The sequence below is a fragment of the Odocoileus virginianus genome, chromosome 15 (genome assembly GCF_023699985.2).
Source record: "Odocoileus virginianus isolate 20LAN1187 ecotype Illinois chromosome 15, Ovbor_1.2, whole genome shotgun sequence".
NCBI classification, from domain to species: domain Eukaryota; kingdom Metazoa; phylum Chordata; class Mammalia; order Artiodactyla; family Cervidae; genus Odocoileus; species Odocoileus virginianus.
The window spans coordinates 45,391,659-45,535,837 of NC_069688.1; positions in this window are offsets into that span (position 1 = coordinate 45,391,659).

Here is a 144,179-nt window from a genome sequence, read left to right on the forward strand (position 1 = left end):
TCATATTTATAATTTAAAAACTAGGCCTATGATGGTTTGGCATGTTAGCAAATTTATCTAAGGATCTACCCCCACATCCTGATTAGAGTCCAAGAGCGCTAATATCAAACTCAGAGCATAAACTAAAATCTAGCTTACCTCCCAGGGCTGCTATGTGGATAAATGAGATAAGGTATGTAAGATGCTTAAGTGCCTGGAGTGTAGTAAACAATAAATATTATATAAAAACACAAAACAAATCACAGCCATGGAAATACTAATGTTTTTATGGAGACAAATTTTCAGCATGTATTTTTTGTTCTCATCTGACCTCTTTTACACATTCACTCTGTTTCAGCCATCTGTAATTTCTACATAAATCTTTATTAATGCTTCTATTTGCATTGAAAAACATTCAGGTGAGAATCTTTTTTAACTGAAAACAGAGGGCAACTACGTTAGTCATACATGTCAAAATTTGCATACACGAAGCCCTCTCCATAGCCACAAGCAGCTCTATGCTCCCCATGTAAGGAGGAATCTACACTGTAGAATCACATTTTCCCAAAATCAACCCTGTCATCAGGAAGCTTAAATCAAGTTAGAATATATTCTTCCCTCTGAGTATGTTTATGTAGCACAGATGTATGTTTTTAACATTTTAACGAAGTCTTTCCCAAACATCTGGCCACTATTGTAAAATAAAAGAAGCATTTCTAATAAAACTGACTTTCTCAAAAATGATTTACCGACTTAATAATTATTTTTATTGAACAACTGTTCTATGCTAGGCCTTTGGGATATAGAGATGAATAAGGCCAGGTACCACCTTCAGGAAACTGAGTCTATTGGGCAATTACAGTTCAGCATGACTAGTTTGGTGACAGAAGCATGCACAGTGTACTATGGGAACACTGGAAGGTCTTTTAAAACAGACTACTGGTCAAGGAAAGCTCTCTGAGATGCTTGGAGTTTGCTAAAACCAGGAAGAATGCCATGGAATGTATGGACTGTATTGTGTTCCTTCAAACTCCATAGGCTGAAGCCTTAACCCTCAATGTGATAGCATTTGGAGATGGGGGCTTTTGGGTGATAATTAGAGTTAAATGAGGTCTGATGCACACACTTATCCCAGTTTGTAAGCCTTTTATGTCTGAGCCTTACCAGTTTTATCTGACATTGTCCCCTTGTTCGCAGCTGGCTTTCATACTTGAATGTGACAAATGATTTTCTGGCTTATGGCCTTTGCATACTCAGCTCCCCTAGCTTTGAATCCCCACTCCCTAGCTTTGAATCCCCACTCCCTACCTTCTTACCTAACCTTCCTTCCCCTCTCTTCTATCTGACTTGACCGACAGTATAAATCTATGAAGACTTACATCTATAGACCTAAGAGACATATACAAAACACTACACCTAACAAGAGCTAAACACACGTTCTTCTGAAATGTCCATAGAACATTCTGTAGAATAGACCATACACTAGATCTAAAGCAAATCTCAATAAATTTGAAAAGATAGAAGTAACACAAAATATCTTTTCTGACCACAGAGGAAATTAGAAGTCAATATCAGAAAGAAATTTGCCAAACACAGAGATATGTGGAAATTAAACAACACACCCCTTAAAAATAATGGATTAAAGAAGAAATCAAAATGGGTATTAGGCAATTTGAGATAAGTGAAAATAAAGACACAACATACCAAAACTCATGAGATGCAGTTAAAACAGTGCTTTGAGGGAAATTTCTATCTGAGGGAGTGAAGTTGCTCAATCGTGTCCGACTCTTTGCGACCCCATGGACTGTAGCCTACCAGGCTCCTCCGTCCACGGGATTTTCCAGGCAAGAATACAGGAGTGGGTTGCCATTTCCTTCTCCAAGAGATCTTCCCCACCCAGGGATTGAACCCAGGTCTCCCGCATTGTAGGCAGACGCTTTACCATCTGAGCCACCAGGGATGTCCTCTATAAATGCTTATATTAAAAGGAAGTTGTTGGTTGTGAAATTGTTCAGTCGTTTCCGACTCTTTGCAACACCATGGACTGTAGCCTGCCAGGCTCCTCTGTCCATGGGATTTTCCAGGCAAGAATATTGGAGTGGGTTGCCATTAACAACTTGAACTTTCACCTTAAGACGTAGGGGAAAAAAAGAAGAGTAAACAATCCCTAGAGCAAACAGAAGGAAGAAAATAAGAAGGATTAGAGTGGAAATTAGTAACAATGTCTGAGATTAGGGTTGAGAAATATTCTAAAACCACATCGAGGCCAAGAAGGAAAAAATTCTTGTGGAATTATGTGGTCAGAGTTTGAGGTCAGGTCTGGGGGTCGAGTGAAGCCATAAAAGTATGGCATAAAAGTCCCTGAATTCAGGGACTTGTTAACATAAATCTCCAAGAAGGGTTCCCTCTTTTATACTTATGAGCTTATACTGTGAGCATAAATATTCTGCTATGTCTCTAGGAGCAGGCTGTCCTGCTAGGATCCTTCCAAGCCTTCTTTAGCGGGCATGTCACCAAGACATCCGCATCTCCCTGGGGAGAGGGAATTACTTTAGATAGTGTAAATATTGCTACTGGGTCCAAGTAGAACCACAAGGACTGTCTGATTCCATCCTCACATGGTAGTGGGCTAGACTGAACCTCTTTAAAACAATTCCTAGGGCACGTTTTGGTTACTAGGATATTGAACATTTCCAGCTCCACTTCTCTGAAGCTGTTAAATGACACTGGTCTTGCCTAAATTCTTGTATTCTTTAGATACTTATTTTGATGTCTGAAATTATCATATTAATTCATACATTTTGGAGCACAATATTACAGTGGTGCTTACTAACTTGCCTTCTGAATCCTGATTTCCTGAGTTCAAATCCTGGTTCTGCATCTTAACTAACTGTCTGGCCTTGGGCAAGTAGCTTAGCCTATCTGTGCCTCAGTTTCCTTATATAAAATGGAGATATAAATAACTATGTGCATTTTTTAAGTAATTAAACTAATAGCTACTTTAAAAGTCTTTAGCAGGATGACTTACCATACAAATGAATACATATTGGTCATAACTATTTTCTACTAAGGAATTACACATAATCTTATTTAATTCCATAACCAACTTTGGAGGTATTTTATTCTTGGTTGACAAATTGAGAGACAGTGGTCCAGAAGCGAAAGTTTCTCATGGATCCACATCTGGAAAATGGGTTTAGACCCAGTTTTTTTCCTTCTTGTGAAAGTGTGAGTCTCTCAGTCGTGTCCAACTCTTTGTGACCCCCTAGACTATAGCCCGCCAGGCTCCTCTGCATGGGATTTCCTAGGCAAGAATCCTGGAGTGGATTACCAATCCCTTCTCAGGGGATCTTCCTGACCCAGGGATCAGACCCTGCATTGCAGGCAGATTCTTTACCTTCTGAGCCATCTGGGAAACCCTTTTAGCTCCTTAGTCCAGTGCTTCTCACATGGCCATGATGTTAAAAGGCAGCTGAATACGCTGAGACAAGCTCATGGGTTCCATAACCAGGTAGATTTTGGTTCAGCCTCAGCTTACTCATCTTCTAGTGGTGTGTCTTTGGCCAAAGTACTTCACCTTTAAGCAATATTTATAAGATGTCTGTGTGTGCACTTAGTCGCTCAGTCATGTCCGACTTTTGAGACCCCTTGGACTATAGCCCATGGGGCTCCTCTGTCCATGGGGATTCTTCAGGCTAGAATACTGGAGTGGGTTGCCATGCCCTCCTCCAGGAGATCTTTTCAACCCAGGGATCGAACCAAGGTCTCCCACACTGTGTTGGGAGACCACACGGTGGATTCTTTACCGTCTGAGCCACCAGGGGAGCTCCTATTTATGAGATGAGCGTACTAATCCCTACCTCATGAAGTTATTATAAAATGACTGTGGAAAAAATACCTAGCCTCATGCCTACTGAATATTGCTAATATATGATCAACAAATGTTAATTTTCTTTCTATCACATCTCCTCTTAGCAAGGAAAATATTCTCTCTTTACAGTAAACTGTGCTCAAGAGGATCCCTCTGTGGCTGTCAGATCAAGAGAGTCAGCTTTGAAATGCACTCTCAGTGCTTTGTAATGTTAAACATTTAATACAATTGTTGTAACTAAGATGTGCTTATTATTACTGAATGGGATGAATGTGAAAAAAATGAGACTTAATAGCAAGTTTGCTACAATTTTAATTCATTGAAATGCCATGTGGAGGGGCAAATTGAGGTCTCATTTTAATTTGTGTTTTGAATGCTACAAAATGCTGCAAAACAAAGAGCAAATAAATTTTAAAATGAAAGCAGAATGAGTAGCAAGGGTCCTAAGGGGAGATAACACATTATCTCGATAACCTAGTTACGGAGAAACATCCCATACTCCCAGCCTTTCTCATGGAATTTGAATGTCCAGGTTTGTGTGACCAAGTTGAATATTTAATATAAATTAGAAGATTTATATGGATAGAGGGAAAAGTTGCTAAAGATATAAAACAAAATTTCTGTAATTGCATATAGTTTTCCTGTCTTCAGAACAAAGCAAGAGAAGAGATTTGAAAGCACTTGCCAAATCAAAAAACTAAAGCAAAGGGAAAAAAGAAAAGATCCACTCTATATTGTTTTCTAGTTCTCTGGGGGGGACCTGGTAGAAAAAAAAAAGCAGCCCATCTGCCCTCCCCAAAACTGAAGTTTGCAGTTATTTCATTTACATTGAGAAAGAAGGAAAGTAAACAGTGGTTCAGAGAGAGTGAAATGTTAGGTTTCAACAAGGGAAAATATGCGTTTGCTGAGAAATCTGGAAAAATGGGATTTGATTAAGGGCAGTTATCAAAAAGATGGAAACCTCCAGGCCATTTCTAGATTTAGTTTTCAGATTGGGGACCCAGACCAGAATCATCAACATCAAAAATACAATATTTTTTTTTTTTTTTTTTTGCCTTCCATGATTGCCTGCATTTGAGCCGGAAACAAGATAGCAATACCCAAGCCTTGGCTCCATGGCCATACCTGAGTGACTCCGGAAAAATAGAACTCTGATGGTCATGATTCAATATAATGCATTTCATTCAACTTCATTGATAAAGCTCTCCTTCTCTCTTAAATTTTCAAAAGTTATTATCCACACCTTACAAAATGGACTGAGCGCTTGCAATGGTTCCATTTCCCAGGCATTAAACAGGAACCAGGGACACTTGCAGAATTATAAGAGGTCAAGGGAATATTTTATTAAGATAAATTTAAACTTCATTCTGGAGTTTGAATCACTGCCCTCTTCTTGTGTGATAGGAACACAACAGAAGATCTGTCTTCATAAGTTTTAAGTATACAATACATGATTGTTGACTATAGATATAGTATTGTAAAGCAGACCTCCGGAGCTTACTCATCTTAATTCTACTCACTCTTTGATTCTATGAATTTGACTATTTTAGATGACTTCTATAAGTGGAATCATGCAGCATTTGTCTTTTTCTAAGACTGATTTATATCATTTAACAAAATAGCCTCAAGATTCATGCATGTTGCACTATTTCCTTCTTTTTTAAGACTGAATAGTATTTCATTGTATATATATAAAACATATTTCTTTATCTATTCATCTCTCAATGGACATTTAGGCTGTTTCTGCATTTTGAATAGAGGGTAGCCCCCACTCACCACAACTAGCAAAAAGCCCACACAGCAAGGAAGACCCAGAACAACCAAAAATAAATGGTTATATAGAATTGAAAGAGGCCCTGATTTACTAGGATAAAATATATATTATACTACTACAAGCCTTGGTTTTGTCTATGATTCTTACTTCAAGTCAAAATTGTAGTCAGCATATAAAATCCTATCAATTCATGTTTCCAATACCTCATTTTTGTCAACTTGGAATGATACACATTGGTACAATCCTTCAAACTAAGGCTCTAGTATTTAATTAAAAATAAGAATGTCTTTAATCATGATAAAAATGACATTTCAGAGAGCCTAGAGCTCAGCTGGTAAAGAACCCACCTGCAATGTAGGAGACCCTTGGTGGATTCCTGGGTCAGGAATATCCTCCGGAGAAGAGACAGGCTACCCACTCCAGTATTCTTGGGCTTCCCTGGTCACTCAGTTGGTAAAGAATCAGCCTGCAATGTGGGAGATCTGGGTTCGATCCCTGGGTTGAAAAGATTCCCTAGAGAATGACAACCCACTCCAATATTCTGGCCTGGAGAATTCCATGGACTGTACAGTCCATGGGTTCACAGAGAGTTGGACATGACTGAGTGACTTTCACTTCCACTTCACTTTCAGGGTATAACAGAGAGGATAAGAGACAGGCAGAAATAATCAAAATATAAATGTAAGATATAAACTTCTCTGTGCAAAAAAGAAACAGTGAAATAGAAAGGGAAAGATAGGAATGCCTGAATTCTATCTTTGCCCAACAATTTCTTCTGTCTTGGAAGCACTGAGGAAGCAATACATACAAGAGACAAAGATGAATGGGAACATTATCACTTTAGAATTAGCTGAGTTAGGGCCCAATACCTTAGTGCAGGGTTCCCTGATAAAGCTGGTTTGGACTATGTGTTTGATGCCCAAAACCCATACAGGGTGAACTATGCCCAGTCTTAATTCCACAACTAGTCACCAGAAGTGATTTGGATTTAGAAGTCTGTAAGAAAAGAGGAGCAAGAAAGACTTTCAAGAGAGCCTTGCTACAGCTTACCAATTACATCTCTTAAAGAAAATCGGAAGAAAAAAGAGGTTTTGGCACAAGAGCATATCAATTTGCAAGAGTAAATCAATCCACTAGTAAACATGGTCCTATAAATTTCTTTAATCTGACCAGAATTGGGGTATTGTAAAGAACAAGTGAGATAGAAACACTTACCTCCCCAAAAGTGTCAAATGCTTTGGGAACTCAAAGAAAAGAGGGACATTGAAATAAAGCGGAAAGAATGTTTCTGACAATTACTTCTTCCCTATTTACCTTCTTACCTCGTATTCCTCCATCTATTCCTTTAAGCTTTCTTCCAGGGTACACTGCATTGCTATAGACACAATCCAGGTACAATATACCACCTGTGTTCAAATTAATTTCAACTCTAAGGCTCAGTTCAGACCTGCCACCAGAGCTTCAGGTAGAATGCCATGTGTCTTGCCTCTTATTTAACTCATTAAGTAATGATGAGATGATGAAACTGGTTAAATGATCTTTTAACTTTCGTTCTCACTTCTCTGGCTCCCCATACATAATTTTTTAAAAACTCACTTTTTAATACCACTATCCAGCCAATTATGCAAACTGAAATGTGGGTGTCATCACTGTCTCACTCTCTTCTAATCCCCAACATCAAAGTAAAAAGTACTACAAATATTAGCTACTAAGTATTTTTCCCTCCTTTTCATTCTCTCTCCTCCATAGATGATGTTAATATTTTACATCTCCTGTCATTGGCTGTGGTCTTTCTTCCTCAAATCATCAGTCCAGTTCAGTTCAGTCACTCAGTCGTATCCAGCTCTTTGTGATCCCATGAACTGCAGTACCCCAGGCCTCCCAGTCCATCACCAACTCCTGGAGTTTACCCAAACTCATGCCTATTGAGTTGGTGATGCCATCTAAATGTCTCATCCTCTGTCATCCCCTTCTCCTCCCGCCTACAATCTTTCCCAGCATCAGGGTCTTTTCCAATGAGTCAGCTCTTATCAGGTGGCCAAAGTATTGGAGTTTCAGCTTCAGCATCAGTCCTTCCAATGAACACCCAGGACTGATCTCATTTAGGATGGACTGGTGTGATCTCTGCAGTCCAAGGGACTCTCCAACACCACATTTCAAAAGCATCAATTCTTCTGCACTCAGCTTTCTTTATACTCCAACTCTCACATACATATACATGACCACTGGAAAAATCATAGCCTTGACTAGATGGACCTTTGTTGGCAAAGTAATGTCTCTGCTTTTTAATATGCTGTCTAGGTTGGTCATAATTTTCCTTCCAAGGAGTAAGCGTCTTTTAATCTTATGGCTGCAGTCACCATCTGCAGTGATTTTGGAGCCCCCAAAAATGAAGTCTGACACTGTTTCCACTGTTTCCCCATCTATTTGCCAGGAAGTGATGGGACCAAATGCCATGATCTTAGTTTTCTGAATGTTGAGCTTTAAGCCAACTTTTTCACTCTCCTCTTTCACTTTCATCAAGAAGCTCTTTAGTTCTTCTTCACTTTCTGCCATAAGGGTGGTGTCATCTGTATATCTGAGGTTATTGATGTTTCTCCCGGCAATCTTGATTCCAGCTTGTGCTTCATCCAGCCTAGTGTTTCTCATGATGTACTCTGCATGTAAGTTAAATAAGCAGGGTGACAATATACAGCCTTGACATACTTCTTTTCCTATTTGGAACCAGTCTGTTGTTCCATGTCCAGTTCTAACTGTTGCTTCCTGACCTGCATACAGGTTTCTCAAGAAGCAGGTCAGGTGGTCTGGTATTCCCATCTCTTTCAGAATTTTCCAAAGTTTATTGTGATCCACAGAGTCAAAGGCTTTTGCATAGTCAATAAAGCAGAAATAGATGTTTTTCTGGAACTCTCTTGCTTTTTTGATGATCCAGCGAATGTTGGCAATTTGATCTCTGGTTCTTCTGCCTTCTAAATCCAACTTGAACATCTGGAAATTCACACTTCATGTATTGCTGAAGCCTGGCTTGGAGAATTTTGAGCATTACTTTACTAGCGTGTGAGATGAGTGCAATTGTGCAGTAGTGTGAGCATTCTTTGGCACTGCCTTTCTTTTAGATTGGAATGAAAACTGACCTTTTCCAGTCCTGTGGCCCCTGCTGAGTTTTCCAAATTTGCTGACATATTGAGTGCAGCACTTTCACAGCATCATCTTTTAGGATTTGAAATAGTTCAACTGGAATTCCATCACCTCCATTAGCTTTGTTTGTAGTGATACTTCCTAAGGCCCACTTGACTTCACATTCCAGGATGTCTGGCTCTAGGTGAGTGATCACACCATCGTGATTATCTGGGTCATGAAGATAGCTTCCTGCTTGGTCTATCTAAAATGCAAATCTGGCCATGTCATTCGGAAGAACTGTGACAAACGAGTCAGTATATTAGAAAGCAGAGACGTTACTTTGTGACAAAGGTCCATCTAGTCAAAACTACGGTTTTCCAGTAGTCATTTAAGATGTGAGAGTTGGACCATATAGAAGGCTGAGTGCCAAAGAACTGATGCTTTTGAACTGTGGTCTTGGAGAAGACTCTTGTGAGTCCCTTGGACTGCAAGGAGATCAAACCAGTTCATCCTAAAGGAAATCAGTCCTGAATATTCACTGGAAGGACTGATGCTAAAGCTGAAACTCCAATACTTTGGCCACCTGATACAAAGAGCTGACTCATTGGAAAAGACCCTGATTCTGGGAAAGATTGAAGGCAGAAGGAGAAGAAGGAGGATGGGGGATGACAGAGGATGAAATGGCATCACCAAGAGGAGGATGGAGGGAAGGAGAGAAAGAGAGATGGCATCACTGGTTCAATGGACACGAGTTTGAGCAAGCTCTGGGAGATGATGAAGAACAGGGAAGCCTGGCTGCTGCAGTCTATGGGGTCGCAAAGAGTCGGACACAACTGAGTGACTGAACAAAATTGACATTTTGGTCATCTCAGGACTGTGAGAGCCTTCATGGAAGCAGAATTGCATGCCCTTTTGGAACATAATAAATGCCTGTTAATGTATCTACTTATGGAAGGAAGGAGAGAAGAAAGGAAGGAAGGAAAGGAGAAAAGAAGGAAGGATTATCTTTTTTAGTGAAAATTATTCTGGTGACCTATAGATATATAGAAACACTTAGAGTCAGAAAAAATTCATAAGCAAAAGCATAAGATGTGAAACTCAAGGTAATGGGTAGAGAAAACTCTGTAAGAATATATATGGCAGGAAAATAAAACTGAAAGAAAAGTTTGGGCAGATTGTAAAGGACCTGAATACCAGATTCAAGAGTCTGAATTACATTGATAAGATAGATCACTGAAAATTTTTGAGCAGGAATGACTATATTAAAGTAGCTCTATGAAAGCAATTTATGTTTATGAGTAGGATATATTAGAGGAGTGAGTTTGGGGAAAATGGATAGAAGTGTATTGCAATACTCAGAATGAGATATAATGACAAGTTGAATTGTGGAAGTGGATTTGGAATGGAACAAAAGTATAGACTTAAGAGAAATTTCAGGGAAAAGAATTGCCAGAGAATAGGCAATGAATTTGAAGTGGAGGGGGAAAGCAGAAAAATTGGATGAGTTAAAGAATGATGATATCATTAATAGAGTATGAAATTGCCAGATAGTACTAGTGTAAGAAGGTTAATGATGAATATAGATTGAGATACATTGAACTTGAATTTGGGAGATACCTAACAAGTCATTGGAAAAATTCAGTCCTAGAACTCAAAAAGAGTGACCATGCCTTCAGAAATAAGCTAGGAAGTCATTTGCACAGATATGGAAATTGAGAGAGGAATGTGATGTCTCTATGGCCCATCATCTTGAGGGTGTAAATTGTATCTAAATTACATTTTATCATATTAATAGCTAAAATGTGCTAATGCAAGACTCTCATGAGATAACACAAGAATTCAACATTTCTCTATCATCTCTATGCCCTTTATTCTGGATGTATCTAGGAATGTTTTCCATATAGAATCATACATTCTGCATTCTTCTGTCCAACCTCTTATTGATGTCTACTTCCTACATGCTGTCTGAGGGAGCAGACGGACCAATATTCAGAGAAGGTCAAAAGGAATTTCTCAGAGTTCGGTAATGGAGATAGCCCATAATTCCAACCAAATTTGCCAATGTAGCAATGCCTGAGATCATTTGAAGTGAAATAAAACAGGGTCAGTGGAAGTTTCAAAAACATGAAATGTGAAATTGTTATGGTAGAATCATTGTCAAGGTGGATATGGAAGTCACCAAAGACTTCCTGAGACTAATATAAGGACAAAAGTTGCCAGTTGCTAAAATCAACAAAGATGGTGTGTAAAGTATCCTTAATATCTCATCAGTGAAACTGGATAAAGAGTGAAGTGAATAGTGAAAGAAGTATATGAGGAATAACCTGGAAGTTACCATGTGGAGCAAATATTATGTTCTCTCCCTTTCTCTCTCTCTCCCCCTCCCTCCTTTCCCCTCTCAGGAATGCAAATATAATTCCACTTTATGAGACAAATCTAGTTGCTGTGATTTCAAAAAAATGAAACTTTATGATATGTGGAGGTCTATTTTCTTATCTTTTATGTACCTAGTAACTGCTAGAACACAGAAATTAACAAATATATTTTGATTTCATCAGATCCAGAGATAATGGTACACTTATAATTCAATGCAAGGCAAAAATACTTTCTAAAACCCAAACCCAGAGGATGCAAAATAGAGGGTAAAATGTCACAAAACATTCAATGCTACCAATTATTCATAAGAATTCCTACACTAAGGCCATCTCTTCTCATTTTCTTACAGTAATAATTTGCAACACTAATTCAAAGACAACTTAAAGGGTTTGCAACAATGGTAGAGGTTCATTTTCCCTGGGGCTATGGACATTGTAAGAAATTTGGACTGTTCAGCTTATCAGATCTTGAGCATCTTTCAGAGTCCCTGTGCTGTTAATCAAGATAGATGGCAGACTAGTTAATGCTGCTGTTAGTGAGACTGTGGCAAAGATTATAAGGTTATCAAACAGATATAAACAGGAGTTCTAGGATTCCTATCTAACATATGAAATTAACAACTAATAGGTATCTCTCTTTGATAGTTGATTTGATTGAGTGCATGTGGATAAAAGTCAACAAGTGAACAACTTGATTGTCTGCTGAATTAATAGAATGGAAGAACTTTAAATGGTTGTGAAAGCTAATTTAATTCAGAAACCTCAGTGAGGTTCCGGCTCTTTTGTGAAACTAGTGAATAAAATGTTGGCAGTTCATTCAGAATAAGAATGTGAGCATTAGCTTCTTCTGTTCCTGAAATAAAATTTAGTGTTTAAAAATGTTTTTTAAAGAGGGAGCATTAAACTTATGAATATGTTCATATGATCCTCTGAATAAATATTGGAAATTAAAATAAAGGAAAGCTGCCCTTCAAATTTGTCTTGAGTTTACAGTCATTTCTATCAATATCTCAATCTCTCTTTTGCATTTGCCTTCCCAATTTCCTTTATTTGTATTTCCTTCCTTAACAATTAAAACTGTTCCTTCTCTAGACCCATTTAAATTTCAATTGCCAGGATAAGTCAGGTGTTTCAACCCCTGCTGGGCATTTTTGGCTTCTATTGAGGTGTATTCAAATGATATAGAATAGAATAGATCATAGTAGTTGTCCAGAGTCACCCCAAATCACCTTAATACTATGCTTTAACCATCTTGGCCTCTCTGTTTCCCCCCAACTCCAAGCTGAAATCCTGCTTGGGTAAATCGTATGTACTTCATCTAGCTCCTTACCTGCATTTCTCCTGAACAGATTTTAATCATCCTTCAAGCCTCAGGTGAAATATATCCTCTTCAGAAAAGCTCTCCCTACCCACCCACTCTCCACCAGCTCCTGCTCCAAGACATGTCACCTTCTGCTTTTCTACCATAGCACTTCCACCTTTGTACTTAGCTAAGAAGCCAAGCAGCACATTGTGGTTTAGAGCCTTTCTCCTCTACCAGATTATAAGTTCTATGAAAGCAGAGACTCTGCGAGTCTAGCAGAGTGCCTGGCCCACAGTGAGCTCAGTAAAGCATTGTGTTCAACAAATGACACTACAGGACAGGGGAGAAGCTCACGGTCAGTTTCAGAGCAAATCCAAGACTGACCTCTGATTTGGAAGCTGCTAGGGCCCCCTCCAGACCCCCTCTAGAAAGCAGGTGAAAAGTCAAGGGTCTACTCAGTCTAAACATCCGCCCTGTATCAGGCTCCTTACCATGGCTCTTGGGTTTCCCTTGTGGCTCAGTTGGTAAGGAATCCGTCAGGAATGCCAGAGACCTGGGCTCGATTCGTGGGTTGGGAAGATCCCCTGGAGAAGGGAAAGTCTACCCACTCCAGTATTGTGGCCTGGAGAATTCCATGGACTGCATGGCTCATGGGGTCACAAAGAGTCAGACATAACTGAGTGACTTTCACTTTCACCATGTCTCTTAGTTTTTCAGGAGAGAACACCTACATATGGTGGGCCTGCTATACATGAATTGTATTTTTGACAGATTCTAAGCTACCTTTTATAATATCTGCTCCCTTTCCATAATTTTTTTTCTATGAAGATCTGTAGCTTGGTGTTTTTGCATCCCTTTAGTCAAATCAAGCCTTTCGTCTCAGTAAAAGCATAATAAATTAAACTATAATTTCCCAAAATTTCAAGGAGTTATTCACATGCTAGCTTGAACAAGGTATGAGACATGATGTTAAATGGAAAAAGCAATATTAGAAACTTCTTGTATTGTGTAAACCCTGTTATGTCATTCCAGATCTCACTCTGTTAGTAAAAAGAAAAAAATGAGGAGAAATACACAAAAATGTCAGCTGTGGTTATCTCTAAGCTGTGAATTATTGTGCTATCTTTTTATTTTTTATTTTTTTGTATTTCCCAAGTTTTTCTTGATGATCATGTGTTATGTCTATGATCAAAGAAATTAATTACTTAAACATATAGATACAGTCTAGCACTTAGACTATACCAGGTAACAACTCACCTCCTCCCAACACTCCCTTTCCCTTCAAAGTTTCCAAGTCCATGCTCTCAATATTGTATAGGTCCTGATAGTTTTCCTTCCCTCTTTGTATGGAAAGAACACGGACTTTGGTGGCAGCCTGCCAAGGGTTTACTAATTTTATAATCTTAAAAGAGTTATTTAAGTAGTTTTAGTTGACTCATCTGTAAAGGAACATAATGGAACATAATAGTAGTTCCATTTACTCGCATTTAAACAAATATCCTTGTGTTTTCCAACAAATGGCCATAAGCACTAGTTCCATAACTTTCACAGTATCCTTAGAAAGGAATATTCTGTCTGAAAATTGAGAGGAGCATTTCTGGCCTTGGGGAGTAGTGATATTAACCCTGTCTGATGCAGTAGGAATAAAACTGCTTTGAACATACAGATATTGAATGGCAAGTAACTTATATCATGAACAGGAACCTACAGATCTAACATACTAAATGTTAAGAATATTGTCAACATCTGGATAGAGGATTAGCCATGGAGGAGTGGGGGAATTGCTTTTTAGCAGCAAAACAAAAAACCAAAATCATAACCTTTTGTCATAAAGTTCAGAGGAGAATTTGAAATATTTCTAGTTGAAAGATGGTGGGTAAAGAAACCATTATTGCTAACTTTAAAATGTGGACAATATGCTTAGCAGTCAATTTAGCATTCCATTTCATTCTTTTTATCTCCTATTATTACTGTCTTACATCACTGACTATCAGTCAGGCAATCAGTTCAGTCGCTCAGTCGTGTCCAACTCTTTGTGACCCCATGAACCGCAGCATGCCAGGCCTCCCTGTCCATCACCAACTCCCAGAGTCTACCCAAACCCATGTCCATTGAGTCAGTGATGCCATCCAGCCATCTCATCCTCTGTCGTCCCCTTCACCTCCTGCCCTCAATCTTTCCCAGCATCAGGGTCTTTTCCAATGAGTCAGCTCTTCACATCAGGTGGCCAAAGTATTGGAGTTTCAGCTTCAACATCAGTTCTTCCAATGAATACTCAGGACTGATTTCCTTTAGGATAGACTGGTTGGATCTCCTTGCAGTCCAAGGGACTCTCAAGAGTCTTCTCCAACACCACAGTTCAAAAGCATCAATTCTTCTGCACTCAGCTTTCTTTATAGTCCAACTCTCACATCCATACACGACCACTGGAAAAACCATAGCCTTGACTAGACGGACCTTTGCTGGCAAAGCAGTGTCTCTGCTTTTTAGTATGCTATCTAGGTTGGTCATAACTTTCCTTCCAAGGAGTAAGTGTCTTTTAATTTCATGACTGCAATCACCATCTGCAGTGATTTTGGAGCCCAAAAAAATAAAGTCTGCCACTATTTCCACTGTTTCCCCATCTATTTGCCAGGAAGTGATGGGACCAAATGCCATGATCTTAGTTTTCTGAATGTTGAGCTTTAAGCCAACCTTTTCACTCTCCTCTTTCACTTTCATCAAGAGGCTCTTTAGTTCTTCACTTTCTGCCATAAGGGTGGTATCATCTGCATATCTGAGGTTATTGATATTTCTCCTGGCAATCTTGATTTCAGCTTGTGCTTCCTCCAGCCCAACGTTTCTCATGATGTACTCTGCATATAAGTTAAATAAGCAGGGTGACAATATAAATTTCTTCTTTTTTTATACCAGTTTTCATAGGTTCCCCAGTCCTGTTTTCTTCACCAGCTTTTAAATTCCTTAATTGAAGATCCTCTAATCACAGATGTTTCAGTAATTTTCATGTCCGGACAATGCAATCTTGTAATTTTTAATTAAATAAACAATAAATTAAATAACAGCACGTATATTGCTTATTATTCCAGCCACTCTTTTAAGTGTACTACAAACTTTCATGATAGGTACACTCGTGAGTGAAGACCTGAGACTCAGAGGTTAAGTGACTGGCCAAGGGCACACAGCTAACAAAGGCTGGAACAAGGCATGTAACCCAGTTGTTTTCAGGCTACACTCTGTCAACTATACTAACTTTCAAATAAGATGAGGACTTGTTAGACAAGAAGGGTTTTTAAAAACATTTATGGAACCTTAGAATTTTAGATCAAAACAAACCTAAAAAAAATCTAGTCCAACATCCAAATCACACAAGGAACTTATAATATAGATGTCAGGTGAAAACCCAGGGGCAAATATGTCTAATTTATAAGTGAAAAATTGGTCTTTTATGGTAAGCAACACATGTATAAGTCAAATTTCATTAAATTTACACATATTTTGAGTGTTCTAAAGGATCTCCTGTTCAAAAGCTTCCTAAGTCTTTTTATAAGTAAAAATTCTTTTTGGCAAAGCAAGTGCCCATAATTTATTTTTTAAAGATTTTCAAACATTCAACTTAGGTAAAGCAAGATAAACGAATTTAATTATCTACAATATAATATTTTACTATAAAAATCAGTAAAGTACAATTACAGATCATTGACAAAGGTGTGATTTTTAAAATATTTTTATTAAAATATTTACTACAGCATATTTTACTAACAAACATACTCTAGGTTAAGTCCAAATCCCATTGACATTAACTCAAAACACTCAGCTGACATGCTTTCCTAAAAATAAGAAACTTAATACTTCAGTACTGATGTCACTAAATTAATTCAACCCCAGACAAGAGCATGTTAACACCCCAAAGTTTAGCTAACCCTCTGAGCCCAAACAGTCAGGAATCATTCTCCCTGATTATTCTTTTCCTTATGTAAATTTTTACATTTGTTATAACTTAATAGATATGAATCAAAAAATTATATATATATAAATTGATAGATAAGATATGTATTCTCATCTTCAGTGAGTACTTCAGTGCACTGTAATACCTATATTAATCTAAAAATACATGTTCTGATATCACTCATTCCAGAAGTATCATTAGATAAGGCAGAAATGCATGAAACATGGCACTTGCGTAAAATGTCTCATAATAATAATGTGTGTGTTAGTCACTTAGTCATGTCTGACTCTTTGCGACCCCACGAACGTGTAGTCCACGGAATTCTCCAGGCAAGGATACTGGAGTGGATTGCCATGCCCTTCTCCAGAGGATCTTCCCGACCCTGGATTGAATGCTGGTCTCCTGCATCACAGGTAGATTCTTTACCACTTGAGCTACAGGGAAGTTCTGTACAATAGTGATGTGGTTTTTATTATTATCACATCATCATTGTAAGTAGTACAGGCATCTTAAGAGTTTCTTCAAGCTCTCTCAAGCTCTCCCTTCTAAGAGTCTTGAGTATTTTTTTTCTTCCACACCAAGAAAGCTATGATTTCTCAAATCTCTTGGACCATGAGAAAAAAGGGATCACCTTTCTTTGGGAAGAAACAGTAAAAGTGTTAATTTTCCATGTAATATTGTAAAAGCAATAGTATCCACTTCCGAGGGTTGATATGAGAAGTCAGTCATGCTCATGGAAGCACACTAAATGCATAGTAAGCACTAAAGAGATACCTGCGTGCTTGCATGCTTAGTTGCTAGGTTGTGTCCAAGGTTTGTAGCCCACCAGGCTCCTCTGTCCGTGGGGTTATCCTGGCAGGAATAGTGGAGTGGATTGCTATTTCCTCCTCCAGGGTATCTTCCTGACCCAGGGATGGAACCCACGTCTCCTTTGGCTGCTGCATTGGCGGGCAGATTCTTTACCATTGACCACCTGGGAAGCCAAAATGCATACTTACTATTCTTATAATTATCACTCATGAGCAGATATAAAGAACAGAGCCTCAAATCTCTGAATATTGTCTTCAAACAACAACAACAACAACAAAAACCATTGTTTTCAAGATCAAATTACCAATGGAGCAGGATCGAGTATTGGGCATACCAACTGATATTACAATTTCATTTATTGCTGGACTGCCTTATCTATTCTTACGTATATGTTCATGAGGAAAACCTAGACTCTGATGTCTATTCTTCACCATAATTTTTCTAAATTCAAAACGAGTGACCTTTTTTTATGTATTGCCTCCCTGAAGTTTAGTGAAAAGTGAAAAAATGTTAGTCACTCAGTCATATCCGACTCTTCGCAACCTCGTGGACTGTAGCCTGCCAGGCTCCTATGCTATGGAATTCTCCAGGGCAAGACTACTGGAGTGGGTAGCCATTCCCTTCTCCAGGAGATCTTCCTGACCCAGGGATTGAACCTAGGTCTCCTGCACTGCAGGCAAATTCTTCACTGTTTGAGACACCAGAGAAGCCCCAGGATAAAAGTTAGGCTGTCTATAAACAAATGATTTTTCAGTTCTAGTCTTTCCATCTAATGACATTTTATTCCCCAAAATCATCAATAATATACCAACAAACTAGCCTTTATTGAATGATTATCTTTTGCCAAGCTTTGTTCTGAACATTTTAAAACACGTATTCTCTAGATCTTATTATGCCCTGTCATGCATCATTATTGCTATTTTACACAGGAGAACAGAGAGGTACAGAGAAATTAAACAACTTCTCAGCATCACACAGTGAGAAAGTGATGGGGTCTCTGAGTCCATAATCCAGATGCCCTTCCCTCTAACACGCTCCTCCACAGATAGAGCACGTGCACCACTGGTGCTCTTATGGGTCCTTAGATCATTCCTGATGCATGTGTAGTGAAATAAACCTGGTCATCAGCAAAGTTTCCTTAATGCCTATGTTTTCTGAATGCTTGCTTTCAAATGAAGTGGACAGGAAAGAGTTACATGCATGATTTCTATCTCAGCAAGCTGTTGCTGAAACTTAGGACTCTTTAGAGCAGTTCTTAGTGAAGATGTATTGAGTGGAAGTGAACTCAAGTGATACTACAGCTGATGGAGAAGATATTATAAAGCATAACCTGAGATTAACAGTGAAATAAAAAATCAGGACAGCATCTCTGCCCCCACATAACCTATTTTGTTTTGTTCTAGAGTTGCTATACTTATTCAAATCTTTGCATTAAACTTTCTTTTCATAATAATATATTTATTGAATGCTTACACTGTGACCCACATGGGACTTGATATTTTACATTTAAAAAAAAATATTGATTTTCCACCATATCTCAGTAAAGGAGATATTACAATTCTGGTTTTGCCAATAGCTTGTAAGATACTGGCCCAGTTCATCACATATCTACCAAGAGGAAGCGCCTGGATTCAATTCTAGTCATATGACCACTAGGCTCTACTGGGTATAAATTATTGCTTTTTATTCCCATTTGCTATTTAAATCAAAATAATGTGAGCTTTGAACTAGATTCCCTACCTTCTTTAAGCTGAAGGGCTATGGAATACTGTCTAAAAGGTTCTCAGTAAAAAGAAACAACAGCCACAAGCTGCAGACAAGGCTACAAAACTACTCAGAAGGCGCTGTTTGGCCTTCTAGTTTTGAAAGACCAAATTTCACTAAATAAAACCTTCACTTTGTATATGTGTGTGGATGTGATTAGTCATTTAATACTGGGAGCTCTACCTGGAACACATTTCTTAATACACTTTTTTTCACATGCATGATGTCTTTCCACAATTTATTGCCACATTTTATTAAACTCTTGTTACCTAGCGTGTAATTGGAATCATCACTGATACATGAAACATGAGTATACAAATCTGAAACAGAGTGGAGGCAGGTCAGAGAAATAACAGCAAAGCTAAATTTTAAAATGGAGAGAAAGATATAGGCAGTAGTGTTATGAATTGTTACACTCTTTACCAGCCCAGGGCAATTCCTTCCAGAAAAATATCATCTTACACTCTAAACCCACACAAACTAAATCCTCTGTGAATAAGAAATGATGGAGTAAAACCTTAAAAACTGACCCAAAACTAAAAGAGAAAGAAAATGGGCGAATCACCAACAATAGATGTCGTTACATATGCTGACTCTACAGAAATAGAAATTTTACCAGAGTCAAATATAATTTAACTTCACCTTCTGCTCCATGAGGCTATTCTGGTTTCTCATGATGTTATGGAATCTGATTTCATAAACTCCAACTTGTACCTTTGCTCTGAAATGTAATTGTGTCTATTTTGGGATCATCATTCCTTTCTCTGATCCCAAAACAATGCTTGGCACAGTAAAGACCAAAAAAAAAACATACATTTTGTAAATGAAAGGGTAGATAAATAGGAAAGCTAGAAGTGGAATTTTTTAAAACTCTATTAAATAAAGCATTAGGAGCTCATTGCAATCCCGCAGAAACTCTCTCAAGGAAAATCAGGTCCCAGGCTCCTTTTGTGAAATAACTGTCTCTTTTTTGGTTTCAGTCTTTTAGAAGATTATTCTGAATTCAGGATCCTCTTGTTTCATCTCCAGGTTGCAGACTTATTTTCACCCCCCAGAGAATTATCTCTGTTTCCAAGTATATTTAAGGGCCACACTAGAGATTTCACAGTAAAGATACTGTCACCTGTAGACAGAAAATATTACATTTATTTTAGTGAGAGACAGAACAAAGAACAAAAAAAAAAAATGAAATAGAGAAAATGAAAAATTTTTCTTACAAGTCCTGTCATAATCTGGCACAACCATTTCTATTTGCCAATTACTATGCTTATTATTATCATTGACACCATAAATATTAATCATCATCCATTACTTCACCATGGCTAAGTATAAATTATTGCACATTATTATTAAGTGTCATCCAAGTATATATGAAGATGTATAATCAATATTTTTTGTCTTACCAAGGTCTTATAGAATTTTTAAAAATATTGTGATTCTAAAAAGAAAGGTTTATGGGAGAAAATACATAAAATGTGGAAATTGTGGATAAAAAGACTTAAAATACCCTTTATTCCATATCCACAAAGAGCCATTATTACCATTTTACATCCCAGGTGACGCTAGTGGTAAAGAACTTGCCTGCCAAGCAAAAGACATGAGACACAGGTTCGATCCCTGAGTCAGGAAGACCTGGAGAAGAGAAGATCCCTCTGGAGAAGGGCATGGCAACCCACTCCAGTGTTCTTGCCTGGAGAATCTCATAAACAGAGGAGCCTGGCGGGCTACAGTCCATAGGGTTGCAAAGAGTCAGACACAGCAGCTTAGCATGCACACATATAGAAATTACAACACTGCCATTGTACAATGTAAGTGCTGAAGGCCCTTTCCAGAACATAACCACACAGTCAAGGACAAGAGTCAGTCAACAAACCTCTCTTGAGTGGACCCCGTATACCAGTAGCTGTTCTAGGTGCCCAGGACTCTGTTTCTGTTGAACAGAAATAGAGGTACTCTTCCAAAGAAACCTATGTTCTACTGGCCAGAAAAAGGTAAATCAGCAAAAGAAGAAGATACATGTTATGAAGAAGAAAAAGTGGCATCTGTTCTTTTGTCACTAAGTATGTCCAACTTTTTGTGACCCTTTTTGTGACCCTATAGACTGTAACTTGCCAGGCTCCTCTGTCCAAGGGATTTTCCAGACAAAAATATTGGAGGGGGTTGCCGTCTCCTGCTCCGGGGGATCTTCCCGGATCAAGGGTCAAACCCGCATCTCCCTCACTGGCAGGCAGATTCTTGACCACTGAGCCACCGAGGAAGCCTTTTGTGGCACAGAGAGGTAGAAAGTCCTTTGGAAGCTATCACGAACGCTATTTGAAGGCCTCTGGGGAAAGATGACACTTCGATTTAGACCTAGCTCTCAGGAAAAACATTCCAAGCAAAAGGAGTATTCATATTTGAAGAGGAGAAATAAGACCAGTGTTTCTGAAATGTGAATTAGAGAAATAATGGAGAAAGACAAAGTTGAAAAGCTAGGGAAGTGCCAAACCAAAGAGAGCCTTTCAGGAGCTTAGATTTCATTCTGGTTGCAACCAAAGACTTTGGAAGATTTTAAACATCGACCACATATAGATAATGGACTCTAAATGGTCACACACAAAAAAGGCAAATTGGTAACGATTTTAAATAACAAAGTTGAGCAATTGTAATAAAACAGATATTTTCATACTTGCTGGTGCTAAATACACACTAGTATAAACTTTGCAGTGGAAAGAAAGAGGCTGAAATTTGAAAGTATAAAACAAAAGCTATAATCTCCATAACCTTCAATTACATATTCTTTTCTCTTTATTGAAAACATTTTTGTTAATCTGATCTTTTTCTCAGAGGGGACCCTGGAAAAAATCTCAGATTTAACATAGTGTTCTCATTGCTATTATTTTCTAAGTTGCCCATTAACTACACTTTTAAATTCTAACATAGTCAAGAAGTATTTAGAACAATATTTAAATTAAAAATGGTTGCATATTTGGAAAAACTTGAATTTTATTTCAGTGTCTTTTTTTAAAAAGTGATCTATTTAAATTGTTTTGGAGAATATAATGAGGCATTTTTTTGGTCACCTAATATGTGGTCAGTTTTATAAATGTTCCATGAGCCATGCTGAAAACCAGGTGAACTAGTCTCCATATTTGGTACACAAAATTAAACTTTTATTGATTATATCAATTTTATACATACTAATTAAATCTTTCAATAATTATTTGCCTAATTTTACCTATGAAACAAGGATGCACTTAAGTCTTCTAGTACTATGTTTCTGACTGCTATTCTTTATATTTTGACAGCTTTTCTGTTTGAGTTATATATCTAACCACATTTATAAATACTATGCACAAGTCTATATTGATGTGGCTTCAATGCTTACCATAAGTCAGTTCATTTATTTTGATTCCTTTCTCACTTAGTAGAACATATTTTTGAATAATTCTTCCAGAAAGGGACATGTGTAGTAATCTTATTATGTCTTTCTATTACCTTCACATCTAAGCAACACCGTAGTGTAAATCACTCAGCCGTGTCCAACTCTTTGCAACCGCGTGGACTGTAGCCCACCAGGCTTCTCTGTCCATGGAATTCTCCAGGCAAGAATACTGGAACGGGTTGTCATTTCCTTCTGCAGGGAATCTTCCCCACCCAGGGATCAAACCCAAGGCTCCTGCAATGCAGACAGATTCTTTACCACCTGAACCACCAGGGAAGCCCTAACAACAGTGTTGTTCAGTCGCTCAGTCGTGTCCGACTCCTCACGACCCCATGGACTGCAGCACGCCAGGCTTCCCTGTCCTTCACCATCTCCCAGAGTTTACTCAAACTCTTGTCTATTAAGTCGGTGATGCCATCCAACCATTTCATCCTCTGTCGTCCCCTTCTCCTCCCGCCCCCAGCACTGGGGTCTTTTCTAATGAGTCAGCTCTCACAACAGCAGTGTAGCTACATATAAATTTCTTGAGCCACAGATTTTTCCCTCATAATTATACAAACTTTCTTTCATTATGTCCAAGCATTTAATGTCAAGGAGGAGACCATGGCAGGCCTGAATTTTCTACTTCTGTAGGTAACTTATTTTCCTGGGAATCTTGTGTGAGTCTACTTTTGCTTTGTGATCTTCAGTTCTCTATAGTGTGTGGTTAGGTAATAATCTCCTCTTCCTACTTTTGACAGGTGCATAGAGGGAGGTTTCATTCTACAGACAGTCTGAGGTATTTCTTTAGCTTATTTTATTCCATTTATGGGTTTTGCTTCTTTTCATTTATTTTAGACTCATTTTAGAAATGTAAATTATCTTTTGCCTAAATTTCTATTCTGTGTTCCAAAGATATAATCTTCTCATTGATGGTTGCTGTATATTTTGGTTTCTTCTATCTTCTATGGATCTTCATATTTTTCTCCAAAACATTTTGACGTCATGTACTATAGATTTTGTTATTTCCAATTTCCAGTTAGTATGCTAGCTTTGTTATTGCATTTTATTTTCCTTTAAAATTTGCTTTATTGTATATAGCATCATCTTTTCAAGGTTATATTTTTATCTTATTCAGAAATAAAATGTGTATCATATAAAATTTACCTGTTAATTTAGCAAATGTTTTCAAAAGTATGTTCTTTCCTGTCCACCTTGAGAATTATCATCCACTTTTTATTTTATAGAATTTTCCCCGGGATCCCCTTTCCTTCTCTTTACACCTCCAAAAATGAGGAGAAAGCAATGAGATAAGCTATTTTTCTCTAAATTGAGTTGATAGACTATTCTCAGCTCCCTTCACTTTCTTCTTCTCAGACCTTAAATAAGGAATGATTGATATAAATTAGTTACACCAGTTAAGCATTCTGCAACCTGAAGAGAATAAACACAAAGTCAAAGCTATGAAAAGTCCAGTGATCCAAAATGTTGAGTAGGCATTAGTCGAATGGACTGGAAAGGGTTCAAGTTAAGAGAAGTTTTAAGGGAATTTATTCTATTTATGGTTTTGCTTCATTCCATTTATTCTGGACTCACCATTAGAAGCATAAATTATTTTTTGCCTAAACTTCTATTCTCTGTGCACTTATAGACATAATATTCTCCTTAATTATTGCTAGTCATTTGAATTTCTTCTATCTTCTGAGGAACTTCTTGTACATCATGGAGAAGAAAGAAAGCATAATGTGTCAAGCAAATGCAGACTAAGGACAGTAGGTTCTAGATTATTCTAATTATTCCTTGATTTGCACACAAACTTGAACTGCACTTTAAGCCAGTATTTCTAAAGATGCATTCCACACCAAATTAGTCATGGGAGACACTCTATGAAAAAAAAATAGCTTCCATAATCAAAAAGTCTGGGAAATCTTACTTTTTATATCTTTCCCTTTCTAAGAGATTCACAGTGAACATCAGCATTAAACCTATTGTATGGGATTAACATGCATACAAAACTATATATAAAATAGACAAACAACAAGGATTTACTGTATAGCACAGGGAACTATATTCAATTTCTTGTAATAACCTATAATGCAAAAGAATTGGAAAAAATGTTTATATATATATATATATATATATATATATATATATATATATAATTGAAGCACTTTGTCATACACCAGAAGCTAGCACAATATTGTAAATCAACTATATTTTAAAAAAAAAACAAACTACTGTAAAGAACAATGCTTAATCTTAACTTAGAATTTTCCACATCTTTTAAAAAATATTTACTAACAATTCATGCCAGTTATTGGAATAAACTTTGGGAAATGCTGTTATGTTCGATGGGGAGTCACTGAATGGCTTTTATCGGCAGACAGATATAATCAGATTTGCATTTGTAAAGATGACACCGATTTTTGTGAGAATAAGATTATAAGGGCAAAACTAGAGACAGGAAGACCAAGTCAGCAGTTGTTTTCATAATCCAAAGCAGAACCTTAACTACGGAGATGGAGGAGTCTGTGGATTTTCTTTAGTGTCACTGGGGAACGTTAAAGAAGGAAAAAAGCCATCATTTGGGGCCCACAGAGAGCAACAAAAGTCAGCTACAGATGATTTTCTCTGTCTGTGCCCAGATATTATATGAAACCCATTTCCAGGAGAACTGTGACCAGAACTTCAACCTTCAATTTTGTCGCTTCAGATTTCTTCCAGGAAAGAATCCAGCACACTTCTAGTTGCTTCTCACTCCTTAAACCGGATAAAAGGCAATTTTGTCCTTTGTGTGTTCTTTTGCCTTCTGCAACTACATTTTTTCCTGACTCATTCTATCCATTTTTCTTTAACAGAGCTATCTTATTTTTGTTCTTGAAGAGTTCACTGTTTTCTTTTAAGGCAGAGCACCGTCTGTAACTGAATAGCCCAGGTCACAGAGACGGCTAGATCCATTTTATTTTTTTAGTCAATTCTGCCAAATCTTTTCAATATTACTCTGGCTCCAGTTGATTTATTTTTGCTCTTGATACTAAAAATCTGTAAGTTTCTCTACATAAAAATGTTCTTTGTACCACTCCCCTTCAGCCAGGCATTCAGGAAACTAATCAATGTGTACACCCCCAAAAAAGGATTAAGAAGAATGATTAATTATTCCTGTCATATTGATTCCATTTCATCACTCTATTTTTGGACTCCAGTTCCATTTACCATAACTTTATAATAGTAAATAAATCCTTAATATGCATCCTATGAACAAAAAGTAAAGGGATTGAGTAATTTTACCTAAGTAAGCCTATCATTATAACATGCTCATATTAGAGAATTTTCAGGTAGTCCCAAATGTCTTTACCAGAATTTAGGACAGTATTTAGACTAGAAGATCCATTTTTTAAAAAAAATAGAATTTGTTTTATTCTGATGTGCCTTTGCAGAAAAAAAAATAATGGGATCTAGTCTAAAACCCAAAGAATATGTAAGCTGTGAAATCTGTGACTAGTAGTTGGTTACTCAATCTCCAGGGGTCTTCCCTGTTATGAGTCAGGCCTAACTACTCTTCCTTGAAATAGTTGTAATCATCCCCTACTCTACCCAACCTTGCCATCACTGCAACATCAACACGAATATTTACTAACCAACCACCCTTTCTCGGTCTTCCCTGGTAGCTCAACAGTAAAGAATCACTTGCGATGCAGGAGACACAGGTTCTATCCTTGAGTCAGAAAGAATCCCTGGAGAAAGAAATGGCAACCCACTTCAGTATTTGTGCCTAGAGAATTCCATGGACAGAGGAGCCTGGAGAGCTACAGTTCATGGGGTCACAAAAAGTCAGACATGACTTAGTGACTAAACCGCCACTGACTCTTTTTTATTTATTTATTTTTAATTGAAGGATAATTGCTTTACAGTATTGTGTTTGGAGAAGGCAATGGCACCCCACTCCAGTACTCTTGCCTGGAAAATCCCATGGATGGAGGAGCCTGGTAGGCTGCGGTCCATGGGGTCACTAAGAGTCGGACACAACTGAGCGACTTCACTTTCACTTTTTACTTTCATGCATTGGAGAAGGAAATGGCAATCCACTCCAGTGTTCTTGCCTGGAGAATCCCAAGGGTGGCGGAGCCTGGTGGGCTGCCATCTATGGGGTCGCACAGAGTCGGACACAACTGAAGTGACTTAGCATTGTGTTGGTTTCTAACAAACATCAACACGAATCAGCCACAGGTTTACCCATGTTCACTCCTACTTGAATATCCCTTTCATCTCGCTCCCCATCACACCCCTCTAGGTTGTTACCAAGCCCTAGTTTTAGTTCCCTGAGTATACAGTGAATTCCCATGGCTATCTGTTTTACAGATAGTCATGTATGTTTCCATGTTACTCTCTCCAAACATCCCACCCTCTCCTTCCTCACCTCTCAACCAGCCATGTCTATAACTCTGTTCTCTCTCTATTGTGTCTCCATTGCTGTTCTTCAAATAGGTTCATCAGTACCATCTTTCTAGATTCTATGTATATGTGTTAGTATACAATACTTGTTTTTCTCTTTCTGACCTACTTTGCTCTGTATAACAGGCTCTAGGTTCATCCACCTCCTTAGGACTGACTCAAGTCCATTTCTTTTTATGATTGAGTAATATTCCACTAGCAGTGGCTACAGGATTGGAAAAGGTCAGTTTCCATTCCAATCCCAAAGAAAGGCAATGCCAAAGAATATTCAAACTACTGCACAATTGCACTCATCTCACACAATAGCAAAGTAATGCTCAAAATTCTCCAGGCAAGGCTCCAACAGTATGTGAACTGTGAACTTCCAGATGTTCAAGCTGGATTTAGAAAAGGCAGAGGAGCCAGAGATCAAATTGCCAATACCCACTGGATCATAGAAAAAGAAAGAAAGTTCCAGAAAAACATCTATTTCTGCTTTATTGGCTATGCCAAAGCCTTTGACTGTGTGGATCACAACAAACTGTAGAAAATTCTGAAAGAGATGGGAATACCAGACCACCTGACCTGCCTCATGAGAAATCTGTATGCAGGTCAGGAAGCAACAGTTAGAACTGGATATGGAGCAACAGACTGGTTCCAAATTGGCAAAGGAGTGTGTCAAGGCTGTATATTGTCACCCTGTTTATTTAACTTATATGCAGATTACATCATGTGATATGCCAGGCTGGAGGAAGCACAAGCTGGACTCAAGATTGACGGGAGAAACATCAATAACCTCAGATATGCAGATGACATCACCCTTATGGCAGAAAGTGAAGAATTAAAGAACTTCTTGATGAAAATGAAAGAGGAGAGTGAAAAAGTTGGCTTAAAGCTCAACGTTCAGAAAACTAAGATCATAGCATCTGGTTCCATCAGTTCAAGGCAAATAGATGGGGAAACAATGGAAATAGTGGCAGACTTTATTTTTTGGGCTCCCAAATCACTGCAGATGGTGACTGCAGCCATGAAATTAAAAGACTCTTGCTCCTTGGAAGAAAAGGTATGACCAACCTAGACAGCATATTAAAAAGCAGAGACATTACTTTGCCAGCAAAGGTCCATCTAGCCAAAGCTATGGTTTTTCCAGTAGTCATGGGTGGATGTGAGAGTTGAACTATAAAGAAAACCGAGCACCGAAGAATTGATGCTTTTAAACTATGGTGTTACCAGCCCAGGTTGGATGCATGAGACAAGTGCTCGGGCCTGGTGCACTGCGAAGAACCAGAGGGAGCAGGTGGAGAGGGAGGTGGGATGGGGGATCAGGATGGGGAATACATGTAAATCCATGGCTGATTCATGTCAATGTATGACAAAACCCACTACAATATTGTAAAGTAACTAGCCTCCAACTAATAAAAATAAATGAAAAAAAAAAAAAAAACTATGGTGTTGGAGAAGACTCTTGAGAGTCCCTTGGGCTGCAAGGAGATCCAACCAGTCCATCCTAAAGGAAATCAGCCCTGAACATTAATTGGAAGGACTGATGCACCTCATGTGAAGAACCAACTCATTGGAGAAGACCCTGATGCTGGGAAATATTGAAGGCGAGAGGAGAAGGGGATGACAGAGGATGAGATGGTTGGATGCCATCATCGATGTGATGGACACGAGTTTGAGTAGGCTCCGGGAGTTGGTGATGGACAGGGAAGTCTGGTGTGCTGCAGTCCATGGGGTTGCAAAGAGTCAGACATGACTGAGTGAGTGAAGTGAACTGAATATTCCATTGTATATATTTACCACATCTTCTTTATCCATTCATCCGTTGATGGACATCTAGGGTCACCACCACTCTTTTAAAGGTTCTTACACTTTGAATAAGATAAATGTTAGGTTTAGCATTTAAAAGCCATGATGAAGTTTTTTTTTTTTTCTTCCTTAGTCATGTATCTTCTTACGCTTTAAATAGAGAGGATTCCACCATCTACTTCTACAACCTGAGCTGAAGGGTAGAAGTCCTTTTGAATTGGGTGGTCAGGGGAAGTTCAGTTCAGTTCAGTCGCTCAGTCGTGTCCAGCTCTTTGCGACCCCATGAATTGCAGCACGCCAGGCCTCCCTGTCCATCACCAACTCCCGGAGTTTACTCAAACTCATGTCCATCAAGTTGGTGATGCCATTCAGCCATCTCATCCTCTGTCGTCCTCTTCTCCTCTTGCCCCCAATCCCTCCCAGCATCAGGATCTTTTCCAATGAGTCAACTCTTTGCATGAGGTGGCTAAAGTATCGGAGCTTCAGCCTCAGCATCAGTCCTTCCAGTGAACACCCAGGACTGATCTCCTTTAGGATGAACTGGTTGGATCTCCTTGCAGTCCAAGGGACTCTCAAGAGGGGAAAGCCCTCTATAAAAAGATGGCATTTATACCAAGAACTGAAGGAGGTGAGAGGGTAAGCTGGACAGCTATCTGGAGGAGGGTCATCCTGGGCAGAAGGAACAGAAAGGGCAGAGGCAGTGAGGCAGGGAGGACCGTCCTGGTTTGAGGAGCCATGGGAAGACCAGTCTGGAAGGAGCAGAGGTCATGCACAGGAGGACTGTGGGAGCAAGATCAGAGAAATGAAGAGACCAGATGAGTAGGGTCTTGAAGGCATGGGAGAAATTTTATACTGAATGAGATGGGAAGCGAGTTAAGCATTGTAATGAGGACAATTGTTGTTCTTTCAGAAAAATAAAAAGCACTCTAATATTTCAGCGGGAAAAGATGTATGCATGGAAATTTGTGTTTACAAAATCATTGGCAGGGCTGGAGCAATGAAGTCCAGAGAGCACTACTGCCAACGAGTTCTTAGGTTCATGTCCACTTTTCAGAGTCATTCAGAAGTTATGGGAATTGAAGGAACAGCTGAAAAAAATACCAGCATAGAAACAAGTGATGCCTAGGACAAATAAATACAGATATGGAGTAGAAAAGACACAAAATTTCTAAATTTTATCTCTTTCTCGCTGTATTAATTTTTAGAAGGCAATTAATGAGAAGTACTTACATTTATTTCTAGCTCTATTATAGTTTTCCCCTTCCAACAGTTTTTGGGTAATACTAGGCATTTCTATATACAAAATAATTAACTTTGCCAACTTTCTTTAAACTATTAATTTCTCCAGTTCCCATTCCCTCAAGTTCCTGACCACCATCATTTAACTTTCTGCTTTTATGTGTTCAACTACTTTAGATAGCTTGTATAAGTGAAATCAGGCAGTATTTGTCCTTATGTGACCAGCTTATTTTATTCAGCTTAATATCTTCCATGTTCATCCATGTTGTTGTATAACACAAGATTTTCTTCTACTTTAAGGCTGAATTATAGTCCATTGTATCATACACCACATTTTCTTTATCCATTCACTTATCTATAGGCATTTAAGTTGTTTTCTTATCTTGGTTACTGTGAATAATGCTACAATAAACATGGGAATGAAGATATCTCTTTCAGATACTGACTTCAATTCTTTTGGGTATATACCTAAAAGTGGGATTGCTAGATCATATGGTAGTTTTATTTTTAATTTTTTGAGAGACCTCTATACTGCTTCCAAAGTGGCTGCACCATTTCATATTCCCACCAACAATGTTATAAGACTTCCAATTTCTCCACAACCTCAGTAATACTTGTTAAATATTGGTTGTTTTTTTTAAGATAATAACCATTCTTACAGGTGTGAAGTGATATCTCCTTGTGGTTTTAATTTGTATTTTCCTGATGATTAATGATCTTGAGCACTTTTACATACCTGTTGGCCATCTGTGCACCTTCTTTGGAGAAATGTATATTCATGTTCTTGCCATTTTCTAATTGAGTTAAAAGTAACTTTTTAAACTCTCACAGATAGAACTGATAACTTGTGAAATCATAAAAATATAGTAAGTATAGCACATCTGAGTACAACCAAAGTCTTTGACAAATTCTCTAAGAAGAGAAATCTTTATGGAAATATAAAAAAATATTCATGGAATGAAGTGATAAGCATGGTTATACAGCTTCCAAAATTATGCTAATATGTCTAAAACAAATAGATCTTTTGATATATGATGTGGGTGAAAATACAGATGACCTGTTTACCAAAACTGCCGAGGACATGAAAATCAGAACCTGAATTATATTGGTGCCATAATCAACATCTAAAGAGAATCATGTAGGTTAAAATGAAGCACTGAAACTAAAAAGCAACAACAGCATCAACACACACATAATATTTAAACATCCTAAATATCAAGGTTTTCATTTTGAATATGAAAAGTTTCCTTCAGAGAAGCAGTGATAAAAAATAATGAATTTCAAATAGGGATTAGACTTTATACAACCATGAACACTAGGGAAGAAATCTGATTCTGAGCTCACCGAAGGTCATCGGGGTAGCTAATCAGAAAGAAAAACTCTAAGTGAGGAGAGAAGAGTGAGGACAAGTTGGAACTTGCACCTGTTTCTTACCACCTGCAACTCAATGTCATGGGTGATCTGTCAGAAGAAGTTGGTTCCCTTCTCCCTAAAGCTGCACATTCACCTAGGGCAGAACTAAGTGAAATAGAAGGAGGAGATTGCTCAGTGAGGGCTGGAGGAGTAGACAGAGCCAGAGGGTGTCAAGCTCACGAAGTGAGTTCACAAATCCACACCAATGTGCATGAGGTCCAGTGGCTGCAACGCCCTCAGGAGCCTCAAAGTGCCCTCCAAGTGCCGCACACTTTCCCTAAGGGGGCCACACAGTTAAGGGAATTCTGGAAACAGTAACGCCAGCTTAGTTCATTAGAACTGCGCAAACTCATCACAATCTAACCCTTTTTCATTCAGAAGTTCTTTTCTATCTAGATGTTAAAAAAAAAAACCTCTTTTAACCTTCTTCAACATCTAAATAGATAGCAAAATTGTGCTTACACCTGACTTGACTCAACTGTCCCTCACACAAGTGAAACATGCCAAGTATCTCAACAAAAAATGATAGAAAAATGTCTCCTCATCCATTTTGGGGTGATGTCCTTTCCACCTCCAGCTGAATGTCCCACTTGAGTATCCTATAACTTAATACTGAGATCATTAACATGATTCACGTTAAATGATGGGGTGATGAGAGAAGGTGAAGAAAGAATTAACATATAGCCTGATACATCCATCTCAATATAAGGAAATAATATTCAACAACTGTCTATACATCCTTCCCAATTATACTCTAGAAATGGATTAGAAATGGATCCTGTTTACATTATAAATTGCAATACTTATTTGAATTATAGCTATTTGTTTATGAATCTCTTTCTCCACAAGATTGTGAGCTTCACCTTGAAAGAAATTATAGATGATTCATGTGTAGAATTAGCACAATGTCTGATATGTGTTCAATATATAACTGATGAACCCTGCATTTCTATAATTTTATTATTAATTATAGTATTTCTCAGTGAATAAAACACTACTGACATAGGGCTTTTAGTTCTTTGATTACCAGAATAAGACAGAAAAATTGGGTGATAAACACCAGGGTAGAAATCTGAGGAGAGAGCCATCCAGCTGCCCAGGCTCCATGCTTTACAAGTTGAGAAGCCCATGGATCCAACCTTCAAGAAAACATCTATTTTTAAAAGACAATGGAAAACAGGTTTTAAAAAAACAACCAAAAGCACTAGGAAGTAGAATACTCAAGTTCTAGTGTCAGCTTCCAAGTTAGCTCACTGAGTGACCTTAAAAATTTTACTTAGCCCCTTTTGGTAAAGAATCTGCCTGCAACGTGGGAGATCTGGATTCAAACCCTGGGTCAGGAAGATCCCCTGGAGAAAGAAATGGCTACTCACTCCTGTGATCTTGCCTGGAGAATCCCCTAGATAGAGCAGCCTGATGGGCTACAGTCCACGGGGTTGCAAAGAATCGAACACGACTGGGAGACTAACACTTTCTTTCTTTCTTTTGGTCTTCAGTTCCATCTAGATAATGAGAAATGATACATATAATCTCTTAGATCTTTTCCAGCTTTAATTCTATTATAAATACCAAGGTCTTTTTTTTTTTTAACTTTCCTATTCTGAAATTTTTTGCTACTAGAATTCTGTCTCATATTAGACCAAAACACTCAGTCCCTGATTAACAGAAGTCATTAATCTTTACTTGGGTTAGAATGAATGCTTTGATTAGAATATCAGATTCTCTACCTATCAGTTTGGAAGTAAAAAGATACAGTTAGCTTGAAATATTATTTTTCAAAATAGAATGACTGAATTGAATCTACAGAGATTCCCACATATCCCACCCCAAGTTTGAATAGACAGAGTTTGACTGCGCACCTGAGAACTGTGAAGGTGAGGGGACCACGATTGCAACAGGCAGAACCTAGGTGACCAGGAAGCATCTTAAATCCATAAAGAGGAAAGCAGATCCTTGTGGAAGACGTCCTCCAGCAAGACCTCTAGCCCTAGGTTTTCTGGATTATATGCAAATAGGTGACAAAAAGTTTGGGGACAACAAGATACAACAAGCCAGGAAGTGTTATCAAAAGATAGTGCCAGGAAGAGTCACCACTATGGAGACCCTATTAGGTATCAAGTTTGATTCTGACCTTTCCAAGGATCATATCCCATAATCTTTCCAACATCTCAATTAAGTTGAAATTGTGATTCTTTCTATAAACGAGGAAATAAAAGCTAAATAACTCATTCAGTACAGGGACAACCGTTTTTACCTATCGCTGACAAAGAACAAAATAATTTTTCAACTGATTTAAAATCCATTGGAATGCAAACACATGAAAAGAGGCTCAACATCACTCATTATCAGAGAAATGCAAATCAAAACCACAATGAGGTACCATTATACGCCAGTCAGGATGCTGCTATCCAAAAGTCTACAAGCAATAAATGCTGTAGAGAGTGTGGAGAAAAGGGAACCCTCTTACACTGTTGGTGGGAATGCAAATTAGTACAGCCACTATGGAAAACAGTGTGGAGATTTCTTAAAAAGCTGGAAATAGAACTGCCATATGACCCAGCAATCCCACTTCTGGGCATTCACACCAAGGAAACCAGATCTGAAAGAGACACGTGCACCCCAATGTTCATCGCAGCACTGTTTATAATAGCCAGGACATGGAAGCAACCTAGATGCCCATCAGCAGACGAATGGATGAGGAAACTGTGGTACATATACACCATGGAATATTACTCAGCCATTAAAAAGAATTCATTTGAATCAGTTCTAATGAGATGGATGAAACTGGAGCCCATTATACAGAGTGAAGTAAGCCAGAAAGATAAAGACCATTACAGTATACTAACACATATATATGGAATTTAGAAAGATGGTAACGATAAACCTATATGCAAAACAGAAAAAGAGACTCAGATGTATAGAACAGACTTGTGGACTCTGGGAGAAGGCGAGGGTGGGATGTTTCAAGAGAACAGCATTGAAACATGTATATTATCTAGGGTGAAACAGATCATCAGCTCAGGTTGGGTGCATGAGACAAGTGCTCAGGCCTGGTGCACTGGGAAGACCCAGAGGGATCGGGTGGAGAGGGAGGTGAGAGGGGGGACCGGGATGGGGAATATATGTAAATCCATGGCTAATTCATTTCAATGTATGACAAAAACTACTGTAATGATGTAAAGTAATTAGCCTCCAACTAATAAAAATAAATGGAAAAAAAAAATCCATTGGAATGAAGATAAAAAATAGCAAGTTTTGGTAGAAAATCCCTGGACACCTCTTCCTCCCAGAGTACTAGCTCACTCCCTGCGAGAGCCTCCCTAGGATGGAATTTTCTTCTGTGGATCACTAGATTGTCTCCTAAGATATTTGACAACATGGCAATTTGATTTTAGCTTTAAAAGTATTATTTAATTTTTAATAACTATTTTAAAATATTTATTGATTTCATTAATTTCGCTGTACCAAGTCTTAGTTGTATCAAGTGGGATCTAGTTCCATGACCATGGATCAAACCCAGGCCCCCTGCCTTGAGAGTGTGGAGTCTTAGCCACTGGACCACCAGGAAAGTCCCCTAAAGGCTTTATTTAAAATGAAAGATGTGATTGTCACTTAGCATAATTTTTAGGGATAAATAGATTATTTTTCCTGAAAATGGGATGATGGTTAACTTTTGTCTATATGGGCTCAAATGTTTAAGGACTTGCATGGCCCAACCCACCCCTAGATGCTGGTAATTTTTTGACCTGATTAGACTTCAGGCTGCTGCTGTCTGGCCATTACCATGAAGTATAGGTATCTGCATGTGTGTGTGTACCTGTGTGCACATGCGTGTGTTACGTGTAAGATATACAATCACGACTGTGGGATCATATTCATTTTAGAAATTAAAGTTTACTTAAATTTATACTTATACTCTATAAGTCTCTTCTTTTATACAAATAAATGTCCACTCATTTAGAAAGGAAAGAATCCAGGCTAAGTGCACCTCTGGAGCTAGATAGCATTTCATTTGACTAACACAAAGCATCTTTAAAAACATAATGTAAATCTACATAAAAGTTACATTCAATTTATAAACACTTTCTGCTTTTGAGTTTTTAGTATCCCATCCATTGTAAAACAGAATAATACCTAGACAGGTAATAAAAACCATACAATGGATGAAAAGGACAAAGTGTGTTCTCAACAGACAAAGTAGACTATGAAGTTGTTAAGACCTAAACAGAAGACAAAACAAAAAAAGACATAAGAGAAATAATAAAGAAACAAAAAGAAGCCTTCAAAAGTATTGATCAGGTAAGGATCGAATGAAGGAAAAGGAAAAGAAAAAAAAAAAAACAGAATAAAACCCAAATTTAGTCCAGAATGAAGTCTTCCACAAGTGAAAAGGGAGCTTAGGGGCTTAGTTCCGGAATTTTGAAGGCCTGGCCCTGTCAGATGGCTGGAGGGATGGAATGCACCCCAGATGGCTGGACTCTGAAACTTTCTGATGAGCGGAGCACTGTGAAGCACCACACACTTCAAATCACCAACATTAAAAACTTCTGCCTTGTGAGAGCTGTTCACAAATACGTCCTCTAACAGGGAAAAACTCACCATGAATCTTTCTTGCAGGCAGTGCACATTTTAATGAATGCTAACATGTTTGCAAACATAATGAAAATAGTATTTCCCACAGAGCAGTGTGAGATGATTTGAATAAAATATCTGCCTTTGGACATGAGACTCTGCCGATGATCACGGTAGGATCTGTGCTTTATTGGGGGATTAGAAGCCACAGTGAGGTATGGACATGTGCTTTATGAGGACTGGCTGTGGAAACCCCTCACCCACTGACATCTGCCCAAATTGCCACTGGTTTCAAATCTCTGCCTCTGAATTTTAGGAGCTGAAACTTTGGCACTGCTCAAGAGCTGTGTCTCTAAATGAGAAAGTCTCAGGAGGAGATGAAATTCAATACCAGAATTTCAAATATTTTATCATTGTAGAACAGAAACTGACACTAAAAAAGGAATACAATGAAAATGGCTGGATCACAGGACCCCAGCAAACTGGAAAATGGTGGCATTTTAAGATAACAGAAGTACTATACCCGGGGGAAGGGTGAACACATGTCTCCTAGGTGTTTGCTCTGATGGGAAGATACTTTCTTCATTTTCAGGAAGCAGGTTCTAGATTCCATGGCTCTTTAATGCCCTATGAGACTATGTATTTTTACTCAAGAAACACAGAAATCTAGAGATATTTATTTCTGCTAAAAACTGCTTCAGACAACATCCCACACCCCAGTGGCCAACCACACCTAAAGTGCAAATCAGGCTGCAAAGCATAGTTTGGTATGTGCTTAAAGAGGTTGTTGAACCCAGGACACAGTCCTTGAGACACCCAATTAATTTGAAACAGATTCTTTGTATATTTAGCAGAAACTTGAATTGACCTATAGCACACGCAAATTAGTGACAAATAACAGTAACAAACCTGATGATAGATATCAGATTTTTAGATTTTTAATCTAATCCTTTGATTCTCCAAAATTAGAATAAATTAAAATACAATGACAATGTACAATGCTATATACTCATTCAGGGCCAAAAACTTATTATCCACTATATCCTAACATGCCCATCTTGTTAGCTACTATATCCTGACAACTCCTCATCTGATAAATGTGTGTATTCAAGAAATAGTTCCTGTATAAATACAAGAAACCTCCACTTTAGACTGGAAACAAGAAGGGTGTACTCTCGTTACTTTGAGGTCAAGACAAATTTTTTTCTGGGAAACTAAGAGCTACTTCTTTGACTTGAGGGAAGCATAAACCTGGCTTCCATGTTTTCTGTATGTCACGGGCCCCTCCATTTCTGAGAAGCAGACAAAGGCTAGTCTCATGAGCTGAGTCCAGCAGTCTTCAGTCCATCACCTTAAACGAGGACAGGTAGCTGGAGCATGAGTTCTTGAGCTAGGCTTCAGAATCCACATCTGACTTTATCAATTTCTATCATGTGAGCTGACTCAATATTGTTAGCTTCACTCTGGTTCAATTTCCCCATCTGTAAATTTGGAATACTAGAACCCTCTGCATATTATTTCCGGAAGTACTAAAATAATGAACTAATAGATGTAAAAGCATTTACAAGAGACCCTATCCAACAGTAAAGATTTAATAGATATTTGCTGTAAGTGATGGCATGGACATGCCTTTGCCGAATCTGGAGTTGATCTATGGTCAGCGTTGCCCCATCCTCAGTTTCCAATATTCACAAATATCTTTGTCAGATTCGCCATGTTTTCAGAATTATGCTGCACTTAAAGTAAGCATTCCTCTTTATCCATTTGACATCCACGGTTGTAGGAATAAAAACTAAACTTGGGAGAATACTTACTATTGTCCACATAATTTATATACATGTCCTTATTGGTATTTTAGGGAAGATTAAGTATTTGCTACAGGCGTCACAGTAAATATGAGAGATTAACTGGAAAGTAGAGACTCTTGGACTAGAATTTGTGCATTTTTCAGGAGTTGGGCATCGTGATTTTCTCCAGATTCTTGGGATAGACAGAAATAGTATGTTATCTTCTGCATCTTTCACAGTACCACCCAATGCACACAAGCATAGAGCAGAATCTCTGAGAATAGATGGATACACAGGTAGGTGAGTGGATGGGCTGTAACTTGATATATGAATGATGGCATGACATTCACCCTCCCAAATTCAGATACCAGGAAATTTTCTCACAACAAATTCAGTTTAGAAACCTCTGAGTGCTTTATACTGTAACTGACTCAAGAGCACAAATGGAGTGAGTAGCATTAACAAGGAGAAGTCCATCTTAAAACAATTTGGAATGTTTTCACTTTCTTCAATTCCTTGTTGGTGAAGCAGGGGCTTGATTGCTTAGCACACCTATCTGTTGAATATTCACATTGATGGAGGGGGTAGCGATGCAGAAAACAACTAACATCAGATAATCCAAAAGTCATTTATATTTGGCATAGGAATGCTTTGCATAATAATTTTGCAGCTGATTGATCCTCTTGGGTTTGTTTGTGCTGATATTAAGGCAGTTTTCATTCTGAGAAAATACCGACAAGAAATACTGGGGTGTATGGCTAAATATAAACATAAGAAAACTATTCATTTATTTATTTATTCACTTATCAGACTCTGGATGAGAGTTTAGTTATGCCAGGCACTGTATTAGGTATTAAGAATATAAAGAGAAATGAGGTATTAATAGGAGGAACATTCAGTTCAGTTCAGTTCAGTCACTCAGTCGTGTCCGACTCTTTGCGACCCCATGAACTGTAGCATGCCAGGCCTCCCTGTCCATCACCAACTCCCGGAGGTTACTCAAACTCATGTCCATCGAGTCAGTGATGCCATCCAGCCATCTCATCCTCTGTCGTCCACTTCTCCTTCTGCCCCCAATCCCTCCCAGCATCAGGGTCTTTTCCAATGAACATAAATAAATATAAATAAGAGCTAGCCATATGTTATTTTAGTCCTCCAAATGCATATGTTATTGTGCTCCAGATTCATCTTTCAATATACAAATACATTTATCCTATCAGAAACTAAATTTGACTTAGACATAGATATTTTAAAACTCAGGTTATAGTATTTCTTCTGGTGAAAAACTAATAATAGCAAACATATATATACTACCACATTCTAGGACTGCTATAAATGCTTTGTATATACTAATTCAGTTTGACAAAAATATCTACAAAAGAGACTATTTTATCACCCCCATTTTACAGATGAGAAAACTGAGGCTCAGAAAATAGCAGCTAAATAATAACAAAGTTTGTAAGTGGCAGATCTGGGATTGAATCTACGCAGCCTGGCTCCAGAACCTGTATTCTTACTTTTCGTACTCTGTTGCTTTCTTCAATCAAAATGCCCAATGGAGTGAGACCTGAAGAATATTAATGATTCTTGCAGAAAAAAAAAATTAAATCCATATCTGCACCCCTAAAAAAAGTAAATTTTGGACTTCCCTGGTGGTACAATGGATAGGAATCCACCTGCCGATGCAGGGGACACGGGTTCAATCCCCGGCCTGGGAAGATTCCACTTGGAGCAGCTAAAGTCAGTGTACCACAACTCATGCCCATGCTCCAGAGCCCGTGAGCCTACGGGCTCAGTGAGCCTTTCGAGGCCCGTGTACCTACAGGAGAAAGAGAAGCCGTCGCAAGGAGAATCCCCCGCACCACAAGGTAGCCCCTGTTCACCACAACTAGAGAGAGTGCGTGCTACAGTGAAGACTCAGCACAGCAAAAAGAAATAAGTTTCATTCATTGGAAAACTTCAAAGATTATGAATGTCAAAAGATATTATAAATAGATTTTGAAGAAAAGTTAACAACCTGCTGAAAGAAGAAATTTGCAAAATATGTCACAGTGAAATAGCTGCCTATTAGGAAAGTATGAAAATGGTACAAAGAATTCACAGAAGAAATTCAAATGGTCATTAAATCTTTAAAATGATGTTCACACTAATAGTTATCAAGGAATGGGAAGTGAAAAAAATAATAGGCAAAAATCTAAAATTTCAACCCCACCATACATCAACCTGGATGTGGAGAAACAAGAACTCTCATTCATTGATGTTCAAAGTAGAAATGAAGAGCATGCTTTGGAGAGCAATTTGGCAGGATCTACTAAAAGTATACACCCTGTTAGCACCTCATTTCTATTAACCTTGAGAGGAAATCTACTCATTGCAACATCGTTTGTAATTATGGAAAATTGGAAAGAACTTTAACACCCAGCACGAGGGAAAGGAATAAATAAAAGGAGATATTTTCTCAACATGGGATGCTAACACAGTAATAAAGTTATAAACTCAACCATTTATTTCCACATCGAGATGCTCCCTGATGGCCTAAGGTTAGGATTTGGTGCTCTCAACATCTATATAGCTCACGACTACAATATTGAATGGGAAAAAATGCAAAAAGTTTAATACTGTGCATACACATTTGGAAAGCCAAGAAAAAACAGTACACATGGATACAAACACATTTTTGGAAAAATATTAAGGAAGAACTGGAAGGACACATATCAAATTCATGACAATCTTTGAGACTGGATACAGGCCCAAGTAAATGGAATTGAAAGATCAAAGGAAGCTTCAACTTTGTTTTAGTTTTTCTAACACTCACACTGATACAAAGAAATGTTTTTAAAATAATCAGTCTGGAGTGGCAAAAATCTGGTGATTAACCTGTATACACTGTATGTTTTATGCTGTTGTAAGATAAATAATGAAGACAAGGACATCCTCTTGGGTGATGATGTTTTTATTTAAATTTGAACGTGAACTAATTTTCATCTACTACCTGGCACATATTACTTTCCGCTTTTGATTATAATGATTTGTATATGTGCCTTACTTCTTGTATTTGTCCAAGCTCTTTAAAGGTATAATTCAGATTAGTGTCAGCTTTAAAGTTCATCTAATTCACACATATGCACACACACCCATTCCCATTCCCACACTTGCCCATGTGCTCATTGTTGCTGTCATTTTTTTGGTCACTAAGTCACATCCAACTCTTTAGTGACCCCATGGACTGCATGTAGCCTGCCAGGTTCCTCTGTCCATGGGATTTCCCAGGAAAGAATACTGGAATGTGTTGCCATATCCTTCTCCAGGGGATCTTCCTGATCCAGGGATCAAACCAGGGTCTCCTGCTTTGCAGGCAGATTCTTTACTGCTGAGCCACGAGGGAAGCCGCTATGTACTCATACACGTACGCAAAATCAAACAGTCTCTCCCAGTTTATTGTGAGGAGTGTACTTTCAATATGAAATGAATAATGAGTTTGGTTAAACTATTCTTTCTTTGGATGACTCAATTTGGAAATTTATTCTGCTACCCCAAAGCCAATTTTGGTGGAGATGGGGCAACAGGTAGCTAATCAAATCCTGTCTCACTCTTAAATCATTGATTCGGGGGTTTTAAAATGTTTTTAGCAGTCATTATTTTTTCAAATGGCATCTTGCTTTGAAGAGTAAACAAATGAAACATAATAGGAGATCTTCTCTAGTTGAACCAGGAAAGCACTTCCATACCATTCCCAAGCACATGCATCCCACAGTTCTGGAAAAAGTTCCAGAAAACCTTTTTGATGCAACAAAGCAGTGTGTAAAACATTGCTGTATTTACAGTGAAATAGCATCATGTTCCAATGCAATGCTAGAAACTGGCTGGTGCAAGGAGTGTTGGTATTTTCCTGTGTCTTTTGCTGCTCTGTGCATTAACGTGGCCTTCCTTTCAGCCCCACCCTATCTCTCCTTTGAAACCATTGTCTCCTTGACATGAAAAATGTACTTCAGAAAGCCTAATGGCTAATTACATCAAAGGGAAGAAAGTCCAAACCTCAAACAAGGAATGATTAACTGCATACGCTTTAACGGAAGCTATCACACCCTCGAAACGACTCCTCTTCTTTAATAAAAATGTTTCCAGTAATTTATTTTCTGACAAAGTTTGTGTTCTCTGCCCAGGAGTGACTCCTGTTTTGTTCACTCCACGGTTGTACCCTATCTAGGGCTGGCCTTGACCATGGGCAAAGCAGGCAGCCACCTACATAATATGATTTATGCAAATACAGCACATTGAGGGAATAGATACCAGGCTTCATGGGAGAGGAAATCCTGCCTCCTTCAGTGATGTTTCCTGGGTAGTGTTCCATGACATCTTAGTGGGTTTGCATGAGATGCAAAAAACGACGGCAAGGGAGGTTGTCCTATGATGAAATAACAATGGGGAATGCTAGATTAAGCAAAAGTAACAGGTTTAATTATCAATGGAGATTTTAGTACTCTGTTTTCTTTTTTTTTTCAATTTTTAAAAATTTAATGTGAAAGAAATTTGCAGTTCTAATTACAAAATCAAGTAAAATTCACCCAGAAAAATAACAAATACAGATAAACAAAGGGAAATCTCTTTAAAACATTTACATTCCCACTAAGTACCTTGATATAGATCCTTTTAGTCTCTCTTTTTTTAAAAAAGAGGCACCAGAATATATTACTTTCACATGTGTTTTCCTTCCAAAAGTCCCTTGAGGGTAAAGACTATGTCTTGATAGTCGACACCATATCCCCAGCACTCAGTATGGTGTTGATATAACAGACACTCAATAATGTTTCTGAGTCAAATAGTAAATCACTAGCCACCATTATTACGAATCATATTTTACACCAACACAATGACTTGAGTGCCTACATAAGCTGTATCTCTATACTGTCTCAAAAGAATCCCAAAGAGATGCAAGATAAGAAAAAAAATCTACATCCCACACATTAGGAGGATGGGATCAAAGGAGAATGAAAGATGAGAAAAAGGAAAGAAACTACAATTTTTGCAGCCCTACTCTGCTTCTCTACTATTATAGGTGAATCTACTGTACGGCAGCTATATGCCAAGTTCTTGATATACATACTCTCATCATATCCTCACAGCAGCCCTATAAAGTGCCTGTTACAGAGGAGGAAACTCAGGGTTTTGAGGTCAAATAATTCACCCAAAGACACACAGGGAGGCAATGAGAGCATTAGGGACCGTCCCTGTGTCTTCTGATCCTTGACCTAGTTTAATTGGACTCTTCCTTACCAAATGTATATCATGCAATGAGTACTGTGAGTAAAAGAAAGCAATCTTTGATAAGACAATCTTGTCTAAAATACCATGCCTCTAAATTTAAACTTAAAGCAGCCTTGTAAGGTATCTACTTTTCGTGTGATCTTCTTTATAAAGCTAAGGAAACCAAAGCAGAGAGGGGTTGATTAATTTGGCAGGGATGACACAGATAGTAAGTGCTGAGACCGGGAAAAGAATCATGTTACTCTTCTTCACACTAAATTTAATTAGCACTTGAATTCAAGGGAGTTTGATATAGATAATCTCTTTTTTCCTAACATCAGCCCCGTGCGATTAGGCAAGTAGGCATTATTATCCCCACATTAAAGAGGAAGAATTTGGGGCTGCGTCCAAGCCAAGATCACACTGCTAACAGTGAGAAGAACCAGAGGATACCCAAGTCTCCAGACTCTTAGTTCATTCTTTTTTCTATTTCACATTCTTTTTCCTCAGAACTACTGGACGAGACTCATGATTGAGGCCACACACATTCCCCCGAGTCTCCGTACTCAGGGCAACGGTCAGACGGAGCTCCCCGTGTGACCTTGGGCATGTTACTTAGAGCCCTCCCGTAATCTCCCCTGTTCTCCTGCCCCAAAAGGCAATCCCTTCAGGGGAAATCTGTCAGGGATAGTGTTCCCTGGTGGCTCAGATGGCAAAGAATCTGCCTGCAATGTGGGAGACCCAAGTTCGATCCCCGGGCTGGAAAGATTCCCCAGAGAAGGGAATGGCTGCCCACTCCAGTATTCTTGCCTGGAGAATTCCAGGGATAGAGGAGCCTGGCTACAGTCAATGGGGTCACAAAGAGTCAGACATGACTGAGTGACTAACCCTTTCGTGGTGTTGAGAAACCAAGGAAACACAGCATTTAGGGAAGGAGCATGTAACCAACTATATCAACTTTTGTTAAGAAATCAGTAGACAAAATTTGAATAATGTTCATATCAACCTATAACAAACACCTACCAGTCTTATTCACTTCACACCCACCCTCATATCTATTGCGAAAGCAAATATCTGGCATGTTTTCCCAGAATCCTTGGCAAGGCCTTAGAAAACAGGAAGAATATTCAAAACAAACTTCTGACATCCCTGAGCTCCTAATCTTGTTCCTTCCTTTTGGGGTTAACCTTACTGGTGGAAATGTTGTCCTAATGAAGTCAGCATGTATCTTTTCTTCTTCCATAGAAGAGTAAGATTGCCCACCAGTCTGAAACTGAATCCTAGAAATAGGCCTGCTGATCATGTAAGATTGCCTGGGTGAAATCATGAAACATGGTGTCCGGCATACAGCAAGTGCTTAATAAGTGCTAGCTGAATAAGTGTTTTTAACAGCTTGAATAGTCAAGATTCTAACATTTTCTCATTTCAAAATATTTTTGTGTGTCCAGAGGAGGTTATGAATAACCTCAAGGGCCATGTGCACTTCTGCTCACACACAAGGGTGAGACACATTTATGCCATGTATGACAGTCAGCAACGCGGAACAGTTACTGACTCGGAGGATTGAGTTATGAATGATACAGCCCAGAGGAAACCTGAAAGAACACGGTTTTAAATGCAAGGTCTGAGTGCTGATTGACATACTTTGTACGATAGTAAAATCTGGCAGGTGCATTAGCTTGCATTCCTCTGATCTGTACACATCCACACTTGTCTTCTTAGGGTACTTGGTAATAAGCTTCTTTAAAGATCCCTGAGTAAGCACTGAAGATAATATCTGGAGTATGTAGCACTCAGTCCTTTTAGAATGGCTTTTTCCTGCTCCTTTCGTTTTCTTAAGAAAATGTCAGTTTAATCATTTCCTAATGCTTTGATAATGTGTTTCTTTACATAGCTGTAGAACACTCACTTCACTGCTTTAAACGCATAAATGTAGATGTAAAAGTGCCAGTTAAATGAGATTACTTTTTCCTAATGAAATAACCAAAGAGGAGTTTAAAGTTTCCTAAATTTACGTGACATTTTCAGAGCAAATAATAAAGTCCTAGCCTTCCAGTGGGTCTCTTATTTGATAGATTAACATTTCAATATTGTATCTTGCTGGAATATAGCCAATGATTGGAAAATAGGGAATTCATTTATGTGAGGCGATCTGTCATGTCTTAGGTGGGCCTGCCTCCAGGTGAGTGGGGACTTCAGCAACATGGGACGCTGAAAGAAGGACATGGGATCAGATAGGAGGGAAGCTATTATCAAGGACCCTGGTGTGGGACTGACCTCCACAGGATTTAGCACACTCAGAGTTTGTGGAGGCAAGTGCCAGTATAAGACATTTAACCCACTAAGTGAAGAACAGATGTAAGAGGCCACGTGGCAGAAAGACTCACAATGAGAGGAAACTCTGTTTCCGCTCAGTCTGCCATGAACATCCATCGCAGTTGAGAGCCAACTTCTCCCCTTGGAGACAGAAGCCCAGTCCCTTGCAGGCTGGATTGGGGTAGGAGTAGGTGTAGGAGTAGAGACAAAAAGGCAAGCTGCTTCCACAAGGCTCAGTACGGTGAGCAGAGCAGAGCAGCTGAGGCCTAGCAGGTGAGCATGAAAAATGATGGGGTCACGGTCCAGACCTCGGTCAAGAGAGACGATCCGGCAATGTTAGGGAAAGTGCCAATTTCTTGGTTAAGCAAGTTGAAGTTCAGGGTAGGGCCTTGAAATATTACCAGTTTTAAACCCAATCTGTTACCTACCCGAGTTAAAACTCCACTGCTGGGGTCAGCGGAAGCTCTGGGTAATCAGGAGTCACCCCAACACTTCAGATGTAGAGATTCAGTTCAGTTCAGTCACTCAGTCATGTCCAACTCTTTGCGACCCCATGGACTGCAGCATGCCAGGCTTCCCTATCACCAACTCCCAGAGCTTGCTCAAACTTATATTCATCGAGTTGATGATGCCGTCTAACCATCTCATCCTCTGCATCCCCTTCTCCTCCTGCCTTCAATCTTTCCGAGCATCACAATCTGTTACAATGAGTCAGTTCTTTATATTAAGTGAAGTTTCAGCTTCAGCATCAGTCCTTCCAATGAATATTCAGGACTGATTTCCTTCAGAGTTGACTGGTTTGAACTCCTTGCAGTCCAAGGGACTCTCAAGAGCCTTCTTCTGCAACACCACAGTTCAAAAGCATCAATTCTTTGGTGCTCAGCTTTCTTCATAGTCCAACTCTCACATCCATACATGACTACTGGAAAAACCATAGCTTTGGCTAGACAGACTTTTCTTGGCAAAGCAATGTCTCTGCTTTTTAATATGCTGTCTAGGTTGGCCATAGCTTTTCTTCCAAGGAGCAAGCGTATAGGTAGTGTCAGTGAAAATTATCCTTGCCTCCAACAAATGCTAAGCCAAAATTATTAAAAAATTCTCCCAGTGTCGGTAGGATTCAGCTTGGCAATGGAACAGGGCAAAGCCTGCCATGGTAAATAGACAGGAACCAGGGAGGACAGGTACTCATGTTCCCCTGTATTCTTATGTGAGCCCCAGAAATCCCCTAAAAGAGCATCTTTGCCACTAAGATAAGAGAGAAAGATAGATGGATTAATCACAGCATCTTCCATATTGCTGATTGCTTAACCATATTAAAATAGTTAAGTCATAGTACTTTATAATACTTCTGTAGTACTTTGAGACATTGTTTCTTTCAGTGACTGGACCTTTAACAAAAGCTCATTAGTATCTTCCTTGTAAGTAATGATAACTAATGATACAGGTAACACTGTCTTGTGAGCCATTGAAATATAGGTGTGGGGCCACTTACTCTGGGTCTGAATTTCAGAAAGGACAGTGGAAACTTTTGCTCTTCAAATTGACCTTTGGAATGCTCATGCTTTTAGATTTCAAGGAACACTTCAGAACTCCTTGTTGATAAAACTAATATAATCACAGCTAAGTTTTTCTACCCTCTTCCCAAATTTAAACAGCCAATTAAACCTTAACTTTCATCTAATCATCTCTCTCTGAGTCAGGAGTGAAAGACTAGATTCCCAGTACTTACGAGTCATGTAGATGACCATGTCCTAGAGAATGTTGTTTTCTTTTACCTTCTGTCTTGATTGGTTTTCTAAAAGTATCTCTTCTAAAAGATGTGGTTTTGCATCGGAATACAGGGCCTGGTAACAGTGACTAGTTGAGCTGCCCGTGGTCATTTTCCTCATCCCTCTGGGATAGATATTCTCTGAGGTCAGAGGGCCAGGGAGAGGAAGGTTTTTGCCGTGGATCCTATGGTATGTAGATCTGGTTGCCAGTGGCTGCCTTCCTGCAGAGTTTCTGCCAGGCTGCCTTGTCTTCTAGTTAGTTCTTGGTTCTACTCACAGCTCTTCCTTTTGCTCCACCCCTAAGGGGTGGGAGCGCTCCTGGTCACCGCTAACCCTAGACTGCTTCCTGTTTGATTTCCCTTGACCTTGCTCACACCTTTGAAAACTGTGCCTTCATTAACATCTTGATAATCGCCTTCTGAGGGTACCATCTCTTTCCTGCAGGTCCCTAAATGATACAGCCTCTTCTGGGTATGTATTTCATGGTTCCCCAATGCAGGAATCACAGGACATGCTGATGAATCAACATCAGAAAAAGGAGATACAGCACCTTCCTGGGTCTCCTAAAAGGACTGCAAGGCAGTTGGTTACAATCGAGGGTTAAAGTGGAACCCACGGATTATCTGTGGGTTTCAATGATTGTTGCTACCCGCACTCTATCTAGCACAGAAAATTGGGAATTGGCTATGTCAAGACTCAGTTGACACACATCACAGAGTCTATACAGCAGTCTATCTGCTCATTAAGAGTTTTTCACTGAGTATGTCCCACTGATCTTCCACTTCTCACAATGCTTTCGATGTGGGTTTAATTCTCATTTCTGACAGAGAGAAAGGGTCTCACATGTGCAGTCCCCAATGTAATCTTCACATGACTGTCAAAAATGCAGCTATGTGTCCCCAGGCTTAAAGTGCCAGCTCCAAGAAAGGTCAGGAATTCTTCCCAGGAACATCTACAACAGGCAAGCATATACATTACTGAAGATCTTCATTTTGTCTGGCACTTTCCTTCAACCTCAAGTTTATTTGGATATCAGATTTCCAGAGGCCCAATTTGTGCTGAGCACATTCTGAAAACACAGTTCTTATTTCCTTTCTAAAACCACACATCCACCTGCTATGCTATGCTATGCTATGCTATGGAGACACTGATGGAGCAAATTTAAACCCAAGAAATGGAATGAACCATTCACCTTAATGAAAAGCAGATTTTTTCAGTAATTTTCACATGTAATTCTTAGAAGTTAAATTCTCAATAGTTTATGATTTGATGCAAAAGCAAGATGAAGAAATAAAATCTTTTAACAATAAATCACAAGTCTTTTCTCATTAATTATCAAGCAAATAAAATGGTTCTCCATAGATTGAATAGTTTTATAAACTTTTGGTTAAAAAATCATATAAATAACATATTTCATACTACATCTTAAAAGAAATAAAATTTCAATATTAAATTGCTTTAACTGGAGTCTCCTTGAAATTCAGAATTTCCCTTGAAGTGACACTTGTAGATAGCATTAACATCACCAACCAATTTTCCCTGATGACACTTCTGTGAGATGAGTAACCACCCTTCCTGATTTAGAGAAGGTTGGTAACTTGGCCAAATTGTGTTTTGAGGTTTCACTGGAAGCTCCACAGTTTGTATTGCTATTCTCATGTTCAGTTCATAATTCATTTTCATCTTCTCCTTCTCTTTTAAACTGCTGGACTTAAGATTAAGGCAAATTGTGTCATTTATTTGGCCCTAAAACGAGCTGGAATTGCATAGGACCAGCTTCTTCAAGTGTGGGCTTTAGGAGTCACCACACATGGCTCAGCTCTTAGTTATGCAGCTAATTATGCAACATGGTATACAGCTAATTATTTGTTGCTTTACAGTCTCACACACAAACACATGCAACACACACATCCCACTGGATACATGAGACTAGAATCACATTTAGAGCTCCAGAATTTGTTGCCTTTCTGTAAAATATACTAACATGTACTAAAGAGGTGTTGACAGCTATGACTGTTATTATTATAACTATTTTTCATGAATTTTGTGCACAGTTAATCAACTGCTTCCAAGCAGGGTGATGCTGTTGAATTACATTATTGGATGATGAGAGTCTCACTCCAAAACCATGGAAGGGAAAAGAGCCCCCACAATTTATTCTTTCTGTGAAAGATATTACTACTTAAATATTTTGTGGAGGAGGTTTGCAAAACACAGGTAGTCACTGTATCATGTAAAGCAATGTACAAAAACTTGGGTCACAGCTCCGACTTTGTCAATAAACACCCTTTTAACCTTGAACAAATCAATAAAATATTTGGGGGCTCAGTTTTCTCCCCTGTTAACAAAGGCTAGACTTATATGAGTTCTGAGTTCACATTATGATTAACTAAATTTTATTATTGTTTTAGCATTATGATTCAACTCTTGATATCTACAGCATAGCAATTAAACCCCAGGGCTTCAGGGTCTCTGCCAGAGGGTAAATTCTCACTCGGCCTCTTACTCTCTGAACATGGATGAATTACTTACTTCCTAAGGTCTAAGTTCTTCATAAATAAAAGGGAGAGTCACTGGCTTACTGGAGCTGGCTGGAGACAGGATAGCCCTTCACAACCTCGTCTTCAGTGGCGTCATCCTGGCAGCTGAAATCAGCCATGATGGGGAAATTTACACCACAGAAAGGCAATTGGCAAAAACCACAGACAGAGGTTCCTGTTCTTCCTGTGGGCCAGGTTTGGGACATTTCCCAGCATAGCACTGGATATAATGAGTATTTACTTAATAATATTTTATTTAGGTTTACACCAAATAGCCCATGCAAATACTAGATAAACACAACACCATTCAGTATCCATATCATACTTTCCATAAGTATTTATTTTACTATAGGCTATAGTCTATTTTTAAGGTTACAGGAAAATGTGATACTATTCTCACATATCTTGTTGATGCTAAAAACAAGTCTAAGGCTCTATTAAAATTCACATGAGCCTGACTTTTGCTCAGTTACTGAGTTCCCAAACAAGAAAAAGAGCTGCACATCTAATTCTGTATTTACAGGTCTTCTGTTAAGCGCTATCCCCGATTGACAGTTTTTCTCTGTAAAATTTGAACAGGGATTTTTCCTCTTTGATTCGAGAATCTGCATAAACCTGGTAGCAGCTCAACGGTATTTTTTTTTCTAATATGGGGAAAAGTGACAATTGTTTCACAGGCAACCCTGGTCATCCTCTACTGTTCTCTGTCTCAGTCCATCTTGTTCTAGCCAGAAACCTAGGAGACTCTGATTCCTCCTGCTCCCTCCCCTCTCATCCCAGTCAGCTTTGCCTCCAAAATCTCTCTCCACTCTGTTTGCCTTCTTCATCTCCATTCCCCACTTCTCATCCGGGCCATGGTGGCTGCTCTAAGGACTGCTGAGAAGTCTCCTCCTCTCCCCTTTGTTCTTCAGACTGCCATCTGCCGTGTCCTTCTTCGGTGAGAACCTAGCAGGGCCTTCCTGCTGCTTCTGGGATGAAGCATGACCTTCCCCTAGTCCACCGGCCCCCACTCAGGCAGAGCCCCGCCCACCCTCAGCCTTACACTGAGAGCTGGGTTCCAACCACAGTGGCCTTCTTTCTGGTCCTCGAATGGGCCAAGTTTCCTTCATCTGCAATGCTCTTCTTTCCCAAACTGCCTCCCTCTTCACTTTATTCCTGAGACCTCACTCAAGTCAGCATCGTTTCATCTAGTAATCCCTTCTCGGTGTCCAAGGCTGCTTCTTTGCACCTGCCTATCAAAAGATGTCCCAATGCCTCAGAGCACATATCTGCTTATAATTTTACATCCATTCCTCCTATTATTTACTGAACACTCATTTCTCCCTCTCACTGGGCCATGAATTCCACAGACTAAATTTGTTTAATCACCATATCTTCAGTGACAAACACACCAGATGGCATACATTTGGTTGAATGAGAAAAACAAATTATCATAAACTGTGGTACATTCAAACAGTGGAATATTATTCAGCACTAAAAAGAAATGAGTTAACAAACCATGAAAAGATATGGAAGCAGCTTAAATACATATTACTAAGTAAAAGAGGCTGATCTGGAAAGGCTACATACTGTATGATTCCAACTATATGACATTCTGGAAAAGGCAATATGGAGGCAATTAAAAGATCAATTGTTTTCAGGAGAGGAAGGAATAAATAGGTAAAACATAGAGAAGGTTCAGGCAGTTACACTATTTTGTATATTATAATGCTAGATGTATGCCATTATACATTTATCAAAACCCTTAGAACATATGATGCAAAGTAAACTATGGACTTTGGTTGATAATGACGTGTCAACATAGGTGCATCAGTTGTAACAAACAGACCACTCTGGGGAGGTGTTGATAAAGAGGGAGGCTCTGTATGTGTGAAATGGGGGGACAAGAATATGTGGGGAGTCTCTGTACTTTCTACTCTATTTTGCTGTGAACCTCAATGATTCTAAAATATGAGTCTGTTAAAAAGACAAATGAGGACTTCCCTGGTAGTCCAGTGGTTCAAACTCTGCACTTCCAGTGAAGGGGGCATGGGTTCGATCCCTGGTCATGAAAATAAGATCCCACATGTTGCATGACACAGCCAAAAGATGAAAGAAAGAAAAAAAAAATTTTTTTAAAGACAAATGAACAAACGAATGCATGAATGGATGAATAAATGAATGAGTGAATAAATTAATAGACCTCAGCCAGGTCTTTCTTTCCAGTGTTTCCCATGGCACTTAAGGTAAAATCCAAACTCTTGTTCCACCATTAAGGGGACTTCATATGATCAGAAGTCTGCCATCATTTTCTTCTTGCTCACTAAACTGGGACCCTGACTCCATTTATGGTTTTCATCACACCAATTCTGGCTTTACTTACTCTAAGAAGAGTCTTCCTCTAAATGTCATATGGCTGCTGTCTTCCACTTTTCAGATAATAGAATTAATTTGAAGATCTCAACCTAAAAAATGGAGGCCATCTCAGTGGCCCACACAAATCACAAATCTCAACATAAGTCAACCTACACTTACAGGAAATGCCTTGCTGTCAAGGAAACTGAACACCAATCACAACCCTTTAAATTAGTTTTAGCTAGCTTACCTCACCCTAGAAATTAGAGCTTGCTTGACTTATAAAGACATCCCCCACCTCCTAGCCAGTCATGCCCTATAAATGCTCTATAGGCATAAAACTCACTCTTGCCCAAAATCCCTCCAGAAAGTGTCCACTGCTCACGAAGAACTGTAGCCCCCCCCCCAATCCATTGACTGTTTCCTTTGAATAAAGGATGTCAAATTCACTACTAAATTATTTTTAGTTTTGTCATTTGACATAGGTATTGAGCTTCAAGAAGTCTTCCCTGACCATCAAATCCTAAATACCCACCAGTCCCCCTGATCACCTAATTTAAAACAGCTCCCTTCCACCCTGTTTTATTTTATTTATAGCACTGAACTCTGAGAAATCTGTGAAGTTTTAATTATGTATTTATTTTCTTACTATCTTACCTTCTAGACAGCAAAATCCACAAAAGCAGGGTCTTTATTTGTCTCCTTCATTGTTGTATACCCAGCATCCAGGCAGATAGTAGGTGCTCAATAAAGATTTGTTTAATGAATAAATAAATGTGCTTTGCTGCTTTTTATTTTCTTGCGCTCTTTCCTTTATTTCTTCTATTCTTTCCCCCTTTCCTCGCAAAACTTAAATCTTCATAGTGTCCACATTTATCTCTAATATTGGTTTATTAAACTGAATCTTTTTTTGCTGGCTTTGCACCTTCTAAGGGTTTTGTTGGGTTTTTTTTAAACAAACCAGCTTTTTATTAGGAAAAAATAATCCTTATAACAGGTGTTTAAAAACATGTTAAAACATTTTATTTATAAAGAAGTTTAATCTAAGACAGGACAGGAATACTTGGTTTCACTCAGCTGTAAGTAGTAATTGTGCCCCAAATATAACTTTTTGTTAATATAATCTGAAGCATATAGAGTAATGTAATTGGCTATTTTTTCTTACTTATGTAATTTAAATTTTAGCCATGAAATTAAAAGATGCTTGCTCCTTGGAAGGAAAATTATGACAAACCTAAACAACATATTAAAAAGCAGAGACATTACTTTGCTGACAAAGCTCTGTATAGTCAAAGCTATGGTTTTTCCAGTAGTCATATACGGATATGAGAGTTGGACCATAAAGAAGGCTGAGTGCCAAAGAACTGATGTTTTCAAACTGTGGTGCCAGAGAAGATGCTTGAGAATCCCTTGGACTGCAAGAAAATCAAACCAGTCAATCCTAAAGGAAATCAACCCTGAATATTCACGAGAAGGACTTAGGCTAAAGCTGAAGCTCCAATACTTTGCTTACCTGATGGGAAGAGTCGGCTTATTGGAAAAGCCCCTGATGCTGAAGATTGAAGGCAAAAGGAGGAGGGGGCAGCAAAGGATGAGATGACTCAGTAGCACCACCAACTCAGTGGACTAGAATCTGAGCAAACTCCGGGCAATAGTGAAGGTCAGGGCGTCGGGCATGCTGCAGTCCATGGGGTCACAGAGAGTCAGACATGACAAGCAACTGAACAAATGTTACTTGGGAAAAGTTAATGTGGTCCTAGCATGTCGTACACGACTGAAGTGACTTAGCAGCAGCAACATATATTAGACATTAAGATATAAAAACAAAGCTATTCCTGCCAATGTGGGGTCTATAGTCTGAGAAAGGAATCTCTATGCTAAATTTTCCTTCATAAATGAAATAATAATTTTTCCTGTTTATCTCTTCCATTTACATTTGTTTATATCCATATCTTCATACAAGTTTCCACAAATCAAGACACAACTGGATTTAGACATTTTTTTTCAATGTAGCTTGTTCTCTCTTTTTTCTATTCTAGACAATCACATGATCTCTTAGGAATTTGGTTTCTTCATACACAAATTTGGAGAATTATTAGTCTTTCTGTCAATTCAAGAATACTTAAAATATAATAACATACTAAGAACATATAGAACAGTAAAATGACAGTAAGATGCTATAATGCTGAGACAGTCTTTGTTTTCTGGCACAAGTTTCTCTGGAGTTGTTTTTAATCCAAACAACCCACTGATCTTATTGCAAATTTTCCTATTTCCATTTGCTGATAAATTTTGGTAGCAATTGTTCATTTACTCATCTGTTCCATCGTTGCCCAATTCTTGGGCACATACCATGCACAGAAATTCTTTAGACTTAAGTTAGCACACATAAAACATCATAGTCTTAAATGAGTGTGTCTCCTATCCATAAATATGTAATCCAAAAAAGGCTGAGTATTTTCACTTAAACAGATCTTTAAGTAAACACTCACTTATGACTTTAGTCCTTGAATAGGCTAACTTAGGCTGTAATGAAATGCAAATAACTATGTTAATGCAAATGCTAAAGCTACAAATTCAGACATAAAAAAGTCAAGAAATGCAAAACTTAAGGTTCTCCTAGAAACATTAACTCACTCAAATTGTACATATAGAATATTTCCAATTATACAGAAGACAGCAAAATGTGATCCCTTAATGTACTGTATGTACAACCCAGGTAAGTTAATGCCGTTATGAGAACGTTAAATTTTACAACCCCCGACTTTGTTTCAAAAGTTACTGCCTGAATATTGCATCATTCCAATCCTCATAACACCATCTTACTAAAATGGAAAGAAAACAGAAGAGGTACAAGTGTCATTGTATTTTCAATCAATAGAGGATTCTAAATTCAGGCAACACTCAGTTAATAGATGAGAAAAATACTTTTTTTGGAACTTTCTGAAGTTTTTTCAATTGAAAAATTTCCACTTTGCTTGGATTAACTAAATGGCATATTGAGAAATTATTCCAGACTATAGATTTGTAGAAATGTATAAGAAATATGTGTGAAGTTATATTTGCTCTTATTTATGTGTAATATGCAAACTAGTCAAAGAAAAAAAATTTCAGCTAAAAAGAGAGCTTTTATAAAATATAGATTTGGGAGGGCAATTTTCAAATAATGTTTTAAATAAAATTCAATTACTTTTTCCCCTCATCTAGAACTGTGGCCATTTTTAGTATAATTTTTGTCAGGACTTCCTAATTTTGGAGAAAAGCAGAATGTTTTGTTTAAATATTTTTGAAAGCTGAAAATAATGTACAGCTGGCCTTCTGTATCCACAGCTTCTGCAGCAAGGATTCATCAACCAAAAATATTCAGAAAAAAATTCTAGAAATTTCACAAAACAGAACTTGAATTTGCCACACACTGGCAATTATTTATATAATATTTACATTGTGTTGAAACATTTACAGTGTTAGTTGCCTAGTTGGGTCTGACTCTTTGCAACCCCATGGACTGTAGCCCACCAGGTTCCTCTATCCATGGAAGTCTCCAGGCAAGAATACTGAAGTGGGTTGCCATTCTCGTCTCCAAACGATCTTCCCAAACCAGGGACTGAACCCAGGTCTCCCTGCATTGCAGGCAGATTTTTTACCGTCTGAGCCACGAGTGAATCATCAGGTATTGTAAGTAATCTAGAGATGAAAAGTATAGGATGTGTGTAGGTTATATGCCAATAATACACCATTTTTAATAAGGAATTTGAGCCCTGGAGACGGTGGGATGAGGGTACCATTCCCCCATAGAGACTAAAAGATGAATCTATTCCACTATGTTCTAATCGAGCTAGCATCTCCTATAAATAATCAGTGATACAATAAAATATCCTATTAGTTGCATAAGGTTTGATTGAACAACTCTGTCTTGGTTAAATTGAGGTGTTGCAAAAATAAGAGAAATGAAAGAAAGACAATAAATGTGCAAGCCAGAAAAATCTTCAGTAGTGTTGTTTGGAATGACAATCTCTTTAGGACTGACAGGGGTCCTTTATTTCCTAAGGTCTCCAAGTGTTTCTTTTAGAACTAACGCATGAGACACCACACGATACAGCTCCCATACAGGGAGATGCTCAAGTGGACGAGTCTTTAAAACTGGAAAGGAGGTGCAGGCATGATGACCAAAGCCCCCCAAACACACTGTAACCAAAGTACACAGTGTTGTAAATCGATTACTCATTTCCAGTTAGTTCTTTGCCGAAAGCCTTTCATTACAGCTTTCTACAGTGTTAGTACCCCATTTATTCTTTTAAAAATTTGTCAAATTTTGAATTCCCCATATTAACCTGTATTTTCTTGTCTTCTGCTAATAATTATTCAATCAGACTTCTTTTGTGAAGACTGGGAGATAAATACCCCCACAGTTGGAAAACTATAGTGTCATGCCTGAACAGATTGATCTTAGACTTTATGCTACAAATAAATTGGTATGTTCTTAAATAATTACCAAGTAGTTTGTCTACCACCTCTCCTGACTGCTGAAAAGCTTAGCATTTTCTCTAGCCTGACAGTAGTCTCCGGGTCCCACCCCATGCCTGTTTGCTTTATGTAGGACTTTTGCACAGAATGGTTAAAATCTGGCTGGGAGATGGGAATTCAAGCTCTAAACAATCCACTTAACCTCTCTGCTCTTTGCCCATAAAATCAGTGTCATAGTATAGATTTTCTAAGAGACTGTATTTATCAATGTTTGTTCATGCAAGGGAAATCCCAATTTGTATCATTTATTAATTTCTTACTTGTGCATTTATTTCCTGCCCTCTCCATTTGACGCCTAGACTGTTTGACTGTTCATGGCAGTCTTTTTCTTTTTTTTTTGCAAAATATTTATCCTAGTATTGGAGGGTTAATGGTATACTGCCTGGAATTGTTCAGGAGCTGCTACAATTTTAAAGACTTAAATTGATGTTAAAAGTGGAGATTTCACAAAATAGAAGCAAACCAAAAAAAAAAAAAAAAAAAAAAAAAACAAAGAAAAGGAGGAATTAATAAACAAAGAGGCAAAGGGTAAATATCTTATCCTCCATTTCTAGTTGGAGCTGCTATTTTTCACAGCTAACTGAAATATTGCAACATTTGAAAAACATCAAAATAGCTAGAATTCATAAATCTGAGAAGAGGAAAAGAAAGCACTTTGCAAAAGTGAAGGAAGTTCAGCATTTGCAATGTAATTCAAATTGTACTTGTAATTCAGGTCCTGGAATTAACCCACTCAACCAAAGCTTGAGAAGATTCAGATTTACTCAGACTAGCAACAATACAGTACTCCCTCACAATTGCCCAACCACCCTGTTTTTTGGTGATACAACCAATACACTCTAAATTATAATTCTCAAACTCAGTTGTTAAAAAATACATCTGTGCATCATATCAGTTTGTCTTGCTGCAATTTAAAGGGAGGGGAGGAGACACACCACCCATTTTAATCTGACTAAGATAACACCTGAGTTCTCCCTATAATCACTTTTTGAAAAATGACTTTTTCCAGAATTTTTAACGATAGGTGAATTTGGAATAGAATCCCTTTATTTTCAGCCTATTGACTACAATGGAGAGAATAACTTTCAAGGTATTGTGGTGTTTGGGGTACATTTCAGGTCATCTGAGCTGCCATTTTATTTTTCCAAGGTTGATTGCACCAGGGTTACATCTCGTGGGTGGGAGGGCGACTAGCCGGGGGAGATGGATTCACGGTACTGTGTGTTAGACTGCCTGTCCATGAAAGTTATTTGAAGGTTTTCCATGCAAGCAATTTAGGAAAAGTCAGCCATTTTTACCTTTATCTAGTTTGGCAACAGTTCAAAGCACACAGAAAAAGTTTGTTTTTTTTTTAAAGGAAAAAAAGTTGTCAAGCCTTTTAAAAGGTAGTTCTAATTTCCTCATCTTTTTTTTATCACGGACATTTTTTGACAACTACAAACAAAATTTAGGGGTATCTTATATATTTTATAATGAGAAAAAAACTTTGTAAAATTTTAAAACAAAGCTTTGAGTGGAACTCATTTATTTTCATTTACTAGCATGCAAAAACAGAGAAAATGTTACTGATATAATAGTAGTGAAGACAATCAGGTTGGTACTTACCCACCAGGTACACCAATCAAGTTAGAAATATAGAGACAATATTTTGAAATTTATCTCGCAAGGTTTGTTTTTTTTTAAAAAAGGCCAGCAAAGCAGCATTTTTGTGATATTCTCAAAGACTGATATTTGATTATATAAAATACCTTCACCTTCTAAATCAGTTCTTTGGTAGAGAAGAAAAAAAAAATCTAATTTTCCTTTTTTAATCCTATGCAAAGCAACATAGTCTCATATTTATTTAGCTTAGTGCTTCCTTTCTCTTTAAAGCATTTATTAACCAGAGAGACCTCAGTAACATGTAAATTTCATTTTCTATGCCCTGTAGATTAAAATACATCTGTTTCAGCCATCATTCAGGAAAGAAATAATTTTAATAGTTCATTTTATTAAAAAAAGATTTATGTCAGCATTCAGTTATGACAAGAGAAGGCAAGTGACTTGCACATAATGCTAAGAAGCAGCTTTTTTCCTTCCAGAATTTTATCCAAATTGAACAGAACTATGTCCCTAAAATATATGAAGGGAGGTAAGTAACTTTGCCTCCTGGTATGTTGTTAGTAATGGTGATTCCTCACTAAAGCAGCAAGTAAATCCCTCTTTGTTAGACTTAATCTGTGACATTCTAGTATTTGCATTATTCCATACTTAAAATAATACAACACTTATTTGAATGGACTTTCCTCTTGTGTTAAGGAAAAATATTTGAGGATGCATCTTTGAGTCTGGCATTTAATGAACTTTCTTTGCTTCTAATTGTGTGCAGTATAGTTTAAAAGTAAACAATGTTTACATAAAATATCCAAAATTGGCAAATCTCCAGAGACAGATTAGTGTTTCCCTGGGGCTAACATGGGACAATTGACTGAAAGAGGGTGGCTGCTAATGAGTAGAGGATTTCTTCATGAAGTGATGAAAAGTTCTAAAATTGATCATAGTGACGGTTGTACAACTCTATGAATAAGCTCAAGGCCACTGAATTGTACACACAAATGGGTGAATTGTTTGGTATGAATTTATATCTCAGTAAAATGTTTATATTACAAAAACAAACCAATGAAATCTGAATCTAACTCCATGGCCTGATTCCCAAGAAAAACTGTCTGCTGGGTGGGCATTCAGATGTGTAAACACATAATTAAAATGGCAATCTGATAAACCTGAATCCACACACAAAAAAAAAATACAAACTCTTTGAAAGTTGTATTGAAAGAGTTCCCCGTCTAAGAGAATGCCTTACAGGAGAGATACTGTTTGAACCACATCTCAACATCAGGGATGAGAAGGAAGCTTTTCAGGCTGAGGGAACAGTGCATGAAAAGGTTGGAAAGCAAAGCAGCAGCAGCAGGTTTCAAGAAAGAGGTGAGTGCTTCAGCTGTGAACCTCAAGGACTCAGTATCTGGGAAGAGGCAAGAGGTTTCAGGGAAGTTACGGGAAAAGGAATTGCCTGAACGTTCCCATCTTTATTTAAGTTATAAAGGGAAGCAAGGGAAATAATTAACATCTGTAACAGTGGAAGGTTAGTGTTAAAAGCATCAAATTGTAATTAGGTGCTTATTTTCTTTATTATCTTGTTCCAATTGCATATTCTATACAGGAAAATTAGTAACCTTAACCTATGTTTATGCTTAGTAATTTTAATAAGGAATTCTATTTTTCTTCAAATGCATTAGTAATAGTTACATGGGAAAAGACTGTCCAATTGTTTCTTTCTTTTGGGAGATTAACTGTTTAACCACACTTGTGATGAAGTTGGTCCCCTGAATCATGAGACCACACGTGAGACCCCACAGTCCTCTTCACAGCAGTGTATTTTCATAACATGGAGACATAAACAGCCTACTAAGTACCATGCCAACAAAACCCAAGCCTTTTCTATCTTGGCAATTGTGATCGGAGTTTTTTTAATATCAATTTGAAAGGAGAAGCACAGTCTGAGAAGAAATGTCTTTCACAATAGCAAAACTAAAATGACTCTAATAATATAACAAAAGAATATTAATGCCCAGATCGGAAAAGGTTTATTCCATGTGGATCACTTCAATGTTGATAATTAACACCTACCTGACTCACCACAGTACCTGGAGAATGAGACCTAGACACAGGACACTGCTTACTCCAAATCCTTTGTTAGGGTCAGAGTCTTTCCACTTCCGGTCCCTACTCATGTCTTTCTCAACACTGGGGTCAATGAAAAGACATACACGGAAATGGAATGTCACCTGTTGTCAAAAGCATCTCATGAGCCCTGTGATGAGCTCTTCACATGCACCGTCCCTCTGTATGAAGTTCCACTTTTTGAAAGCAATGAGCCACTCTTACCATTAAGCGTTCATGTCAGGCATCTCCTCACTAATCTTTCAGCAACCCAGCTAGGGGAGCATAATTATTATCAATCCAAATACATAGATGAGGAAAATGAGACTGAACTAGACTAAGCAGCTTGCTTAGAACCAGATACATGGAGATGGCAGACCCTGGACCAGTGCCCAGGTGTGTCTGAAGCCCACATCTGAATTCTCAACCATCTCACTGTTCTGCTTATTACCCAGAAAACCCAGGCTCCATGTCAACACAAGCCGAGGGCAACTGGGAGACGAAGAAACCCCCAAGGAACTGAGAAACAGAGAAGCTAGAAATAGCCAGACACTTCAAGAGGGGTTATTTACAAAGGAAGCTAGACAATGCAATGATATGCGGGGCATGGTTCCTCCTTGGCGCCATCCCTCACGCCCACCTCCAAGCTTTCAGGGCCAGAAAAACTGGGACTCGCTTGCCTGCTATGGTTGAAGATTGGCATTGCCTCTCCACTGCTATGCCTCCTTCCTCTCTGATCACATTCTTTCCCTCCTTTCATTTTTTTCATTTGAAGTCATCATTCCACCAATATGTATTAAGACCTACTATGTGCCAAATTCTCCTCTAGGCATAACAGTGAATAAAACAAACTGTGGTTTGCTGTCACACATCTTACATTGTCGTGGCATTACATCACACACAAACGAACAAGAGTATGTATCTCAACATCTCATCTGCCTCTAGGTCACAAGAGTATCTGAAGCGTCATGAGGGAATTTCCTGGCAGCCCAGTGGTTAAGACTCGGTGCTTTCACTCCTGGGGCTTGGGTTCAATCCCTGGTCAAGGAACTAAGATCCCACAATCACGTGGTGTGGCCAAAAAAGAAAAAAAAGTCATGAATTCTTGTAAGATCAGATATCCAGATTTCTTAAGTTTTAATAAAGAATATACAGGAAGATCCCCAGAGAAGAGCATTACCAACCCACTCCAGTATTCTTGCCTGGACAATCCAGTGGACAGAGGAGCCTGGTAGCCTACAGTCCATAGAGTCGCAGAATTGGACATGAATGAAGTGACTTAGCACACACGCATGCATATACTACTTTAAAAATCTAGAGTCCAATTATAAAATATGTGCTCAGGAATCTTTCTTGATCATCCTATAACAGGGCTGGGAGCCTAGAACTACTTTTAGATATTCCATGGATCCATTTGTTTTTAAAAGCCAGCAGAAGGCCACTTCTCACAGATTATTAAACTTGGCTATTACTATTCAAGCACACAGACCTATATAGTCACCATCATTGAGAGAATAAATCAAATTATTAGGCTTTATCGGGTTTTGTTTTTCCTTTTAAATCAGCTTATTGATCTCAAATGGAATGACAACTGATCTGCATTTTTCCCATTATTAGAGCATTTAAATATACCAGTCTTCTAACAATTGAGAGGTACTAAACAGACATAACTTCCAAGAAATTCACTTCTTAAAGTTAAGAGACAATCATTTCAAGCTTAAAACAGATGGTGTCAATATTGTGCTAAGTGATATATGACCAACTCTGGGAAAATTTTGATAAGTAAAGTGTAGACATACAAAAAGTTTGTCTAAACTGTTTTCCATCCAAAACTGAGGAGAAAAGTCTATTTATTATGGAGCGGACATGATTTATATTCTTTCTTATGTGATAGTCATAAAAAGAACATTGTTTTGAAATATGTAGACAGAGGAATCTGATGATCTTCTATCCACCTGTACCTACTGTCAGGAAGGATTAAAGAAAATTGGAATCCACTTCCTGAAAAACAGATTTGCTAAAATTTGGAGTATAAGTTTCAGAAATATTTTCATGTTTACCATCTCTTGCCCTCTCCCACCTCATTTTCACTTCAAGGTAAATTTTGGTGGAAAACTGCAATAAGAAAAAATGCTACAAAAGTAATTTTTCTGACATAGCAAGGTTGACATCTCAAAAAAAAAAAAAAAAGAGCATATTTTTGAATGAACAGGGACCTACATAAGAAGCTGAACTTAATATAAAAGAGGAAATTCAATGAAATGAGGTTATTAACTTATTAATAGTTTAGTAAAAGATTAAAGAATTGCTTTTTAAATTTTACAAATCAATTACTTCAGTTAAATTTTAAACCAGGTCTTATAGTCAAAAATCAAAGTTTTTTTTTTTTTTAAAGGAGATCAAAATCCAACAGTTCATGTTGGGAACCAATTAAGTTTCATTTCGAAGGCACAAGAGATATTCTTGCTTTTTTTTTAATTTAAAGGTGATTCATTAAATGTTATGTTAGGCAGCTTCTCCTATTTTCAATGTTACATTTGCTAAAAGCCGTTATGAGGAGACATTTGTGATAAGACATGTACCGCAATTGAAGGGTCATTTCATTGAACATATCAGAGAAAAGTCAAAACATCTAGACCACAGTTTTATGCTTTTGTTTCTATAAAATGTTAATAGCTCTGAATTAAATTGCTGGGGGATTTTAGTTAGATGATGACACGATTAATTCTGATCAAATAGGCTGAAATATCCACAACTACCCTCATCCATGGGCATTTTGTTTGGGGAGCAAAATAAAGTGGAATCTTACTCCATTCAACTTTCAGCTGCTGTTAGCCGATACTTTTAGCAATAGTAACAATGTACTGAACTACTTTTCTGTGTCAGGCCCTGTGATACACACCTAGAATTTCCTCATTTAATCTCAAGTGTATGCATGCATGCTCAGTGGCTTAGGCATGTCTGACTCTGCGCGACCCCAGGATTGTATCCTGCCAGGGTCCTCTGTCCATGGAATTTTTCAGGAAAAGAGTACAACATTTTTAGTCTCATTTTTTAAGGGAAATGCCCCCTAGGGATAGTAGATCACCCCAAGGTCACATCACCAATTCATGGCAGGACCCAGATACAAACCATGTTCCTGACTCCAGAGGCTGCCCTGTTAACTCCTGACACGTACTACCTTCTCGTGTGAGCCAATGAAAATCACTAATTGTCTTTATTACTGCCTCTTTGTCCAAATAGATCACATAGGAGCCATCTGTTTATTAAAAAAGAAAAAAAACTCACCACAGAATTTTTTTTATAATTTAGGAAGGAGAGTTAAAATTTATGACTGCTCCCACCAAAGCAAGTGATGAAAGCCAAGGCTGAAATATGGAATTGCATCTTAAAACGCCATTTAATAAAAAAGAAGATAAAAAGAACAAAGGCTATTAATTTTTTAAGTGGGGCTAATTTTTAAGCACCACAATGATAGCACTTAATTTTTCTTTTTCCTAGCTTTGGGCTAGCACAATGTACTGTGGTAATATTTGGAGTTTGTGCTTCAGAAATTTCCATGGACACATTAGCTTAGTTGGTTTCATTACCCACCCTCATTATTAAGTAGCATTCAATTACTGAGTGTTGTAATGCCAAAGAGCATAAAAGAGAGACAAAATCTCGGTAAGATCTAAGGGTGAAATGGCATTTTTATATTGCTATAAAGATTACTTAACTCTAGTGCAGTACTAATGATCATTTCTGTGACTAAAAACATCCCCTTATGATTAATTATGTAAACTCTCATCATTTCAAGCCCAATAAAGACTTTAAAACATTTTTCATGCATCTTGTATCCCAGCATATTTTTTTTCCCCATTTACCCACATAAGAATCAACTCTAAGAATTAAAGTAACTACTTTCTATCACATTAAAATAGTGTATCACCTGGGAGTGTGCAGGTATGCATGTGTAATTCAGGTAAGTGTTTTAACATGGGAAGGTCTTTTGTATGCTTCATAACTGTTGATTTTTGTTCTTGATTCCTATGAAAGATGTAGCTTTCTCATATTGGAAAGAATCTCTCAGCAGTCAGGTTCTTCAAATTGAATATATGTGAAAATTAGAATATACAGTTAAAATCACTTTCAAATGTTGACTATAATTTTGTTTGTATCATCAATAAAATTGATGGTGGGGAGGCTTCTGTTCAACATTATGAGATTGTTTATAATAGAATACAAAGCAGCTATTAAATGTGAAGTTATATATAAATGTTTACTAATATAAAAAGTGTAATACAGCATTTTGTGAAAATAGAAGCCATAAAACAGTATGACTCCTATTTTTGTAAAAATGTCATATTTTAATATGTATCTTTGGTTGAAAGATAAACAGAAAGGCATTAACAGATTTTGTCTAAGGTGAGTGAAGTGAAGTCGCTCAGTCGTGTCCGACTCTTTGCGACCCCGTGGACTGGTAGCCTACCAGGCTCCTCCGTCCATGGGATTCTCCAGACAAGAATACTGGAGTGGATTCCTATTTCCTTCTCCAGGGGAGCTTCCCAACCCAGGGATCGAACCCGGGTCTCCCACATTGCAGGCAGACACTTAACCTCTGAGCCACAAGATTACAAATAATTTAAAAAAATTTTTTCTCTTGAACTACCTACATTTACTGCCCTTCCGTGGTAGCTCAGTCAGTTAAAAATTGGCCTACAGTGCAGGAGACCTGGGTTCGATCCCTGGGTAGAGAAGATCCCCTGGAGAAGGAAATGGCAGCCCATTCCAGTTTCCTTACCTGGAAAATCCCATGCACAGAGGAGCCTCGTGGGCTACAGTAAATGGGGTCACAAAGAGTCGGGCACAACTGATGGACAAACACACCCGCATTAACGAGAATCCTTCCCTCTAATGAAGATGAGTTTGCTTTTGTTTAAGAAAAAGAATTATAAGGAAAAGCATACCAGGAAACCAAATAATCTCCTTTGATGAAATGATCATGCAGAGCCTGCAATTGGAGATATTTCTTGGATACGACTCCATACTTAGGAAAATTGGTTCAGAGTTACATCCACAAGACAAAGTCCCTTCTTAGCTACACCAGGCCTGGGAGCCTATTTCTCAGGCCAGATAGAGAGAGCCGAAAGTGTCTGCCCTGTGCTCACTGCCTGGGGCCTGTGGGCCTTTGCCTATCCGGCTGCCCTGTGGGTTGAAACTGTGGGGACAGGTAAGGGCAGGAAGAAGTGAAGTCCATACCGCTCTTTATTGTGCAACTCTGAAGCTAAAAAGCAGAACATGAAATGGAGAGACCAGCCTCTGCCTGACCTTTAAATCATGCAGGTTCAGAAGGTTTGAGGTGAGGTCCTGGGGACTGCAGGGCCTTCAGGCTGGCTCACTAGAGTGTCACTTCCACCGGCATGAAGGCTCACAGTTTACAATTTTCTTTTCTTCTGTTCCTTCCTTCCTTCCCCTTCAACTGGCCCCCTCTGGAAGCACAAGAGTCCCTATCTACTTGGAACAGGATTTCAGTTCTCAGAAATGTAGTTCTGGGTACCTTCTGAGCAGAGACTGGCTATAATCCCAAATTGCATGTTTTATTATGTGGGCTTTATTTGTGTTTCTTATGAAATGAGCTGAGACACTCCAGCTCATTTCAGATAGCAGCCAAAGCTAAATGGCCACATTGTCCCTGGGCAGAAGGTCAGCACATCACAGGCAAAACTGTCCAGCGCCCGAGTTTCCTCAAAAACTTACTCATGAAGACGAGCTGCTTCCGTCATTGTCTTCGCATTGCCTGGATGGCAGTGACTGCCTTGGCAAATAAAAGAAAACAAAAGCCTTTACCTCATACTTCTAGATTTCTCTATAAAGTCTAATTGTGATTAAACATGAAAATCATTTTGGAATTTCATTCATAACTAAAAAAGACAAGAAGCTTTAGCTTTCACTGCTATAGTTCTGTCAATCAAAGAGATCAAAATCACTTGTTCTATGGAAATAAAACAGTTGGGTTCACTTGTTGGCTGCAGTGGAGCCGTTTCTGATGAGGATTTCGCCTTTTGATCAGTTCCAAGGTGTAAGGACAGTCTCCACAACCAGCCACACCCAGTGGGGGCAATGTGAATAAAGACTGGTAGCTTCTGCCAGAAATAAACACCAGATTAATAGCACACAGCCTGCACTTCAGGGGTGCTTCCACCTCCCTGGGACCCCTGGATGAGAAATTAATTAAGCTAATATATTTAAAACTAAATCCATTTTGCTCCAAATTACCATCCCCAAAAAGTTCAGCAAAAAAACGTGAAATGCCAAAATTGTAAACTGCATTCTATGTGCATTTAGACCCCTTGGTAAAGCAGATTCAAATAAAGAAAACCTGAGATAAAGAAAGCCAAGCCATGATCGACTCAAGATCTCCATCTAGTGGTAGTATGCTGAATAGCAGGTTGTTTTCCACATTTCTGGGTAGCCCGGTGGCTGTCGCTGTTCAGTCCCTCAATCGTGTCCGCCTCTTTGAGACCTCATGGACTGCAGCACACCAGGCTTCCCTGTCCTTCACCATCTCCTGGAACTTGCTCAAATTCATGTCTGTTGAGTCGGTGATGCCATCCAACCATCTCATCCTCTGTCGGTCCCTTCTCCTGCCTTCAAACTTTCCCAGCATCAGGGTCTTCGTATCAGGTGGCCAAAGTATTGGAGCTTCAGCTTCAGCATCAGTCCTTCCAGTGAATATTCAGGACTGATTTCCTTTAGGATGGACTGGTTGGATCTCCTTGCAGTCCAAGGGACTCTCAAGGGTCTTCTCCAACACCACAGTTCAAAAGCATCAATTCTTCAGCACTCAGCTTCTTTATGGTCCACCCCTCACTTTCATACATGACTACTGGAAAAACCATAGCTTTGACTAGACGAACCTTTGTTGTCAAAGTAATGTCTCTGCTTTTTAATATGCTGTCTAGGTTTTTCATAACTTTTCTTCCAAGGAGTAAGCGTCTTTTAATTTCATGACTGCAGTCACCATCTGCAGTGATTTTGAAGCCCAAGAAAATTAAGTCTATAGCCTGGTTAAGTCAAATAAATTAGGCATTTACTTGATTCCCTGTTGGGAAGTGAGCTTCCTCCTCTTATTATGCCTTTGTAGAAAGTATCCTCTCCTGGGGGACCAATTTACTTCTTTTACGAAATTATTGTGGTTCAGCACTGGTCTAGTTCATCTGTTTTCAGCAAGGCCTATTTCACTGGATTCACCTTTTATTTTCTAACTCTTGTGGAACTTGATCTAAGAGATTGGAGACTCTTGAGGTGAGTTTAAGTCACGTGAGTAAATTGTACAGTTGCGTGTGACGGTGCATCTAGCAGTCACACAGTATGTGCTTCACGTCAGGAATTGTGCTGATGGCACTGACTATAGCGAGAAAGAATAGAGGTATAGACTAGACAGTAAAATAAGTCATTACAGTGAAGTGAACCGAAGGACTTCCCCGACCAGAGCCAAAATGTGCATGCTACCGGACAACAGACAAAACCCCCCAATGGTGATAGAAGTCAAAATAGCCACCTTCTTCAGGTGAGGGTGAAGGGAAAATTGATTAGAAAGGGGCACGAGATGTTCTGAGGTACCAGAATGTTCTATATCCCAGTCTGGTGATTACATAAGCGTGAACACACATGCAACATCCAACTGTATATTTGTGATCAACACACTTAATTCAGGTTATGTATTTCCAGCATGCATGGTTTATCACAGTAATAAGTTTTTGTTGTTGTTTTTTTTTTTAATGAGGCACCATCATTGTTGTCTTACCCCTAATCCTGAGAGATAATAGCCAAAGGATAACACTTTTGTAGCCTAGTAAGGGCCAAGTCCCACACAGATTTCTTATGGATACTCAGGAAATTAGGTAAGAAGTTGAATATTTATCAAACCTGTGTATGCTCAGTCGTGTCCCGACTCTTAGCAGCCCCATGGACTGTAGCCCACCAGGCTCCTCTGTCCATGGGATTTTCCAGGCAAGAATATTGGAGTGGGCTTGCCTTTCCTTCTCCGAGGGGTCTTCCTGACCCAGGGATCAAACCTCTGTCTCTTAAGTCTCTTGCATTGGCAGGCGCATTTTTACCACTAGCGCCACCTGGGAAACCCATCTATCAAACCTAGACATCATTAAGTAAAGAACTTGGAGTCTTGCCTCTTCTGTAATTTAACTGAAAATTTTAGGGCTACCCCTTAGGCCAGACTATAAACACAAGAAAGCAAGATTGTAAGCACACAGATTTGGGGCACATAGATTGTCATCACACATGCAGACAAGTAATTTCTGCAAGGAGCTATGAGGACATCTTCTGATACTCACTAGTTGGATGAAAGGAGAGAAACAAAGGCAAGTGGAAAATTGAACAGGTGGGTTAGTTTGTAACACAACCACCACAAACAAAGCCTGCTGAGCTGCTTCAGGGTGTGTGCTTCTATCGTTTATAAGATATGGAATGTTAGAGCTGGAAGGAAACTTTGCCATCTCCTTGATGATATCTGTGTTTCAAGAGGAAGTCCAGAGAGCTTACAGTCAAGCAAAGCCACAGGACTGGTTCATGACAACGAGCCCTCCTCCACCCCATCTCTCTGACCACTAGTCTTGCACATCCCCAGGGCCCCAAACACTCCCTAAAGCCCTGTAGGGATAACACAGTACAAGTCCTTCAAACTCTCTGCAACTACTTTCAGAGATAGTACCTGCTAAATTCCTCCATCATCTTTCTTTCACGTTTTTTCCCTCTTGCCTTCTTTCATTCCTTCATTCTTTTGATCCTTTCTGCCTTCCTTTCTTCTTTCATTTTACCAGTTCTTTATTTCCACTTATGTTTTCAGTGTTTTCTCTTTTTCCCCTCTCTTTTAATGGTATCCAATCAGCCCTCCACATTCATGAGTTCCTCATCCTCATATTCAATCAACCATAGATCAAAAATATTTGGAAAAAAAATTACAGAAAGTTCCAGAAAACAAAACTTGACTTTGCTGTATTCTGGCAACTATCTACATAGCATTTACATTGTGTTTACAATGATTTACATATAATTTGAATTATATTAGGTATTATAAATCATTTTAAAATGACAAAGTATATAAGAGGGTGTGCATATTGTTGTTGTTCAGTTGCTAATGAGTCATGTCTGTCTCTTGGCGACCCAATAGACTGCAGCACGCCAGGCTTCCCTGTCCTTCACCATCTCCCAGAGCTTGCTCAAACTCCTGTCCATTGAGTCGATGATGCCATCCAACCATTTTACCCTCTGTCGCCCCCCTTCTCCTCCTGCCTTCAATCTTTCCCAGCATCAGGGTCTTTTCCAATGAGCAATCGAAGTATTGGAGCTTCAGCTTCAGCTTCAACATCAGTCCTTTCAATGAATATTCAATGTTGATTTCCTTTAGGATTGACTGGTTTGATCTCTATGCTGTCCAAGGGACTCTGAAGAGTCTTGTCCAACAGCATGGATCAAAAGCATCAATTCTTTGGTGCTCAGCCTTCTTTATGGTCCAACTCTCACATCCGTACATGACTACTGGAAAAACCATAGCGTTGACTATACAGACCTTTGTCAGCAAAGTGATATCTCTGTTTTTAATATGCAAATACTGCATGATTTTATGTAAGGTAGTTGAGCATCCTCAGATTGGGGGGATCTGTGGGTTCCTGCAGTGAACCCCCCAGGGATACTGAGGGATGACTATACTGGCATGTGTGTGTCGCTTCAGTCCTACCCAACTCTTTGCAACGCTCTGGACTGAAGCCCTCCAAGCCCCTCTGTCCATGGAATTCTCCAGGCAAGAATACTGGAGTGGATTGTCCCCCTCCAGGGGATCTTCCTGACTCAGGGATCAAATCCGAATCTTTTATGTCTCCTGCACTGGGAGGGTGGTTCTTTACCATTAGCACCACCTGGAAAACCCATGACTGTACTTACTTGCAACCAAAGTTTTCATCCCAGTTTTCTTATCAGAAGTCAGAGAGGGACTTCCCTTGTCATCTAGTAGCTAAGAATCTGCCTTGCAGTGCAGGAGACGTGGGTTTGATCCCTGGTCAGAGAACTATGACCCTACATGCTGAGAATCAGCTCAGCCCTCGCGCCACAACCACTGAGGCTTAGCACCGCAACCGGAGAGTTCATGCACTGCTACGCAAAATCCCAAGTGCCACAGATAAGACCCAACACAGTCAAAAAAATAAATATTTTAAAAAGAAAAGAAAAAAAAAGTCAGAGAGCAAGTATGGAATTCAGACCACTGGTTTCCAGATTTTACCCGTGAATCAGGCTCAGGGTGATACAGCCCCGTTCTCTCTCCTGCCCAAGAATAGGATCATGGCATCCAGTCCCATCACTTCATGGCAAATAGTGGAAACAGTGGCAGACTTTATTTTCTCAAGCTCCAAAGTCACTGCAGATGGTGACTGCAGCCATGAAATTAAAAAATGCTTACTCCTTGGAAGAAAAGTTATGACCAACCTAGACAGCATGTTAAAAAGCAGAGACATTACTTTGCCAACATAGGTGCATTTAGTCGAAGCAATGGTTTTTCCAATAGTCATGTATGGATGTGAGAGTTGGACTATAAAGATAGCTGAGTGGTGAAGAATTCAAGCTTTTGAACCATAGTGTTGGAGTAGACTCTCGAGAGTCCCTTGGACTGTAAGCAGATCCAACCAATCCATCCTAAAGGAAATAAGTGCTGAATGTTCATTGGAAGGACTGATGCTGAAGCTGAAACTCCAATACTTTGGCCATCTGATGCAAAGAACTGACTCACTGGAAAAGACCCTGATGTTGGGAAAGATTGAAGGCAGGAGAAAGGGATGACAGAGGATGAGATGGTTGGATGGCATCACCGACTCAATGGACATGAGTTTGAGTAAACTCCGGGAGTCGGTGATGGACAGGGAGGTCTGATGTGCTGCAGTCCATGGGATCGCTAAGAGTCAGACACAACTGAGTGACTGAACTGGACTGAACCACAAGCAGACCTGAAGATGTTCAGCATTCCACAGGGGCAGCTTCTCAGGCCAGGGCAAAAGTAGCTTCTGTGTCTACTGCTAGGAAGGAGACAAGAGAAGGCGCCCAGGACAGAGTGGTTGCTGGGCTTTATCTTACAACTGGGCTCTGCAGGTCTGACCATCACATGGTGATTGGTTCCAGGTCTTCAAACTCCATGTGAGAAACACCATCTGACTCCAAGAGGGTCTTCTTCCTCCACCACCTGTCTACACCCAAATCAATCCACAAAGGGTTATTTATGCCTTCTGGGTTTTCAGAAGTGTCTAAGAATAGAGGTCAATCAAGTAAGTTCTTAGCAATGCTTGATTTCTATCCTCAAATAATTTAGAATCTAATTGAATTCACAAAGACGCTGGTGAAACAGCATAAGACAGGCTCATCACCAATGATAGCTTTAACAGAAAAACTTTATTGAATGCCTGCCTTGGACAGAACTTGGGGGTTAACTGCCTCAGGAGTTCAGACAAGAGAAAAAAAATTACTGTGGGAAGAGGTCTGAGTCCACCACGGCAGGGAAGGACCTGATCCAATACCCCCACGGTACTTAGATAAATATAAATATATAATTCATTCTCATTCTAAAAAGTCTTTCAGATAATTCTTTAAATTGAAAAGGAGAAAGTAAAGATCACGTTAGTTTTAATATTACCAATGCCCCCAAAATATCTACTTTTAGTATTTTGGTGTAATGACCTCCTGACCTCCTCTATGCATATTTTAAACTTTATTCAGATTAGGAGTAATTGACAAATATAATTGTATATATTTAAAGTCTACAACAAGATTATAGATATATACCAGTTCAAGATAATTAATACAACCATGACCTCACATAGTTTATATAGGTAACTATTAGTGTGTGTATGTGTGCATGTGTAAGTGGTAAGAATGCTTAAGATCTACCAACAACTTTCAGTGTAAAAGACTGTATTACGAACTATAGTCATCGCGCTATATATTACATTCTTGGCTTCTTATCTGTCTGCATATTTTATAAAGAAGGAAAAAATAATTGTGCTGTGATTGTAGCAATTTGGAAGGTTAAAAAATGAACTTCCTAATATTTTCTAACAAAAAATATACAAGGCTTGTAATTAGTTGTGGTCATTCATATTTTTTTCCTGTAAGTTTTTTTTCTTTGTGTATTTCTAGTTTATTCACCAATATGCTAATTCAAGTCTGTTTTTATGACTTAACAAATATCATAAAGACCATACAATGTTAATATTGATGTAAATCTATATCATCATTGCAAGGTCTCCATCATATCTCTGGGTTCATTTGCATATAGATTGATGATTGGTACATGGATGCTCCATGATTTATTCACTTCACTTTTTATGCATATGTTTGTGCTTTCCCATGTTTCGTCTATAAACCCATCTGAGATCAACTTCCTCACACAAATATATTCATACTCATCCTTCCCATTGGAGAAATTCCTAGAAAAGTTGCTGACTCAAAGGGCAATAGTTTCCCTTTTGATCCATGGTATTAAACTGCCCTCCAGTAGGCACTGACCACTTGTTTATATTCCCACCAGCTTTCCTCACCAGCACTAGATATTATCTTTCTTTTCTTATCTTTGCCAATCTGATCATCATAAAATGGTAAATGTGGTTTTAAATTATATTTTTTGATGGCTTGGTAATATTTTTCACTTGTGAACCCTCCCATCAACCTTTCTACCTGATTCATCCCAGTAAACTGCGTCTCTAATCATTTCTCCCATGACTTTCTCCTCCTGGTGCTGGATGGGACATCTCCAGGTGAATTTCTATTTTATTCTAAAACTAGTGAAGTTGTCTTGAAGGCGTCCCTGGCTCCATCTGCCACTCACAAAAATGCTGGAAGTAACTGTCCATTTTCCCTCCTGCACGTGAAGTCACCTCAAGCTTTGCAAGGCTGAAGACCAGAAGGTCTGCCATCGTTAGAGAAGTGATTCCTGAAAAAGAGTGAAAGAGGAGCTGGCCCATTATGGGGCTGGATTGGCCATTCTTCAACTCCACCAGCCTAGTTCAATTGTCCCCCAAAATTACTTCCCAAATCTGATGATTTTTGTTTAAACTGAACTTAACTCCAAAATCACTGCAGATGGTGATTACAGCCATGAAATTAAAAGACGCTTACTCCTGGGAAGGAAAGTTATGACCAACCTAGATGGCATATTAAAAAGCAGAGACATTACTTTGTCAACAAAGTTCTGTCTAGTCAAGGCTATGGTTTTTCCAGTAGTCATGTATGGATGTGAGAGTTGGACTATAAAGAAAGCTGAGTGCAGAAGAATTGATGCTTTTGAACTGTGGTGTTGGAGAAGACTCTTGAGAGTCCCTTGGACTGCAAGGATATCCAACCAGTCAATCCTAAAGGAGATGAGTCCTGTATGTTCATTGGAAGGACTGATGTTGAAGCTGAAACTCCAATATTTTGGCCACCTGATGCGAAGAGCTGACTCATTTGAAAAGACCCTGATGTTGGGAAAGATTGAAGGCAGGAGAAGGGGACAACAGAGGATGAGATGGTTGGATGGCATCACCGACTCAATGGACATGAGTTTGAGTAAACTCCAGGAGTTGGGGATGGACACGGAGGCCTGGCGTGCTGTGGTTCATGGGGTTGCAAAGAATTGGACATGACTAAGCAACTGAACTGAACTGAACTTGGGCGTTGAACTCCATTTGAGAGGCAAAAACTGCCCCCCGGCTGTGGGATTTAAATTGAGTTGGGTGAGCAGGGTCTGCTGTACATAGTGTTCTGGTCTGGGGATGGGTCTCCAGTCAGCAGTGCTCCCCAATGGGAGTTGGCATCTGCCTAGATGTCTCCCTTCTCATGGGGATCTGGTTGTCAGTCCACACAGCACAAAGTTTTGTCGTCCACATTCCCAGCCGCAGGGCCACTGGAGTCTGACAGCCCTCTGGTCGTCCTGTCCAAGCTGCTCTGCAAGAGACACCTACTTAACCCCACACCTTCCAAGCTGCAGGCGCTCCTTTGGGACCCTTATTAGCTGAGAGCATCATCAGCCTGCTGCCATGGCAAGGGGAGGCGTAGGGAACTCTTGTCTGGGGCCCAGGCCATCCCTGCTCTCAGACTTCCCAGATGAATCTGGATTGCAGGAGCATACCTCACCCCCCAGGACACAGGCTCTTGTCTGGGGCCCAGGCCTTCTCTGCTCTCAGACTGCCCAGATGAATCTGGATTGCAGGAGCATACCTCACCCCCCCTCCCCCACCCAGGACACAGGCTCTGGAGGGCCAACTTCTTAGGGACCCATCCACCTAAAACCTCCACCCTTCTGATTCCCCTTCTGTCCTCCTCACCCACCCTGGGAAACATGATCTATTAACATTTTTTATTTCACAACCTACCTAGCATGCAGTTGTCTAAATATCTTATTTTTTCCCCAGGTCAGGCGTTTGAAACAAATCCCAAGTAGTGACTTCTGCCATTGGACCTGGGGGTGAAGACTGCAGGCCTAACTGCCAGAACCAGGGGCAGGGCTAGAAAGGTTTAATGAAAAATGGGGAAGGGAGCCTTTACTTTTTTCATTGGTGGAAAGAGGGCATCCAGGTGTGAGAAATATTACAGATGAGAGCTGGGAATGTGCTGGAGTCCGGGTCTGGCTCTGCTGAAGCAGAGACCTCCTCTGTGATCTAGAGGATGACAGATCCCTATGTGATCTGTATGCAGATGTGTGGAAATGGCAGCCCACTCCAGAATTCTTGCCTGGGGAATCCCATGGACAGAGGACCCTGGTGCGTTACAGCCCATGGAGTCACAAAGAGTCAGACACAACTGAAGTGACGCATGAGCATGTGTGAGGTGGGACCAGACCTCGCAGAATGCTTTCAAGTAAACAGAGTGATGGTGGGCATGCCAGCTTATCTCAATGCCACTTAAATTTCCATTTAACTTGATCACAAGGCAGTTTTGTTTTTTTTTTTTTCTTTACTACTGAAGGAAAATGAGAGTGAACAAGACGTGGGCTTCGAAATCAGCCAATCCTGGGGCTGAAGCTAGACTCAGCTGCTTACCCGCTTTTCAAGTTGGGCAGCAGCCCAATGAGAATAATAAGACCTTTTTCATCAATTGCATGCATATGAGGGAACAGATATGAAGCCAATAGACCTAGAAAATATTCCCTTCTCCCCTTAGTTTCCCTCTTCCCTTTCCTATTTTTAGCCCCAATCTTCAGACTAATTCATAGCATGCCTTTGTTGTTTAGTTGCTAAGTCATGTCCAAGTTTTTGCGACCCCATGGACTTCAGCACTCAAAGCTTCCCGTCCTTCATTAATGTGCCTTATTCTGACCCAAATGAAACTACTGCTGACATTCCTTGGAATACTATAAATGCATTCATGAATATGTATAAAGTGTACACCTTGGTCTGAATACAAGTGAATCCCGTGTTTCTTCCACAAGAAACTCTGCTATGCTTTTGAACAGTGAGATTTTAAGGAAATATTGATGAAAACATAAACTAGTTGACCTTACAAAGCTTCCACAGGCTCGTCTGTCCTTTGAGCTCCAGCCTTCTCTCTTCACAATTATTTCTCCCTCCTCACTGTCCACCATCTGGGAAGAAACCCAAGGAGGGCCACAGCCAAGGGCACCCTCAGACAGCAATCCCTGCTGGGGAGCAGGGCTTTAGATAGGCCGGTTAAGGAGGCTGAAGCCCTGGCTTTGATGCGAAGAGGCCTCCCTGGCTTGGCCATTTGGAAAAGGTATCTTCCCTGGAGCTGCTGAGGTGGTAAAGACCAAAGACAAAGAATCTTCTCTCCCAGGAGATGCCCCCACTTGGGAAGACCACAGGTGGGTGATCAGTTCTGCTCCAGAGTGAAAGCTTTAAAGGCGGAGACTCATGGTTTACTTCTCCTTAAGGCTTTCTCTTCACCATGGGAGAGAGAAAGAGTGCAAACACAAGTTTAGGATCTGGATCTAGGGAGTTCTGTCTCTAGCACCATCCACTTAAGTCTGATTAGGCAAATCATAATCATAACCATGAGAATAATTAACAATAATACCCACAGCAGCAGCAGCAGCAGTTAATATGTGTCAAGCAATAACTCCATACCAGGTATTGCACTAAGTGCTTATTGTTTTCTTTAATCCTCACCACAGCCTTATGAGGTAAGTGCTGCTCTTGTATCTTCCCTACAGATGAGAAAACTGAGGTGCAGTGAGCTTGTGTAACCTGCCTGAGATTACAAAGGTGTTAGAGGAAGCACACTGATTGAAACCGCCCACCCTGGCCAGGCACCATAGTAACCATCTGCATGAGTTGTTTTATGACAGGAGATCCTGATAAGGAATATGGAACTAATAAGCCTCCACCAACCGGAAGAGTTTGGGAAAGGTCAAAAGGAGACACCACGTGTCCGTCCACTTCCCAGAATCCCTCTTGCTAGCATCCATCTTGGCTGAGCAATGCGTGTGCCACCAGGAAAGACTCTGAATTAGAATGATTGGCCAAAGACCCCCCGGAAACTACTCCCATCACCATAAAACCCGAGACTGCAAGCCAGGCGGCAGAGCAGTTCTCCTGGGTTCCCTTACCTACTGCTCTCCACCCGGGTGCCCTTTCCCAATAAAATCTCTTGCTTTGTCAGCACATGTGTCTCCTCGGACAATTCATTTCCGAGTGTTAGACAAGAGCCCAGTTTCCAGGCCCTGGAAGGGGTCCCTCTTCCTGCAACAAATGGCAATTCTGGTGGGGACTCTTCTGCGCTGAGACTGACATCCTGACCACTCGGGGTACTCAGGGGCCAGCTTGCCTGCCAGTGGACCAGACCCAGTGGCCACAACTGGGACCCTTTTGTCCCTGGTCTCCTTCTGACGTGGACAACTGGCCAGAGTGCCCCGACTGGTAAGGAACAAGAGACTTTATTGACCTCTCTCCCCTTCCCTCTCTCTTTCCTCTCCTTAGCCCTTCCTACCCTTCCCGTTTTTCTAGTCCCCCGGTCCTGGATTCAGGAATCTGGTCGAAGGGCCTCAGCTTGAGCTGAGGATTGGAGACTGACCACCTCCTCTTGGCAGAGAAGTTGAGTTTTCTGGTCTGGTTTCTGGTAGGGCCAAGTTCCAGTCCTCCCTTTTCTGGAAGTCCAGGGAAAAGTCCCATAATGCCTGGGTGTCTTCAGGTGGCAGGAGACATCTGTAAGGCCACCCCTTTTGCCCCCTTTCCCGCCTCTCCTCCTTCTTCTTTCAAACTGGCTTCATTTCCTCCTTTCGAAATCTTTGAAGACATCTGAAGTTTTGTGTCTCTATAGAAGGTTTTCTAAGAGACTGCATTCTTGTACTTAAGGGGGTGTCTGATGAGGACTGCCAGGTTTATATGTGTGTGTTTTAACTCTGTTCTGTGTTGTGATTTGTGACGGCCATTTTGCTTTGTCTGGCCACCATTTAGACCTGCCGCCATTTTGTTAGAACTTGATTTTCTTTCCTTGTGCCTTGAGACCAAGGCTCCCAGGAACACTTATCTAGACCATCTCTAACTCCTGAGACTGAGAGAAAAAGGAAAAAAGCCTTTAAAAATGTTATTTATTTAAATTTTATATTGTAATATCTAATTCATGACCAAACTTAGAAAATGAAGCTAGATCTTGCACTGTGTCTGTCTAAATATGTCTTGGTGTGTCTTTGTCTCTGGGTAATATTTTTTAGGTTAATTTGTAAATGAGCTCTATTTAATTGGCTTTAAAAAAAGGTAAGCGCTCACAAATCAAATAATTCTAAATTAAACAATAAATTCCAGGTTCAGGTGAACTGGGAAATATTCAGTATTAAATACCTGATATTAATGTTTGTTTGTTGACCTATCTAATATAGACATGTCTTAGAGTAATTAACATCAAGTAGAATATTTTCATTGTACCTAGGTTTAATATAAGTTAAATATTATACCTGTTACAAGTTTGTCAACACGAAATTACCTCAAGTGAAAAAACTTCTAAAAAATGTAAATGAGGTATGAATTTGTATATAAATTCTATTAAGAATAATTATTCTTTAAGAATATCTGTCTGCAATAGTCTCCCCAGATTGGTGTAACTTGAATTTTTAAGGGTTGTGCTAAACTAAGTATTGGAAGTCTATTAAATAATTAGGTCATTTCCAAATGAAATAAGATTTTGAAACATTTACTACTAAACACTGATTTCCTTTTACAGAAAAACTAAAGAGATTTGGGACTATAAATGAATAATGTTTGATGCCATCCTAAAATGTTTTAAGAAAGCAAGGGTTTTAGAAATTATCACTGGTATTTATGCTCACCAATCTATAAAATGCTAATATAAAAGTTAGCTCTTGGCTGCTAAAGGAAAGCAGGAAGTGTACTTTCAGAAAAAAAAAAAAAAAGAAGGTATGAAAAAATACTAAAAAGAGTTATGCATGATCAGGATTTTCTAAAATTGGATTACAATTAGTTAGATAAATGGATTTTGTTGGGAATGACAGCCATAAGAAAAGTGGTCAGAGCCAATTAGGTCCAAGATGGCGGAGCTGACTTTCACTAGACCTTGAGCCTTGGTATTTATGCCCATTGTGACATATCAACAAGCTAAATGATAAACCCATCAACATTGACTAAATCTGACCAAATGCTCTAAACGCTTTTAATTGATCTTTTCGATAAAACTTCCTAAATCAAATTCTTTTGAAGTTCCTTTGACCTCTGGCTAACTTTGGGGTGCTTCAGAGGGCCCTTGAAACATCCCAAAGAGAGATATTAAACTGTGTTTATTTGGTTGGTTAAATTACATGAAAAAGATTATCAAATGAGTAATAAATCCACTCATGTTATAATGTATGGTAAAATTACTAATACAGATATCCTAGAAATTATATGGAGTTCTTAACACTTTGATATGTCTTGGTGTTCTAATGAAAAACCTGATGACTTCACAAAAGTTAACAAAGGACTGAATGAACCAGCGAATATGCTTGTAACTTTTATGGTTTCTATCTTAAAAATTACAGGTTTGAATCTTGTGTTTTCTGGGAGTAGGGAAAACCTTCCTCTCAAACTAATTATGAAAATAATTTGGTAAAATTATACATTGTAAACAAAACAATTATATTTTCTCTCTATCTGACTCCTCCAGAAATTTGAAACTCTTAGGTTTCCAGTAAGTTTATCAAATGAGCTAGGAAGGTTATCTCACTAACAGGTACAAAAATCTCAAGGAATTCTTAAGACCTTAAAAAGGGAAGAGTTTACCTAGATTTGTTAGGCAAAATCTGTGATAAGCCTCTGGTGTGAGTTTCCCAGCCCTATTTTATATTAAAAGTTCAGTCTGAGATTCTATAAGTGTTTCAGCAAAATAAAAGTCTACAATCAATTATAAATCATCAAACCAAAATTAGTGAGAACAGACCTATTTTGCAAACAAACTAGCCTTAATTTGGTTGTATTTGATAAAAATGAGGGTAACTTTAGGGAGAAAAATATATTTCAAAAAATGTTAAATCCCAGTTTGTTAATGGAGGTCTGCATGTAGTAAGACTCATTTCTTGGATAGTTCTTTGCTGTTATGTGCTATTAATGCAAAATTTAACTGAATTCTTAAAGAACACCCTAAGTTTATTTCTGAAGCTTATCTCAGTAATCTAGCTTTGGATGAAGATCAGATGCCTCATGACCTGCAACCAGGACTGGAAAAAGACATAATTTAAGAGACTGTCTCCAACCTGGATGGAAGGGCTTTTTATCAGGTACTCTTAACTAGCTCATGCACAATGACACTGAAGGGAAATTAACTCTTAGATTAATCCCCACTTCCAAAGGACCCTACACTGGATTGGTCTATAGAGAAGACAGCCAACCTGATCTCACCTTAAAATGATGCTCAAACAGGAGAAACTACACTACACCAGGATGAGAAGACAATGACATCAGAGGTAGACAGCTTGTCCAAGATGCTGGACCTGATTCGTATGATCATTTATAATGTTTTTTTTTACTTCTTAGGCCTTTGCATATAAATCAAATGCTTTTCTATCATAGGACTGATCCTATGCTAGTTTTAGAAATCAATCCAATTGTTGGGTTTGTGGCCAATTACCTGTATCTAGTTCTGGGTTACCTTGGTAAATTTCTCTACTACAAGACTCTAACTGGTTGGCCCTGAGGAAATTTACTTTAAAAAAAAAAAAATTATAGTCATATTCAGGTCATTGTAATACTACCAGACAGGATCCCCTCACTGGGCCAATTAATAATGCCTACTCTGACTCTGGCCATAAATTTGAGCCTTTTTGTATTACTCAAGCTAAATCAGAGCAACAGGAAAAGTTTCAGCAAAGGAGAAAGAAATCTCCCACAATTATGAAATGGATTTATATAGATAACAACAGGCTATGGTAATTTAAGTTTAAAGTCTCCTCTGTGTTGAAAACAATTGAATCATACTAAGGATAATCAGTCTAGTAACACTAGAAAACTGGGCTATGTGCCTTATAGATGGTGGTGCCAATGTATAATTTCCCTGAAAGATAAAGATTTGTACAGAGTAGACTAAGTCAGATGACCTGAGATATAGTGGGCTACATCTAATGGAAGCTCTTAAGTCTTACTTGTGACTTCAATAGTGCTGGCTATGTTCTTTGTATTTCACCTGTTTTACAAAATTGCTCTTTCTTATACTGCCAAATGTGTGAGTGAAGCCTCTGATAGAATAATACATAGTTCCCTATGAGATTGATGATGATAACAGTGTAACTCTAGATATAAGAAAAAGCAACAGGAGGGAATGTTTTCCTAGACCAAGAGGCTAGTAAGACAGGTGGTCCAGAGAATTTTGGCTACTGTTTTATGGCCTAGTCCAGTAACAGCACATTGAGTGGCCTGTCAACAAAATCTTTGCCAAACCTGAGAATGGACATTCTCAGCACCATGGGATAAAATGGTCATGAAATGCCCCCTCAAAATCATGGTCAAGTTTATGAGCAAAAAGGGGCTCTGCCAACTGAAGACTGACACTTGCCATCTACATCTACAGAGATTAAACCATGGCCACTGCAACTGCTGACTTTCAACGGCCCTGAAAGGAGTTCAGGGTGAAAATCAGGAATGAGGCACTCTATGCTCTGGGAAAAACTGGCAGAACAGGCCTTCAGATAGTTAGATCTTTTCAGGAGATTTTATGAGTCCCAATTCTTGCATCTTCTCATACCTAGAGAAACACTGACATCATTAATGGTGACATCTGCTTTGGCTATTAAGGAAAAATTTTACAATTAAAAGTCAAAATAGAGTACTCAGCTATGGTTCAGACATCCTGGGAAATAACCAGGTGTTACTATGGGTGTAATTTCAGATTAGACGTTGTATTGCTAAACACTTGAGTTTTCTGAGTCATGTCAGGCTTGGATGCCACCATTCTCAAAACAATGTCTGCTGGAAGCTAGTAACTTATACCTTACTTTTTATAAACTAGGCAACTGGCCACCTGGCTAAGTCTCCCCGAAGTGCCAGGTCCAGACTGGGTTTCAGGCCTATTCTTCTAAAAAGAAAGAGATTGATTTTGTCTATTAAAATTCCAGTTATCCCTCCTCCAGCTACTTCTAATTGGGTCTGTTACAACAAAATGGCAGACCAAGGGATTGAGATTTTAATCATTCAAGGTTCAGATCTAGGACTTGGAACTCAGGAATACTTCCAATTCAGTGTCTATTCTCTAAGCTGAGGCAGTCCTATGCTCCATTTTGACAGGAAATTATCACAGTCATAGTTGCCCTGTTCCCTAAATTAAAACTGAGCAGGACTCTGTGGGGTGGCGACTCTGGACTACAGATCTGCTGTGTGTTCTCCATTTCTTATCTGTAGGATATAGGCTTCATTCAGCCTCCTTGACCTTCCCTGGGTTCCAAAGGGTGGATTCAAATGATTGCTAATCAGGGAAGGGAGGGAATACAGAAAGAGAGGAAAAACAATCAAATGGTGGTACAGCCTTGAGACAGGGTCCTATTTCCTACCCAAAGAAATATGCATAACAATGTCTTTGAGTTCTTCTACAGAACTGGAGCCCCCACCCAGTGGAGGATGGTAACTTCAGACTAAACAAGACTCCTGGAGCACGGCTCTGTTGCCTCACCACCACCACCAACAACAAAAAAAAGTCACAGACCTTGCAGCCCTCACCCCAAATGTTGCCTCCTGTTTCTGGGGACAAGTGATGACCATCCTGTTAGGTCTCCTGTTTGGCCCTTGTCTATTTCTTCTCTGAGAGGCACCAACAGTTTCACACTAAATTGCTGCTATTACAAGAGTGAAAGCTGGTTTCAGATATGGAACACCCCAACTTAGATCAGGAAGAGAGAGACTTCTGCTCTGCTAGGCAGGCCTACACCCATGACAGCAGGAAGAAGTTACAGAAGAAAGAGACCTCTGCCCCAATTCCCAAGAAGCATCTTGAGTATGAAGTCTCTCAGTGGGGAGTTGTTAGGGGAAGCACACTGATTGAAACCGCCCACCCTGGCCAGGCACCATAGTAACCATCTGCATGAGTTGTTTTATGACAGGAGATCCTGATAAGGAATATGGAACTAATAAGCCTCCACCAACCGGAAGAGTTTGGGAAAGGTCAAAAGGAGACACCACGTGTCCGTCCACTTCCCAGAATCCCTCTCGCTAGCATCCATCTTGGCTGAGCAATGCGTGTGCCACCAGAAAAGACTCTGAATTAGAATGATTGGCCAAAGACCCCCCAGAAACTAATCCCATCACCATAAAACCCGAGACTGCAAGCCAGGCGGCAGAACAGTTCTCCTGGGTTCCCTTACCTACTGCTCTCCACCCGGGTGCCCTTTCCCAATAAAATCTCTTGCTTTGTCAGCACATGTGTCTCCTCGGACAATTCATTTCCGAGTGTTAGACAAGAGCCCAGTTTCGGGCCCTGGAAGGGGTCCCCTTTCCTGCAACAAAGGTAGGAGATTATGGAGCTTGGATTCAGGGGCAGGCAGTCTGACTGCTAGAGTCTTCGTGTAGCCCAATCCCACTCACCAGAAGAAGGGACCCAGTGTCTCAAGGTGGCTCAAGGTGCCTCAAGGATCCTCTTCTCAGGGCTCCCTCAAGAACTTATGGGTGTGTTAAAAGAGTCATGGAAGGAATGGGAATCCTTGATCCCAGAAATCTCTCAGCCTTTCTCATCCTTTTCTGCCTTTGAACAGGTGACCTAGGAACATCAACCTCCCCACAGCTGTGTAGCTTGACTTGGAGCACAGTGCTACCTTGGAGAAAATTTTGAGAATCTCTCATAAGAAAAGAATGTCAGGACTCTTCTGCTACTTCCTCATTCCCTGAGCAATGCAAACATCCTGATGCATCTTCACCACAGCAGAGACAAGATGGAACTTAACTTGCAAGGACATTTGTGAGGGCCTCATGGCTTCCCAACAGGGTGATACACACTGTCTGCCCGTCCATGAAAACATGATTTGTATTATCCACATTGATGAACTCAGATCTTTCATGAGGAACATCAAGAAACATCAGGAGAGGTATGATTTATCCCCACCCCACCCCTCCAGGAGTCTCTAGAGTTGGCTGTGTTTTAAAACAGACCCAAGCCATTCCTTCTTTACGTCTCTCTCCTCTACAATGACAGCTAAGGCTCAGGAACCCTCAAATTTAGAGCATGGAAGGCTGTCAGCAATAGTCAAGACTATAGAACTTCTCATTCTGGCCCAGAGGAAGGGAGATGGTCTCTTACCTCAGTCATTAAACAGAAAATAGTGCGTGTGTGCACAATTGCTTAGTTGTGTTTGACTGCTTACAGCCCCAAGGACTGTAGCCCACCAGGTCCATGGGATTGCTCAGGCAAGAAAACTAGAGTGAGTTGCCATGCCCTCCTCCAGGAAATCTTCCTGATCCAGGGATCAAACCCGAGGCTCTTACCTCTCCTGCATTGGCAGGTGGGTTCTCTACAACTAGTGCCACCGGGGAAACCCAAGTGTGTGTGGTCTGATTGCATTTAACACTCACAACAGTACTTTGAGCTATGTTATCATTCCCATTGGAGGCAATATTGTTGATGTCCTACCTGTATCCCCGGAGTCCTCACTGTTATCACAGGTGTCAACCACTTCCTCCTGCAAGTAGCAGCCCTTCTCTGCCTCAGGAGAAGCCTGCAGCTGCACGGGACAGCCAGAACTGCAGAGTTGACGTCACCGGAAGTAGCTCTCAATCATATAGACTGGTGCTCAATAAATAAGTACTTATCAAATACTTGGAAAATAAGTACTTGATAAATCAATATCTTCCCTGCCCCTGGGTTAACTCTGAGGCATGTTCTACATATGCCAGGGTCAGAGGATCCCAGTGGGATCCGGGCTCAACTGCCCACAGTGGTGACCTACCGGTGGACAAAACCTGTGCAGCCTTCCTTTCCATCCTTGCCTCACTTTCCCTCCGCCTCTGCTTCCTAGGATCCCAACACTGTTTACACTCACATTTTTGTCTTAGGGTCTGCTCCTGACAGTGTCCACTCAAGATATCCATGTAACAGGTAGAGCAACTGGGGCATAACAAGTAAGTCACTAGTTCAAATCACACCACTAGTAAGTGAATAAAGACTGATTCCAACCCACAATTGACCCCACTTAATCAGCGACATGGACCAACAGACTGGTTCCAAACAGGAAAAGGAGTACGTCAGGCTGTGTATTGTCACCCTGCTTGTTTAACTCATATGCAGAGTGCATCATGAGAAATGCTGGGCTGGAAGAAGCACAAGCTAGAATCAAGATTGCTGGGAGAAATATCAATAACCTCAGATAGGCAGATGACACCACCCTTATGGCAGAGGGTGAAGAGGAACTAAAAAGCCTCTTGATGAAAGTGAAAGAGGAGAGTGAAAAAGTTGGCTTAAAGCTTAACATTCAGAAAACTAAGATCATGGCATCTGGTCCCATCACCACCTCATGGGAAATAGATGGGGAGACATTGGAAACAGTGTCAGACTTCATTTCTTTGGGCCCCAAATCATTGCGGATGGTGACTGCAGCCATGAAATTAAAAGACACTTACTCCTTGGAAGGAAAGTTATGACCAAACTAGACAGGATATTAAAAAGCAGAGACATTACTTTGCCAACAAAAGTCCATCTGGTCAAGGCTATGGTTTTTCCAGTAGTCATGTATGGATATGAGAGTTGGACTGTGAAGAAAGCTAAGCACCGAAAAATTGATGCTTTTGAACTGTGGTGTTGGAGAAGACTCTTGAGAGTCCCTTGGACTGCAAGGAGATCCAACCAGTCCATCCTAAAGGAGATCAGTCCTGGGTGTTCATTGGAAGGACTGATGCTGAAGCTGAAACTCCAGTACTTTGGCCACCACATGCGAGGAGTTGACTCATTGGAAAAGACCCTGATGCTGGGAGGGATTGGGGGCAGAAGGAGAAGGGGGCGACAGAGGATGAGATGGCTGGATGGCATCACCAACTCAGTGAACATGAGTTTGAGTAAACTCCGGGAGTTGGTGATGGACAGGGAGGCCTGGCGTGCTGCAATTCATGGGGTTGCAAAGAGTCAGACACAACTGAGCGACTGAACTGACTGGATCAGTGTACAAATGTGACCCCAAACACAGCATATGCACCACGGGGGATCCTTGAGAAGCTTTAAGGTTTCCTGGACAGATTGTTTTGTTTTTAATTTAATGTGTATTACAAAAGCAATACAATATTTTATCACATTTAAGACACTTTCAACTGTAACATACACCAGGATTTTATGTACTGCTAAGAAAACAAACAAACAAGCAAACAAACACATCATGACCCAAAGTTATCATTTAATATTTCTATTTTACTCTTGCTAAAAGAGCTCTTAAGCTTCTTTGGGCATAGTATTTTAAAATAAATTACATGTGGGCATACATATAAAGGAACATATAAGCAAATTTAATTGGCCAAAAGATTTCTCAGATTTCTTTACAATCAAGTGTTAAATTCTTCTGAATTTCTTGTAAACTCAAGGTCAACAATGTCCATTGGCTCCCCCATGATGTCATCATCCACACCTTGCAGAGCATGCCCTAATAATTCTGTGTTTCTTCAAGGATGCTCCCCCATTGTCTGCAGGATTTTCATCCACATCACTAACAAAGTGAAAGTGAAAGTGTTAGTTGCTCAGTAGTGTCCAGCTCTTTGCGACCCCTTGGACTGTAGCCCACCAGGCTCCTCTATCCAAGCAATAATATTGGGGTGGGTTGCCACTCCCTTCTCCAGGGGATCTTCCCCTCCCAGGGATTGAACCCCAGTCTCCTGCATTGCAGGCAGATTCTTTACATTCTAAGTCATATCCATTCTTCAAATTTTATCCACTGCCGCCTTCTTCTTGCCAGAAGGTTTCACGCAATGACAATTATATCCTGAGGGCTGACTGATCAGCAGAAAGCACACAGATGATTCCTGGTATTCATTGTCAGAGACATCACGACCTCAGACATGTCAACAATGTGGAAAAAATGGGGGTCACAGATCTGACAAAATAATGCATGTACTGTGCTATGCTTAGTCGCTCAGTCGTGTCCGTTTTTGCATCCCCACAGACTGTAGCCCACCAGGCTCCTCTGTCCATGGGGATTCTCCAGGCAAGAATACTAGAGTGGATAGACATTCCCTTCTCCAGGGGATCTTCCCCACCCAGGGACTGAACCCAGGCCTCTCGCATTGTAGGTTGATTCTTTACCAGATGAGCTACCAGGGAAGCTCAAAATAATGTATACAAAGGACATACCACGTCTCCCATACATGAATAGTACTACTTAAGATGAGGCCAGAATAGTATGTAAATTTTTAAAATATGAGTTAACATAAGGGAAAATTTTAAATTAGAATTTGTACAGGCTGGGAAAGATTGAGGACAGAGGAGAAGAGGGTGTCAGAGGATGAGATGGCTGGATGGCATCACTGACGCAATGGACATTAACTTGGGCACACTTTGGGAGATGGTGAAGGACAGAGAGGCCTAGAGTGCTGCAGACCATAGGGTCAAAAAGAGTTTGACATGACTGGGTGACCGAACAACAACAGACAATACACCGAAGGGGCAAAAATTGTAAAGTGAGTCAACAACTGAACTTTGAGAAGCCCAGCATTATACCATGTCCTGGTCCATGAAGAGACCTGCACATCCACAGTCATCTGTGTGCCCAGCAATGATTGAATCCTGTCCCCTGTTTGCGAACACTCATGATACCATGCACTGGGTCTGATTCCAGGAGTCCCTCAACAATTGCACCTACAGCATGGAACTTAATCACTTTAAATTAAAATATTAATTAATTTAAAATCAGTGAGTAGGGTAGAAGGACATACCAAAGGAACAGAGTCAGAACAACTTGATAGATCAGTTCTAATTAAGATTAATGTTTGCGAGTCTACAACAATGGCCAACAACATTCCTTTAAAGTCAACTTTACACTTTACAGCTGGATTATTTTTATGGAATTGCAGGCTCTTTTATGGATGGTAAGATCACCTTTCATCACTGAAGCGGAATTGTACACCATACTTGCCAGTGTAGTACATAGCCTTAGTGCTTTCCCATGACAGATGTTTCCATGGCAGAGGGACTGACTTAGACTAATAAATAGTTACGCTCATTATCCTTAATAATCAAACTCAAACAGAACCCCAATTAGGAGATTTTTCTCACCATTGTCCCTTCAAGACATTAACTCAAGTTCAGAAACTATAACAGACATATGTTCAAGTTGAAATCTGAGCCGAGCACCCACTAAAATGCATGACTGTCTACATCTACGTTGATGCCTGAAGGAGGTAAGAACTGTGAAAGCAAATGATCCAGTGTGTGAATGTCCCATCTGCCGGATACGTTAAGGTCTACTCCCTAGAGCTAATTAAAGGAAACCAAAGGATGGAAAAGAAAATGATCAGGTGGTGCGCCTTCCTCAGATTTTAGGTAAGTTGCATGTTGTAAACTTCTTAAGGCTCCTGGGTAAGATAGAAGCTTCACATTTCTTCTTGACTGAAAGCATTCTGGTTGACTTACAAAGATTTCTTCCCAGATCCTTCAAATGATGATGTGAATCATGACAAGGCCTAGGATGGATCAATTGTTGGATTTAGAACTACATTTTTCTTTCTCTCTCTTTGCCCTCAAACTAAACCAGCTGAAAGTGGGAATTTTTCTCTATCAGAGTCTAAGTTCTTGCTTTCCCCTCCTCACTGCCTTTCTGCAGTAATCGCCTTTTTCTCCATCCTGTCCACCTTCGCTGAATATTCAGGCATTCAAGTGGCATTCAGTGAATTAACAACCGAGTGATGAACAGCAGGATGAACAAGGAGTTTATTCTGCTCAATTCTCCCTTCATTACACCAAATAAGCATATTGAACTTAGAACTATAATCACAGAATGTAGTCAGGGGCTTGTAAAGTTGCACTAGTTGCATTTTTACTTAACTCTTAAGCTTTCTCCTTTTTTTTTTAAATACATAAAAAGGGAGTGTGCTTCTTCTCCAGTCAAGTCACCCCAACTAGATTAAATTCTTAAAGGAAAGCTTCCCCCACCTTCCTCACTTTTAAACCTTTAAAGGCTGAAAGCACAGTTCTCTACTCAGAACAAGTACTCAATTAGCACGTGTGTAGAAGAAATGGTTTCCCGGGTGGCACTAGTGGTAAAGAACCCGCCTGCCAATACTGTAGAGATAAAGAGATGTGAGTTCAATCCCTGGGTGGAGAAGACCCCCTGGAGGAAGGCATGGCAACCCACTCCAGTATTCTTGCCTGGAGAATTCCACGGACAGAGGAGCCTGGTGGGGTTGCACAGCTGGGCACAATTGAAGCCACTTAGCATAGCACAAAGAAGGAATGAGTGGGGAAAAAAAAAGAATGAAAGTTTTTATCGTTTCACCAATCGATAAAATAAATACTTAAAATCAGAGGAATGTGATTGACTCCTTCCTGGCAAAACTCCATGAAATTTTACAAAATCTGTGCCTTATGTTTTCAAGCTATAAATCTCGTGGCACTCCACAACGTTACACAATACAGGAGAATGTCTATAATGGATATTTCTACATCTTCATTTTGACACACAAATTCACATGTGAACAGGGTCTAAGAAAACTCTCTAGTTCCCACCAGTGAATTTGACTATGCAGTTGCACAAATACAGTTTGTAAACCTCAGATGTATTGGTTGCAGAAACAGATCTTCTTGACAGAGCTGAAAGTCAGGATGATGTCTGTGACTTGGAGGTGAGAGAGCTCTAGGAAACATGCCTGGTCCCTGTTAAGTTTCTTTGTAGAGATAATAATACATGTTGTACACCACGCTGAAATAGGGGGCCCACATTACTATATGGATCTATTCTCTAAGGATCAATTCCCAGTGATGGCATAGAAACTATGCCATAAAATGCCATAGAAACTATGCAAGCTATGCAAGCTGCTTTTCCCTTGTCCTACCGCTGCCCAGCACAATATACCTGTCTGCATAAAATTTTGCTCAGGAGATCCTCTTCTCTGAGTCCCAAACCACATGTATTCATTCATTTCTTCACCAAATATTTTTTAAGCATCTACTGTATTCTGAGGATTGTGCTAAGGATACTAAGGCAAATGAGACACGATCCCTACCCACGAGAGATTTAAAACTAGTGAAAGTACTGTTAAAACAGAAATATTACTGAAAACAATGGCACATTAAACTGCCATCAATACCATCTTGTTGTAGGTTGGGTATTTTTGGTTTTTATGTCTCTGAAACCAGCAATAACAAAGATAACAACCTGCCTGTTAGACACTAAAATAATTTTCTCTGGATCCTGTTTGCCTGCAGTTTGAGGTTTGTACCACCAGATGGCATAATGGAGTCTCAAACCGAGTCATGAAGTTCTGAAACATGAAAAGGGAAACAGCACGGCTGAACACATGTCCTTTTAAATATCATTTATCCACAGAAGTTGAACAAAAGAAAAGTGTATATCTTCATATGAGATAATTCAGTATTAAAATATAATAAGAATTCAACAACTACCACAGGCCCTTCGAGAGGACTTTTAATCTCCTGATCACACTGTTCTTTAATTTGATTCATTTGGAAACTCCCAGGTCTTTCCTAATTAGGCGCCAGTCTTTCCCTCATCCCTCCCTTGGCTCTTTAGCCCTTGGTGCTGGCTATACTGTGCTGTTCTGCCTATGTCCCTGGCCTGCAATGCCGTTTCAGGTTCAGCTCAGTTCAGTCGCTCAGTAGTGTCTGAATCTTGGCGACCCCATGGACTGCAGCACGCCAGGCTTCGCTGTCCATCACCAACTCCCGGAGTGTGCTCAAACTCATGTTCATCGAGTCACTCACTGATGCCATCCAACCATCTTTTTTTTTTTTTTTTCAGGTTACTATCCTATAAACCTAATTCATTTTTTAAACTCTGTTTCAAAGTAAGGCTTGTATTCTCCATTCCTATTCTCAACACTATCTGACTCTAAAGCATATGCACTCTGTTTTAAATTTATTTTATAATTGGAGGAAATTTGCTTTACAGTGCTGTGTTGGTTTCTGCCATACAACAGTGCAAATCAGTCCTAATTACACATATACCACCTCCCCTATTGAGCCTCCCTCCCCTCCCCTTACCCCACCCCTCTAGGTCATTATAAAGTGCCAGGCTGGACTCCCTGTGTTACTCAGCAACTTCTCGCCAGCTATGTTACACACGGTAGTGTACATACGTCGCTGTTCCTTTCTCCATTATCCCACTCTCTCCTTTCCCTGCTGGGTCCACAAGTCTGTTCTCTATGTCTGTGTCTCCATTCCTTCACTACAAGTAGGTTCATCAATACCATTTTTCTAGATTCCATATATCTGCATTAATATACAAATTTGTTTTTTTCTTTTGAACTTCATGTGAAAGTGAACGTGTTCACCGCTCAGTCGTGTCTGACTCTTTGTGGCCCCATGGACTGTATAGTCCACCGTGGGATTCTCCAGGCAAGAATACTGGGGTGGTTTGCCATTGCCTTCTCCAAGGGATTGTCCCAGCCCAGGGATCAATCCCGGGTCTCCTGTGTTGCCGGCAGATTCTTTACCGTCTGACCCACCAGGGAGCTTCCTTCATATAAACTCTAATCAGTGTTTCTCGACTGGGGAGAGTTTTGGCCCCCAGGGGACATTGGCAACCTCTGCAGACATTTCCGATGGCCCCACGTGCAGACGGGGGGGGGGAGGGACGGGAGTGGTGATGTCATGAAGAGAGGAGAGGCCAGAAATGCTGCAGAACATCCTAAGCTGCCCAGGGCAGTTCCCACCACAGAGAACTCAGCAGCCCCCATTCTCAGAAGTTGAGACACTGACTGCAGAGGCTACCGAGGCCCTGTGATCACGGGCGTCCCATCAGCCCTGGGCGTGCCAAGAGAACGCACGTGCCTTCCCTCTGCGGCAGAGATTTCCACGTAACAGTCCAAGTGAATTGTCATCTGTCAGAAACTTCGCTTTGAAAGATTACCGTTAAAATGGGCTTCTCCTTCCTTTAAAAGTCATAATATAGTCTAAACGTAACCGCACAAATACCATTTTTATGCAGATCAGAACCCGAGGTGTTTCACACTTTATTAAGAATTAGTTGATGACTAGTGGGGAACAAGATAGGGTGTCAGCTGTGTGAAAAGATGCCTTTGACTGCATGAGGATGCTGTGCTTAGTGAAACAAGTCAGAGAAAGACAAATCCCATAGGTTTTCACTTAAACATGGTATCTAATAAAACGAATGAATAAATATAATAAAGCAGAAACAGACTCACAGATACAGAGATCAAATCAGGGGTTATGTATGTGTGTGCAGTTAGTCGCTCAATCATGTCTGACTCTTTGTGACCCCAGGGACTGTAGCTCACCAGGCTCCTCTGTCCATGAGGATTCTCCAAGAATACTGGAGTGGGTTGCCGTACCCTCTTCCGGGGGATCTTCCCAACCCAGGGATTGAACCTAGGTCTCCCTTATTGCAGGCAGATTCTTTGCCATCTGAGCCACAAGGGAAGCACTGTGTTGTATACCTGAAATTAATATAATATTGTGAGTGAACTATACTTCAATTTTAAAAAGAAGCTTTTCTATTTTTTTTCTTTCTCCCCTTATTTTAATTTTTTTTTCATTTATTTTTATTAGTTGGAGGCTAATTACTTTACAATATTGTAGTGGGTTTTGTCATACATTGATGAAAAGAAGCTTTTTTAAAAGGAAGCTTTTCACTGCACAGGCGGGAAATAGCAGCATACACATATTTGCTTTATAGTTTTCCTTTGACAATGTTGAAGTTTATCTGAGCCCCGAGTTCCCAGGAAGCAGCTACAATTAAGAGACAGTGCAGGTGTCCACTGCTATCATGTTCCAAGAAAGGGTGAGGCGCAAAGGATCACCCTACCCTGATAGAGACTGCTCATGACCGGGATAAGACTCACTTGCTCCCGCCTTTCCGCAGGACACTTTACTGTCAACTGCAAATTGTCACTCTCCATGGGCACTTGCCATCTATGCCTCTACAGGGATTAAGTCACGTGCTGCTGCAGCTGCTGACCTTCAACACCCTCTGAAGGAGTTCAGGGTGCAGAGCAGAAATGAGGCACTCGGTGCTCCAGGAAAATCGGCAGGACAGGTCTTCAGATAGTTTGATATCTCAGAAGCTGATTTTATGAGCGCAATTCTTGTATCTCCTCCAAAAAAGCACTAACATCCTTCATGGTAACGACTGTTTAATCGTGACTAGTTGAGGTTTCATGAGACTAGTAGAAACCTTTTGGGAAAATGTGTGCTTGATTGCATATATGCCCCCTTCACCAAAAATCACATATATACTGACCGTTCCCCTCTGCCTCTTTGGAGCAGTTTCACAGAGCCATCTGAGGTGTTCTCTCCTGGGCTACAGTCCTCATTTCACCCCAAATAAAACTTAACTTGCAACTCTCACATTGTGCATTTTTTTTAGGTTGACATTGTTTACTTGCTTTTCTCTGAAACTCCAGGTTTTCTTCCTTTTTTTCAGATGGTCCTCACCAGTGAACGTTCTCTCCATTGTGGTAGCTTCAGTAAAAATCATCTCCATGGTGGTCTTTCACACCCTCCTGCCTGGTTCCCTGTTCCTCACTAAAAAGTGGCTGAACTTCCGGGCTGCTCAGAGGAAGACGATATCTCCAAACCTCCTCCAGGCTACGCAAACACCACTGAGAGGAAAAACGAGCTGGATTCCACTTCTGCATCAGCGTTTCATGATGATGCTACAAAACGTTGCTCTGGCAGATACCAGTCACTAAGCCATTTCTCATGAGAGTCTTGTCCCAGTCCAGACGCTGGGCTCTCTCCTCTGTGAAAGGAAAATCAAAATGGAGTCAGTATTGCTAAGAGCTCTCACAAAAGAAACCAGATGGACATTAAGGAAGTGTGTCTTATGCACATCTTAGCCTGGATAGAATCTGAATTGTGACCACTTATTGTCTTAACACGGTCATCCAGAACGTCTGCCCACTGTTCAAGAAACTCAAGGTACTTATCAGACCCTTAAAAAATTAGTGACTGCCTGTCCCTTTGGGACAACCATTTCCTTTCTTGTGTCAGAGCCAATCATTATTCCCACCAGACAGCTTTAGCAACCCTGTGACATTTGCCTTTATAAGCCCCTGATTCTGTCTCTTCCCCAGAACACTAGATTTTACTCGGATGTGTGTCTCCTGAATTACAGTTCCTAAGGCCCCAAATAAAGAAAGCTCTCTGTTCTTTGCAGCCTCAATGCTGGTTACTGCTGGACACTCCCATACCATTACTGCTGCCCTGCTGAGTTGGGGGTAGAAGGTAACATGCAGGATAGGAGCTTCATGGGATAGTCCACTGCTGTGCTGTGCTTAGTCGCTCAGTCATATCCGACTCTTTGCCATCCCATGATCCACAGTCCGCCAGGCTCCTATGTCCATGGGAATTCTCCAGGCAAGAATACTGGAGTGGGTTGCCATGACCTCCTCCAGGGGATCTTCCTAACCCAGGGATCAAACCCAGGTCTCCAGCATTGCAGACCAATTCTTTACCATCTGATCCTCCAGAGAAGCCCCAAAATACTGGAGCGGATAGTCTATCCATTTTCCAGGGGAACTTCCTGATCCAAGAATCAAACCGGGGTCTTCTGCATTGCTGGAGGATTCTTTACCAGCTAAGCTACCTGGGGATAATCCATGGATGAGATGAAATGCATGGGAGGACCAACTTCCTCCAAGGACTGTGAGGGATACAGCAGGCTGAGGATGGCAGGGGAAGGGCCAGCTCCTGGCACTTGCCATTTTCCCACTTTGTTACACACAGCCCTAAAAGAGCCTCCCAGTTCTTTCCCCACCTAATTCCTGTGATCTTTGCCCTCTAACTCTCTTTCAAGTCTCTAATCTTTATCATTGCATAAACAGAAAGTCCTACCTGCCCTGAGGCTTTCCCTTTTGATTCTCAAGAATATAATTTGGATGTCAAAAGAACTGAAAGCTAACTCTTTTTCCTTCTTACATTGAAATCCTAATTCACACTGTCCCCCAGCCCCAGAAATCCAATTCCCCCTAGTCTATCTTGGGTCAGAAAGTGTGGACAGGAAAAAGAGAAGATCACCAAGATTAACACTAAGTGAAACCATGATGCTAATTCTTTCAGAATTCAATTATTTGGGGCTTCCCAGGTAGCCCTAGTGGTAAAGAACCTGCCTGCCAGTGCAGGAGAAATAAGAGACATGGGTTCGATCCCTGGGTTGGGAAGATCCCCTAGAAGAGGACATGGCAACCCACTCCAGTGTTCTTTGCTGGAGAAGCCCCATGGACATAGGAGTCTGGTGGGTTATGGTCCAAGGACTCACAAAGAGGAGGACACAAGTGAAGCAACTTAGCATGCATGCATCCATGTCAACGACCTAATACTAAGCATTTACCCTATAAGCATTGGTAACTGGGTGGATATAAGGTACAAACAAGAAGGAAGAGGGAATGATGATTCCAAAGTTTTGAGCCAGAGTGACTTTGAGGATGAAAGGTAGTGACGCTGGCAGAAATGGGCAGATCGGGAGGTGAGGTGGGTCTGGGAAAGATGACAGGACTTGTCAGCTTGGGGTGACAGGAAGACATCCAGGGAGAGATCTTTTGAGCTGTGGGGTGCAGAGCTAGAGCTCTGGCAGCAGCTAGGGCTGCAACGTTATCTATGCAGGCTTTTGTTCAGCATCATGCATCAGTAGTAGTCACCCAGAGATAAATGGGGGCTTTCCCCATGGCTCAGTGGGTAAAGAATCCACCTGCAATGCAGGAGACACGGGAGATGCAGGTTCGATCCCTCGGTCAGGAAGATCCCTTGGAGAAGGCAATGGCAACCCACTCCAGTATTCTTGCCTGGAGAATCCCATGGACAGAGGAACCTGGCGATCTACAGAGATAAATAACAAAGAAGGAGTCAGAACTGCTAAAAATCAAAAATCACCCACATTTAGGAGGCAAGTGTCAAAAAGAACACTCAGCAATGGTGACAGCAGAAACTAGAAGAAAATGAAAGTGTATTTTCATAAAAATACAAGAAAAAAAATTATTGTCATGTTGGAGGAAACAGTCCCTGATGTCCAAACGCTGCAGAGCGGTTGAGAGAGGTGAGTTTGAGGAAAGGCAAATTGAACTCGGTCATCGGAATATCACCAGGGACCCCAGAGAAAGGCTGTCATGGGGGAGGGGGAGTGTTCACCGAGCCTCTGACCCTGCTCACCCTCACAAGCCTGGGGCGTCGCCCACGGAGTTTGGGACGCTTCTAAGGGCATCATTATTTACAGGGGTCACCGTTAAACAACTGTCTCTTTTTACCTAGGAACAACTTTCTAAGTGAAGGTTTATATCCCAATTTGAGGTCGAAGAGAACTCAGCGATGAGGTAATGATGAGAAAAAGCACTGGATTTGAATTCCAAGTCCTTAGGTCAGTTGACAGTCTGGTTCTGCATCTACCAATTGTGAGAACTAGGCCAAGGCAGTCTCTTTTAGTCCTTTATTTCTTCATCCGAGGGAAGAAAGGCGGGATTATTGAAGGTTTTCTACTCAATAAGGTTGCTGTGTTTTGGTTTGGTTCTTATTACAGCACAATACCTCTGGGTAAGGTGTTTAATATGTGGCTGTCATAGAAAATTGAGAAAAACGAGTCTAGAAACAGAAAAACTGAAGACTTTATTTCAAAATTCCACAGCGAAATGACAAAATTCCCAGTCTTCTAAGCTTGGAATAAATTAAAGTAAATGTCTCTCATTAAGAGGTAAAAACGTACAGTTACAAAAATGAGTCACGGGGATGAAAGGCACAGTACAGGGAATACAGTCAATAATAATGGAATATCTCTGTACAATAATAGATGGTAGCTGGATTCATCGCGGTGATCGTTTTGAAATGTTCTATATTGTGCACCAGGGACTAACATAGTGTTGTAGGTCAATTATACTTCAACAAACAAACTCATAGAAAATGAAATCAGATTTGTGGTTATCAGAGGTGGAAGATGGGTGGGGAGGATTGGATGAAGGTAGTCAAAAGGTATAAACTCCCAGTTATAAAATAATTAGTACTAGAGATGTCATGTACAACATGATAAATATAATTAACACTGCTCCTCTGCCAATACAGGAGACTCAGGTTTGATTCGCTGGTTGGGAAGATCCCCTGGAGGAGGAAATGGTAACCCACTCCAGTATTCTTGCTTGGAGAGTGCCATGGACAGAGGAGCCTGGAGGGCTGAAGTTCATGGGGTCACAAGGTCAGGTGACTTATTGACTGAGAATGCATGCATGTTATTTATAAAAGTTGTTAATAGAGTAAATCTTGAGCTCTCATCTCCAGAAAAAATTATTTTTTTCTATTTCTTTAATTTTATATCTGTTTGAGCTCACAGATATTCACTAAACTGACTGTGATAATCATTTCATGATGCACCTAAGTCAACTCTTTGGGCTGTATACATGAAACTTACACAGCAATTGAATCTCAATAAGACCGGAAGGAAAAACCAAACAAAATGAAGACATGCTGCCTTTCATACAGAGAGTGTGCAGACCCGAAAGAGAATTAGGTCCTTTAGGACAAAATCCACCTCTGACTGAATTATTTACTCCATGTTTTTTCCATTGAGGTCTCCAGCATCTAACTGGGTACATCTTTCATGGCACAAGGAAGCATGCCGGAGGGTGCCTAAATAAATTCACCTTCATCGAGGCTGCCTGGAACATTAGTTATGTTCAGGTTTTCAGCAGCGGTGCAGGGTATTTATATTTAAAAAAAAAAAGGTAGTGAGGTACACTGTGATAATAGAGTGCAAGACGTACATGATGTTTGGGACAAAGCCCAGGACTTCAAAATAATTTCAAAATCATAGTAGGCCCTTTGAGGCCACTCAGGCCCAGATCAATGGACCTTTTGTTAAACTCTTATTTGCTGTTATGTGTAATTCAGTGGGACAGTCTGAATAGCACGATTACTTTGTTCCTTATTCTCCTTTTCACTAAAGACACAATTGTAGAGCCCACTCTACCTCTCCTCAGGACTGATGTTCAGCTTTACCAGCTGCCTTCCGTTCTCACCATTAGTGGCCTGCTGCTGCGAAGTCACTTCAGTCGTGTCCGACTCTGTGCAACCCCACAGACGGCAGCCCACCAGGCTCCCCCGCCCCTGGGATTCTCCAGGCAAGAACACTGGAGTGGGTTGCCATTTCCTTCTCCAATGCATGAAAGTGCAAAGTGAAAGTGAAGTCGCTCAGGCGTGTCCGACTCTTAGCGACCCCATGGACCGCAGCCCACCAGGCTCCTCCATCCCTGGGATTTTCCAGGCAGGAGTACTGGAGTGGGTGCCATTGCCTTCTCCATTAGTGGCCTATGTCACACCGACAGTTAAGTAGCTTGGAGATCTTACCTGACACGCTTGTTTGCGCATTTGTCTTGTTCTCTTCTCCCTTGGCTTCCCAGGTGGCTCAGTGATAAAGAATTCACCTGCAAAGCAGGAGACACGGGTTCCATCCCCTGGATTGGGAAGATCCCCTGGAGGCGGGCGTGGCAACCCACTCCAGTGTTCTTGCCTGGAGAATCCAACAGAGGAGCCTGGCGGGCTACAGCCCATAGTGTCTCAAAGAGCTGGACACAACTCAGAGACTGAGCATGCACACTTCTCCTTTTATCAAATCTTATAAATCTCTTTTGAAACAGGGGCTGTGCCTAACTTTCCCGGGGTTCTTGGGCAATGTCCACACTAGTGTCTTGCATGCAATAGGCACGTAATCAATTACACTGAACCAAACCGAAGGTGGCAGAAGGCTAATTATTACCATTCATTTTAATAAGTAACTTTATGGAAACTTACTATTTATTAGTAAGCAGGAGATAGTGGCTGGGGAGAGATAAATTAGGAGCTTGGGAAATGGATACACACTATTATATATAAAACAGATAAAAAGGATCTATTGTACAGCACAGGGAATGATATTCAATATCTTGCAATAACATATGATGGAAAAAGAATCTGTATTTGTATAACTGAATCACTTCTCTATATACCTGGAACTAACACTACATTGTAAGTTAATTATACTTCAATTTTAAAAAGGGTTAAAAAAAGAAAACTTCCTATTTAAAAATACTATTTTAAAGGAAACTATCTCATCTTTATTCTCAGAAGAAATTTTTAATAAAAGTCAAAACACAAGATACCAAGTTAAGACTAGAAATCATGTCTCCAGAATGCTTTTCAATGAGGAAATCAACCCAAAAATATTTACTGAGGACCCACTATGTGCTGGGTTCCCTTGGTGGAGTAGTGGTAAATAGTCTGCCTGTAGGGAAGGAGATACAGGAGATGCGGGTTCGATCACTGAATCCGGAAGATCCTCTGGCCGTGGGCTTGGCACCCCACTCCAGTATTCTTGCCTGGAGAGTCCCAGGGACAGAGGAGTTTGGCAGGGTGCGTGCGGTCCATGGGGTCACAGAGTCGGACAGGACGGAAGCGACTGAGCCGGCACGCACAATGGGCATGGCCCCCTTCTGGGCTTTGGAAAATATGACAGATAGATGGATAGATAGATAGGGATACAGAGATATAAATACATCTCCCCACAGAGGAAGCACAGACATTTAATACAATTAAGTAATCATCAATTTCCTAATCACTGGAAGAAGTTCAGAGAGCCACAGAAGCCATGCATAAGCAGGCTTTTATTAGGATTAGTGAAATCCAGCTTCCCACCTGCTCTCTACAGAAGTTCCTTTTAGATGTCTCTCTGCTATTGCCATGGGTCCATATTATTAATGTGTCTGGAGAAGAAAATGTGCCTAGGAAAATGTCAGAGCTGAAGAGGAGCCAAATAATGGGAACAAATATTCGGTCAAAGATCTATTTAACAACTTAGCCTGTCTCACTGGGGGAGGACAAGGTTCAAATACAACCTCATCAACATGAGAATATGTTTCTTCTTTATTATCTTGGCTGCTATGGACTTGAATTTTGATGGGGCAATTTTCAGCACTTAAACACTTGATTGCTACTAATAACCAAAGTAATAGCACAATAGTGTTTAGGTTTAATTTATGGGCATTTAACATAACTTCAAGTATGGATTTCTCCAAAGGCAGCTGCTGTTTTATTGGAGCTAACTTACAAGGACATCCAATCCTTTCGGAATAATCACAAAGAATGCAAATGATCCCACACACTTATCTCGACCCTACAGATTCCCAGTAATACAGAGCTTGATGACCACCCATTACTAATACCAGTTTGACAGGTGCTTTCCCCCTGCAGTCTTGTTTTGGTAAGACTTCAGTAGTGAGGACAAGCTAAATTTGTTTTTCTTTACCCACCCCTGGCTTTTTAAATGAGCCCGCTTAGCTTCATGGCCTCACCGACTGTCTGCCGGTGGACTAGCGAACTTCTCCTGGAGTCCACTAGGGGCCGCTGTTCTGCAAGCAGTGACAGCCGCGGAGACCTTGCCTTCCATCGCCAGACAGGACGAGACTGCTGGTGGATGCAACAAAACTACGCCTTTCAAAATATGTTTTTCAACCTTGAAAACACTATGCTAAGTGAAAGAAGACAGACATAAAGATCACATGTCGTACGATTCCGTTTCTGTGAAAGATCTAGAGAAAGCAAATCGGTAAGAGACAGAAAGCAGATTCCGGGTTGTAGGGACTGGAGGAGTTGGCGTGAGAAAGCCAATGACTGCTTATTTACAGCTTCAGGGTTTCCTTTTGAGGTGGCGAGGTGATGGTTGCTCCACACGGTGACTATATTTAATTCCTGAATTGCAAAATTTAAAATTAAGATGGTCTGTTTTGTCTAGTGTACACCGTGAGAATTTAAAAATTATTTTCCAGTGTTTCTCTGGAGTTTATACCTGTCCAACTTTCATATAGGGGGCTTCCCTGGTGGCTCAGATGGAAAGAATCTGCCTGCAATGCAGGAGACCCAGGTTCAATCCCTGGGTCGGGGAGATCCCCTGGAGTTGGGTATGACAACCCACCCCAGTATTTTTGCCTGGGGAGTGGACAGAGGAGCCTGGCAAGAGTCAGACAAGACTGAGTGGCTAACACTTACTTCATATAAATCTCTTAAGAGATCATAAATGGATCCCACGAGAAACCACATCGGGTCTGTGTTTGTTAAACTTGCTTCCTTCTGGAGGAAGCGCCTAAACTGAGTCCCACGTCCTGACACCTCTCATCCCCACCTCACACCATCTCACACCCTCTTGCCCACCTCTGACTCCGGCCCTGGCTGCGTGGTCAGTGGTCAACATCCCGCCTCAGCTGCACCAGGAGCTTGTCCACTCCGCCAAGCAGCCCCGCGGGATCCTGCCCAGCACAGGCACCCCCAAAGTGCCAGGACTGGTGGGCAATGCCACCTGCCCGTGTCCTTCACCAGACAATCCTGAGAGGCCTTCCGATGGCTCCTCCAGAGGCGTCAGTGAAATCAAGCAGAACGCCAGTTTCTCACAGCCGAGACCCACTCAGGACCACAGCTCGAGATGGTGCCCCCTCCTTCCCCCTTCACTCTCTGCAGTCCCCACCTCTGTTCGCTGGAGTCCTCCCCCATGAATAAGTGCAGAAACACAAGCCAGTTGCCTCAGGGTCTGCTTTCCAACGGGAAGACCAGGACTTCAGAGAGTCTGCTGTTGACAGAAAACAGATTGAAGAAGGAGATCACTGAGGTTTTCAGCTTCTAATGCAGCTCCTCACCTTGGCATTGGATGCTAGAGTCGTCATCCACCATTTCTGCCACATAACCTACCATTCAACACACACACACACATTCCCATCCTTATTTCTCTCTCTCATTTTTAAAAAAAAATTTTATTGAAGTATAGTCAATTTACAGTGTTGTGTTGGTTTCAGGCATACAGCAAAGTGATTCAGTAATACACACACACACACACACACACACACACACACACACGTAAACATAAATATTGGAGAAGGGCATGGCAATGCACTCCAGTATTCCTGCCTAGAGAATCTCATGGACAAAGGAGCCTGGTGGTCTACAGTCCACAAGGTCACAAACTATTGGACACGACTGAAGTATACATGCACACACACACATATATATTCTTTTTTCAGATACTTTTCCACTATTGCTTATTACAAGATACAAGCTATATACAAACTATATATTCCTTGGGCTATACAGAAGGTCTGTTATCTATTAATATCCTTTGTGTAGTGGTGTGTATATGTTAATCCCACTCTCCTAATTTATCCCACAGCCCACCCAACTGCTAACCTTTTTGGTAACCATAAGTGTAAGTACGTGTTAGATTAATCTCTCTCTTCCTCATATTACTGATCTGTATGTCAGGAGTTTTGTCGCAGGATCCTTTTTCTAATGGACATGATACTATACAGATCAAAACGGAGAAATCCTAGTGGAAGAAGAGGATGGACCTTCTGAGGCTTCCACAAGCCCACCTCCCCCAACAAGCCTGTGATGCACCTTCAAGGGACCCCTAGACTAGACCATGTCTGCACATGTAGGCAGAGCTGACATTCCTGCCTACTTCCTTGGTGCTCAGAGGGCAGTGCCACCAAGGAATTTATGTGGCCCTGAAAGGTCCAAACGTCTGAGATGAATGGGACTTGGGTGTAGACATCACCTTCCTCTTCACTGTGTCATCCTGCAGAACAGCAGGGAAATACGTGATGAGAGTTAGAAGAAACTCAAGAAATGATAAGTCTGTGTGTAACATCAGTCAAAGTATAACTTGAAACTTACCAAAGAACAAAATTGAAGACAAGTGTGAAGGAGACAGAGGGATGTCTTTGCTTTTCCATCTTGAGATGCCACACTGTGGGTGGTGGGATCTGTGTGCAGATGGACCTGCTGAGTCTAGTGTGGGCTGGATCGTTAGGACTCTGGCTGGCTGCCCAAAATGACAAATCCAACATCCAGTGGTTTATCCAAATCACACAAGCACAAGTCAAGAGGTCAACAGAGTAGGGCTGGTATGTCGGCTCCATTATGCTATTAGGAAGGATTTTTACTCGGCCACCCTTGACATATGACCTTTGTCCTCCCTTCCATCATTTTATGCCACAATTTTGGAATCATGTCTGGGTTCAGTGTAAAAATAAACAAGGCGATTTCTGGTCTCTCTTTTTTTAACCAAGAGGCCAAAGGCTTTTGCAGGAGCCCCTAGAATACTTCTGTTCAGTGTCTTCTTCAGAATGCATAGCACATTCCTTTTAAAACTCTCACTCAGGACATCTCTTCATTTACAAATCCAAGCAGCTGTCTTTTATTGAGCAACTACTGTGATCTAGAAATTCTGATAAACACTTTGCATGTGTGACCTCATATCTACCTCATCTTTTCCTCCAACAATTATTTAGTAAATGCCTACTATGTAAAAACAATGAGACTTAGACTAACTGCCAAGAAACACAGTCAATTGTGACTCAGAAATTTTACATTTCTAAATGTTCACTCCTAAGAGCTAAACCATAAATGAAAGACAGGGCCTTCTCAAAAGTTTTCTATCCTGAGATAAACCACAAAAGAATGGGAAAAGCCAGGAACATTCTGTTAGGGAGGAGGCGTTGTTTTTCAAATTTATTTTAATTAAAGACAGAACTTGCTGTTTTCAAAAACTGACCAAAAATGTATTTAATCAAAATTGCTGAAAATGATGTAATAATTTTCACCTACACGTATCACTTTCTATCTTTATTCTGAGAGCCAGCTAATTGGAAAGTTCGGCTATTTTGCATATACTTTACATCTGCAAAGAAAAAAAAATAGGCTGCAACATAGTCCAAGTGGTTTTCCTTTGAAGTACATGTCAGGAATTGAACAAAGCAGCCAAGGATTCTGCCCCTAAGAAGCCTATATTTGGTTGAGTACCCAGAGTCTGGTTACATTTGCATACATTTTTATGTAAAAATTACAGTGTTAATATTATTCTATATTCACACCTCATCTATGTCACTACTACTGTTTATTAAAACATTCTAAGTAATAATGTTAATTGATTGGACGAGTTGATTCCCAAAGCACTTACAAATGCATCCAGACATTCATCTACACATTGACCATTAAGGTAAGCATCATTTTGTTACTCAGTCGCTCAGTCATGTCAGATTCTTTGGGACCCCATGGACTATAGCCAGCCAGGCCCCTCTGTCCATGGGATTTCCCAGGCAAGAATACTGGAGTGGATTGCCATTTCCTCCTCCAGGGGAAACTTCCTGACCCAGAGATTGAACCCCCATCTCCTACATTGGCAGATGGATTCTTTATCATTGAGCCACCAGGAAAGCCCAAGTAGCATGAATCTAATTTCAGAAATGAAGAAACTGAGGCTCAGAGAAGCTTCGGGATGTCTTAGGATCAGACAGCCGGTAATCAGGGGAGTGGAGACTGTACCTGGATCTCCCAGCTCCTTGTCCAGAGCTCCCTGTCCTCTCTCTTCCAAGGACACAACCTGGGAGCTCCAGGCTGCCCCAGTTTTACAAATCCTGTCCCCTTGTCCCCACTGATACACTCACACTTGACTCATCAGGTAACCCAATTTTCAGCTCAGATGAAGTGGTCACAGGCTTTATTGTGCACCCAGCAATGCTGACCACTGAGTCCCCAGGCAATGCTCCCTCATGACAAACAGAAGTGGCAGCAAGCTTTCCAAATCAAGCCACTCTCGTCAGAACTGGAAGAGAAAAAAGGAAAAGGCAGCAATATTCCGGAGGCCATTTGCTCTGCTGGTTGGTTTAGTCTGTTTATATTCCACTGACAGAGCTTTGAAAGCTCTACTTGGTGAACCAGGGTCACGAGTCCAAAGGCAGAAAATATCCGCTTGTTCCTCTCAGTCTCACTATTTTTTCCTGCTGGCCTCATTTGAGCAGTGTTTTCTTCTTTGGCAGGTTTTTTCAACATCAGCACAGTGGCCAGATCATTCTTTGTTCCTGGGACCTGTCCTGTGCCCAGGAGAATGTCTCCTAGCATCCTTGACCTTCACCTACTAGATTCCAGCAGTTCCCTTCCAGCTGTGATGTCCAAAAATGCTGTAGACGGAATCAAATTCCCCTGGGGAGCAAAATCACTCCCAGTTTGAAATACTGGTCTACCTACAACTAGGAGAGAAGATAGGAAAGCACAGCTAGGCTGGTTTATCTTAGTAAAGACCAAGGGTGAACCAGCGCAGGACCCTATGGTCCTTGCCCACCCCCACCTCCCATGTCCTCTGCCTGCCTTTCGTCTGTAGAAAGCTTTAGTCAAAGAATAAGTTTAATCAGAGAAGTGAGAAATGCTGAAACAAAGGAAAACAAAGGAGACTAAATAATAATAATGTAGTTATTAAGCATAGTTAAGGTCTTCCTCAAGGGCTATAGATAATATTCTGAGCCATATCCTGTGAGCTGTCTTATAGATATCAAAACACCAGGTGGATAAGTTAACTACATGATGACTGGACTATACCCAGGACATGAGCTGTCGTAATTCCGAGAATTAACTGCAAAGAAATGGGAACAAATGGACCCTGGAACTGAAGACCAACTGTACCTAAAACAATCAAGCTGATGCTGGTCAGACCATTGATGATCAGTTTGAAGATGACTGTTAGAGATGACTGAGATGTTTCTGCATGTAACCCTGCCCTCTCAACTCTGTCTATAAAAGCTCTCACCCACTGCTTGTCGGGGTGGGGGCAGTCAACCTTTGGACAGATGTCTGCCATCCTACCTCTGTAGTTGCCAGCATCTAAAATAAAGCACACTTTCCTTTCCACCAACTTGGCTTGTTTATTGACTCTTATTAGCCAGATCCCCCCATACACCTTTCGATATCAAGGGCACAGTGGCTCTCCCCCATCTACTTAGTTGTGACAAGGCTACAATGCAAGAAGTAAGATTTAAGCATCTACTGTACACCAGGTACTCTTCTAATGCTTTATTTAAATATCTCTCATTTTTACCACATTCCTGCCAAGAGCATATTTCCAGCTCCCTATTCAAAAGTGAGAAGAAAAAGAAAGGCTATGTATAGAGTTCAAATATCTTGCCCTAAACTAGCTGAAAAGCCACAGATTCATTTCAAATTTGGGTTCTCTACCTCTAAATCCCATACACCTTCAAATATACCCTCTGACTTTAATCAGCTGGTCCATCTCTGCTGCGTATCATCTCACTGCTCCTAAAAGCTGAGCGTCTAACCCAAAGCCACCATGCTTAGAAGGTCAGTGTGCGTGCTCAGTTGCTCAGTCAAGCCTGACTCTTTGTGACCCTAGGGACAGTAGCCTGCCAGGCTCCTCTGTCCATGGTATTTTCCCAGCAAGAATATTGCATTGGTTACCATTTCCTTCTCCACGTGTCTTCCAACCCAGGGATTGAACCCCCATTTCCTGTGTCTCCTGCATTGCCACTGCATTGCCATGGCTCTTTACCACTGAGCCGTGGGGGAAGCCCGAGGAAATTGGTGCTGGGGTGCAAATGCTCTTTGTGCAACCCAACCCAAGAGAAGCTTAGAAACCTCAAGCTCTGAGCTTCCCACATCCCTTATCTTTGGACACCCCAACCTGCGCATGTGACGAGAAAAGCAGCCAAAAACAAGAGTGTCTGGTAGAGGTTCTGACTCTGAGGTCAGACAGGCCCGGAAGTAAGCCCTATCTCTTCCACCTTCCAAGTATGTGAACTTGAGCAAGTTCTCTCCCTCTCTTTGTCTTAGTCCCCTCGTACTTTCCATAAGTGATTGAGTTGATTAAATCAAGCAATTCAAATAAAGCACCTCACGTGATGTCTGGTATATAGGAAGAGTTGAAAAGTTGTTAGCTCTTATAATTAAATTTAATTAATATTCCATTTCTCCTGAGTCAGCTTTATCATCAGTGCTCCATAATGCTGCTTAAAAATCCTGTACTCTATCCACAGGCTGCTCCTGTTCACACTCTCTATCACAGAAGTTCAATATTTCTGTTAGGGGAACCACACACGGAAACCACCCACCCTGACCGGTCACCACAGTAACCATTTACATGAGTTATTTTACAACTAGAGGTTCTGGTAAGGAACGCAGAATTAACAAACCACCAACAACCAGAAGAATTCAGGAAAGATCAAAAGGAGGCACAAGTCCATATGTCCTAACAACTTCCCAGAATTCTCCTCGCTGGAGTCCATCTTTCCTGAGTGATGCGTGCACCAACAGGAAGGACCCTGAGTCAGAAGGGTTGGCCAGACACAACCTGGAAAGTAATCCCATCACCGTAAAATCTGAGACGGCAAGTCTCACGGCAGAGCAGTTCTGGGTTCTTTGCCTTGCTGCTCTCCACCCTTTCCAATAAAGTCTTTTACTTTGTCAGTACATATGGGCGTTTGTCTGTCCTCAGACAATTCACCTCCAACTGTTAGACAAAAGCCCACTTTCAGGCCCCAGAAGGGGTCCCCCTTCCTACAACATTTCCACAGATCTCTTCAAATCTCTAACTCCTCACTTACTATCCCTTTTATTTAAGCCAGACTGTGCCATTTGCTTCACAACACAGATGAAGGCCATGTAAAGTATTTTCTTGTCCACCCCATCCACTCAAGACACATTTGCAGCGCCTTAGCAACAGATATCAATATCTGTGTATTTCCACATTACTGCCCTTAATTCTTTCTCAGGGGCAAAATGACTCTCCTCTCTGAAACCAAGCCCACTCTCTTATGCCACCTTCTAGAACCTCTTCCCATCAGTGAGCCCCTTCCTCGCCCCTCAAATCTTTCCTCTCATCCTCTCTGCTAGGTTTCTCCCCTTCACCAAGCAAATGCAGAAGCTAAGAGACTAGCCTTCAGGCTAGATTTGCAGAGCAATCGTAATTTTTTACCTGTACTGTATGTTTATTTGGGATGTTTTCTGAGGATATTCAGACTGAGGAAGAGATAAATCACGCCCTGAGGTCACTCTCTGTATAAATAAACTTCAATCTTCTTGAAAGAGAAATGTGCATTTACTGTCTTAGCTTCTCAATACAGTAGAAAACATCCAGGGCAAGTGCCCCCGTCAGTTATCCCCACAGTGATCCTGTTTGACCTACCCTGCTTTTTTTTGGAGAGGAATTTCTCCCTATCTCAGCCCTTCTTCTCTCCAAGGTGGGAGCCACCATCTTCTTACAGGAACACATCTACTTAGTTATTATGGCCTATGGCCGTATAAACAAGGCCAATTGATCCTATGGCCAATGAACAAGGCCCTGACTTCAGTGACTGGTTCAACTGACAGTCAGACACATGACCTAAATAAGACCAATCAAAAGGCTTCCTCAAAATTTTCAAACTGAAGCTGCAAGAGCAAATGTTTTGTTTTTTCCTTGAAGAGTTGAACATGACTGAGCATGCACACAAATAAGAAGCAGGAAGCTGAAGTTGCCAGCAGCCTAGTCCTCAAAGAGAAGTTTGCTAAGAGAATAAAACTGGCACACACAGAAAAACTGAGCTGAGAGACCAAAGATGGATCCATATGAGTTCCTGTGCACTGTTTCTTAGGCTGCTGCATTCCTTCCCTACCCATGTTTTACATCAGCCGGTAACTCTAAACCAATTTTTTATGTCCTTTGTGAACTTAAAAAAAAAAAAATTGTTTTTCAGGCGTTAAATAGCGTCTGACTTTTTGCAACCCCATGGACTGCAGCAGGTCAGGCTTCCTCCACTACCTTCCAGAGTTGGCTCGAATTCATGTCCATTGAATACCTGATGCTATCCAAGCATCTCATCCTCTGTTGTCCCCCTCTCCTTTTTGCCTTCAATCTTTCCCAGCATCAGGGCCTTTTCCATTGAGTTGGCTCTTCACACCAGGTGGCCAAACTATTGGAGCTTCAGCATCAGTCCTTCCAAAGAATATTCAGGGTTGATTTCCTTTAGGATTGACTGACTTGATCTCCTTGCAGTCCAAGGAACTCTCAAGCATCTTCTCCAGCACCACAGTTTGAAAGCATCAATTCTTTAGTGCTCAGTCTTCTTTATGGTCCAACTCTCACATCCACATCTGACTACAGGAGAAACCATAACTTTGATTAGATGGACCTTTGTCAGCAAAGTGCTGTCTCTGCTTTTTAATATGCTGTCTAGGTTTTTCATAGCTTTTCTTCCAAGGAGCATGTGTCTTTTAATTTCATGGCTGCAGTTACCATCTCAGTGATTTTGGAGCCCAAGAAAAGACAATCTGTCATTGCTTCCACTTTTCCCTCTGTATTTGTCATCATGTGATGGGACTGGATGCGATGATTTTAGTTTTTTGAATGTTCAGTTTCAAGCCAGCTTTCTCACTGAAAAAAAAAATACAATGTAAAAGTTGAAAATTATGCTTTATTCTACGGGTTTGTTGAGGACTTAAGCCCAGGGGGCAGCCTCTCAGAAAGCTCCGAGGGACTGCCCCAAAGAGGTAAGGAAGGGGCCAGGATATATAGTGGGGTTTGCACACACACGCGCACACACACACACACACACACACACACACACACAAAATAAAAACAAAAACCAGATAGTCATAACATCAAAAGATTGCTGTTAAAAAAAACAAGACATCTCAAATTAATAAATTTGTATGTTTTTCTGTGTGTGGTAAGATGCAAGAATCTGGGCTAATTGAAATTATCTTTTGATACACACTTTAACTGTCTGGAGCCAGTATCCTGCTTTTCTGCACCCTGAATCCCCTCAGGGTACACAGTCAGTAGGCTGTAATGGCTGATGGCCTGACGGGTGTAACATCTTTCATTTACTGATGTGGCAGGTGGCGTTCCTCGTCCACACCTAAAACTAGTTTGGGTGGGTTTCTGCCACTTCTAAACAGGAGATTCCAGCTTCTCCTCTGGTTACTGCTCTCCCTCTCCTTCTCTTTGTCCTTTTACTTCTTGACTTAGAAATCAACACTTGCTATCTCTAATCTTTCACCTTCCATTCAGGGCCAAACTGATTACAATATGATTCCTATCCCTATATCTCTATTCAAGTGGGACTAGTCAAAATGATTAAAGACCTGCTAATTGAAAAATCCAAAGGCCTGTTGGAGGATTTTATCCAATTTGATCTCAGTACAGAGTTAACTGTGGGAAAGATTGAGGACAAGAGGGGAAGAGGGTGGCAGAGGATGAGATGGTTAGATAGCATCACTGACTCAGTAAAACTGAGTCTGAGAAAACTCTGGGAGATAGTGAAGGACAGGGAAGCCTGGCAGGCTGCAGTCAGTAGGATTGCAAAGAGTTGGACACAGCTGAGTGACTGAAAAACAGAGTTGAGCAACAGAGTTGACACTATGTATCAACAAGTTTCTCCTAATCTTCCTTTCCAACATGTCTAGATCTCACTGCTGGCTGTCACTGCTTCTCAAGGTTTTCCACAAGTCCCACTCTGCCAGCTTTTTAAGGTCTGGTGCCTCTTGGAAGTCCACCATTAGTTCTCTCCTCACTTAATGCATTCTCCCTGGAACATCTCATCTCCACTTCAACTTCTCTAAGATTTTTGTATATAATCTCAGCTTTGTTCTGAGTGAACATTTCTACTTTCATGTTCCAAAGACAGCCAACAATAACCTCATCAGCCAGTTCATGACACTGCAGTTCAACTCGTCCACTTAATAAATGTTTATTGACTGTCTACTAAGAGCTAAACACTCTTCTTGGTACTGAGGGTATTTCCTTGAACAAGGTTCTTACTCCAGTGAACCTTGTTTTCTGGCTACAGACTTCATTTCCTTCTTCTTTCTCTCTTTCCAATCTACTTGGTCTCCATTCTATACATTTTAATTTCAGAACCTATTCTAAATTCTGCGCTTCCCCCTGTCACTACTGCTATTTCATTCTCTCACTTTTCAATAGCCTCTTGTTCGCCTTTGAAGATCTTGATCTTGCAATTTATTTTCCACACTGATGCCAAAGTTTTCCTCATAAACAGAAAAATTGTTTATTTTCTCTCCTTTGCTTCAAAATCCCTGTGGGCTCACTAGCACTGGATGATAAAGTTCAAATTCCCTAATTAGGTACATACAGTTCTACACAATCTGGTCAGAATCTAACTCTTCAAATTCATCACTGCTGCCCATCCCACACCCACTCTGCTCCCTCCCAGTCCCACCCAAGAGCCACCAAGCCCCCACATGCTTCTCTATACAGCACGCACATTGGCCCCATCACAAATATCGGGCCCCATCATTTGAAAATGCACCTCTCCTCCCCTTCTACCCCTTCCCTTCTTTCCACCTAGTGATTTCCAGCTCTTCACTCCCAGCACTATAAAATCCCATCCCTCTGATTCAGCCCATCAAGCCATTGCTATTTACCTCATCCCTTGGTTCTCAAGGGCTTCCCTGGTGGCATAGATGGTAAAGAATCTGCCTGCAATGTGGGAAATGCGAGTTCGATCCCTAGGTCAAGAAGTTCCCCTGGAGAAGGGAATGGCCACCCACTCCAGTATTCTGGCCTGGAGAATCCCATGGACAGGAAAGCCTGCAAGGCTATAGTCCACGGGGTCGCAAAGAGTTGGACATGACTGAGCGACTAACATTTTCACTTTCACTTTGGTTCTCAAAGCACTTTGGGGATAACATGGTGCTTAGATCCTCTTAAACTGTGTCCACTTGCGAGTGTGCCTCTTCCACAAGACAATAAGCTCCCCAAGGAACAGGACTGTGCCCCATTCCTTGTTGCATTGTCTACAACCTACATAGAACCTGTATCTAGATCAGCTTTATATTGCCATAATAAGCAGGAAGACTAGCTGCACTCAGTTTTGTTTCAGTTACAGTTTTAAGTAGCAGAAATCGTTATTACCAATTTCAACATAAAGAGATATATGCCAGGCATGTGGGGCTTCCACATTTACTTGAAGGGCTAGAGGAGCAAACTCTAGACTAAATGTCCAGGAACAGCTACCAGCCCCCAGAACTCCCATCATAAGGAAAGTGAGTGCCGCTCCTGTAGGAAGCCACTCCTTTGGGAGCTGCTGACAGCTATCATCTTGTCTCTGTCACAGTATGTGTCAGCAAAATAGGCACTTTACTTCTTGAAATCTCTCTCTCTCCTTAACTCTGTTCCATATTCAAGTGTTATTTGGGTGCGTGTAGCTGTTGAAACTGAAATCAAACCCAGAACTTAAGCTGCAAGAGAGTCTGAGAAATGTATATTTCAGCTCTCCATCCTCTGCAATGAAGGGGTTACCCCATAGTGGGGTTTGGAGTGAATGTTGAATAGCCGATCTGCAGCATCCACAAGTATCTCCCCACTTTGCCAGCTGGGGAAGGTAGGTACTACACCCCTACTTTTTCAATGAGGAGACAGAGGCTCAGAGAGAGTAAAATCTTGTTCTGGATGACCCAGCATGTAGGGGTGGGCTCTAATTCAAAATAAAATCTGCCTCATCCCAAGACTGTGTTCTTTCTACCACACCAGTTAATTACAAGTGCCTTAGTTAGTAATACTTCACTTAGGTCTGCAGTAAATTAAACAATAAAAAGTTAACAAAGTCTCCCTTGTTGTTGTCATCATGTTGCCATTACTCTAGATCTTGGGAAATATGTGTTTGTGGAAGAAATCTGTCTTTTTACTAAGGTCTACCGACTTGATGGACATGAGTTTGAGTAAACTCCAGGAGTTGGTGATGGACAGGGAGGCCTGGCGTGCTGCGATTCATGGGGTAGCACAGAGTCGGACACGACTGAGCGACTTAAAAGCAGCAGCAGCAGCAACAACAGTGTTGGGTCAGTGTAAGGTTGCATGGAGTCTGGTAAATCTATTTTTCACTAAAATTTCCTGAATTCCAAAAGTAAATTGAGTGCCATTGACTCCTGAAAGCAGCTAACCCAATTTCCTGTTGCTCTGTTCATATTGTAAAGCAAAGCACATTCTCATTCTGACTCAAGTCCATGCAAAATTACCCAAATCAGTGTCAGTATCACCAAAGGACGGATCTTCTGCCTCTATGCTGTCTTTTCTGTGGCTTCCTGAGTCATTTAACAGTCACTCTCAGAATCAGGAAAGTCAGTTGAGTTGACAGATCTTAAACAGTATAAGCAAGAGAAAATTCTCAGAAATATATCAAGGGCTGAGTAAGTCAGGCTACTTAGCTAGAGAAGGGATGAGAAAGAGCAATAGACAAGTCACCTCCAGAATGCTGTCATATCACTACTCCAGGAAACTGAATGAAGGTCTGGGAAAGTCAAGGGGACCCAAAGAGAGAGCTCTACAGAGTACATGACCAGAGGGCAAAACAGGGTCCTTGTCACAAACAGAAATCCAGGCTCTCAAGCACGTAGGGGAACATGGCAGTGTGTGTGAAGAAAAATACTGAAGTGGAAGGCAAGAGACCCAGTAGCCGATGGCAGTGTTATAGGCACTAAAACATGTCCAATTCTTGTGACCCCATGGACTAGAGCCCACCAGGCTCCTCTGTCCTTGGGATTTCCCAGGCAAGGATGCTAGAGTGGGTTGCCATTTCCTTTTCCAGGGTATCTTCCCAACTCAGGGGTTGAACCTGGGTCTCCTGCATTGCAGGCAGATTCTTTACCAACTGAGCCACCATACCTCTTTGCAAAGACCAGGGTAGACCTAGGTAAGGAAGCAATGTTGATGTGTATAAGGGCCAGAGATTCATTTAGATAGTTCCCTGGAGCAGTAGGGAAATGCCAAAGAAGGACAGAAAGCATCTTAACACCAAGGTTCAAACCAGAGAGACCAAGTTCTAACAATACAGTAAGTCCCCTACATAAGAACCTTCAAGCTGCAAACTTTCAAAGATACAAACTTATGTTCCATCAACATCAGATGTGAGTGAAATTGCAACTTACCCTCCATCTCTAGATGATCTTTCAGCTCTACCATCTCCCAGCCTGTCTCCTTCCTTCAGTCAGTAACTCCTCTTGCCACTCAGTGCCAGCCCCTGTATGCCAGTTACTGTACTACATACTGTACTATTCAAGGTACTGTACTGTAAGATTAAAAATGTTTTCTTTATTTTCATGTTTGTTTTTTCACATATTAACTATGTGAAAAGTATTGTAAACCTATCACAGTACATTTATATACAGCCATTTATGTTAGTTGAATACCTAGGCTAAATTTGTTGGACTTACAAATACGCTCTCAGAATGGAACTCATTCGTGTGTAGGGGACTTACTATAGTTCAAGGGACATGAGAGAAGCTGTAAACTGGAGCCACCAAAATAAGCGAGTCAGAGGCTAAGTACAGACTATAATGTGAATGAGAAATCATTCCATTTTCAGATTACCTGAGACTCGTTTATATTGATTATTGAATACCTGAGTTGTTGCCCTGACTTTACAATGTCAGGGCAATAATATCCGAAATCCTAATTCAGAGAAATATCACTCTGATAAAACCCTCTTCTCCTTCCAGTCCACCTGCATAACCAGCTTCACTGTACCTATTCTTAGACATCACCAGAATCTTCAATAGCTCTCACATCTTTTTAACTCTGTATCTTTTCAATCACCCCCATGTCCACACACTCAGTATCCTGGCTCATTTGCCCTTTCTTCATCCACTCTTCTGTCTAACTTTCGTCTGTGGCTGTATTGCCTGAAGGAAGACCCCTTCCAGAGCCCAAGAGTGGGCTCTTGTCTAACTCTCAGAAATAAATTGTCTGAGGAGACACACACATTGACGAAGCAGGAGACTTTACTGGGAAGGGGCACCTGGGTGGAGAGCAGGAGGATAAGGAAACCCAGGAGAACTTCTCTGCCACGTGGCTTGCAGTCTTGGGTTTTATGGTCATGGGCTTGGTTTTCAGGGTGTCTTTGGCCAATCATTCTGACTCAAAGTCCTTCCTGGTGGTCCATGCACTGCTCAGCCAACATGGATTCCAGCGAGAAGGATTCTGGGAGGTGGTTGGACTCGTGGCATCTCCTCTGGACCTTTCCAGGACTCGTGCAGTTGGCGTGTTCCTTACTAGGACCCCCTGTCATAAAATAACTCACGCCAAAGGTTACTGTGGTGCCTGGCCAGGGTGGGTGGTTTCAGTCAGTGGGCTTCCCCTAAAAACTGAACCCACCTCATTGACTCCTTCATACCTCTCAGAGGACCCAGAGACAGACACTGCACAAGTGGAAAGACTGCCATCAACAAACATTCATAGTCAACAAACAAATGGGTGCCCAGAGAAAAAATCTGATAAAGAAAATCGGAGATGGGTCTAGGTGTATGTGCTTGAAAGCTCTACAGATGATTCTGATGTGACAAGAAGACCTCTCAGAGAAGTTGCTCTCTCCTGCCCCCTCTTTTTTGTTCTCTACCTCTCTCTCTCAAGTAATTACAAAAATCTAAACTCCTAGTTGCTTCAATAATCTTTATCTGAAGATAAGCATGTGAAGAAGACAACAGTATGAAAAAGAGAAAGTCCTGAAAGGAGCAGTAGTGTTCAAAAGCCCTGGGGTGTCCCTGGACGGTCAGCACCCTGGGGGCTGTGGGAGGGAGCACCAGCAAGGATTAATATCACCTCAGAGTGCTCCTCTAGAAGGAAGATCTCCAGACACCCAATGAACCCAGTCAACGGGGCCATATTGCAACCAAGTGGGACCCCATGGGGCCTTCCCTGGTTAGACCCCTCCCCCACATCCTCTGCTCTAGCTCCTCTCTGAAGTACTCAGGTAATAATATCTCATGCATATTTCCTGAGTTTTTCAGATGCTAAAAAACACCAAATGGAAGAAGTTAACTACTTGATGATCATGAGCACATGGCCCCCAGACCTACTGGTGCCTAAGAAATAGTGGTCAGCTGCCCTGTTACCTCAACATCAACCAGTCAGAGAATCGAGCATGAACTGATCAGGATCACGTCCCCTGGGACGGCCCTCCCTCATTTTGCCTTTAAAAAGGCTCCCTGAAACCCTTCACGGAGTTCGAGGAGGGGTGGGGGAGAGGGGCGGTGGGTGTGGGGACGGGGATGAATCACAGCGTCTCCTTGCTTCCCCTGCAGTAAACATTTCTCTGCTCCAAACTTCAATGATTTGGTTTGTTTGGCCTTTTTGTGCTCAGGGCACATGAACTTATACTCAGTAACAAGTGGATCATTGTGTCCTCTGGGTAAACCAGTCAACCATGACCAACCCAAGTTAGAAACTGCAAGGTGAGAACAGAAGAAAATATTGCTAGAAAATAGGTAAGATTAGTGAATATTGGGATTCAACAAACATTGATGACACCCAGCCTAGATGGTGTCCTCTGAGGAAAGCAGCCTGGGCAGAGCCTCTCCTGACAGAGTGGAGCAGAGTGAGTCAGAGGAGCCTGGCCCATTGCATCTTATCAAATGTCCCCAAAGCAGTTCCATCATGTCCTGAAGAGGAAGATACGGTAAAACTCAGCAAAACTCAGAATCGACACAAAATGCATATCCTAATCAGAACTGGGTTAACCTATTGTTTGATAAATTCCAAGGATTTGGACTGGGGCAAGGGCATTCTGGGATGATTCTGAGACCAACAGGCTCAAACTTCCAAGAGAAAGTAGAAAAACACTTGGTGAAGTCTGAGAGGAAAGCAGGGAGCTCTCCACCTCCCAGGGAGAGGTCTTGAACCCCCAGGATCCCTCCCTGTTTTCAGCACTATTTTTAGGGAGTTAGATGAAACCTGAGCCTTTCAGGTTGTTATGTCAACCAGAACCCTCCCCACCTGCACCAATAATCACAAGAGCTTTTGAGATTGTGTGTTCATAGTCTAATATGTTCAAAACTTTCTGTAACAGATCAAACCTACTTTGGGGAGATTAGCCCTACTATTTAGATCCATTGACAACAAAAGTCAAAAGAGACTTCGCTTTTAATCCAACCTCTAGCACCATCTAACATTCCCTCACTACCATTTTTTCAGCCCACCTTTGTGGGCTCAAAAGAGACCAGACTCTTCATCTACAGTATCTTATTTAATCCTCACAACAACTCTATGAATTAAACACAAGAAATGTTTTTGCTTTCAGATGAGAAAATTAAGGCACAGAAAAAGTAAGTCACTTGCAATAAGTCACAGTAGCTATCAGAATGTCAGAGACCAAGTCTGACTGCCCGGCGTCTGTTGTCTTAATTACCACGGCATATGGCTTCTGCTCACTCTGAAAATAGTAACGACCACACTGGAAGAAATACAACAACCCTCACTAGGCAGGAGCTCCCTTTCTTGAAAGATAAAAGAAATCATGGCAACCCTAAAGCCAAGTAAGCCATAGTTCTAAAGAAGCCACATATATTTTGCCTCTCTTATATCTGCCTCTTGAGTCTGGGTTTTACAAAATCCTGTGCCCTAAACTCAGAAGTGTTTCTCTTCCATCTGTCTCAGTAACTGATATACAGGAGAAAGTGGTCAGGATAATAGCAGCTCAGTTTGGGGACATTGGCCATGTGACCAGTGTTGTGCTTCAGTTAACACATACTACCTCATTTATTTTTCCAACAACCTTAAGAAGTTGATAGCTGAGAATTCCTGTTTTATAGATAGATATGCATAGAAAATGGATATATAGAAAGGTTAATAAATTGCCTCACATTATATAGCTAGTAGGGAAAAGAACACAGATGCAAACCTGGGCAATTTGATGCCAGGGCCTACGATCTTGCACCACCTTAAGAAGTTTCTGGGGCAAATGCAAACTGAATATTCCATGACACTTTTGTTTTCAGCAGAGGCTCCAAATATCCTCACAATCTGTGCAGGCCCCGCCGGGACACTGTATTCCGCCCCCTTAGCCCACTCCCCAGCTCCAGTCTGTGTAAAAGACACTCAGAAATTCATTGAGCCTTGCAGGAGGCAAATTCATGGAGGCAGGCGGTGAGGATGACTTTGAGTCAGGTGACCCAAAGGGACCCAGGTGATCCTTCCCTCTGGGTTCCCCATCCAGGGCAGAAGGTAAGCAGGTGATCTTGCCTGTTGCCAGGTTAAACCAAATAAGGGGACTTCAAGAGAACTATTTGGAGAGTGAAACATGTAGTCTTTGGAGTTTAAAGGCTGTAGGGACCAGCCCCTCGATTATGTTTGAGAAGTCTAAATAGGAACATCTGGACTACCCAAAAGGGCCTCTGACAGCCTATTCCAGAGCTGGGGGGGATCCCCAAGGAACTTCTATAGGGAGAAGAATAAAAAAATGCTGGACATTTCTTCTGTCCACAAGAGAGACTAAGTTATAAGTGCCTCGCCTGTCCTCTCTGATCCCTGTAACCAAACCTGCAGAAACCCACAAAGTAGGTGCAGGTAACTGGGGAACCAGAATGAGAAGCTGACTAACCCCACCCGACCCACCCCAGGTTTCCCAGCAATAGGCGAGACCGAGATGGGAGAAGGCCGGAATTTCAACTTAACAAGACCCCATAACCATCAGGATGAAGACCAACGCTCTTCTGTGCCCCATGAAGAATAAGGTATATTTAGATTGAAATTCTGCTCACTCACATGCTGGCCCAGTAATCTTGCACAAGGAATGCACCATTGTTAATTTTCAATTTCCTTTAACCAAGAAAAATGAGAATTTGGGTTTCTTGTGAGGATTAAATGAGATGCTGCAGGCAACTTCTTCCATTGAGGTAATAACTACATGATAGGTGTTATTATTATCACTGCTGTGATGTCACGTTTCATTTTGCCAAAAAGTCTGTCAAAAGCTCAAGCAGCTTTCTACAGAATAGCTCAAATTGTAAAAGGAGCATAAAATGATGTGGACTTTGGAGAAACAGTTCTGGGCTCATTGTAGCTTTTCCATTTATGGATTATGTGATCTCAAGCATGGTATTTACTTTCTGGGACTTAGTGTCTTCATCTGGATTTTTTCTGTCTTATTCACTGTTTTGTTGTTTTGTTTTGTTTTTTTTCCCTCCAGAGCCTGGATCACTGTAAGGCAGAAAGAATAAATATTTATTGAATGAACTAATTCTTCCATAAAATCATAATAACAATACCTATCTCACATTGTGATTTGGAGGATTAGAGAAGCTAGAGCATCTGACACCATAATACACTGACATATTAATTTCTGTCTTATTCTTGATTCTCTAGGAAACTCCAGAAAATGAAGAGCTAACTTTTTTCCCCCTCCTCCTCCTCTCTCCCATGTCTTAGCAGAAGAGGTCTTAGTCTTAGATTTCCCGGTCTCGGAAGGAAAGATCTTTTTCTTTAGTGGCCTGAGCTTCCCTGAACACAACCCACACCTAGGACAGTCTGGGAGAATTGAATCCTTGGAGGGCAGTTGTGGACAAGAGATAAGAAGGAGGCAGGTGCTTGATGAGGAAGGAATACCCCAGATACTGAAAAGACTGGGGCCTGGAGGAGGACCAGAAACCTACCCCGAAAGATGGCAGAAACCCTAATGGGGGTGCCCAATGGATGAGTGGGGATTTGGTATCAGCCCCTAACTTCTCTGGTAGTTCAGACAGTAAAGAAACTGCCTGCAGTGTGGAAGACCTGGGTTCAATACCTGTGCAGGAAGATCCCCTGGAGAAGGGAAAGGCTACCCACTCCAGTACTCTTGCCTGGAGACTTCCATGGACAGAGGAGCCTGGTAGGCTACAGTCCATGGGGCCGCAAAGAGTTGGACATGACTGTGTGATTAACACTTTTACTTTTTTCACTTTTTCACCTCAAGGTTGGAAGGCAGGAGCAGTGGCCCAGGGACTAAGCTGGATGAAGAGAGGAGACACAAAATACATGTCTTAGTAACAATGAGCCAAAGACCAGAGGTCCTTTCTAAGCCTCCTGGCTTGTGCAAATCCTGAAGCTATGGCACACCCACAAGGGAGGGGAAGAAGCTTATTCTTCCCCAGTAAAACCTCAAATTGAGTTTCTCACCAATCCTAACTAGTCTTGTTGTTCAGTAGCTAAGTCGTGTCCAGCTCTTTGCGAGCCCATAGACTGCAGCACACCAGGCCTCCCTGTCCTTCACTGTCTCCCAGAGTTTGCTCAAACTCATATCCATTGAGTCAGTGATGCCATCCAACCATCTCATGCTCTGTCATCCCCTTCTCCGCCTGCCTTCAATCTTTCCGAGCATCAGAGTCTTTTCCAATGAGTCAGCTCTTCTCATCAGGTGGCCAAAGTATTGGAGCTTCAGCTTCAGCATCACTCCTTCCAGTGAATATTCAGGGTTGATTTTCTTTAGGATTGACTGGTTTGATCTCCCTGCAGTCCCAGGGACTCTCAAGAATCTTCTCCAGCACCACAGTTTGAAACCATCAACTCTTTAGACCAGTCTATGGCTGGTATGGGCCAATCCAGATCTAATCTGATTTAATAACAAAAGGAATAGAATGGTTGGATGCATGAGTGTTGTGGAGATAAGTCATTTAAGTCCTGTATATGCACAGCCTCTGATCTAACGTCTGGCACTTAGGAGAAGCTTAAGAGATGCTACTTTACTCTTCTTACTGACCAGCAAACTCTGTGATGGTCAAATCTGTTGACCTTAGAGATGATGGATGAGGCTCCTGTTCAAAATAGGAACCTTATGTTCTTTATTTCTCAACATGAGTCAAGTTCTTTGACCTCTATCTCTACTCTCTGCCTCTCCACTCTTATGGACAGCTGAATGTTCCCCACAAACTATGCCAGTCACTGTCTTCTTATTTCTTAAAGACATTTTGCAAATATCCATTCTTCTGCCTTTTCCCTGTATGCATCTTCAGCATATCCTCCTTTTTTCCATTCCTCTAAGTCCTGTCCATCCTCCAACTATTACCTCCTATCTTTATTCCTCTACAGACTTCTCAGTGCCTACTAAATGCAGTGTTTGCACATAGAGGCTCCCTTCCCTCAGACATGCTTGTTGTTCAAATATTTGTTCATTCATTTAACAATATTTTTTTCAAGTGCCTATTGCAGTTCAAGCTCCATCAAAGCCAAAATTATTTGCCTAATTTGTTCACCACTACATGCACAATGTCTATTATAGTGATTTATATTTTTTAGATGTCGATAAATATTCATTGAATGAATAAATACTGGGGAAACATTGGTGAGCAAAAGAAATAAGACTCTTGCTACTAATTTTGGTTGTCTCATTAGTGATAACTGTAGTGAGTTTTTCTTCTCCACATCTCAAAAATGATAAAGTCCACCAAGGTTCTGTTCTAGATGTTTTTTTCTTACTTCAGTGGCAATGCCATCCACTCCTGCAGCTTCAGCATCATCTCTACACAAGTACATCTGTCTGATTAAGGATTGATTTTTCCTCAGTAACTTCTTTTCTGTCCACTTAAGCAGACCTAAACCAGAGACACATATCCTCAGGCTAAGGGTACAACCCAACTTTCACATCATCAACTAATCTCTCAAGACACAGAGGAGAAGAAAAAAGAAGATCCATAGAGAGACAAGTAAGGACTGCAGTTTCTCACCACTCCTAGTGGCAGAAGAAAAGGAGTTCTGTGTGAGATTTGGAATGGGCAGGAGAGGGAGGGTGTCCTGGAGCCCACAGCAGAGGATCTGGGCCACAGAAGAAAAGGAACTTTTATTAAGAGTTCCGGAGTGTAACAATAGCCCAGTCAGGTACTTTATGCATAGTAACTTAGTAAATACAATCATCCTGATGTTACTGTTCCCAACTTTACAGATAAAAATACTGAGGCAGAAGGAAGCTCAGTAATACCCCCAATGTTTATGGAGTCTGTAAATAAGTGGGTAGGACCCAGCTGCAGCCAAAGGGAAAACTTTTAACCACTATTACCATATTGTCCTTGTAAATACAAAGTGATAGTTGCCTGGAAGGGCAAAGTCTTGCAGGTGAATTCTAAAGAATTTCACCAGATTGTCTCTCGAGAATGTCAAACACAGTATGTCTAAAGCTGAAATCATTACCTTATCTTCCGTACCAGTTTCTCTTCCTGGATTCTCTAGTTCTGTTAGTATTGCCCCTACTTTTTCATTCATATTGTCTGGACATTAATATCTGCTTTCAGTCCTCCCATTCCTTTTCACTTTACCCCCAATTAATTGTCATGTCCCATAGACTGACGTAGACATGTCCCATAGACTTCCGTAATATCTTTAAGACATGACCTCTTAACTCCACAGCTACAGCTTCAACCCTGATAGCCATTCTTCACTGCATAATAGCTGTGATCCTTCCAAGTGTTTATCCTGAATCACCCTCTATCACATTTATCCAGAAAATCTTTATTATAGTCATCTTCTCGGAGCACAATTCAAATCACACTGCTACCATAGTCAAAAAATCAAGCCCTCCATGACACCCTGACCCCCCATAAGTATATGCAAATGCACCCCTGTGAACAGAGACTACCACAGTCCCCGTCTCTTTCCATTTAATTCTCAATGTCCGGTCTGTTGCAGTCTTCTAGTGCTTTCCTATATATCTCACACTATGCTATGCTATGCCAATTCAATACTTTCCTCCGAGACTTTCCTCTGAAACTGTTCTGGCCTTTGCTTCTATCTGATGTGTCCTTGTCCAGGTCACTTCCAGATGTATGTGAACTCCCACTCCTCAGAACCATATATTGCTTAGTTTGCATCCCTTTAAGACACATACCACATACTACTTTGCATTTTCATGTTATGATGTAGTTCCTATTCCATTACCTTGTTGGAAGTTGAGACTCTGCCAAAAGGTGCCCTTAACCAGGCACTCTGACAATCCTGAGCAGCCCCTGTCCACTTCTGGTCATGCTCACGTGGCAAGGAATTTGTGGCCATGATGGTATTTTCTCGGGTGACAGAACGACCAGAGCATAGCTCTCCTCCAAGCTCCCATACAGCAGTGCTCCCAGCACTCTGTAACTGGTCTGGCCTTCCAAAGCCATAATCTCTTCTTGACTCAGCTCTTTATGTTTACACAAACACACACACACACACTCACACACACACACTCCTTGGCCAAGCGGTGTTCTAGCATCAGCCAGTCACTGATGTTCCATGTCTATTTCTAATAAGGACACTGCCTTGGACATTGCTCTAGACCATCTTCCTCCTCAAAGTGAGTTTCGTCTTGACATCTTCATTCATAAACAGCTGTCCTCGGTCATGGTCTCTTCAATCCATCAGACACAGAACACTGGATTTCAATGCAAAGTGATTCATTCCCTTCCTCCAAGAATCCTCCTTGGTCCCTATCCACATCCGCTCTACACCGTTTTGTTGTTGTTGTTGTTTGAGGGGGCCACGCTGCATGGTGTGTGGGATCTTAGTTCCCTGACCAGGGATCCAACCCTGCCCTCAGCAGTGAAATCAAGGAGTCTTCACTGCTGGTCAGCCAGGGAACTCCCTGCCCAACATCTTAATAACCAAGTGGCTCCACCAAAGTTTGTCCTTTCCAAAAATAGAAGGGATGTTGTAGAGTAGTATTTCTACCTCTGGCTACCAATAACTTCTTAATGACAATTTTTTCCTCTTATGATTCTTTCGTGTACCATACTCTATGCATCTCCTTCAGTTACTCCACAGGAAATAGACCTTGAAGGAATCAGTGAATTTATAAATCTTTTCTCCTTTGGTTTCTGTGGCCCTCTTTCTCATGGCCTCAGAAATTTCCCCTGCACGTAAGTACTATATTTCATGGTATTTATATTTAATAAAAGTATGTGGCAGTCTCTCATTTGGTCTGTTGATGTTGGGTATGTGGTTCAGGCTTTTTGAAACTCAGCCTGGGGAATCTGCACTTAACTTAGGAAATGATGGGGAGGCCTTGAACTTGAGCATTTAATCTCAAAGTAATAAGAAACTAATTCTTTGCTTTATCAAGACTATATATTCAGCCTAATATATACCTGAGTTTTTTCAAGCAATGGATAGCTCTGTTAATTTTTTTTTTCCGTTACTACTGGAAAGCAATTTATACCTGCAAGGCAGTATCAGGGTTTCAATAAACTCCTGAAAAAAAAAAAAAGCAGCTCCAGATTGGAGAATTTTCAAATACTCCTCACTTTTGCAAATCACATTTCAAAAGGGAGAGAATTTGCATATTCAGGGTGAGAGCCCATGGAACTCTGCCTCATGCCCAGTTTTATAGAGTAATTATTTCTACGTTTTTGAACTGGCACCACCTTCAAAATATGTCAGCTCAAACCGCGCACTAGACATAGGTATTAATTAGTCAGGCTAATTATCCAAACTTGTTTAGACTAATCAAGTGATGAAACAGCTTCAATCTGTTGGATTTTTCTTGAACAACTTAACAGTGAAACATGAACTTGTTATGACTAGTAAATTGCACAAACACAATTTGCAACTGAGAAAGACCTTCCACATTGCCTGAATAGGGGTTCTTTCTCACAAAGCCCAGTCCACTGGCAGACTCTGCCTCCAAAGGTACTTTGAAAAAAGGCCTTTCTGCCTCCTTCCCGCAGAAAATCAATACTGCACGCTGGAGGGGAAGACGGAGAGTAAAAACGTCCTCTTCACCTGAGTGAGTAAACACCAGCTCTGTGCTAGGGATGGCGCAGCACAGAACTGCAGGCTGTGAGACAGACTGCACATAAAACCCTTTCCGGAGCCGAGAGCGGCCAGGCCAACGCTGAGCCCCGAAGCTGGCACCGCGGAGCCCTTGGCCTCGTATAATTTCATTTCTCTGCGACTGAGATCAGTGCGTGCCTGCGAAATTGCATAATGTGCCATTCACGCAGCTGTTACCCGGCAGACCTATTCTTTGCACACCGATTAGCCCGCCTGCCTCATCAATCCCCAGGAAGGGGGACAGAAGCAAAGTTTCCAGCATCACATTGCATTCTCGGCCTCTCCTGCATCGCAAACCCCTGCCCCTCCCACGGTGAGAAGAAAATCATAGGCCTGGAAGCTTCAGGGAACAAGAGCTTTGCGTGGGTCCTGTGTTCCCCAGCTTTCACCACTTTCTGGGAAAGATAAATGTTGTTCACATCCTTTGTGTCTTAACCTGGTTCTGTCTCCCTCTCTCCGGGTTTGAAACAAAGCTCCCTTGCCTCCTGGCTGCTCCTCTGTTTTTTCCTGAATTTCTCTGGTATTTCTGGCTTCTCCCCACGTTGAGTCAGATCCGAGTATGGGTGGCAAAAATCTTCTAACGTCATCACAAAATACGAAAGGTGGGCAGGCTCTGACAGCTTTTAGCAGCCCACAGCCTCAGGCTAGTATTTTTCCGCTACAATGCTGATAAAAGATAAGACACTGTTCAAATGTGCCTCTGCTTGGAGCCGTCTAAGGCAGGGCTTTCAAAATACAAACCGGCGCTGGTTCCCAGGGACAGAATTCACAGCTTCCTTTGTTCTGCTACAAAGCTCTCAGGCACCCTGGTAGAAGGGAGTCCTCATTACTCAGGGCACTTCTGAGGACCTGTGAGAAGCGCAGAAGAAAGTGGGACTGGGAGCCATGCCCTGGATGCATCGGAAATCAAAATGAACCGCCTGCATCCTTTCCCTCCAGTCTCCCTGAGCTCTGCTTGGAGGGAACCACTTGCTTTTTTCTACTGATCTTTTTCACTAGCAATTAAACTAGATTATAGAGTAATTTCTGGAATATTCATCTCTCCTAATATTAAACTATCTATGTATATGTGTTATTTAAGTTACAGCATATGAATAAAGGGAAATGTGCATAGGTAATTGAATTTACACCATAGGCTTTTTTTGTGTGTTGTGCTGTATTTGATAAATCAAAGTCCTTGGGAACTTTGTGATTTAAAGACATTTTACTTTATCAAAGTGAAAGTGTTAATCGCTCAGTTGTGTCTGATTCTTTGGGACCCTATGGACTGTAGCCTGCCAGGCTCCTCTGTCCATGGGGATTCTCCAGGCAAGAATACTGGAGTGGGTTGCCATGCCCTCCTCCAGGGGATCTTCCTGACCAAGGGATCGATCCAGGGTGTCCCACATGCAGGCGGGTTCTTTACCATCTGAGCCACCAAGGAAGCCCATTTCACTGTATATCTGCTTTCAAAACCCATAACGCTTCTGGTCGTGTGGTTCTTCTCATGCATTTTTCTCCAGGTGGGACGTGTTTTCTCATCTTAAAATGAGCATAAGAGTACATTTCTTCAAATAGAAAATTGTGAAAATTTTCCTAGATTCCTATCTATCAGTCCTCCTCAAGGCTAGATTTTGAATAACCTATGGGCAAGGTCTGGAATAATCTCAGATAGAACTTTTGCATCCCAAAACATAGCATCTTCGCTCTGGACTGAAGTGTACTTTAACTCAACTATCTTTGCAGCATTGTTGCCTTTTGTCCAAAATTGCAACTGAAGTTTTGGGGTGAATGATAAATGTAAATATGAACTATAAATGGGGAGAAACTTCTGAGGTACCTGATACCTTTTCATCCTAATCACTGAGAAGAGGTCTCTCTCTCTCCTCCTCTCTCTTGTACATGTACGTGTACATATACATGCAAATTTTTAAAAAATCATCTTATTGGTTGGTCAGTCTCTAAGGTACTCCTGCAACATACCTGATGAGTGCTCATCCAAGTTTTACCAGAATATCTTCACTGAGAAGAACACTGCCATCTCAGAAGTAAACTTATGTTTTTATAATATATATGTATATGTATTGCTGTTGTTGTTTAGTTGCTTAGTTGAGTCCAACTTTCTGTGACCCTATGGACAGTAGCCCTCCAGGCTCCTCTGTCTGTGGGATTTTCCAGGCAAGAATCCTGGAGTGGGTTTTCATTTCCTTCTCCATGTATTCACCATACATGTATTTACCATATACATATATGTACATGCAAAATACACCTAACATAAAAATTACCATCAGTGACATTTAGTACTTACAGTGGCGTGCAGCCATCACCACCATCTAGTTCCAGAGGACCTTTATCACCCGAAAAGGAAATCTGTACCCAGTAAGGACCCATGACTGCATCCCCATCCTCCCTCCTCCCTTCCCAGACCCTAGAAACCACTGATCTGTTTTCTATCTCTCTCTATGGATTTTTCTGTTCTGGATATTGTATATAAATGAAATCCTACGATATGTGGTCTTTTGTGTCTGGCTTTATTCTTTGGGCAGCAGCAGCCCTTCTGGGTACAACTCATCTTTAGTTAATTGCTTTGAGATCCAACTTCCATTTCCCTCCCCTCCCCGGCCCCCCAGGCACGCACCCATGCTGTTTGCATCTTATTCAGTGAGCAGCCAAGAGGCTGAGGTCGCCACCCCGCTGGAGCTCCTCCGAGACACCGCACTGACAGCCCTCTGCCAATACTTGTTTCGGGTCTGTCCAGGGCCTCCGGGGAGCTGAAAGAGCAGCAAATCACCCTCAAACTTCTCTAGGTTTTTCTATTTTAAAATAAAATGTGAGAGGCGCTTTTTCCCTTCCTGACAAATTTAAGTGATAATTAGCTGGTAACAGAAAATCTCCCCTGAAGTGTCAGCGTGCTTGGTAGTTAACAGAGCCGGCCTCAGAGCCGCACCACAGAGCAGCTCCAAGTGGAACTTGTGCCTGTGGCCAGAAGAGCTGGCTCTGGTCCCCTGTTGCAGACATCTAGCTATATGCATGGTACGCACACAGGGCCTGCACAGCCCTTGGCTTCACAGATGCGGCATAAGAAAGAGCAGCCTGTGGTATGCTGGGGACAGGGCTGGACTCCAAGTGAGAAGATCCAGGATTGAATCGTACTTGCTGCCATTTATTAGCATGACCACGAGCAAGGCATGGACCAACCTAGTCACATGAAATGTGGCTAACCTCACCAGACTGTGGTAAAGATCAAAGAGAAGAAAACAATTCCATACACAAATGCTGTCTGTAGTCTGTGACCATAGTCTCCAGGTATCCATAGCATGAAAGCATCATGAAGGCAGGAACTTGGTCCTGATTTCTGCTGCCACACCTAATGCATTGCTCGAGACATAGTAGACACTTGGTAAGACTTTCATGAATTTGTGAAATGAAGAATCATGTTATTTTTCTCAGTAATCAGAGTCACACAATGAGCTGCCAAGGAGCATCATCTCTAGGTAACTATCCAGATCATTTTTATTCGTGGTTACTAAGTTACCATAAGAAAGTGTCTTACCCCATTGTATTTCTTCTAAATGACGCTAGACTTGGAGAGGAAATGAGAAATACTGTTCTACTAAAGAAGAAAACAGGAAAGAAAAGGTGTCTTCGATTTGAGATGAGCTCTTATTATGAACCTAAGAGACCTGACTCAAAACGTACCTCTTCAAGTATTCATGTTTCTTGGTCTCTACCCACTCTGTGATTATGTTTTACTTCATGATTCATCACAAAGAGTGTTTATTCACCAGTGTGTATAATATTGTAAATGTTGCATTTTTAACTCTAGAAGCTTATATATATACTGGCTTGGAACCATGTAACTTCCTCTTTCTTTCCTTCCTCCTTTCATTCTTTTCTTCCTTTCTTGATTGCTTCAGCAGTAACTTAACTTTTTGTTTTCGAATCAAGTTGTTGAGATGTAAGTGACAATATTTCCATGTAAATCCTTGACATTGTATTATTTCATCCTAAATACTTCAGATTTTACCATTCTTTTAAAGCTATTTTGTCATACAGCCACAATATAACCACAACATTTTGTCATACAACCACAACAACAATGTTGCTGTTCAGTCACTCAGTTGGGTCCGACTCTTTGTGACCTGGTGGGCTGCAGCATGCCAGGCTTCCCTGTCCTTCACCATCTCCCAGAACTTGCTCAAACTGATGTCCACTGAGTTGGTGATGCCATCCAACCATCTCATCCTCTGTTACCTCCTTCTCCTCCTGCCCTCAATCTTTTCCAGCGTCAGAGTCTTTTCCATTGAGTCAGCTCTTGGCATCAGGGGGCCAAATTATTGGAGCTTCAGCTTCAACATCAGTCCTTCCAATAAGTATCGAGGGTTGATTTCCTTTTGGATTGACTGGTTTGATCTTCTTGCTGTATAGGGGATTCTCAAGAGTTTTCATACATACATAACAATGATTTCTCATTTTATCTAGTATCCACTCCAAGTTCAAACTAGTTTAAAAGAATGAAAATGTCCTTTTACTTTATTGCCTTATTTAATTCAGGGTCTGCTCGCAGCCTATTAAGTACTGGGCTTTATTACCCTACTTCTTGGCCTTAGTGCAGCTTAGGACTTCTCAATAGGCACTTAGTGGAACACACATTTTTCATGGAACAAATATTTATTCACCCCTTCTATGTGCTAAACAATGTCTTAATTGCTGGTGATGGAAATATAAATAAGATATATTATTTTTCCTCAAAACTTCAAAATTTGGGTGAACCAAAATGAACATGGAAGTAAGCAATGAAGACAGTCAAGATGAATCTACCAAGCCTAGTGTTTGCTATTTTTCCTTCAGAGAAGGCTTTTCAAACAAAGTGTGATGACTTCCTAATAGCAGCATGACTTTATCATTTCATATAGCTAAAAATGTGGATTTCAAGCTCCATTGTATGAGCAAAGCCCCAGAAACTTTGCTGAACACACATTCTTTTTTTGTTGGTGGTGGTTCAGAACTGATATTTATGTTTAATTGTCAGAAAGAAACTGGATATTTAAATATTTGGTTAGCCTGCTCAGTGACAAACCAACCCATCCTGTAGCGGCTTTCTGTCACTTACAAGATAAAGGGTCACCTCCTTTAGCCGCCTGCCAGACCCTCTATAATCTGACCTTGCCTGTTTCTCCAACCTCATTTCCTGCCTCACATCTTAGGTTCTCCAACCTCATTTCCTGCCTCACATCTTAGGTTCTACCCAAACTGAACAGCTGATTTATCCCACCCCAAAATCCTCCCGTATTCCTCTTAGGATTTACGTACTTGGCCTCTTCTAGGCCTCTTCAAGAAATACTCCCCCTGCCCTTTTCATGTCCTCTGCGCCAACACCTAGGCTCTACACATCATTGAAAACTCAGTTCAGGTGGCCCTTCCTCCAGGAAACCTTCCACAACCCCCTGAACTTGACTGGGTACCCACTTTGGTTTTCTAGGACACCTTGTATAAATCTCGTTTAGCACATACATACCACATGGTGCTGAAATAATCTGCTGACAGCCTGGCATCTCTCTCGTCCCCCTACCCCCACCCCCCAATAGCACACATGACCTTCTCCAGGGCCAGGACTCTGTGCTCGGCATCTCAGTTTCCCCAGGGCACAGTCAAGGCCTGGCAATAGGAGGCCCTCAAGAATTCCTTGGGCAGAATTACTAGACTGTGACCATGTGAGTTAAGTACAGAGCTATAAATTTTTAAGAGATAAAGATTATGATGTTCTTTTCAATCACTTCCTAATGTTGCAGCTGGAAGGATGTAAGGGAATGTTCTAGTGTAGCCCTCTTTTTGGTGATAGAAGATTCAGGAGGAGAGAGAACATGCATGTTCATGGACACCAAGGATATTATTCAAGTCCTGACAGAAAAGAGACAATGATGCCCTTTAGCAAAATAATTCCAGGGGAGTTTGTTGTTTGTTTGACAAAAGGACTATTTACAAAAAAGAGAAAGAGAGAGAGAGAGAGATGGGTGTCAGGGCAGCACAAGCGGTGATTTAGTAACCTGAAGCTAGAAACAGCAGAGGAGCTATTAACCCCTCCTAGGATAGGGGAGCCAGCTCATCCCTGTTTGCCCAGGACTATCCCAGTTTTAAAACTCAAAATCCCATGTCCTGGGAACACCCTCAGTTCCAACAAACCAGGATGGTTGATCACCCCACCTAGAGCAGAAGTAGAAAACAAAGGAATGGTTATCAAAACCTAGGAAGCAAGATGGTCCCCTTCAAAAGGAAGCGAGTGATCTTCGGACAAGGCCACATTCGACTCAAAGTGACCCTCAGAGGGAGGAGGTCAGGGAATACTTTCCTCGCTCCTTCTCACCTCCTGCAGAAGCTCTGCATTGAGTTCCCCATGAACCAAAGCCAAGCAGAAGCCAGACCTGCACTGGTCAGCATCCAATGCAGGGCAGAGGGCCGAGGATGCACACAGAGCACTCAGCTCAGCCTGCAGGTGCATGGAGGAGCCTGAGGAAGACGTCCAACTCCATCTGGCAGGGACCTCGAAAGTCTCCATGCAAGTAATAGGATGGTGTTGATATTACTCAAGCCCTCAGATGCTGTTGTTGTTCAGTTGCTGAGTCATGTCCGAGTCCTTGTGACCCTAAGGACTGCAGCATGCCAGGCTTCCCTGTCCTTCACCATCTCCCAGAGTTTGCTCAAATTCATGCCCATTGAGTTGATGATGTTATCTAACCATCTCATTCTCTGTCATCCCCTTCTCCTCCTGCCTTCAATGTTTCCCAGAATCAGGATCTTTTCCATTGAGTTGGCTCTTCACATCAGGTGGCCAAAGTATTGGAGCTTCAGCTTCATTATCAGTCCTTCCAATGAATATTCAGGATTGATTTCCTTTTGGATTGACTGGTTTGATCTTGCTGTCCAAGAGACTCTCAAGAGTCTTCTCCAGCACCATAAACCTCAGGGTCTCCATGATTTCCAAACAATTCCAACAATTGAGGGTTGTGGAGAGAAGGATGCCTTTAAATTCTTATGCACCCCTCTGGCCCCCACCTCTTCCTCAATCTACTCATCGCCTTGCCATCCCATGGAAGTTATCTCTGGTTTGCATGGCACAGATTCAGATATAAATTGCAGCCCTTACCTCAAATTCCACAAAAAAATCCACTCACAAAGGCAGAGTTTGTGTTTATCAGATTGTATTGGAGATTTGGAGGGAGATGAAATAAAAGTTTACACCTCAAAGAACTTCAAGTTGAACAAGGCATCCTTGTGTTTGGAAGCCCTTCAGTCCAACCACCAGAAGACTTAATGGGCTCCATAATCTTCCAAGTTGCTCAGCCTCACACCGTGCCTTTTCCACGCTGTCCACCTCTCTTCTCATGTACTCCTTCAATAGCACAAAAAAATGTAACTTTCGTTAGCCATTTCCTTCCAGGCTTCTACAGAATGCATCAACACTCAAGTCCTCCAGATCTTGTCCTCCCCCACAAGTCAGTCTACCTGAGCCAGGTCCTTTCTTGTGATGAATTCTGCTGCCAGCTGCCAGTGGAGAACTTTTCTAGAGAAAGCTGTGCATTTCATTGTAACTCTTTGAGAAGGTTATTAATCAATTTGCATAAAAGCCTCTATCTCTTGTCTCATGGAATGCAGTTCTTCCTCTGAACACCTCACAGTGGGAGACATCACCCAGAGCCAGCGTATGTGAGCATCTCGTAGTCAGAGTAACACAGTCATGGCATATTGAGCACGTCTCTTTCTTTTAAAAGGCTGATTCAGGCAGTTTAGGATCTCAGCTCTTTCAAATTACACTGAGATGAACCTGACTGCATACAAGCTGCCAGTTCAATCATAATTTTGATTTCCAAATCCCATAAGTTTCCATTTCTTCAAGGGTTATTTTCAAAATGCCATCTCCATGCCCAAACCCTTTACAAACTTTACCTTTGCCTCTAATACAGGAACAATCGTGAACAAAAGGCCGGATCCTTTCAGAGAAGCATAGAATGTTAGTTTCATTTTCTATACCTCTAGACTTGATAGAGAAAGGCAAAGGGAAGTGGCTGGATCCAGCTCGTGACACTGGGGAACTGCTCCCAGTTTATTTTGATTCTTTTGTGGGTAATTAGAGAATGTGCTCACTCAAGGCTTGACTTCTGGGTAGAGGAAAATCTAAAAGTGACTGGGGGCAAATTAAATTATTATTAAGTCACTTTACTCACAGAGTATGAGACTACAAATCTCTCACGTTGTTTTGCCTTAATTGAGACTTCAGTGTTATATAGATACTTGCATCTTTAGGACCTAATCTGAGCCTTGCATTTGCTGACTTATTTCCTGGATTTGGTCAATTTTAAAGATTCTTAAAAATTAAACATAATTTAAAGTTATGCCTTTTTCATTATTACTATCCACGCATCTTATTGTTCAGTTATAGAAGGAGTCTGTATTTCTTTAACTTTTTAAACTTTATATACAGTGTCAGAGAGGGATAAAGGAAGAGGGACCCTGTAGAGATGACTCCTTGGCTTTAGCGTTAGCTCTCTGAACTTTGGAGATTGAGCTTTAGTAGTTATTAGGCTATTTTTAGGGCTTCCTTGATAGCTCAGTTGGTAAAGAATCTGCCTGCAATGCAGGAGACCCTGGTTTGATTCCTGGGTTGGGAAGATCCCCTGGAGAAGAGAAAGGCTACCCACTGCAGTATTTGGGCCTGGAGAATTCCATGGACTGTATAGTCCATGAGGTTGCAAAGAGTCTGACATGACTGAGCAACTTTCACATTTTTCGGGCTGTTGTTAGCTATAGATTATAGAAGCACTACTGGAAACACCTACCTAAGGAAACAATAAATGTCTTTATGGCTTAAACCCCTTTTAGTTGGGTTTCCTGTTATCTGGCATCTCTGGAATTCCCTTGAAGAGAGACTTACCCATCATGGTCACTAGGTGGCTGCCATGGTGGCAGCCAGTTGCACTTGGCTCTAGTTCAACGTGGGGAGCAGGTGGGGAGCCAGGGCAGCAGGAAGGTACTATCCCTGTATACTACTCTCTTCTTATCAATGAGGAAAAATCCTTCCCAGAAATTCCCTCACCCATCTCATTGACCTGAACCAGGTCAGGTTTAAGAGGAGGCTGGGACACTGGGTAATTTTATCAAACTTCATAGTGGCAGGCAGATGGGAGAGAATGTTTTTCAGCATAACTGGAACAGTTGCCATTCCTGAAAACTTCACAGTACCCATTGAGCCCCCTCCTGGGAAAATGCTCTAGACCTGCTATATTTAAACCGTTCCCAGAGCCTCATGACTGTAATAATACAGAAGTATATATCAAATCAAGCAGTAGCCCACATAATTCACATGATGACTATAAGGAAACCTTCCTAAAAGGAAATAATTCAAAAAGAAAACCAGAAAATGGAATACGGGAGAAGATTCACAAGTGCTTCAAGTTGCCAACCAAATGCTATCCTAGGCCTTTCATCATCCAGGCGATCACTCACTAATAAATCAAAAGTGGAGGAGTGAGCAACAATGCTTCCACCAAATGACAACCTGCTCTGCACTGGGAATAGACCGTCCTGATGAATTTAAACAGGAAAACAGACGTAGAGTTCTCCTTTGCTGCCTGCCCTCTCCTTAGCCACTTCTGGACCCACTACCTGAGCACAGACCCTGCAGATTCAGGCGCCAAAAGTTGAATTAGTCGAGGCAGAATTTAAGCTCCAGCTTAACAGTAAGCATCTGGTGACTCGTTGAGACATGCCTCATGAGAGAAATGTCACCATCTTGGCAGACACAAGTGTCTTGAAAGAAAACATTCCAACAGAATGTACTGAAACACACAAAATCGGAGCACTGAGCCAGCCAGGCTTTCTGAAGCAATCCAAGAATATCCAGGGGGTGGGAAGGCCAGAAAGATTTTATTTATATATATATATATATATATATATATATATATATATATACATATATACATATATATATGTATAAATTACACATATATATATGTAATTTGCAATTTTATTCTAAGTATCTTATACATAGAACAAAATTCCAAATTCATGTGTCTTTATTGGTTATGTGGAAATATCGCATCTGGGGTGGCAGCCGAACATGGCACATCTGTGCTAAGTAAATTTAAGTTATGTATTCTTTAAATGCTCTTTGATGACGTGATAGGATTTTTTTCTACCAACATTTAGCCATCCGCTTCTCAATTTACTCAGCCTGATCAGAGATAATCCAATCCAATCCAGGGTCTAACATTTCCCTCTGCAGTTTAACAGCTACATACGCTTGTTGTTTATTTAGCTGACAGACTCAGAATCACAGGAGAACCACCAGGGGCCTGTCCTTGGCTTTCTCTCCTGGACAATGGAAGGAGCATAGCAACTAGAGGTGGTAAGATGAGTGTATAGGAGGCAATGTCCTTAGAGGCAGGAATTAGTATAGGACAGGGCCTTTTGGAAGAGGCAGTGCAAAAGTCCCATCAGGTGGGGGATGCCACAGCCGGCCAGCATTGGGACCCCAGGAGTCTCCAGAGTGCTTGCCGCCCAAAGCTTCAGATACCCACATGCAGCTGCTCTGGGAAACTAGTGACAGAGGAGCTTCTGCCAGCCTGGTGCAAGCAGAATGGAGCCCGGAGACCCTTGATTCTCAATCAGGGACATTTGGTCCCCTGGCAATGGCTCAGCGGGTAAAGAATCAGTCTGCAATGCAAGAGACAGAGGAGACACTGGTTTGATCCCTGGGTCAGGAAAATCCCCTGGAGGAGGAAATGGCAACCCACTCCAGTATTCTTGCCTGGAGAATCCCATGGACAAAGGAGCCTGGCAGGCTATAGTCCATGGGGTTACAAAGAGTCGGACACGGCTGAGTGGTTAAGCACACGCGGTGTATCTGGCAGTGTCTGGAGACATTTTTGGTCACTGCAGTGGAGGGAATGCTCCTAGCATCTAGTGGGTAGAAGTTACAGATGCTGTAAACATCCTGCAACACACAGGACCACCCCTCACCCTGAAAGAATTATCCAGCCCCTCACGCCAGTAGACCTAGGTTGAGAAGCCCTGCCCTAAACCCGAGAGAGGAAAGCTGAGGCTGGGAACAGAGGAGAGCTGCACGGGACTCAGCTCTTCGTCATTAGCACTCAGTAGGTTACAGAGATTGTAATGCATTCATTCTAAACCCAGCTGTATTGCTAACATACAAGCTTTGAAAAGCTTGAATTTGATCAAATCCCTTTAGCTCACTCTGTCTCGACTTCCCCACTTATACACGGAGGATGATAAGAATACCTACCTGGTAGGGCTGTTGTAAACAATTCATATATTATTTTCTGAGCTTCATTATGGACTTTGAAAAATATTATTTACCTCCCAGGATTTTTCAAGGACAAGATGAAATAACACATGTGAATTATTACAAAATTTTAAAACGCTACACATGTAAAGCTGCCTCCGTGGGCTTCATATACATCTCACTGCAAATATTTTGAGAGGGAAAAAACAGTGTGCCCATTTTCTTACTGATAATTTTCTGTTCGTTACAGTAGAAGATATTTAAAAACATTCCCCACTCTGCTGCCCATGTAAGAGAGTAAAGGCTTTTTCAGTTGTGATTTTAAATGGGGCTCAGTCTTGGGACTTCTTTTCTCTGTCTACATCCATTTCCTAGACCAACTCATCAATCTCAAGATTTAAGTATCAGCCAATAGAAAATAGTTGCCTATTTTCTGGAGACAACTATTTTCTCTAGTCCAAAGCTCTCGTTTGAAATACAGACTCATAGATTTGTCCTAAAATATCCAGCTGGCATCTCAAACTTAGCATGTTTTAAACTGAACTCGATTGCCCTTAAATAGTCCTTCCATCATCTGGCCAAAAAAGGTAGACACCATCTGTGCCCCCGTTTCGCACATCCCACATTCAATAGGTCTGTAAACATATCCAGAATCAAAAGACTTCTTGCTTCCTCCACAGGATTGATCTTTTTTTAATATTTATTTTTATTTATTTAGCTGCATTGGGTCTTCTTTGTGGCATGTGGAATCTTTAGTTGTGGCGTGCAAACTCCTAGTTATGGCACGTGGGATCTAGTTTCCCCACCAGGTATCAAACCCGGGCCCCCTGTGTTGGAAGAACAGACTCTTAGCCTCTGGACCACGAGGCAAGTCCCCGCCACATTGATCTTGATCGAAGCTACCATCACCTTTCTTCTGGATTATTGCAATAGTTTCTAAATAGCTTCCCTACAGCTAAATTTCAACAGATTAGCCAAAATGATCCTACTACAAATTAGTGAGATCGTATCAGCCTTCTGCTAGAATCCCTGCACTGCTCCCTGTTGTGCTCCAAATGAAAGCTCCAGTCCCCATAGCATCCTCCAACATCCCACCACCCCACCCTTTACTTGCCAACTTGGCCATATCTCTCACTTTACTCCCAATCCCACTCTTCCCTAGGCTCTCAAGCCTTTCCTGGTGGCCTTTGCATTTGCAGCTCCTCTCTCTGGAACATTCTATCCTGACTCACATCAGGGCTCATAGGTCACCTCCTCACTATTAAAATTGCAAACATCCTCACCCCCCACCCTACACTTGCGTTTGCTCTTCTCTGCTTTGTTTTCTCCATAATAATCCTTTGCATCTGACAAGCTATTCAATACTTATGTTACTTAATTATTGCTTTGATTCTCTTCCCCTACTAGAATGAAAAAAGCCCCAAGATGGTAAGAACTTTTGTCTTCTTTGTTCATTACTTTATTCCCAGCAATCACATCAGTGTTTGATACATAGTTAAATAAGTTAAATATTTATTAGTAAATAAATGCACGGGATATTAGAACACAGAGACACATACATTACAATGATTGATAATAATTCTTGGAGGGACAGTCTAATTTTATGTTAAAAAATAAAATTGTTCACTAATGTTACCTAATCTGTATAACCTTCCCATCTGAGAATAGATATGCTATTTAACATTGGGGAGGGTGGGGTGAATTGGGAGATGAGAATTGACATATATGCCCTGTGTGTGTCTGTGTATACTTAGTCGCTCAGTCGTGTCTGACTCTTTTTGACCCCATGGACTATAGCCCGCCAGGCTCCTCTGTCCATGGAATTCTCCCAAGTAAAAATATTGGATTAGGTTGCCATTCCCTTCTCCAGGGAATCTTCCCAACCCAGGGATCAAACCCAGGTCTCCTGCATTGCAAGTGGATTCTTTACCGTCTGAGCTGCCAGGGAAGGCCCATATATACACTACAATGTGTAAAATCGATGGCTAGTGGGAACCTACTGTATAATGCAGGGAGCCCAGCTTAATGCTCTGTGATGACCTGGACGTGTGGGATGGGGGGAAGGAGATTCAAGAGTGAGGGGATATACCTATTAACATAGCTGGTTCACTTTGCTGTACAGCAGAAAGTAACCCAGCATTTTATAAAGCAATTATACTCCAATCCAACAACAAAAACCCTGGCTTAGAGAGAAGCTTCAATTCCCCTTAACTGGTTTCAGTCAAGGTCCTGGAACTTGCAGATACAAAGAAAACAAGAACCATTATAATATCCATCCAACCACAACTTTATCCTCTACTGCCTTCTTTTGCAGAAAAACCTCACAAAAATCTGTAATTAAACTTCTCCTTTACTCCGTGTGTGTGTTTATGCTCAGTCGCTTGTGTCCTACTCTGGAATTTCCCAGGCAAGAATACTGGAGTGGGTTACCATTTCCTTCTCCAGGGGATCTTCCTGAACCAGGGATGGAATCTCTTGTCTTTGTGTCTCTTGCATCAGCAGGTGGATTCTTTACCACTAGTGTCACCAGGGAAGACCCACATCAAGTTCATTAGCAGAATGTTTTCTCTGAGGCTTCCCAAACTCTTTGTCTGCTAAAGGGTTATAGTGTAAGAATTTTAAGTTGTCCAGAGAAAGCATTCCAGGTGTTGGGATGGAAGAAGAGTTCTTCTAGATGCCTGTAATTTGGCCACACCTCTGTTTATATCATGTATTTTGAATTGTTAAGAAATCTCAAGAGGTCCACTGCTTCAATCCAAATGAGTAAACTACATGTCCTGAGGTCCACGTGGGTTGGTGTAATTATTCCAAGTTTGGTGTCAAGTTTTTTAATCTCTTGAAGCCTCTGTTTGCTGATCTACAAAACTGAAATGGTAATACAATCTTAGTACCTGCCAGGATTAGAGATGGCTCTCTGTCTAGACTGAACCTTTTTCACTTTATTTCCTTTAGTGCAGAGAGCAGGAAATTGTAGGACTCGAGAAGTCAAAGATAATCAAGGAAGTTTTCTCTCCCTTTATTTCCCATCTGAGAAAGTGCTATGGAAATTCACGTTTTACCCTCCCTACTCTCATCTCTCTGCTGAGGCTGGACCACTTTGCTGTCTGGCAGTCAGTCTCCAGCCTTGGAACTGGAACAGCTGATGTGATCAGAGAAAAAGATCCAGAGGAGTTTCTCTGTAACCCCCACTCAATTTTGACCCTATCTGGTAACTGCTTCAAAGGCAGAGGGTGTTTGGCCCTTTAATAGGTGCCCTAAAGGAGATGGTGGCCCTATAGAGGCAGCCAGTCATCTCTCTCCCATCATTTGGGATATATTTATTTTTTGTTGTCCTGTTATTTAATAGAGATGGGGAAATCAAACTAGTATACTTTTAAACAGAGTTTTTCCCAGGAAATCTTTAACTATATATGATTCTATCTTCTAGGAGAAGACACATAGATCCTTATAAAAAAAGCAACAATCGCCATAGTCTATTAACTCTGCATTCCAGGGGAAAAAAAAAAAGAAAGAAAAGGAAAAGAAATTACATGGCGAGCACATGTGGTGAGGGTGGAGACAAGGTGCTTAAAGTTCCTGAAGAGGTTTTTACCACAGGAGCTAAGTAATAATCACATATTTCACAGGAGTTCTCTAAAGTTTGAGTGAAATCAAAATATGAATTCACAGCTGAGTGCCTAAGAACTTGTGCTTAGTGAGTGCTAGCTCCCTCTGCCCCTTTCTCATACATTCAGATCAGAATGATGTCTAGTGAAGTTGAATACTTCACCAGTTCCCTGACACCTCTCACTGTCCCTAAAAAATGGGGAAAAGCATGATGATGCAAGAGGTGGGTGAGGCAAAGTCTGTGGAGACATGATTTGTTTTCTCTGTGGACTGTTCTCAAGGCATGCACATGATGCCACATGGACAAGTTAGAGAAACAGCTGTGAAAATAGGGCTATTAAGACATTTTTGTTACTGTAGAAATGATTGTTCTTTATTGATACAGGAGCAATTAAATGAATTATGATACATCTCTTCCTTAGAATACCAAGAATGATATAGAGCTTGATGTGGAAATTTAATCCTATTTCACATGTATATGTATGACATATGTGATATAGCAGCATATACATGATACGTATATGTGTATGATACATGTGTGTGTGGTATACATATACAGTTACACACGTGTGTGATATACATATGTGGTTACACTTCTGTGTATATATAATATACATACACAGTTTATGTATGCATATGTCCTTGTGGGATGAGTGTGTTTATCTGCAAGGCCATAATTCAAGCAGTTAAATATAAAACTTTTGATGGAAGGAGAAAAATGGACATTCACTTGTAATACAGTGCATGTGACAGAAATATTTAACTCTCATCAATTTTCATTGGCTATCCATAGGCTTCTCCAATTTTCCATTTTCCCATGCGGGTAGGTGGAATTGTGTGGCTGGTTTTTGCCCATGAAATGTGAGCAGAAGTGACATACTTCACTTTCTGTCTGGGATACATAAGCTGTGAGTGCTCCAGGCAATTTCCCTATCACAACATGGGAGCAGCCTGGATCACTAAGTTCCCATGGAGGACAGCTTCCTGGGTGCTTAAGTTGAATTGATGAAGACATAGTATGAGCGTGTGAATGTGTCTGTTGGGGGAGGAGGCTTATTGTGGAAAGCCACTGAGATTTAGGAGTTAATTAATATAACGTATTAGTGATCTGTTGGACATAATGAATTTCCCCCACCCTTCCAAGCTTAGTAGCTAGAAGCAACAAACATTTATAATCTCACTGGTCAGGAACTCAGGAGTAGATCCCATTGAGGATCACTACGAGGCTGCAATCACAGTGTTGGCCAAGGGTGTAGACGTCTCAAGGCTCTGCCAGGGCAGGACAGTCTTCTTTCTAGCCTACTCATGTGACTATTGGCTAGTCCTAGCTCCTTGTGGCAGTTGGCCAAAGACATAAATGGCCCCTCTGGAGGGTTGCTCAGGGCCAGGCAACTTGCTTAGAGAAAGTGAGATATAAGAGAAAGAGAGATTCCAAGATAATATAATTTAATATTATAATATCAGCCACAGTCTTTTTATAACCTAATCCCTTAAGTTATAAATGCCCTATTCTGTTTGTTTGAAGTGAGTCACTAAATCCACTCCAGATTCAGGGAGACAAGGATTTCAAGACTGAGAATAGCAGGAAGAGGCTCACTGGGGCCATCTCAGAGGCTGGTGACCACACACAGCATTGCCCAGTCTGCCCTGAACAATACAATATTCTCTTCCACTTGCATGACATTTTTAAGCATGAGTTACCTTTATAGTGAGTTACCTTCATAAAGGCTTCCCTGGTGGTTAAGACAGTAAAGAATCTGTCTGCAATGCAGGAGACCCAGGCTCTGTCCCTGGGTCGGGAAGATCCCCTGGAGAAGGGAATGGCTACCCACTCCAGTATTCTTGCCTGGAGAATTCCATGGACAGAGAAGCCTGGTAGGCTACAGTCCATGGGGTCACAAAGTGTCGGACACAACTGAACAACTAACACTATCACTTTTTCATTTTACCTCTATTATAACACATCAACAAAAACCAAACATTTAAACCTTCTTCTATACCATGTTTAAAAAAAAAAAAGCTACACAGCTAGAATCTTGGTACTTTTCCCTTAAACATAAATAAATAACCACCTGATGTGATTGCCAGAGAGTAAGATTATCCTCACTTCAAAGTACCTCATTACTCTCCAGTTCTTAAACACACATCTTGGAAGTGACTCATTTTATCCCTGCTTCATTTGTACTTTTGTCACACTCAAAGATCTCTCCTTTGCCATACTTTAAACTATTGGGAGTTCTCCTGACCATTTTCTCCAGAAAAAAACAAAAATTCCCCCACGCTAATTGTATAGAGTCTGACATGACTGAGTGACTAAGCAGAGCGCAGCACAGAACAGTAGGCACTGAAGCAAAAATATGAAGAGAATCAGATAGTAATTCCCTTCTCAAGTCAGGTTCCCAAAGCTTACACCAAGCCTTGGAGATGCCACCCGCCAGTAATTAACTTCACATCTGCTCAGGGCTGCTACTGGATAGACACCTCACTGTTTATCCTCATCTGCACCATAGGTCTTCAAAATTCAAGATAATAAGGCAACTGGGAGATTAAGCTAGGCTAGGAACTGTCAGCTCACCAAGACAGTAGGATTTGGATCCATCTTACAGGCTTATCACCCATCTCGGGTCACTGCCTTGATGAAACAGGAAAGGAAGAAAGCGAGTATAATTACATACTGAATGTCTTTACATAAAAGGTAAGGATAAAAACTTCAAGGATTTTCCTCTATGTTTGGAAAGAGAAGACTTAAATAGGTGAAAGTCCAGAGACATCTTTAAGTGAGAGAAAATCTGGAGGTAAAAATAAGCTGATACAGGAGACAGGATCCAGGAGGTAGGAAATAAAATCAAACAGAATAGGGGGTATTGGAGAGATAAGATTGACCTTGAGGGTTAGTAGATTTCAACTTTCTAAACAATAGTCATCAAATTCCATCCATGCCATTCTGAGAGTGGACTCACTTTGACCGTTGTACTCTTTTTAAGAGCTGGGTAAGATTCAAGTGAATCTAACAGCATGGTAAAGTTGGCAAGTGAGGATAAATCATTTTTAATAGTTGCAGTTTGTAAAATAATGGTTCCTGTGGGAAGAGAGTGAGGAGGTTTTACCACAGCTGGGTAGTCCCTATAATTTCCTCAATTTTCCTCTAAAAATCCCACATCAGCAATGTAATTGTCTGCCTCACTGTCTCCCTTCCACCCCAGATGGAAGGGAGTGAGAACATTGAAGAGAATAATAATGTGACATTCAATGAAGTGTTCTCAGCAGAGCCCCGGGTCAGGCTGAGGAGTAGGGCAGAATCCAGAGGGGATGGAAATAAAGCACCACTTCTGGGCATAATCCTGGGTTTCCAGAGGCCAGAGTTACTCAGCAGAGGCCCCCCTTTTGGGGTCCAGGAGAGAGGCAGATTTACAACAAGGGACTTGATATCATCCTTCTTTCAGAGCATCTTCCCTCATGTCGATTTTACTTACTGGCCTTCACTCAGGTTTCGTTTGAAAGAGATTGGAGGTTAAAAAGAAAAAAAGAAAAGGAAAATATTTTTAAAGAGAAATTGTCTAGTGGCATATCCATTAAAGATAGACAGAGGAAAGGGTGAAAAATATCAAAACTGGAAACAAGCTCATATTCTAACAATAGTTTAGAAACCTTCCAGCAGACATAAAAGCAGTCCTGCTGGGCTTTCTGTATTTGCCTTGTCTCCCTCAACTCTCCTAGCCTCGGAATCTATGGATGGATAAAGATTTTCCTGATTGTACCAGGATTAAATGAAACTGCATGTGACGATAATCCACTAACAGTGGTCTGAACAGCATACAAATATGATGGCTCCACAACGTCATTAGGGACCCATACGTCTTCTAGCCGTGACCCCACCATCCCCAGGGTCTGGCCTGCATCATCACTCCCCACAAAAGTAACTAGAGCTCAGAGACCGAATCTGACAGCAAATCAGACAAAGGAAAAGAGGACAGTTCTTGCGGGGTGTTTCCAGGGCTGCCTGTATCAGTCAGCTATGCCCCATGATGCTGAGTTGTGTTCCTCTCATGCTCCTGGCCATCTGACCTAGGTTTGGGCAGCAGACTGTAGTTTGGACATCAGTCTATGTTTTATATGTTCATTCTGTGGCCCAGGGTTGATAGAGTCAGCAACATGAAACATGAAACATGTTTTTCCCGTGGTGGAGGTCAAATGCTCCCAGAAGGTCAGGTAGAAACATGCAATGCCTCTTAGAGTGTCAACTTTGAACTGGCACAAAGACACTCCTATCCATATATCATTGGCAAAAGTGAGTCCTAACGCCAAGTTCAAAATCAATCGGATGGGAAAGTACACTCTTCCCATGAAAGCTGAGGGAGAGGAGTAAATATTTTCTGAATAATAACATAATATATTACATTATCTGTGCCAGGGGTCCCCAAGACCACCCACTGATTTGGTGATTCACTAGAAGGACTTACAGGTCTGTATACTAGGTTACAGTTTTTTATGGTGAAAAGATACAAAGCAAATTCAACAGGGGGTGAAGTCCAGAGGACCCTGATGCTCACTTCCCAGAGTATCTCCCAGCAGAGTCCCCCGGGACCCACAATTCATCCACACAAAGTGATGTCGGTCAGGGAAGCTTGACTGAGTTGAGGGGTCCAGCATCAGTCACGTAGGCATATAGTGCCTGTGGGACTAACTGCAGACACCGAAGTCCCAGACCCCAAGAATAAAATTGTTTGCACAAAATATCTAGATGAGCTGGTACAGTGTGATTGAAAGCCCAGAGCATGCAAAACACTCTTATCAGTCAGAACATTTCAAGAGCTCAATTCCCAGAAATCAGCCCAGGGCCAAGCATGGAGCAGACCCTTCCTTCTTGGGCATGTGCAAGGTTTGAGCAATTGGGCCCTGTTCAGTTAACACTTTCCTGCACACCGTCTCATAACGCTTCCTCTGAGAAAGACCAAAACGTAATCACATTGCCACACTTCGTGCAGGGGCATCTGGGAAGAGTCATTTTTCCTCCAGGTGAATACACACCAAGTTAAGAAACAGGATTGTTACTCTCAAAAAATTGGGAAAAGATTTTAAGGTGCCACACTGACCACTTGATGTGAGATGGGAAAGTGGAAGCATAAGACAGAGTTAGGGAAATACCATTACTTAACCGATGACAGGGCTTCACTTGTGATTCATCTGGTAAAGAATCTGCCTGCAATGCGGGAGACCTGGGTTCGATCCCTAGGTTGGGAATATCCCCTGGAGAAGGAAAAGGCTACCCACTGCAGTATTATGGTCTAGAGAATTCCATGATCTGTATCATCCATGGGGTCACCAAGAGTCGGACATGACTGAGC